Source organism: Trachinotus anak, unplaced genomic scaffold (genome assembly GCF_046630095.1).
Source record: "Trachinotus anak isolate AG129_WGS33_773 ecotype Australia unplaced genomic scaffold, CSIRO_AGI_Tana_v1 ptg000019l, whole genome shotgun sequence".
In the NCBI taxonomy this organism is placed as follows: domain Eukaryota; kingdom Metazoa; phylum Chordata; class Actinopteri; order Carangiformes; family Carangidae; genus Trachinotus; species Trachinotus anak.
The window spans coordinates 12,077,117-12,221,295 of record NW_027273870.1 but is presented as its reverse complement, the minus strand read 5'-3'; the positions used below and the strand labels follow the sequence as shown (position 1 = coordinate 12,221,295).

The window sequence follows — 144,179 nt, the reverse complement described above, 5'->3', positions numbered from 1 at the left end:
CTTTGGCGTTTCAGCAAAGGAGATGCGTTTTTGTCACATTCTGGGGAGAAATAACAGTTGAACTTGTGAATGAGCTCAGAAACAGGTTTTGTTTAGAAAGCAATCTTGTATGGTGTCTTGAGACTGTAGATGACAAAAGTCACACTAAATCAGCTTTTCCTTTCACTTTTCAACAGTATATTAGTTTTTGACAGCTGCCGGTTCGACAACGCAGTTGCAGAACACAGCGAAGTCAAATTCACTCAGATTGAGTGAGAAGCGCCTCAGTTGTGTGCTTTGAGCGCTCATTGACAAAATCTTCACTAAACCTATTATCCCATGCATATTACAGCACTCTTTTAGCGTTTCTGCAAAGGAGATGCATATTACAGCACTCTTTTAGCGTTTCTGCAAAGGAGATGCATATTACAGCACTCTTTGGCGTTTCTGCAAAGGAGATGCGTTTTTGTCACATTCTGGGGAGAAATAACAGTTGAACTTGTGAATGAGCTCAGAAACAGGTTTTGTTTAGAAAGCAATCTTGTATGGTGTCTTGAGACTGTAGATGACAAAAGTCACACTAAATCAGCTTTTCCTTTCACTTTTCAACAGTATATTAGTTTTTGACAGCTGCCGGTTCGACAACGCAGTTGCAGAACACAGCGAAGGCAAATTCACTCAGATTGAGTGAGAAGCGCCTCAGTTGTGTGCTTTGAGCGCACATTGACAAAATCTTCACTAAAACTATTATCCCATGCATATTACAGCACTCTTTTAGCGTTTCTGCAAAGGAGATGCATATTACAGCACTCTTTGGCGTTTCAGCAAAGGAGATGCGTTTTTGTCACATTCTGGGGAGAAATAACAGTTGAACTTGTGAATGAGCTCAGAAACAGGTTTTGTTTAGAAAGCAATCTTGTATGGTGTCTTGAGACTGTAGATGACAAAAGTCACACTAAATCAGCTTTTCCTTTCACTTTTCAACAGTATATTAGTTTTTGACAGCTGCCGGTTCGACAACGCAGTTGCAGAACACAGCGAAGTCAAATTCACTCAGATTGAGTGAGAAGCGCCTCAGTTATGTGTTTTGAGCGCACATTGACAAAATCTTCACTAAAACTATTATCCCATGCATATTACAGCACTCTTTTAGCGTTTCTGCAAAGGAGATGTATATAACAGCACTCGTTGGCGTTTCTGCAAAGGAGATGCATATTACAGCACTCTTTGGCGTTTCTGCAAAGGAGATGCATATTACAGCACTCTTTGGCGTTTCAGCAAAGGAGATGCGTTTTTGTCACATTCTGGGGAGAAATAACAGTTGAACTTGTGAATGAGCTCAGAAACAGGTTTTGTTTAGAAAGCAATCTTGTATGGTGTCTAGATACTGTAGATGACAAAAGTAACACTAAATCAGCTTTTCCTTTCACTTATCAACAGTATATTAGTTTTTGACAGCTGCCGGTTCGACAACGCAGTTGCAGAACACAGCGAAGTCAAATTCACTCAGATTGAGTGAGAAGCGCCTCAGTTATGTGCTTTGAGCGCTCATTGACAAAATCTTCACTAAAACTATTATCCCATGCATATTACAGCACTCTTTTAGCGTTTCTGCAAAGGAGATGCATATTACAACACTCTTTGGCGTTTCTGCAAAGGAGATGCATATTACAGCACTCTTTGGCGTTTCAGCAAAGGAGATGCATATTACAGCACTCTTTGGCGTTTCAGCAAAGGACATGCGTTTTTGTCACATTCTGGGGAGAAATAACAGTTGAACTTGTGAATGAGCTCAGAAACAGGTTTTGTTTAGAAAGCAATCTTGTATGGTGTCTTGAGACTGTAGATGACAAAAATCACACTAAATCAGCTTTTCCTTTCACTTTTCAACAGTATATTAGTTTTTGACAGCTGCCGGTTCGACAACGCAGTTGCAGAACACAGCGAAGTCAAATTCACTCAGATTGAGTGAGAAGCGCCTCAGTTATGTGCTTTGAGCGCACATTGACAAAATCTTCACTAAAACTATTATCCCATGCATATTACAGCACTCTTTTAGCGTTTCTGCAATGGAGTAGCTTATTACAGCACTCTTTTAACGCTTCTGCAAAGGAGATGCATATTACAGCACTCTTTGGCGTTTCAGCAAAGGAGATGCGTTTTTGTCACATTCTGGGGAGAAATAACAGTTGAACTTGTGAATGAGCTCAGAAACAGGTTTTGTTTAGAAAGCAATCTTGTATGGTGTCTTGAGACTGTAGATGACAAAAGTCACACTAAATCAGCTTTTCCTTTCACTTTTCAACAGTATATTAGTTTTTGACAGCTGCCGGTTCGACAACGCAGTTGCAGAACACAGCGAAGTCAAATTCACTCAGATTGAGTGAGAAGCGCCTCAGTTATGTGTTTTGAGCGCACATTGACAAAATCTTCACTAAAACTATTATCCCATGCATATTACAGCACTCTTTTAGCGTTTCTGCAAAGGAGATGTATATAACAGCACTCGTTGGCGTTTCTGCAAAGGAGATGCATATTACAGCACTCTTTGGCGTTTCTGCAAAGGAGATGCATATTACAGCACTCTTTGGCGTTTCAGCAAAGGAGATGCGTTTTTGTCACATTCTGGGGAGAAATAACAGTTGAACTTGTGAATGAGCTCAGAAACAGGTTTTGTTTAGAAAGCAATCTTGTATGGTGTCTAGATACTGTAGATGACAAAAGTAACACTAAATCAGCTTTTCCTTTCCCTTTTCAACAGTATATTAGTTTTTGACAGCTGCCGGTTCGACAACGCAGTTGCAGAACACAGCGAAGTCAAATTCACTCAGATTGAGTGAGAAGCGCCTCAGTTATGTGCTTTGAGCGCTCATTGACAAAATCTTCACTAAAACTATTATCCCATGCATATTACAGCACTCTTTTAGCGTTTCTGCAAAGGAGATGCATATTACAACACTCTTTGGCGTTTCTGCAAAGGAGATGCATATTACAGCACTCTTTGGCGTTTCAGCAAAGGAGATGCATATTACAGCACTCTTTGGCGTTTCAGCAAAGGACATGCGTTTTTATCACATTCTGGGGAGAAATAACAGTTGAACTTGTGAATGAGCTCAGAAACAGGTTTTGTTTAGAAAGCAATCTTGTATGGTGTCTTGAGACTGTAGATGACAAAAATCACACTAAATCAGCTTTTCCTTTCACTTTTCAACAGTATATTAGTTTTTGACAGCTGCCGGTTCGACAACGCAGTTGCAGAACACAGCGAAGTCAAATTCACTCAGATTGAGTGAGAAGCGCCTCAGTTATGTGCTTTGAGCGCACATTGACAAAATCTTCACTAAAACTATTATTCCATGCATATTACAGCACTCTTTTAGCGTTTCTAAAAAGGAGTAGCTTATTACAGCACTCTTTGGCGTTTCTGCAAAGGACATGCGTTTTTGTCACATTCTGGGGAGAAATAACAGTTGAACTTGTGAATGAGCTCAGAAACAGGTTTTGTTTAGAAAGCAATCTTGTATGGTGTCTAGATACTGTAGATGACAAAAGTAAGACTAAATCAGCTTTTCCTTTCACTTTTCAACAGTATATTAGTTTTTGACAGCTGCCGGTTCGACAACGCAGTTGCAGAACACAGCGAAGTCAAATTCACTCAGATTGAGTGAGAAGCGCCTCAGTTGTGTGCTTTGAGCGCTCATTGACAAAATCTTCACTAAAACTATTATCCCATGCATATTACAGCACTCTTTTAGCGTTTCTGCAAAGGAGATGCATATTACAGCACTCTTTTAGCGTTTCTGCAAAGGAGATGCATATTACAGCACTCTTTGGCGTTTCAGCAAAGGAGATGCGTTTTTGTCACATTCTGGGGAGAAATAACAGTTGAACTTGTGAATGAGCTCAGAAACAGGTTTTGTTTAGAAAGCAATCTTGTATGGTGTCTTGAGACTGTAGATGACAAAAGTCACACTAAATCAGCTTTTCCTTTCACTTTTCAACAGTATATTAGTTTTTGACAGCTGCCGGTTCGACAACGCAGTTGCAGAACACAGCGAAGTCAAATTCACTCAGATTGAGTGAGAAGCGCCTCAGTTATGTGTTTTGAGCGCACATTGACAAAATCTTCACTAAAACTATTATCCCATGCATATTACAGCACTCTTTTAGCGTTTCTGCAAAGGAGATGTATATAACAGCACTCGTTGGCGTTTCTGCAAAGGAGATGCATATTACAGCACTCTTTGGCGTTTCTGCAAAGGAGATGCATATTACAGCACTCTTTGGCGTTTCAGCAAAGGAGATGCGTTTTTGTCACATTCTGGGGAGAAATAACAGTTGAACTTGTGAATGAGCTCAGAAACAGGTTTTGTTTAGAAAGCAATCTTGTATGGTGTCTAGATACTGTAGATGACAAAAGTAACACTAAATCAGCTTTTCCTTTCACTTATCAACAGTATATTAGTTTTTGACAGCTGCCGGTTCGACAACGCAGTTGCAGAACACAGCGAAGTCAAATTCACTCAGATTGAGTGAGAAGCGCCTCAGTTATGTGCTTTGAGCGCTCATTGACAAAATCTTCACTAAAACTATTATCCCATGCATATTACAGCACTCTTTTAGCGTTTCTGCAAAGGAGATGCATATTACAACACTCTTTGGCGTTTCTGCAAAGGAGATGCATATTACAGCACTCTTTGGCGTTTCAGCAAAGGAGATGCATATTACAGCACTCTTTGGCGTTTCAGCAAAGGACATGCGTTTTTGTCACATTCTGGGGAGAAATAACAGTTGAACTTGTGAATGAGCTCAGAAACAGGTTTTGTTTAGAAAGCAATCTTGTATGGTGTCTTGAGACTGTAGATGACAAAAATCACACTAAATCAGCTTTTCCTTTCACTTTTCAACAGTATATTAGTTTTTGACAGCTGCCGGTTCGACAACGCAGTTGCAGAACACAGCGAAGTCAAATTCACTCAGATTGAGTGAGAAGCGCCTCAGTTATGTGCTTTGAGCGCACATTGACAAAATCTTCACTAAAACTATTATCCCATGCATATTACAGCACTCTTTTAGCGTTTCTGCAATGGAGTAGCTTATTACAGCACTCTTTTAGCGTTTCTGCAAAGGAGATGTATATAACAGCACTCGTTGGCGTTTCTGCAAAGGAGATGCATATTACAGCACTCTTTGGCGTTTCTGCAAAGGAGATGCATATTACAGCACTCTTTGGCGTTTCAGCAAAGGAGATGCGTTTTTGTCACATTCTGGGGAGAAATAACAGTTGAACTTGTGAATGAGCTCAGAAACAGGTTTTGTTTAGAAAGCAATCTTGTATGGTGTCTAGATACTGTAGATGACAAAAGTAACACTAAATCAGCTTTTCCTTTCCCTTTTCAACAGTATATTAGTTTTTGACAGCTGCCGGTTCGACAACGCAGTTGCAGAACACAGCGAAGTCAAATTCACTCAGATTGAGTGAGAAGCGCCTCAGTTATGTGCTTTGAGCGCTCATTGACAAAATCTTCACTAAAACTATTATCCCATGCATATTACAGCACTCTTTTAGCGTTTCTGCAAAGGAGATGCATATTACAACACTCTTTGGCGTTTCTGCAAAGGAGATGCATATTACAGCACTCTTTGGCGTTTCAGCAAAGGAGATGCATATTACAGCACTCTTTGGCGTTTCAGCAAAGGACATGCGTTTTTATCACATTCTGGGGAGAAATAACAGTTGAACTTGTGAATGAGCTCAGAAACAGGTTTTGTTTAGAAAGCAATCTTGTATGGTGTCTTGAGACTGTAGATGACAAAAATCACACTAAATCAGCTTTTCCTTTCACTTTTCAACAGTATATTAGTTTTTGACAGCTGCCGGTTCGACAACGCAGTTGCAGAACACAGCGAAGTCAAATTCACTCAGATTGAGTGAGAAGCGCCTCAGTTATGTGCTTTGAGCGCACATTGACAAAATCTTCACTAAAACTATTATTCCATGCATATTACAGCACTCTTTTAGCGTTTCTAAAAAGGAGTAGCTTATTACAGCACTCTTTGGCGTTTCTGCAAAGGACATGCGTTTTTGTCACATTCTGGGGAGAAATAACAGTTGAACTTGTGAATGAGCTCAGAAACAGGTTTTGTTTAGAAAGCAATCTTGTATGGTGTCTAGATACTGTAGATGACAAAAGTAAGACTAAATCAGCTTTTCCTTTCACTTTTCAACAGTATATTAGTTTTTGACAGCTGCCGGTTCGACAACGCAGTTGCAGAACACAGCGAAGGCAAATTCACTCAGATTGAGTGAGAAGCGCCTCAGTTGTGTGCTTTGAGCGCACATTGACAAAATCTTCACTAAAACTATTATCCCATTCATATTACAGCACTCTTTTAGCGTTTCTGCAAAGGAGATGCATATTACAGCACTCTTTAGCGTTTCAGCAAAGGAGATGCATATTACAGCACTCTTTGGCGTTTCAGCAAAGGAGATGCGTTTTTGTCACATTCTGGGGAGAAATAACAGTTGAACTTGTGAATGAGCTCAGAAACAGGTTTTGTTTAGAAAGCAATCTTGTATGGTGTCTTGAGACTGTAGATGACAAAAGTCACACTAAATCAGCTTTTCCTTTCACTTTTCAACAGTATATTAGTTTTTGACAGCTGCCGGTTCGACAACGCAGTTGCAGAACACAGCGAAGTCAAATTCACTCAGATTGAGTGAGAAGCGCCTCAGTTATGTGTTTTGAGCGCACATTGACAAAATCTTCACTAAAACTATTATCCCATGCATATTACAGCACTCTTTTAGCGTTTCTGCAAAGGAGATGTATATAACAGCACTCTTTGGCGTTTCTGCAAAGGAGATGCATATTACAGCACTCTTTGGCGTTTCAGCAAAGGAGATGCATATTACAGCACTCTTTGGCGTTTCAGCAAAGGACATGCGTTTTTATCACATTCTGGGGAGAAATAACAGTTGAACTTGTGAATGAGCTCAGAAACAGGTTTTGTTTAGAAAGCAATCTTGTATGGTGTCTTGAGACTGTAGATGACAAAAATCACACTAAATCAGCTTTTCCTTTCACTTTTCAACAGTATATTAGTTTTTGACAGCTGCCGGTTCGACAACGCAGTTGCAGAACACAGCGAAGTCAAATTCACTCAGATTGAGTGAGAAGCGCCTCAGTTATGTGCTTTGAGCGCACATTGACAAAATCTTCACTAAAACTATTATTCCATGCATATTACAGCACTCTTTTAGCGTTTCTAAAAAGGAGTAGCTTATTACAGCACTCTTTGGCGTTTCTGCAAAGGACATGCGTTTTTGTCACATTCTGGGGAGAAAAAACAGTTGAACTTGTGAATGAGCTCAGAAACAGGTTTTGTTTAGAAAGCAATCTTGTATGGTGTCTTGAGACTGTAGATGACAAAAGTCACACTAAATCAGCTTTTCCTTTCACTTTTCAACAGTATATTAGTTTTTGACAGCTGCCGGTTCGACAACGCAGTTGCAGAACACAGCGAAGTCAAATTCACTCAGATTGAGTGAGAAGCGCCTCAGTTATGTGCTTTGAGCGCACATTGACAAAATCTTCACTAAAACTATTATCCCATGCATATTACAGCACTCTTTTAGCGTTTCTGCAAAGGAGATGCATATTACAGCACTCTTTTAGCGTTTCTGCAAAGGAGATGCATATTACAGCACTCTTTGGCGTTTCAGCAAAGGAGATGCGTTTTTGTCACATTCTGGGGAGAAAAAACAGTTGAACTTGTGAATGAGCTCAGAAACAGGTTTTGTTTAGAAAGCAATCTTGTATGGTGTCTTGAGACTGTAGATGACAAAAGTCACACTAAATCAGCTTTTCCTTTCACTTTTCAACAGTATATTAGTTTTTGACAGCTGCCGGTTCGACAACGCAGTTGCAGAACACAGCGAAGTCAAATTCACTCAGATTGAGTGAGAAGCGCCACAGTTATGTGCTTTGAGCGCACATTGACAAAATCTTCACTAAAACTATTATCCCATGCATATTACAGCACTCTTTTAGCGTTTCTGCAAAGGAGATGCATATAACAGCAGTCTTTGGCGTTTCTGCAAAGGAGATGCATATTACAGCACTCTTTGGCGTTTCTGCAAAGGAGATGCATATTACAGCACTCTTTGGCGTTTCAGCAAAGGAGATGCGTTTTTGTCACATTCTGGGGAGAAATAACAGTTGAACTTGTGAATGAGCTCAGAAACAGGTTTTGTTTAGAAAGCAATCTTGTATGGTGTCTAGATACTGTAGATGACAAAAGTCACACTAAATCAGCTTTTCCTTTCACTTTTCAACAGTATATTAGTTTTTGACAGCTGCCGGTTCGACAACGCAGTTGCAGAACACAGCGAAGTCAAATTCACTCAGATTGAGTGAGAAGCGCCTCAGTTATGTGCTTTGAGCGCACATTGACAAAATCTTCACTAAAACTATTATCCCATGCATATTACAGCACTCTTTTAGCGTTTCTGCAAAGGAGATGCATATTACAGCACTCTTTTAGCGTTTCTGCAAAGGAGATGCATATTACAGCACTCTTTGGCGTTTCTGCAAAGGACATGCGTTTTTGTCACATTCTGGGGAGAAATAACAGTTGAACTTGTGAATGAGCTCAGAAACAGGTTTTGTTTAGAAAGCAATCTTGTATGGTGTCTTGAGACTGTAGATGACAAAAGTCACACTAAATCAGCTTTTCTTTTCACTTTTCAACAGTATATTAGTTTTTGACAGCTGCCGGTTCGAAAACGCAGTTGCAGAACACAGCGAAGTCAAATTCACTCAGATTGAGTGAGAAGCGCTTCAGTTATGTGCTTTGAGCGCACATTGACAAAATCTTCACTAAAACTATTATCCCATGCATATTACAGCACTCTTTTAGCGTTTCTGGAAAGGAGATGCATATTACAGCACTCTTTGGCGTTTCTGCAAAGGAGATGCATATTACAGCACTCTTTGGCGTTTCAGCAAAGGAGATGCGTTTTTGTCACATTCTGGGGAGAAAAAACAGTTGAACTTGTGAATGAGCTCAGAAACAGGTTTTGTTTAGAAAGCAATCTTGTATGGTGTCTTGAGACTGTAGATGACAAAAGTCACACTAAATCAGCTTTTCCTTTCACTTTTCAACAGTATATTAGTTTTTGACAGCTGCCGGTTCGACAACGCAGTTGCAGAACACAGCGAAGTCAAATTCACTCAGATTGAGTGAGAAGCGCCACAGTTATGTGCTTTGAGCGCACATTGACAAAATCTTCACTAAAACTATTATCCCATGCATATTACAGCACTCTTTTAGCGTTTCTGCAAAGGAGATGCATATAACAGCACTCTTTGGCGTTTCTGCAAAGGAGATGCATATTACAGCACTCTTTGGCGTTTCTGCAAAGGAGATGCATATTACAGCACTCTTTGGCGTTTCAGCAAAGGAGATGCGTTTTTGTCACATTCTGGGGAGAAATAACAGTTGAACTTGTGAATGAGCTCAGAAACAGGTTTTGTTTAGAAAGCAATCTTGTATGGTGTCTAGATACTGTAGATGACAAAAGTAACACTAAATCAGCTTTTCCTTTCACTTTTCAACAGTATATTAGTTTTTGACAGCTGCCGGTTCGACAACGCAGTTGCAGAACACAGCGAAGTCAAATTCACTCAGATTGAGTGAGAAGCGCCTCAGTTGTGTGCTTTGAGCGCTCATTGACAAAATCTTCACTAAAACTATTATCCCATGCATATTACAGCACTCTTTTAGCGTTTCTGCAAATGAGATGCATATTACAGCACTCTTTTAGCGTTTCTGCAAAGGAGATGCATATTACAGCACTCTTTGGCGTTTCTGCAAAGGAGATGCGTTTTTGTCACATTCTGGGGAGAAATAACAGTTGAACTTGTGAATGAGCTCAGAAACAGGTTTTGTTTAGAAAGCAATCTTGTATGGTGTCTTGAGACTGTAGATGACAAAAGTCACACTAAATCAGCTTTTCCTTTCACTTTTCAACAGTATATTAGTTTTTGACAGCTGCCGGTTCGACAACGCAGTTGCAGAACACAGCGAAGTCAAATTCACTCAGATTGAGTGAGAAGCGCCTCAGTTATGTGTTTTGAGCGCACATTGACAAAATCGTCACTAAAACTATTATCCCATGCATATTACAGCACTCTTTTAGCGTTTCTGCAAAGGAGATGTATATAACAGCACTCGTTGGCGTTTCTGCAAAGGAGATGCATATTACAGCACTCTTTTAGCGTTTCTGCAAAGGAGATGCATATTACAGCACTCTTTGGCGTTTCAGCAAAGGAGATGCGTTTTTGTCACATTCTGGGGAGAAATAACAGTTGAACTTGTGAATGAGCTCAGAAACAGGTTTTGTTTAGAAAGCAATCTTGTATGGTGTCTAGATACTGTAGATGACAAAAGTAACACTAAATCAGCTTTTCCTTTCACTTTTCAACAGTATATTAGTTTTTGACAGCTGCCGGTTCGACAACGCAGTTGCAGAACACAGCGAAGTCAAATTCACTCAGATTGAGTGAGAAGCGCCTCAGTTATGTGCTTTGAGCGCACATTGACAAAATCTTCACTAAAACTATTATCCCATGCATATTACAGCACTCGTTTAGCGTTTCTGCAAAGGAGATGCATATTACAACACTCTTTGGCGTTTCTGCAAAGGAGATGCATATTACAGCACTCTTTGGCGTTTCAGCAAAGGAGATGCATATTACAGCACTCTTTGGCGTTTCAGCAAAGGAGATGCGTTTTTGTCACATTCTGGGGAGAAATAACAGTTGAACTTGTGAATGAGCTCAGAAACAGGTTTTGTTTAGAAAGCAATCTTGTATGGTGTCTTGAGACTGTAGATGACAAAAATCACACTAAATCAGCTTTTCCTTTCACTTTTCAACAGTATATTAGTTTTTGACAGCTGCCGGTTCGACAACGCAGTTGCAGAACACAGCGAAGTCAAATTCACTCAGATTGAGTGAGAAGCGCCTCAGTTATGTGCTTTGAGCGCACATTGACAAAATCTTCACTAAAACTATTATCCCATGCATATTACAGCACTCTTTTAGCGTTTCTGCAAAGGAGTAGCTTATTACAGCACTCTTTTAGCGTTTCTGCAAAGGAGATGCATATTACAGCACTCTTTGGCGTTTCTGCATAGGAGATGCATATTACAGCACTCTTTGGCGTTTCAGCAAAGGAGATGCGTTTTTGTCACATTCTGGGGAGAAATAACAGTTGAACTTGTGAATGAGCTCAGAAACAGGTTTTGTTTAGAAAGCAATCTTGTATGGTGTCTTGAGACTGTAGATGACAAAAGTCACACTAAATCAGCTTTTCCTTTCACTTTTCAACAGTATATTAGTTTTTGACAGCTGCCGGTTCGACAACGCAGTTGCAGAACACAGCGAAGTCAAATTCACTCAGATTGAGTGAGAAGCGCCTCAGTTATGTGCTTTGAGCGCTCATTGACAAAATCTTCACTAAACCTATTATCCCATGCATATTACAGCACTCTTTTAGCGTTTCTGCAAAGGAGATGCATATTACAGCACTCTTTGGCGTTTCTGCAAAGGAGATGCGTTTTTGTCACATTCTGGGGAGAAATAACAGTTGAACTTGTGAATGAGCTCAGAAACAGGTTTTGTTTAGAAAGCAATCTTGTATGGTGTCTTGAGACTGTAGATGACAAAAGTCACACTAAATCAGCTTTTCCTTTCACTTTTCAACAGTATATTAGTTTTTGACAGCTGCCGGTTCGACAACGCAGTTGCAGAACACAGCGAAGGCAAATTCACTCAGATTGAGTGAGAAGCGCCTCAGTTGTGTGCTTTGAGCGCACATTGACAAAATCTTCACTAAAACTATTATCCCATGCATATTACAGCACTCTTTTAGCGTTTCTGCAAAGGAGATGCATATTACAGCACTCTTTGGCGTTTCAGCAAAGGAGATGCATATTACAGCACTCTTTGGCGTTTCTGCAAAGGAGATGCATATTACAGCACTCTTTGGCGTTTCAGCAAAGGAGATGCGTTTTTGTCACATTCTGGGGAGAAATAACAGTTGAACTTGTGAATGAGCTCAGAAACAGGTTTTGTTTAGAAAGCAATCTTGTATGGTGTCTTGAGACTGTAGATGACAAAAGTCACACTAAATCAGCTTTTCCTTTCACTTTTCAACAGTATATTAGTTTTTGACAGCTGCCGGTTCGACAACGCAGTTGCAGAACACAGCGAAGGCAAATTCACTCAGATTGAGTGAGAAGCGCCTCAGTTATGTGCTTTGAGCGCACATTGACAAAATCTTCACTAAAACTATTATCCCATGCATATTACAGCACTCTTTTAGCGTTTCTGCAAAGGAGTAGCTTATTACAGCACTCTTTTAGCGTTTCTGCAAAGGAGATGCATATTACAGCACTCTTTGGCGTTTCTGCAAAGGAGATGCGTTTTTGTCACATTCTGGGGAGAAATAACAGTTGAACTTGTGAATGAGCTCAGAAACAGGTTTTGTTTAGAAAGCAATCTTGTATGGTGTCTTGAGACTGTAGATGACAAAAGTCACACTAAATCAGCTTTTCCTTTCACTTTTCAACAGTATATTAGTTTTTGACAGCTGCCGGTTCGACAACGCAGTTGCAGAACACAGCGAAGGCAAATTCACTCAGATTGAGTGAGAAGCGCCTCAGTTGTGTGCTTTGAGCGCACATTGACAAAATCTTCACTAAAACTATTATCCCATTCATATTACAGCACTCTTTTAGCGTTTCTGCAAAGGAGATGCATATTACAGCACTCTTTGGCGTTTCTGCATTGGAGATGCATATTACAGCACTCTTTGGCGTTTCAGCAAAGGAGATGCGTTTTTGTCACATTCTGGGGAGAAATAACAGTTGAACTTGTGAATGAGCTCAGAAACAGGTTTTGTTTAGAAAGCAATCTTGTATGGTGTCTTGAGACTGTAGATGACAAAAGTCACACTAAATCAGCTTTTCCTTTCACTTTTCAACAGTATATTAGTTTTTGACAGCTGCCGGTTCGACAACGCAGTTGCAGAACACAGCGAAGTCAAATTCACTCAGATTGAGTGAGAAGCGCCTCAGTTATGTGCTTTGAGCGCACATTGACAAAATCTTCACTAAAACTATTATCCCATGCATATTACAGCACTCTTTTAGCGTTTCTGCAAAGGAGTAGCTTATTACAGCACTCTTTTAGCGTTTCCGCAAAGGAGATGCATATTACAGCACTCTTTGGTGTTTCTGCAAAGGAGATGCGTTTTTGTCACATTCTGGGGAGAAAAAACAGTTGAACTTGTGAATGAGCTCAGAAACAGGTTTTGTTTAGAAAGCAATCTTGTATGGTGTCTTGAGACTGTAGATGACAAAAGTCACACTAAATCAGCTTTTCCTTTCACTTTTCAACAGTATATTAGTTTTTGACAGCTGCCGGTTCGACAACGCAGTTGCAGAACACAGCGAAGTCAAATTCACTCAGACTGAGTGAGAAGCGCCTCAGTTATGTGCTTTGAGCGCACATTGACAAAATCTTCACTAAAACTATTATCCCATGCATATTACAGCACTCTTTTAGCGTTTCTGCAAAGGAGATGCATATTACAGCACTCTTTGGCGTTTCAGCAAAGGAGATGCATATTACAGCACTCTTTGGCGTTTCAGCAAAGGAGATGCGTTTTTGTCACATTCTGGGGAGAAATAACAGTTGAACTTGTGAATGAGCTCAGAAACAGGTTTTGTTTAGAAAGCAATCTTGTATGGTGTCTTGAGACTGTAGATGACAAAAGTCACACGAAATCAGCTTTTCCTTTCACTTTTCAACAGTATATTAGTTTTTGACAGCTGCCGGTTCGACAACGCAGTTGCAGAATACAGCGAAGGCAAATTCACTCAGATTGAGTGAGAAGCGCCTCAGTTATGTGCTTTGAGCGCACATTGACAAAATCTTCACTAAAACTATTATCCCATGCATATTACAGCACTCTTTTAGCGTTTCTGCAAAGGAGATGCATATTACAGCACTCTTTGGCGTTTCAGCAAAGGAGATGCGTTTTTGTCACATTCTGGGGAGAAAAAACAGTTGAACTTGTGAATGAGCTCAGAAACAGGTTTTGTTTAGAAAGCAATCTTGTATGGTGTCTTGAGACTGTAGATGACAAAAGTCACACTAAATCAGCTTTTCCTTTCACTTTTCAACAGTATATTAGTTTTTGACAGCTGTCGGTTCGACAACGCAGTTGCAGAACACAGCGAAGTCAAATTCACTCAGATTGAGTGAGAAGCGCCACAATTATGTGCTTTGAGCGCACATTGACAAAATCTTCACTAAAACTATTATCCCATGCATATTACAGCACTCTTTTAGCGTTTCTGCAAAGGAGATGCATATAACAGCAGTCTTTGGCGTTTCTGCAAAGGAGATGCATATTACAGCACTCTTTGGCGTTTCTGCAAAGGAGATGCATATTACAGCACTCTTTGGCGTTTCTGCAAAGGAGATGCATATTACAGCACTCTTTGGCGTTTCAGCAAAGGAGATGCGTTTTTGTCACATTCTGGGGAGAAATAACAGTTGAACTTGTGAATGAGCTCAGAAACAGGTTTTGTTTAGAAAGCAATCTTGTATGGTGTCTTGATACTGTAGATGACAAAAGTCACACTAAATCAGCTTTTCCTTTCACTTTTCAACAGTATATTAGTTTTTGACAGCTGCCGGTTCGACAACGCAGTTGCAGAACACAGCGAAGGCAAATTCACTCAGATTGAGTGAGGAGCGCCTCAGTTATGTGCTTTGAGCGCTCATTGACAAAATCTTCACTAAAACTATTATCCCATGCATATTACAGCACTCTTTTAGCGTTTCTGCAAAGGAGATGCATATTACAACACTCTTTGGCGTTTCTGCAAAGGAGATGCATATTACAGCACTCTTTGGCGTTTCTGCATAGGAGATGCATATTACAGCACTCTTTGGCGTTTCAGCAAAGGAGATGCGTTTTTGTCACATTCTGGGGAGAAATAACAGTTGAACTTGTGAATGAGCTCAGAAACAGGTTTTGTTTAGAAAGCAATCTTGTATGGTGTCTAGATACTGTAGATGACAAAAGTAACACTAAATCAGCTTTTCCTTTCACTTTTCAACAGTATATTAGTTTTTGACAGCTGCCGGTTCGACAACGCAGTTGCAGAACACAGCGAAGTCAAATTCACTCAGATTGAGTGAGAAGCGCCTCAGTTATGTGCTTTGAGCGCACATTGACAAAATCTTCACTAAAACTATTATCCCATGCATATTACAGCACTCTTTTAGCGTTTCTGCAAAGGAGTAGCTTATTACAGCACTCTTTTAGCGTTTCTGCAAAGGAGATGCATATTACAGCACTCTTTGGTGTTTCTGCAAAGGAGATGCGTTTTTGTCACATTCTGGGGAGAAAAAACAGTTGAACTTGTGAATGAGCTCAGAAACAGGTTTTGTTTAGAAAGCAATCTTGTATGGTGTCTTGAGACTGTAGATGACAAAAGTCACACTAAATCAGCTTTTCCTTTCACTTTTCAACAGTATATTAGTTTTTGACAGCTGCCGGTTCGACAACGCAGTTGCAGAACACAGCGAAGTCAAATTCACTCAGACTGAGTGAGAAGCGCCTCAGTTATGTGCTTTGAGCGCACATTGACAAAATCTTCACTAAAACTATTATCCCATGCATATTACAGCACTCTTTTAGCGTTTCTGCAAAGGAGATGCATATTACAGCACTCTTTGGCGTTTCAGCAAAGGAGATGCATATTACAGCACTCTTTGGCGTTTCAGCAAAGGAGATGCGTTTTTGTCACATTCTGGGGAGAAATAACAGTTGAACTTGTGAATGAGCTCAGAAACAGGTTTTGTTTAGAAAGCAATCTTGTATGGTGTCTTGAGACTGTAGATGACAAAAGTCACACGAAATCAGCTTTTCCTTTCACTTTTCAACAGTATATTAGTTTTTGACAGCTGCCGGTTCGACAACGCAGTTGCAGAATACAGCGAAGGCAAATTCACTCAGATTGAGTGAGAAGCGCCTCAGTTATGTGCTTTGAGCGCACATTGACAAAATCTTCACTAAAACTATTATCCCATGCATATTACAGCACTCTTTTAGCGTTTCTGCAAAGGAGTAGCTTATTACAGCACTCTTTTAGCGTTTCTGCAAAGGAGATGCATATTACAGCACTCTTTGGCGTTTCTGCAAAGGAGATGCGTTTTTGTCACATTCTGGGGAGAAATAACAGTTGAACTTGTGAATGAGCTCAGAAACAGGTTTTGTTTAGAAAGCAATCTTGTATGGTGTCTTGAGACTGTAGATGACAAAAGTCACATTAAATCAGCTTTTCCTTTCACTTTTCAACAGTATATTAGTTTTTGACAGCTGCCGGTTCGACAACGCAGTTGCAGAACACAGCGAAGGCAAATTCACTCAGATTGAGTGAGAAGCGCCTCAGTTGTGTGCTTTGAGCGCACATTGACAAAATCTTCACTAAAACTATTATCCCATTCATATTACAGCACTCTTTTAGCGTTTCTGCAAAGGAGATGCATATTACAGCACTCTTTGGCGTTTCAGCAAAGGAGATGCATATTACAGCACTCTTTGGCGTTTCAGCAAAGGAGATGCGTTTTTGTCACATTCTGGGGAGAAATAACAGTTGAACTTGTGAATGAGCTCAGAAACAGGTTTTGTTTAGAAAGCAATCTTGTATGGTGTCTTGAGACTGTAGATGACAAAAGTCACACTAAATCAGCTTTTCCTTTCACTTTTCAACAGTATATTAGTTTTTGACAGCTGCCGGTTCGACAACGCAGTTGCAGAACACAGCGAAGTCAAATTCACTCAGATTGAGTGAGAAGCGCCTCAGTTATGTGTTTTGAGCGCACATTGACAAAATCTTCACTAAAACTATTATCCCATGCATATTACAGCACTCTTTTAGCGTTTCTGCAAAGGAGATGTATATAACAGCACTCGTTGGCGTTTCTGCAAAGGAGATGCATATTACAGCACTCTTTGGCGTTTCTGCAAAGGAGATGCATATTACAGCACTCTTTGGCGTTTCAGCAAAGGAGATGCGTTTTTGTCACATTCTGGGGAGAAATAACAGTTGAACTTGTGAATGAGCTCAGAAACAGGTTTTGTTTAGAAAGCAATCTTGTATGGTGTCTAGATACTGTAGATGACAAAAGTAACAATAAATCAGCTTTTCCTTTCACTTTTCAACAGTATATTAGTTTTTGACAGCTGCCGGTTCGACAACGCAGTTGCAGAACACAGCGAAGTCAAATTCACTCAGATTGAGTGAGAAGCGCCTCAGTTATGTGCTTTGAGCGCTCATTGACAAAATCTTCACTAAAACTATTATCCCATGCATATTACAGCACTCTTTTAGCGTTTCTGCAAAGGAGATGCATATTACAACACTCTTTGGCGTTTCTGCAAAGGAGATGCATATTACAGCACTCTTTGGCGTTTCAGCAAAGGAGATGCATATTACAGCACTCTTTGGCGTTTCAGCAAAGGACATGCGTTTTTGTCACATTCTGGGGAGAAATAACAGTTGAACTTGTGAATGAGCTCAGAAACAGGTTTTGTTTAGAAAGCAATCTTGTATGGTGTCTTGAGACTGTAGATGACAAAAATCACACTAAATCAGCTTTTCCTTTCACTTTTCAACAGTATATTAGTTTTTGACAGCTGCCGGTTCGACAACGCAGTTGCAGAACACAGCGAAGTCAAATTCACTCAGATTGAGTGAGAAGCGCCTCAGTTATGTGCTTTGAGCGCACATTGACAAAATCTTCACTAAAACTATTATCCCATGCATATTACAGCACTCTTTTAGCGTTTCTGCAAAGGAGTAGCTTATTACAGCACTCTTTTAGCGTTTCTGCAAAGGAGATGCATATTACAGCACTCTTTGGCGTTTCTGCATAGGAGATGCATATTACAGCACTCTTTGGCGTTTCAGCAAAGGAGATGCGTTTTTGTCACATTCTGGGGAGAAATAACAGTTGAACTTGTGAATGAGCTCAGAAACAGGTTTTGTTTAGAAAGCAATTTTGTATGGTGTCTAGATACTGTAGATGACAAAAGTAACACTAAATCAGCTTTTCCTTTCACTTTTCAACAGTATATTAGTTTTTGACAGCTGCCGGTTCGACAACGCAGTTGCAGAACACAGCGAAGTCAAATTCACTCAGATTGAGTGAGAAGCGCCTCAGTTGTGTGCTTTGAGCGCTCATTGACAAAATCTTCACTAAAACTATTATCCCATGCATATTACAGCACTCTTTTAGCGTTTCTGGAAAGGAGATGCATATTACAGCACTCTTTGGCGTTTCTGCAAAGGAGATGCATATTACAGCACTCTTTGGCGTTTCAGCAAAGGAGATGCGTTTTTGTCACATTCTGGGGAGAAATAACAGTTGAACTTGTGAATGAGCTCAGAAACAGGTTTTGTTTAGAAAGCAATCTTGTATGGTGTCTTGATACTGTAGATGACAAAAGTCACACTAAATCAGCTTTTCCTTTCACTTTTCAACAGTATATTAGTTTTTGACAGCTGCCGGTTCGACAACGCAGTTGCAGAACACAGCGAAGGCAAATTCACTCAGATTGAGTGAGGAGCGCCTCAGTTATGTGCTTTGAGCGCTCATTGACAAAATCTTCACTAAAACTATTATCCCATGCATATTACAGCACTCTTTTAGCGTTTCTGCAAAGGAGATGCATATTACAACACTCTTTGGCGTTTCTGCAAAGGAGATGCATATTACAGCACTCTTTGGCGTTTCTGCATAGGAGATGCATATTACAGCACTCTTTGGCGTTTCAGCAAAGGAGATGCGTTTTTGTCACATTCTGGGGAGAAATAACAGTTGAACTTGTGAATGAGCTCAGAAACAGGTTTTGTTTAGAAAGCAATTTTGTATGGTGTCTAGATACTGTAGATGACAAAAGTAACACTAAATCAGCTTTTCCTTTCACTTTTCAACAGTATATTAGTTTTTGACAGCTGCCGGTTCGACAACGCAGTTGCAGAACACAGCGAAGTCAAATTCACTCAGATTGAGTGAGAAGCGCCTCAGTTGTGTGCTTTGAGCGCTCATTGACAAAATCTTCACTAAAACTATTATCCCATGCATATTACAGCACTCTTTTAGCGTTTCTGGAAAGGAGATGCATATTACAGCACTCTTTGGCGTTTCAGCAAAGGAGATGCATTTTTGTCACATTCTGGGGAGAAAAAACAGTTGAATTTGTGAATGAGCTCAGAAACAGGTTTTGTTTAGAAAGCAATCTTGTATGGTGTCTTGAGACTGTAGATGACAAAAGTCACACTAAATCAGCTTTTCCTTTCACTTTTCAACAGTATATTAGTTTTTGACAGCTGCCGGTTCGACAACGCAGTTGCAGAACACAGTGAAGTCAAATTCACTCAGATTGAGTGAGAAGCGCCTCAGTTATGTGCTTTGAGCGCACATTGACAAAATCTTCACTAAAACTATTATCCCATGCATATTACAGCACTCTTTTAGCGTTTCTGCAAAGGAAATGTATATAACAGCACTCGTTGGCGTTTCTGCAAAGGAGATGCATATTACAGCACTCTTTGGCGTTTCAGCAAAGGAGATGCGTTTTTGTCACATTCTGGGGAGAAATAACAGTTGAACTTGTGAATGAGCTCAGAAACAGGTTTTGTTTAGAAAGCAATCTTGTATGGTGTCTTGAGACTGTAGATGACAAAAGTCACACTAAATCAGCTTTTCCTTTCAATTTTCAACAGTATATTAGTTTTTGACAGCTGCCGGTTCGACAACGCAGTTGCAGAACACAGCGAAGTCAAATTCACTCAGATTGAGTGAGAAGCGCCTCAGTTATGTGCTTTGAGCGCACATTGACAAAATCTTCACTAAAACTATTATCCCATGCATATTACAGCACTCTTTTAGCGTTTCTGCAAAGGAGATGCATATTACAACACTCTTTGGCGTTTCTGCAAAGGAGATGCATATTACATCACTCTTTGGCGTTTCTGCAAAGGACATGCGTTTTTGTCACATTCTGGGGAGAAATAACAGTTGAACTTGTGAATGAGCTCAGAAACAGGTTTTGTTTAGAAAGCAATCTTGTATGGTGTCTTGAGACTGTAGATGACAAAAGTCACACTAAATCAGCTTTTCTTTTCACTTTTCAACAGTATATTAGTTTTTGACAGCTGCCGGTTCGACAACGCAGTTGCAGAACACAGCGAAGTCAAATTCACTCAGATTGAGTGAGAAGCGCTTCAGTTATGTGCTTTGAGCGCACATTGACAAAATCTTCACTAAAACTATTATCCCATGCATATTACAGCACTCTTTTAGCGTTTCTGGAAAGGAGATGCATATTACAGCACTCTTTGGCGTTTCTGCAAAGGAGATGCATATTACAGCACTCTTTGGCGTTTCAGCAAAGGAGATGCGTTTTTGTCACATTCTGGGGAGAAAAAACAGTTGAACTTGTGAATGAGCTCAGAAACAGGTTTTGTTTAGAAAGCAATCTTGTATGGTGTCTTGAGACTGTAGATGACAAAAGTCACACTAAATCAGCTTTTCCTTTCACTTTTCAACAGTATATTAGTTTTTGACAGCTGCCGGTTCGACAACGCAGTTGCAGAACACAGCGAAGTCAAATTCACTCAGATTGAGTGAGAAGCGCCACAGTTATGTGCTTTGAGCGCACATTGACAAAATCTTCACTAAAACTATTATCCCATGCATATTACAGCACTCTTTTAGCGTTTCTGCAAAGGACATGCATATAACAGCAGTCTTTGGCGTTTCTGCAAAGGAGATGCATATTACAGCACTCTTTGGCGTTTCTGCAAAGGAGATGCATATTACAGCACTCTTTGGCGTTTCTGCAAAGGAGATGCGTTTTTGTCACATTCTGGGGAGAAATAACAGTTGAACTTGTGAATGAGCTCAGAAACAGGTTTTGTTTAGAAAGCAATCTTGTATGGTGTCTTGAGACTGTAGATGACAAAAGTCACACTAAATCAGCTTTTCCTTTCACTTTTCAACAGTATATTAGTTTTTGACAGCTGCCGGTTCGACAACGCAGTTGCAGAACACAGCGAAGGCAAATTCACTCAGATTGAGTGAGAAGCGCCTCAGTTGTGTGCTTTGAGCGCACATTGACAAAATCTTCACTAAAACTATTATCCCATTCATATTACAGCACTCTTTTAGCGTTTCTGCAAAGGAGATGCATATTACAGCACTCTTTGGCGTTTCAGCAAAGGAGATGCATATTACAGCACTCTTTGGCGTTTCAGCAAAGGAGATGCGTTTTTGTCACATTCTGGGGAGAAATAACAGTTGAACTTGTGAATGAGCTCAGAAACAGGTTTTGTTTAGAAAGCAATCTTGTATGGTGTCTTGAGACTGTAGATGACAAAAGTCACACTAAATCAGCTTTTCCTTTCACTTTTCAACAGTATATTAGTTTTTGACAGCTGCCGGTTCGACAACGCAGTTGCAGAACACAGCGAAGTCAAATTCACTCAGATTGAGTGAGAAGCGCCTCAGTTATGTGTTTTGAGCGCACATTGACAAAATCTTCACTAAAACTATTATCCCATGCATATTACAGCACTCTTTTAGCGTTTCTGCAAAGGAGATGTATATAACAGCACTCGTTGGCGTTTCTGCAAAGGAGATGCATATTACAGCACTCTTTGGCGTTTCTGCAAAGGAGATGCATATTACAGCACTCTTTGGCGTTTCAGCAAAGGAGATGCGTTTTTGTCACATTCTGGGGAGAAATAACAGTTGAACTTGTGAATGAGCTCAGAAACAGGTTTTGTTTAGAAAGCAATCTTGTATGGTGTATAGATACTGTAGATGACAAAAGTAACACTAAATCAGCTTTTCCTTTCACTTTTCAACAGTATATTAGTTTTTGACAGCTGCCGGTTCGACAACGCAGTTGCAGAACACAGCGAAGTCAAATTCACTCAGATTGAGTGAGAAGCGCCTCAGTTATGTGCTTTGAGCGCACATTGACAAAATCTTCACTAAAACTATTATCCCATGCATATTACAGCACTCTTTTAGCGTTTCTGCAAAGGAGATGCATATTACAACACTCTTTGGCGTTTCTGCAAAGGAGATGCATATTACAGCACTCTTTGGCGTTTCAGCAAAGGAGATGCATATTACAGCACTCTTTGGCGTTTCAGCAAAGGACATGCGTTTTTGTCACATTCTGGGGAGAAATAACAGTTGAACTTGTGAATGAGCTCAGAAACAGGTTTTGTTTAGAAAGCAATCTTGTATGGTGTCTTGAGACTGTAGATGACAAAAATCACACTAAATCAGCTTTTCCTTTCACTTTTCAACAGTATATTAGTTTTTGACAGCTGCCGGTTCGACAACGCAGTTGCAGAACACAGCGAAGTCAAATTCACTCAGATTGAGTGAGAAGCGCCTCAGTTATGTGCTTTGAGCGCACATTGACAAAATCTTCACTAAAACTATTATCCCATGCATATTACAGCACTCTTTTAGCGTTTCTGCAAAGGAGTAGCTTATTACAGCACTCTTTTAGCGTTTCTGCAAAGGAGATGCATATTACAGCACTCTTTGGCGTTTCTGCATAGGAGATGCATATTACAGCACTCTTTGGCGTTTCAGCAAAGGAGATGCGTTTTTGTCACATTCTGGGGAGAAATAACAGTTGAACTTGTGAATGAGCTCAGAAACAGGTTTTGTTTAGAAAGCAATCTTGTATGGTGTCTTGAGACTGTAGATGACAAAAGTCACACTAAATCAGCTTTTCCTTTCACTTTTCAACAGTATATTAGTTTTTGACAGCTGCCGGTTCGACAACGCAGTTGCAGAACACAGCGAAGGCAAATTCACTCAGATTGAGTGAGAAGCGCCTCAGTTGTGTGCTTTGAGCGCACATTGACAAAATCTTCACTAAAACTATTATCCCATGCATATTACAGCACTCTTTTAGCGTTTCTGCAAAGGAGATGCATATTACAGCACTCTTTGGCGTTTCTGCAAAGGAGATGCGTTTTTGTCACATTCTGGGGAGAAAAAACAGTTGAACTTGTGAATGAGCTCAGAAACAGGTTTTGTTTAGAAAGCAATCTTGTTGCAGAACACAGCGAAGTCAAATTCACTCAGATTGAGTGAGAAGCGCCTCAGTTATGTGTTTTGAGCGCACATTGACAAAATCTTCACTAAAACTATTATCCCATGCATATTACAGCACTCTTTTAGCGTTTCTGCAAAGGAGATGCATATTACAACACTCTTTGGCGTTTCTGCAAAGGAGATGCATATTACAGCACTCTTTGGCGTTTCAGCAAAGGAGATGCATATTACAGCACTCTTTGGCGTTTCAGCAAAGGACATGCGTTTTTGTCACATTCTGGGGAGAAATAACAGTTGAACTTGTGAATGAGCTCAGAAACAGGTTTTGTTTAGAAAGCAATCTTGTATGGTGTCTTGAGACTGTAGATGACAAAAATCACACTAAATCAGCTTTTCCTTTCACTTTTCAACAGTATATTAGTTTTTGACAGCTGCCGGTTCGACAACGCAGTTGCAGAACACAGCGAAGTCAAATTCACTCAGATTGAGTGAGAAGCGCCTCAGTTATGTGCTTTGAGCGCACATTGACAAAATCTTCACTAAAACTATTATCCCATGCATATTACAGCACTCTTTTAGCGTTTCTGCAAAGGAGTAGCTTATTACAGCACTCTTTTAGCGTTTCTGCAAAGGAGATGCATATTACAGCACTCTTTGGCGTTTCTGCATAGGAGATGCATATTACAGCACTCTTTGGCGTTTCAGCAAAGGAGATGCGTTTTTGTCACATTCTGGGGAGAAATAACAGTTGAACTTGTGAATGAGCTCAGAAACAGGTTTTGTTTAGAAAGCAATCTTGTATGGTGTCTTGAGACTGTAGATGACAAAAGTCACACTAAATCAGCTTTTCCTTTCACTTTTCAACAGTATATTAGTTTTTGACAGCTGCCGGTTCGACAACGCAGTTGCAGAACACAGCGAAGGCAAATTCACTCAGATTGAGTGAGAAGCGCCTCAGTTGTGTGCTTTGAGCGCACATTGACAAAATCTTCACTAAAACTATTATCCCATGCATATTACAGCACTCTTTTAGCGTTTCTGCAAAGGAGATGCATATTACAGCACTCTTTGGCGTTTCTGCAAAGGAGATGCGTTTTTGTCACATTCTGGGGAGAAAAAACAGTTGAACTTGTGAATGAGCTCAGAAACAGGTTTTGTTTAGAAAGCAATCTTGTTGCAGAACACAGCGAAGTCAAATTCACTCAGATTGAGTGAGAAGCGCCTCAGTTATGTGTTTTGAGCGCACATTGACAAAATCTTCACTAAAACTATTATCCCATGCATATTACAGCACTCTTTTAGCGTTTCTGCAAAGGAGTAGCATATTACAGCACTCTTTGGCGTTTCTGCAATGGAGATGCATATTACAGCACTCTTTGGCGTTTCAGCAAAGGAGATGCGTTTTTGTCACATTCTGGGGAGAAATAACAGTTGAACTTGTGAATGAGCTCAGAAACAGGTTTTGTTTAGAAAGCAATCTTGTATGGTGTCTTGAGACTGTAGATGACAAAAGTCACACTAAATCAGCTTTTCCTTTCACTTTTCAACAGTATATTAGTTTTTGACAGCTGCCGGTTCGACAACGCAGTTGCAGAACACAGCGAAGTCAAATTCACTCAGATTGAGTGAGAAGCGCCTCAGTTGTGTGCTTTGAGCGCTCATTGACAAAATCTTCACTAAACCTATTATCCCATGCATATTACAGCACTCTTTTAGCGTTTCTGCAAAGGAGATGCATATTACAGCACTCTTTTAGCGTTTCTGCAAAGGAGATGCATATTACAGCACTCTTTGGCGTTTCTGCAAAGGAGATGCGTTTTTGTCACATTCTGGGGAGAAATAACAGTTGAACTTGTGAATGAGCTCAGAAACAGGTTTTGTTTAGAAAGCAATCTTGTATGGTGTCTTGAGACTGTAGATGACAAAAGTCACACTAAATCAGCTTTTCCTTTCACTTTTCAACAGTATATTAGTTTTTGACAGCTGCCGGTTCGACAACGCAGTTGCAGAACACAGCGAAGGCAAATTCACTCAGATTGAGTGAGAAGCGCCTCAGTTATGTGCTTTGAGCGCACATTGACAAAATCTTCACTAAAACTATTATCCCATGCATATTACAGCACTCTTTTAGCGTTTCTGCAAAGGAGATGCATATTACAGCACTCTTTGGCGTTTCAGCAAAGGAGATGCGTTTTTGTCACATTCTGGGGAGAAAAAACAGTTGAACTTGTGAATGAGCTCAGAAACAGGTTTTGTTTAGAAAGCAATCTTGTTGCAGAACACAGCGAAGTCAAATTCACTCAGATTGAGTGAGAAGCGCCTCAGTTATGTGTTTTGAGCGCACATTGACAAAATCTTCACTAAAACTATTATCCCATGCATATTACAGCACTCTTTTAGCGTTTCTGCAAAGGAGTAGCTTATTACAGCACTCTTTTAGCGTTTCTGCAAAGGAGTAGCATATTATAGCACTCTTTGGCGTTTCAGCAAAGGAGATGCATATTACAGCACTCTTTGGCGTTTCAGCAAAGGAGATGCGTTTTTGTCACATTCTGGGGAGAAATAACAGTTGAACTTGTGAATGAGCTCAGAAACAGGTTTTGTTTAGAAAGCAATCTTGTATGGTGTCTAGATACTGTAGATGACAAAAGTAACACTAAATCAGCTTTTCCTTTCACTTTTCAACAGTATATTAGTTTTTGACAGCTGCCGGTTCGACAACGCAGTTGCAGAACACAGCGAAGTCAAATTCACTCAGATTGAGTGAGAGGCGCCTCAGTTATGTGCTTTGAGCGCACATTGACAAAATCTTCACTAAAACTATTATCCCATGCATACTACAGCACTCTTTTAGCGTTTCTGCAAAGGAGATGCATATAACAGCAGTCTTTGGCGTTTCTGCAAAGAAGATGCATATTATAGCACTCTTTGGCGTTTCTGCAAAGGAGATGCATATTACAGCACTCTTTGGCGTTTCAGCAAAGGACATGCGTTTTTGTCACATTCTGGGGAGAAATAACAGTTGAACTTGTGAATGAGCTCAGAAACAGGTTTTGTTTAGAAAGCAATCTTGTATGGTGTCTTGAGACTGTAGATGACAAAAATCACACTAAATCAGCTTTTCCTTTCACTTTTCAACAGTATATTAGTTTTTGACAGCTGCCGGTTCGACAACGCAGTTGCAGAACACAGCGAAGTCAAATTCACTCAGATTGAGTGAGAAGCGCCTCAGTTATGTGCTTTGAGCGCACATTGACAAAATCTTCACTAAAACTATTATCCCATGCATATTACAGCACTCTTTTAGCGTTTCTGCAAAGGAGTAGCTTATTACAGCACTCTTTTAGCGTTTCTGCAAAGGAGATGCATATTACAGCACTCTTTGGCGTTTCTGCATAGGAGATGCATATTACAGCACTCTTTGGCGTTTCAGCAAAGGAGATGCGTTTTTGTCACATTCTGGGGAGAAATAACAGTTGAACTTGTGAATGAGCTCAGAAACAGGTTTTGTTTAGAAAGCAATCTTGTATGGTGTCTTGAGACTGTAGATGACAAAAGTCACACTAAATCAGCTTTTCCTTTCACTTTTCAACAGTATATTAGTTTTTGACAGCTGCCGGTTCGACAACGCAGTTGCAGAACACAGCGAAGGCAAATTCACTCAGATTGAGTGAGAAGCGCCTCAGTTGTGTGCTTTGAGCGCACATTGACAAAATCTTCACTAAAACTATTATCCCATGCATATTACAGCAGTCTTTTAGCGTTTCTGCAAAGGAGATGCATATTACAGCACTCTTTGGCGTTTCTGCAAAGGAGATGCGTTTTTGTCACATTCTGGGGAGAAAAAACAGTTGAACTTGTGAATGAGCTCAGAAACAGGTTTTGTTTAGAAAGCAATCTTGTTGCAGAACACAGCGAAGTCAAATTCACTCAGATTGAGTGAGAAGCGCCTCAGTTATGTGTTTTGAGCGCACATTGACAAAATCTTCACTAAAACTATTATCCCATGCATATTACAGCACTCTTTTAGCGTTTCTGCAAAGGAGTAGCTTATTACAGCACTCTTTTAGCGTTTCTGCAAAGGAGATGCATATAACAGCAGTCTTTGGCGTTTCTGCAAAGAAGATGCATATTATAGCACTCTTTGGCGTTTCTGCAAAGGAGATGCATATTACAGCACTCTTTGGCGTTTCAGCAAAGGAGATGCGTTTTTGTCACATTCTGGGGAGAAATAACAGTTGAACTTGTGAATGAGCTCAGAAACAGGTTTTGTTTAGAAAGCAATCTTGTATGGTGTCTTGAGACTGTAGATGACAAAAGTCACACTAAATCAGCTTTTCCTTTCACTTTTCAACAGTATATTAGTTTTTGACAGCTGCCGGTTCGACAACGCAGTTGCAGAACACAGCGAAGGCAAATTCACTCAGATTGAGTGAGAAGCGCCTCAGTTATGTGCTTTGAGCGCACATTGACAAAATCTTCACTAAAACTATTATCCCATGCATATTACAGCACTCTTTTAGCGTTTCTGCAAAGGAGTAGCATATTACAGCACTCTTTGGCGTTTCTGCAATGGAGATGCATATTACAGCACTCTTTGGCGTTTCAGCAAAGGAGATGCGTTTTTGTCACATTCTGGGGAGAAATAACAGTTGAACTTGTGAATGAGCTCAGAAACAGGTTTTGTTTAGAAAGCAATCTTGTATGGTGTCTTGAGACTGTAGATGACAAAAGTCACACTAAATCAGCTTTTCCTTTCACTTTTCAACAGTATATTAGTTTTTGACAGCTGCCGGTTCGACAACGCAGTTGCAGAACACAGCGAAGTCAAATTCACTCAGATTGAGTGAGAAGCGCCTCAGTTGTGTGCTTTGAGCGCTCATTGACAAAATCTTCACTAAACCTATTATCCCATGCATATTACAGCACTCTTTTAGCGTTTCTGCAAAGGAGATGCATATTACAGCACTCTTTTAGCGTTTCTGCAAAGGAGATGCATATTACAGCACTCTTTGGCGTTTCTGCAAAGGAGATGCGTTTTTGTCACATTCTGGGGAGAAATAACAGTTGAACTTGTGAATGAGCTCAGAAACAGGTTTTGTTTAGAAAGCAATCTTGTATGGTGTCTTGAGACTGTAGATGACAAAAGTCACACTAAATCAGCTTTTCCTTTCACTTTTCAACAGTATATTAGTTTTTGACAGCTGCCGGTTCGACAACGCAGTTGCAGAACACAGCGAAGGCAAATTCACTCAGATTGAGTGAGAAGCGCCTCAGTTATGTGCTTTGAGCGCACATTGACAAAATCTTCACTAAAACTATTATCCCATGCATATTACAGCACTCTTTTAGCGTTTCTGCAAAGGAGATGCATATTACAACACTCTTTGGCGTATCTGCAATGGAGATGCATATTACAGCACTCTTTGGCGTTTCAGCAAAGGAGATGCGTTTTTGTGACATTCTGGGGAGAAATAACAGTTGAACTTGTGAATGAGCTCAGAAACAGGTTTTGTTTAGAAAGCAATCTTGTATGGTGTCTTGAGACTGTAGATGACAAAAGTCACACTAAATCAGCTTTTCCTTTCAATTTTCAACAGTATATTAGTTTTTGACAGCTGCCGGTTCGACAACGCAGTTGCAGAACACAGCGAAGTCAAATTCACTCAGATTGAGTGAGAAGCGCCTCAGTTATGTGCTTTGAGCGCACATTGACAAAATCTTCACTAAAACTATTATCCCATGCATATTACAGCACTCTTTTAGCGTTTCTGCAAAGGAGTAGCTTATTACAGCACTCTTTTAGCGTTTCTGCAAAGGAGTAGCATATTACAGCACTCTTTGGCGTTTCTGCAATGGAGATGCATATTACAGCACTCTTTGGCGTTTCAGCAAAGGAGATGCGTTTTTGTCACATTCTGGGGAGAAATAACAGTTGAACTTGTGAATGAGCTCAGAAACAGGTTTTGTTTAGAAAGCAATCTTGTATGGTGTCTAGATACTGTAGATGACAAAAGTAACACTAAATCAGCTTTTCCTTTCACTTTTCAACAGTATATTAGTTTTTGACAGCTGCCGGTTCGACAACGCAGTTGCAGAACACAGCGAAGTCAAATTCACTCAGATTGAGTGAGAAGCGCCACAGTTATGTGCTTTGAGCTCACATTGACAAAATCTTCACTAAAACTATTATCCCATGCATATTACAGCACTCTTTTAGCGTTTCTGCAAAGGAGTAGCTTATTTCAGCACTCTTTTAGCGTTTCTGCAAAGGAGATGCATATTACAGCACTCTTTGGTGTTTCTGCAAAGGAGATGCGTTTTTGTCACATTCTGGGGAGAAATAACAGTTGAACTTGTGAATGAGCTCAGAAACAGGTTTTGTTTAGAAAGCAATCTTGTATGGTGTCTTGAGACTGTAGATGACAAAAGTAACACTAAATCAGCTTTTCCTTTCACTTTTCAACAGTATATTAGTTTTTGACAGCTGCCGGTTCGACAACGCAGTTGCAGAACACAGCGAAGTCAAATTCACTCAGATTGAGTGAGAAGCGCCTCAGTTATGTGCTTTGAGCGCACATTGACAAAATCTTCACTAAAACTATTATCCCATGCATATTACAGCACTCTTTTAGCGTTTCTGCAAAGGAGTAGCTTATTACAGCACTCTTTTAGCGTTTCTGCAAAGGAGATGCATATTACATCACTCTTTGGCGTTTCAGCAAAGGAGATGCGTTTTTGTCACATTCTGGGGAGAAAAAACAGTTGAACTTGTGAATGAGCTCAGAAACAGGTTTTGTTTAGAAAGCAATCTTGTATGGTGTCTTGAGACTGTAGATGACAAAAGTCACACTAAATCAGCTTTTCCTTTCACTTTTCAACAGTATATTAGTTTTTGACAGCTGCCGGTTCGACAACGCAGTTGCAGAACACAGCGAAGTCAAATTAACTCAGATTGAGTGAGAAGCGCCTCAGTTATGTGTTTTGAGCGCACATTGACAAAATCTTCACTAAAACTATTATCCCATGCATATTACAGCACTCTTTTAGCGTTTCTGCAAAGGAGTAGCTTATTACAGCACTCTTTTAGCGTTTCTGCAAAGGAGTAGCATATTACAGCACTCTTTGGCGTTTCAGCAAAGGAGATGCATATTACAGCACTCTTTGGCGTTTCAGCAAAGGAGATGCGTTTTTGTCACATTCTGGGGAGAAATAACAGTTGAACTTGTGAATGAGCTCAGAAACAGGTTTTGTTTAGAAAGCAATCTTGTATGGTGTCTAGATACTGTAGATGACAAAAGTAACACTAAATCAGCTTTTCCTTTCACTTTTCAACAGTATATTAGTTTTTGACAGCTGCCGGTTCGACAACGCAGTTGCAGAACACAGCGAAGTCAAATTCACTCAGATTGAGTGAGAAGCGCCTCAGTTATGTGCTTTGAGCGCACATTGACAAAATCTTCACTAAAACTATTATCCCATGCATATTACAGCACTCTTTTAGCGTTTCTGCAAAGGAGATGCATATAACAGCAGTCTTTGGCGTTTCTGCAAAGAAGATGCATATTATAGCACTCTTTGGCGTTTCTGCAAAGGAGATGCATATTACAGCACTCTTTGGCGTTTCAGCAAAGGAGATGCGTTTTTGTCACATTCTGGTGAGAAATAACAGTTGAACTTGTGAATGAGCTCAGAAACAGGTTTTGTTTAGAAAGCAATCTTGTATGGTGTCTTGAGACTGTAGATGACAAAAGTCACACTAAATCAGCTTTTCCTTTCACTTTTCAACAGTATATTAGTTTTTGACAGCTGCCGGTTCGACAACGCAGTTGCAGAACACAGCGAAGGCAAATTCACTCAGATTGAGTGAGAAGCGCCTCAGTTATGTGTTTTGAGCGCACATTGACAAAATCTTCACTAAAACTATTATCCCATGCATATTACAGCACTCTTTTAGCGTTTCTGCAAAGGAGTAGCTTATTACAGCACTCTTTTAGCGTTTCTGCAAAGGAGTAGCATATTACAGCACTCTTTGGCGTTTCTGCAATGGAGATGCATATTACAGCACTCTTTGGCGTTTCAGCAAAGGAGATGCGTTTTTGTCACATTCTGGGGAGAAATAACAGTTGAACTTGTGAATGAGCTCAGAAACAGGTTTTGTTTAGAAAGCAATCTTGTATGGTGTCTTGAGACTGTAGATGACAAAAGTCACACTAAATCAGCTTTTCCTTTCACTTTTCAACAGTATATTAGTTTTTGACAGCTGCCGGTTCGACAACGCAGTTGCAGAACACAGCGAAGGCAAATTCACTCAGATTGAGTGAGAAGCGCCTCAGTTATGTGCTTTGAGCGCACATTGACAAAATCTTCACTAAAACTATTATCCCATGCATATTACAGCACTCTTTTAGCGTTTCTGCAAAGGAGATGCATATTACAACACTCTTTGGCGTATCTGCAATGGAGATGCATATTACAGCACTCTTTGGCGTTTCAGCAAAGGAGATGCGTTTTTGTCACATTCTGGGGAGAAATAACAGTTGAACTTGTGAATGAGCTCAGAAACAGGTTTTGTTTAGAAAGCAATCTTGTATGGTGTCTTGAGACTGTAGATGACAAAAGTAACACTAAATCAGCTTTTCCTTTCAATTTTCAACAGTATATTAGTTTTTGACAGCTGCCGGTTCGACAACGCAGTTGCAGAACACAGCGAAGTCAAATTCACTCAGATTGAGTGAGAAGCGCCTCAGTTATGTGCTTTGAGCGCACATTGACAAAATCTTCACTAAAACTATTATCCCATGCATATTACAGCACTCTTTTAGCGTTTCTGCAAAGGAGATGCATATTACAGCACTCTTTGGCGTTTCAGCAAAGGAGATGCGTTTTTGTCACATTCTGTGGAGAAATAACAGTTGAACTTGTGAATGAGCTCAGAAACAGGTTTTGTTTAGAAAGCAATCTTGTATGGTGTCTTGAGACTGTAGATGACAAAAGTAACACTAAATCAGCTTTTCCTTTCACTTTTCAACAGTATATTAGTTTTTGACAGCTGCCGGTTCGACAACGCAGTTGCAGAACACAGCGAAGGCAAATTCACTCAGATTGAGTGAGAAGCGCCTCAGTTATGTGCTTTGAGCGCTCATTGACAAAATCTTCACTAAAACTATTATCCCATGCATATTACAGCACTCTTTTAGCGTTTCTGCAAAGGAGATGCATATTACAGCACTCTTTTAGCGTTTCTGCAAAGGAGATGCATATTACAGCACTCTTTGGCGTTTCTGCAAAGGACATGCGTTTTTGTCACATTCTGGGGAGAAATAACAGTTGAACTTGTGAATGAGCTCAGAAACAGGTTTTGTTTAGAAAGCAATCTTGTATGGTGTCTTGAGACTGTAGATGACAAAAGTCACACTAAATCAGCTTTTCCTTTCACTTTTCAACAGTATATTAGTTTTTGACAGCTGCCGGTTCGACAACGCAGTTGCAGAACACAGCGAAGTCAAATTCACTCAGATTGAGTGAGAAGCGCCTCAGTTATGTGCTTTGAGCGCACATTGACAAAATCTTCACTAAAACTATTATCCCATGCATATTACAGCACTCTTTTAGCGTTTCTGCAAAGGAGATGCATATTACAGCACTCTTTTAGCGTTTCTGCAAAGGAGATGCATATTACAGCACTCTTTGGCGTTTCTGCAAAGGACATGCGTTTTTGTCACATTCTGGGGAGAAATAACAGTTGAACTTGTGAATGAGCTCAGAAACAGGTTTTGTTTAGAAAGCAATCTTGTATGGTGTCTTGAGACTGTAGATGACAAAAGTCACACTAAATCAGCTTTTCCTTTCACTTTTCAACAGTATATTAGTTTTTGACAGCTGCCGGTTCGACAACGCAGTTGCAGAACACAGCGAAGTCAAATTCACTCAGATTGAGTGAGAAGCGCCTCAGTTATGTGCTTTGAGCGCACATTGACAAAATCTTCACTAAAACTATTATCCCATGCATATTACAGCACTCTTTTAGCGTTTCTGCAAAGGAGTAGCTTATTACAGCACTCTTTTAGCGTTTCTGCAAAGGAGTAGCATATTACAGCACTCTTTGGCGTTTCTTCAATGGAGATGCATATTACAGCACTCTTTGGCGTTTCAGCAAAGGAGATGCGTTTTTGTCACATTCTGGGGAGAAATAACAGTTGAACTTGTGAATGAGCTCAGAAACAGGTTTTGTTTAGAAAGCAATCTTGTATGGTGTCTAGATACTGTAGATGACAAAAGTAACACTAAATCAGCTTTTCCTTTCACTTTTCAACAGTATATTAGTTTTTGACAGCTGCCGGTTCGACAACGCAGTTGCAGAACACAGCGAAGTCAAATTCACTCAGATTGAGTGAGAAGCGCCACAGTTATGTGCTTTGAGCGCACATTGACAAAATCTTCACTAAAACTATTATCCCATGCATATTACAGCACTCTTTTAGCGTTTCTGCAAAGGAGTAGCTTATTTCAGCACTCTTTTAGCGTTTCTGCAAAGGAGATGCATATTACAGCACTCTTTGGTGTTTCTGCAAAGGAGATGCGTTTTTGTCACATTCTGGGGAGAAATAACAGTTGAACTTGTGAATGAGCTCAGAAACAGGTTTTGTTTAGAAAGCAATCTTGTATGGTGTCTTGAGACTGTAGATGACAAAAGTAACACTAAATCAGCTTTTCCTTTCACTTTTCAACAGTATATTAGTTTTTGACAGCTGCCGGTTCGACAACGCAGTTGCAGAACACAGCGAAGGCAAATTCACTCAGATTGAGTGAGAAGCGCCTCAGTTATGTGTTTTGAGCGCACATTGACAAAATCTTCACTAAAACTATTATCCCATGCATATTACAGCACTCTTTTAGCGTTTCTGCAAAGGAGTAGCTTATTACAGCACTCTTTTAGCGTTTCTGCAAAGGAGTAGCATATTACAGCACTCTTTGGCGTTTCTGCAATGGAGATGCATATTACAGCACTCTTTGGCGTTTCAGCAAAGGAGATGCGTTTTTGTCACATTCTGGGGAGAAATAACAGTTGAACTTGTGAATGAGCTCAGAAACAGGTTTTGTTTAGAAAGCAATCTTGTATGGTGTCTTGAGACTGTAGATGACAAAAGTCACACTAAATCAGCTTTTCCTTTCACTTTTCAACAGTATATTAGTTTTTGACAGCTGCCGGTTCGACAACGCAGTTGCAGAACACAGCGAAGGCAAATTCACTCAGATTGAGTGAGAAGCGCCTCAGTTATGTGCTTTGAGCGCACATTGACAAAATCTTCACTAAAACTATTATCCCATGCATATTACAGCACTCTTTTAGCGTTTCTGCAAAGGAGATGCATATTACAACACTCTTTGGCGTATCTGCAATGGAGATGCATATTACAGCACTCTTTGGCGTTTCAGCAAAGGAGATGCGTTTTTGTCACATTCTGGGGAGAAATAACAGTTGAACTTGTGAATGAGCTCAGAAACAGGTTTTGTTTAGAAAGCAATCTTGTATGGTGTCTTGAGACTGTAGATGACAAAAGTAACACTAAATCAGCTTTTCCTTTCAATTTTCAACAGTATATTAGTTTTTGACAGCTGCCGGTTCGACAACGCAGTTGCAGAACACAGCGAAGTCAAATTCACTCAGATTGAGTGAGAAGCGCCTCAGTTATGTGCTTTGAGCGCACATTGACAAAATCTTCACTAAAACTATTATCCCATGCATATTACAGCACTCTTTTAGCGTTTCTGCAAAGGAGATGCATATTACAGCACTCTTTGGCGTTTCAGCAAAGGAGATGCGTTTTTGTCACATTCTGGGGAGAAATAACAGTTGAACTTGTGAATGAGCTCAGAAACAGGTTTTGTTTAGAAAGCAATCTTGTATGGTGTCTTGAGACTGTAGATGACAAAAGTAACACTAAATCAGCTTTTCCTTTCACTTTTCAACAGTATATTAGTTTTTGACAGCTGCCGGTTCGACAACGCAGTTGCAGAACACAGCGAAGGCAAATTCACTCAGATTGAGTGAGAAGCGCCTCAGTTATGTGCTTTGAGCGCTCATTGACAAAATCTTCACTAAAACTATTATCCCATGCATATTACAGCACTCTTTTAGCGTTTCTGCAAAGGAGATGCATATTACAGCACTCTTTTAGCGTTTCTGCAAAGGAGATGCATATTACAGCACTCTTTGGCGTTTCTGCAAAGGACATGCGTTTTTGTCACATTCTGGGGAGAAATAACAGTTGAACTTGTGAATGAGCTCAGAAACAGGTTTTGTTTAGAAAGCAATCTTGTATGGTGTCTTGAGACTGTAGATGACAAAAGTCACACTAAATCAGCTTTTCCTTTCACTTTTCAACAGTATATTAGTTTTTGACAGCTGCCGGTTCGACAACGCAGTTGCAGAACACAGCGAAGTCAAATTCACTCAGATTGAGTGAGAAGCGCCTCAGTTATGTGCTTTGAGCGCACATTGACAAAATCTTCACTAAAACTATTATCCCATGCATATTACAGCACTCTTTTAGCGTTTCTGCAAAGGAGATGCATATTACAGCACTCTTTTAGCGTTTCTGCAAAGGAGATGCATATTACAGCACTCTTTGGCGTTTCTGCAAAGGACATGCGTTTTTGTCACATTCTGGGGAGAAATAACAGTTGAACTTGTGAATGAGCTCAGAAACAGGTTTTGTTTAGAAAGCAATCTTGTATGGTGTCTTGAGACTGTAGATGACAAAAGTCACACTAAATCAGCTTTTCCTTTCACTTTTCAACAGTATATTAGTTTTTGACAGCTGCCGGTTCGACAACGCAGTTGCAGAACACAGCGAAGTCAAATTCACTCAGATTGAGTGAGAAGCGCCTCAGTTATGTGCTTTGAGCGCACATTGACAAAATCTTCACTAAAACTATTATCCCATGCATATTACAGCACTCTTTTAGCGTTTCTGCAAAGGAGATGCATATTACAGCACTCTTTTAGCGTTTCTGCAAAGGAGATGCATATTACAGCACTCTTTGGCGTTTCTGCAAAGGACATGCGTTTTTGTCACATTCTGGGGAGAAATAACAGTTGAACTTGTGAATGAGCTCAGAAACAGGTTTTGTTTAGAAAGCAATCTTGTATGGTGTCTTGAGACTGTAGATGACAAAAGTCACACTAAATCAGCTTTTCCTTTCACTTTTCAACAGTATATTAGTTTTTGACAGCTGCCGGTTCGACAACGCAGTTGCAGAACACAGCGAAGTCAAATTCACTCAGATTGAGTGAGAAGCGCCACAGTTATGTGCTTTGAGCGCACATTGACAAAATCTTCACTAAAACTATTATCCCATGCATATTACAGCACTCTTTTAGCGTTTCTGCAAAGGAGTAGCTTATTTCAGCACTCTTTTAGCGTTTCTGCAAAGGAGATGCATATTACAGCACTCTTTGGTGTTTCTGCAAAGGAGATGCGTTTTTGTCACATTCTGGGGAGAAATAACAGTTGAACTTGTGAATGAGCTCAGAAACAGGTTTTGTTTAGAAAGCAATCTTGTATGGTGTCTTGAGACTGTAGATGACAAAAGTAACACTAAATCAGCTTTTCCTTTCACTTTTCAACAGTATATTAGTTTTTGACAGCTGCCGGTTCGACAACGCAGTTGCAGAACACAGCGAAGTCAAATTCACTCAGATTGAGTGAGAAGCGCCTCAGTTATGTGCTTTGAGCGCACATTGACAAAATCTTCACTAAAACTATTATCCCATGCATATTACAGCACTCTTTTAGCGTTTCTGCAAAGGAGTAGCTTATTACAGCACTCTTTTAGCGTTTCTGCAAAGGAGATGCATATTACATCACTCTTTGGCGTTTCAGCAAAGGAGATGCGTTTTTGTCACATTCTGGGGAGAAAAAACAGTTGAACTTGTGAATGAGCTCAGAAACAGGTTTTGTTTAGAAAGCAATCTTGTATGGTGTCTTGAGACTGTAGATGACAAAAGTCACACTAAATCAGCTTTTCCTTTCACTTTTCAACAGTATATTAGTTTTTGACAGCTGCCGTTTCGACAACGCAGTTGCAGAACACAGCGAAGTCAAATTCACTCAGATTGAGTGAGAAGCGCCTCAGTTATGTGCTTTGAGCGCACATTGACAAAATCTTCACTAAAACTATTATCCCATGCATATTACAGCACTCTTTTAGCGTTTCTGCAAAGGAGATGCATATAACAGCAGTCTTTGGCGTTTCTGCAAAGAAGATGCATATTACAGCACTCTTTGGCGTTTCTGCAATGGAGATGCATATTACAGCACTCTTTGGCGTTTCAGCAAAGGAGATGCGTTTTTGTCACATTCTGGGGAGAAATAACAGTTGAACTTGTGAATGAGCTCAGAAACAGGTTTTGTTTAGAAAGCAATCTTGTATGGTGTCTAGATACTGTAGATGACAAAAGTAACACTAAATCAGCTTTTCCTTTCACTTTTCAACAGTATATTAGTTTTTGACAGCTGCCGGTTCGACAACGCAGTTGCAGAACACAGCGAAGTCAAATTCACTCAGATTGAGTGAGAAGCGCCACAGTTATGTGCTTTGAGCGCACATTGACAAAATCTTCACTAAAACTATTATCCCATGCATATTACAGCACTCTTTTAGCGTTTCTGCAAAGGAGTAGCTTATTTCAGCACTCTTTTAGCGTTTCTGCAAAGGAGATGCATATTACAGCACTCTTTGGTGTTTCTGCAAAGGAGATGCGTTTTTGTCACATTCTGGGGAGAAATAACAGTTGAACTTGTGAATGAGCTCAGAAACAGGTTTTGTTTAGAAAGCAATCTTGTATGGTGTCTTGAGACTGTAGATGACAAAAGTAACACTAAATCAGCTTTTCCTTTCACTTTTCAACAGTATATTAGTTTTTGACAGCTGCCGGTTCGACAACGCAGTTGCAGAACACAGCGAAGTCAAATTCACTCAGATTGAGTGAGAAGCGCCTCAGTTATGTGCTTTGAGCGCACATTGACAAAATCTTCACTAAAACTATTATCCCATGCATATTACAGCACTCTTTTAGCGTTTCTGCAAAGGAGTAGCTTATTACAGCACTCTTTTAGCGTTTCTGCAAAGGAGATGCATATTACATCACTCTTTGGCGTTTCAGCAAAGGAGATGCGTTTTTGTCACATTCTGGGGAGAAAAAACAGTTGAACTTGTGAATGAGCTCAGAAACAGGTTTTGTTTAGAAAGCAATCTTGTATGGTGTCTTGAGACTGTAGATGACAAAAGTCACACTAAATCAGCTTTTCCTTTCACTTTTCAACAGTATATTAGTTTTTGACAGCTGCCGTTTCGACAACGCAGTTGCAGAACACAGCGAAGTCAAATTCACTCAGATTGAGTGAGAAGCGCCTCAGTTATGTGCTTTGAGCGCACATTGACAAAATCTTCACTAAAACTATTATCCCATGCATATTACAGCACTCTTTTAGCGTTTCTGCAAAGGAGATGCATATAACAGCAGTCTTTGGCGTTTCTGCAAAGAAGATGCATATTATAGCACTCTTTGGCGTTTCAACAAAGGAGATGCATATTACAGCACTCTTTGGCGTTTCAGCAAAGGAGATGCGTTTTTGTCACATTCTGGGGAGAAATAACAGTTGAACTTGTGAATGAGCTCAGAAACAGGTTTTGTTTAGAAAGCAATCTTGTATGGTGTCTAGATACTGTAGATGACAAAAGTAACACTAAATCAGCTTTTCCTTTCACTTTTCAACAGTATATTAGTTTTTGACAGCTGCCGGTTCGACAACGCAGTTGCAGAACACAGCGAAGTCAAATTAACTCAGATTGAGTGAGAAGCGCCTCAGTTATGTGTTTTGAGCGCACATTGACAAAATCTTCACTAAAACTATTATCCCATGCATATTACAGCACTCTTTTAGCGTTTCTGCAAAGGAGTAGCTTATTACAGCACTCTTTTAGCGTTTCTGCAAAGGAGTAGCATATTACAGCACTCTTTGGCGTTTCAGCAAAGGAGATGCATATTACAGCACTCTTTGGCGTTTCAGCAAAGGAGATGCGTTTTTGTCACATTCTGGGGAGAAATAACAGTTGAACTTGTGAATGAGCTCAGAAACAGGTTTTGTTTAGAAAGCAATCTTGTATGGTGTCTAGATACTGTAGATGACAAAAGTAACACTAAATCAGCTTTTCCTTTCACTTTTCAACAGTATATTAGTTTTTGACAGCTGCCGGTTCGACAACGCAGTTGCAGAACACAGCGAAGTCAAATTCACTCAGATTGAGTGAGAAGCGCCTCAGTTATGTGCTTTGAGCGCACATTGACAAAATCTTCACTAAAACTATTATCCCATGCATATTACAGCACTCTTTTAGCGTTTCTGCAAAGGAGATGCATATAACAGCAGTCTTTGGCGTTTCTGCAAAGAAGATGCATATTATAGCACTCTTTGGCGTTTCTGCAAAGGAGATGCATATTACAGCACTCTTTGGCGTTTCAGCAAAGGAGATGCGTTTTTGTCACATTCTGGTGAGAAATAACAGTTGAACTTGTGAATGAGCTCAGAAACAGGTTTTGTTTAGAAAGCAATCTTGTATGGTGTCTTGAGACTGTAGATGACAAAAGTCACACTAAATCAGCTTTTCCTTTCACTTTTCAACAGTATATTAGTTTTTGACAGCTGCCGGTTCGACAACGCAGTTGCAGAACACAGCGAAGGCAAATTCACTCAGATTGAGTGAGAAGCGCCTCAGTTATGTGTTTTGAGCGCACATTGACAAAATCTTCACTAAAACTATTATCCCATGCATATTACAGCACTCTTTTAGCGTTTCTGCAAAGGAGTAGCTTATTACAGCACTCTTTTAGCGTTTCTGCAAAGGAGTAGCATATTACAGCACTCTTTGGCGTTTCTGCAATGGAGATGCATATTACAGCACTCTTTGGCGTTTCAGCAAAGGAGATGCGTTTTTGTCACATTCTGGGGAGAAATAACAGTTGAACTTGTGAATGAGCTCAGAAACAGGTTTTGTTTAGAAAGCAATCTTGTATGGTGTCTTGAGACTGTAGATGACAAAAGTCACACTAAATCAGCTTTTCCTTTCACTTTTCAACAGTATATTAGTTTTTGACAGCTGCCGGTTCGACAACGCAGTTGCAGAACACAGCGAAGGCAAATTCACTCAGATTGAGTGAGAAGCGCCTCAGTTATGTGCTTTGAGCGCACATTGACAAAATCTTCACTAAAACTATTATCCCATGCATATTACAGCACTCTTTTAGCGTTTCTGCAAAGGAGATGCATATTACAACACTCTTTGGCGTATCTGCAATGGAGATGCATATTACAGCACTCTTTGGCGTTTCAGCAAAGGAGATGCGTTTTTGTGACATTCTGGGGAGAAATAACAGTTGAACTTGTGAATGAGCTCAGAAACAGGTTTTGTTTAGAAAGCAATCTTGTATGGTGTCTTGAGACTGTAGATGACAAAAGTAACACTAAATCAGCTTTTCCTTTCAATTTTCAACAGTATATTAGTTTTTGACAGCTGCCGGTTCGACAACGCAGTTGCAGAACACAGCGAAGTCAAATTCACTCAGATTGAGTGAGAAGCGCCTCAGTTATGTGCTTTGAGCGCACATTGACAAAATCTTCACTAAAACTATTATCCCATGCATATTACAGCACTCTTTTAGCGTTTCTGCAAAGGAGATGCATATTACAACACTCTTTGGCGTATCTGCAATGGAGATGCATATTACAGCACTCTTTGGCGTTTCAGCAAAGGAGATGCGTTTTTGTGACATTCTGGGGAGAAATAACAGTTGAACTTGTGAATGAGCTCAGAAACAGGTTTTGTTTAGAAAGCAATCTTGTATGGTGTCTTGAGACTGTAGATGACAAAAGTAACACTAAATCAGCTTTTCCTTTCAATTTTCAACAGTATATTAGTTTTTGACAGCTGCCGGTTCGACAACGCAGTTGCAGAACACAGCGAAGTCAAATTCACTCAGATTGAGTGAGAAGCGCCTCAGTTATGTGCTTTGAGCGCACATTGACAAAATCTTCACTAAAACTATTATCCCATGCATATTACAGCACTCTTTTAGCGTTTCTGCAAAGGAGATGCATATTACAGCACTCTTTGGCGTTTCAGCAAAGGAGATGCGTTTTTGTCACATTCTGGGGAGAAATAACAGTTGAACTTGTGAATGAGCTCAGAAACAGGTTTTGTTTAGAAAGCAATCTTGTATGGTGTCTTGAGACTGTAGATGACAAAAGTAACACTAAATCAGCTTTTCCTTTCACTTTTCAACAGTATATTAGTTTTTGACAGCTGCCGGTTCGACAACGCAGTTGCAGAACACAGCGAAGGCAAATTCACTCAGATTGAGTGAGAAGCGCCTCAGTTATGTGCTTTGAGCGCTCATTGACAAAATCTTCACTAAAACTATTATCCCATGCATATTACAGCACTCTTTTAGCGTTTCTGCAAAGGAGATGCATATTACAGCACTCTTTTAGCGTTTCTGCAAAGGAGATGCATATTACAGCACTCTTTGGCGTTTCTGCAAAGGACATGCGTTTTTGTCACATTCTGGGGAGAAATAACAGTTGAACTTGTGAATGAGCTCAGAAACAGGTTTTGTTTAGAAAGCAATCTTGTATGGTGTCTTGAGACTGTAGATGACAAAAGTCACACTAAATCAGCTTTTCCTTTCACTTTTCAACAGTATATTAGTTTTTGACAGCTGCCGGTTCGACAACGCAGTTGCAGAACACAGCGAAGTCAAATTCACTCAGATTGAGTGAGAAGCGCCTCAGTTATGTGCTTTGAGCGCACATTGACAAAATCTTCACTAAAACTATTATCCCATGCATATTACAGCACTCTTTTAGCGTTTCTGCAAAGGAGATGCATATTACAGCACTCTTTTAGCGTTTCTGCAAAGGAGATGCATATTACAGCACTCTTTGGCGTTTCTGCAAAGGACATGCGTTTTTGTCACATTCTGGGGAGAAATAACAGTTGAACTTGTGAATGAGCTCAGAAACAGGTTTTGTTTAGAAAGCAATCTTGTATGGTGTCTTGAGACTGTAGATGACAAAAGTCACACTAAATCAGCTTTTCCTTTCACTTTTCAACAGTATATTAGTTTTTGACAGCTGCCGGTTCGACAACGCAGTTGCAGAACACAGCGAAGTCAAATTCACTCAGATTGAGTGAGAAGCGCCTCAGTTATGTGCTTTGAGCGCACATTGACAAAATCTTCACTAAAACTATTATCCCATGCATATTACAGCACTCTTTTAGCGTTTCTGCAAAGGAGTAGCTTATTACAGCACTCTTTTAGCGTTTCTGCAAAGGAGTAGCATATTACAGCACTCTTTGGCGTTTCTTCAATGGAGATGCATATTACAGCACTCTTTGGCGTTTCAGCAAAGGAGATGCGTTTTTGTCACATTCTGGGGAGAAATAACAGTTGAACTTGTGAATGAGCTCAGAAACAGGTTTTGTTTAGAAAGCAATCTTGTATGGTGTCTAGATACTGTAGATGACAAAAGTAACACTAAATCAGCTTTTCCTTTCACTTTTCAACAGTATATTAGTTTTTGACAGCTGCCGGTTCGACAACGCAGTTGCAGAACACAGCGAAGTCAAATTCACTCAGATTGAGTGAGAAGCGCCTCAGTTGTGTGCTTTGAGCGCTCATTGACAAAATCTTCACTAAAACTATTATCCCATGCATATTACAGCACTCTTTTAGCGTTTCTGCAAAGGAGATGCATATTACAGCACTCTTTGGCTTTTCAGCAAAGGAGATGCGTTTTTGTCACATTCTGGGGAGAAATAACAGTTGAACTTGTGAATGAGCTCAGAAACAGGTTTTGTTTAGAAAGCAATCTTGTATGGTGTCTTGAGACTGTAGATGACAAAAGTCACACTAAATCAGCTTTTCCTTTCACTTTTCAACAGTATATTAGTTTTTGACAGCTGCCGGTTCGACAACGCAGTTGCAGAACACAGCGAAGGCAAATTCACTCAGATTGAGTGAGAAGCGCCTCAGTTATGTGCTTTGAGCGCACATTGACAAAATCTTCACTAAAACTATTATCCCATGCATATTACAGCACTCTTTTAGCGTTTCTGGAAAGGAGTAGCTTATTACAGCACTCTTTTAGCGTTTCTGCAAAGGAGTAGCATATTACAGCACTCTTTGGCGTTTCTGCAATGGAGATGCATATTACAGCACTCTTTGGCGTTTCAGCAAAGGAGATGCGTTTTTGTCACATTCTGGGGAGAAATAACAGTTGAACTTGTGAATGAGCTCAGAAACAGGTTTTGTTTAGAAAGCAATCTTGTATGGTGTCTTGAGACTGTAGATGACAAAAGTCACACTAAATCAGCTTTTCCTTTCACTTTTCAACAGTATATTAGTTTTTGACAGCTGCCGGTTCGACAACGCAGTTGCAGAACACAGCGAAGTCAAATTCACTCAGATTGAGTGAGAAGCGCCTCAGTTATGTGCTTTGAGCGCACATTGACAAAATCTTCACTAAAACTATTATCCCATGCATATTACAGCACTCTTTTAGCGTTTCTGCAAAGGAGATGCATATTACAGCACTCTTTTAGCGTTTCTGCAAAGGAGATGCATATTACAGCACTCTTTGGCGTTTCTGCAAAGGACATGCGTTTTTGTCACATTCTGGGGAGAAATAACAGTTGAACTTGTGAATGAGCTCAGAAACAGGTTTTGTTTAGAAAGCAATCTTGTATGGTGTCTTGAGACTGTAGATGACAAAAGTCACACTAAATCAGCTTTTCCTTTCACTTTTCAACAGTATATTAGTTTTTGACAGCTGCCGGTTCGACAACGCAGTTGCAGAACACAGCGAAGTCAAATTCACTCAGATTGAGTGAGAAGCGCCTCAGTTATGTGCTTTGAGCGCACATTGACAAAATCTTCACTAAAACTATTATCCCATGCATATTACAGCACTCTTTTAGCGTTTCTGCAAAGGAGTAGCTTATTACAGCACTCTTTTAGCGTTTCTGCAAAGGAGTAGCATATTACAGCACTCTTTGGCGTTTCTGCAATGGAGATGCATATTACAGCACTCTTTGGCGTTTCAGCAAAGGAGATGCGTTTTTGTCACATTCTGGGGAGAAATAACAGTTGAACTTGTGAATGAGCTCAGAAACAGGTTTTGTTTAGAAAGTAATCTTGTATGGTGTCTAGATACTGTAGATGACAAAAGTAACACTAAATCAGCTTTTCCTTTCACTTTTCAACAGTATATTAGTTTTTGACAGCTGCCGGTTCGACAACGCAGTTGCAGAACACAGCGAAGTCAAATTCACTCAGATTGAGTGAGAAGCGCCTCAGTTGTGTGCTTTGAGCGCTCATTGACAAAATCTTCACTAAAACTATTATCCCATGCATATTACAGCACTCTTTTAGCGTTTCTGCAAAGGAGATGCATATTACAGCACTCTTTGGCGTTTCTGCAATGGAGATGCATATTACAGCACTCTTTGGCGTTTCAGCAAAGGAGATGCGTTTTTGTCACATTCTGGGGAGAAATAACAGTTGAACTTGTGAATGAGCTCAGAAACAGGTTTTGTTTAGAAAGCAATCTTGTATGGTGTCTTGAGACTGTAGATGACAAAAGTCACACTAAATCAGCTTTTCCTTTCAATTTTCAACAGTATATTAGTTTTTGACAGCTGCCGGTTCGACAACGCAGTTGCAGAACACAGCGAAGTCAAATTCACTCAGATTGAGTGAGAAGCGCCTCAGTTATGTGCTTTGAGCGCACATTGACAAAATCTTCACTAAAACTATTATCCCATGCATATTACAGCACTCTTTTAGCGTTTCTGCAAAGGAGTAGCTTGTTACAGCACTCTTTTAGCGTTTCTGCAAAGGAGATGCATATTACAGCACTCTTTGGCGTTTCTGCAAAGGAGATGCGTTTTTGTCACATTCTGGGGAGAAATAACAGTTGAACTTGTGAATGAGCTCAGAAACAGGTTTTGTTTAGAAAGCAATCTTGTATGGTGTCTTGAGACTGTAGATGACAAAAGTAACACTAAATCAGCTTTTCCTTTCACTTTTCAACAGTATATTAGTTTTTGACAGCTGCCGGTTCGACAACGCAGTTGCAGAACACAGCGAAGTCAAATTCACTCAGATTGAGTGAGAAGCGCCTCAGTTATGTGCTTTGAGCGCACATTGACAAAATCTTCACTAAAACTATTATCCCATGCATATTACAGCACTCTTTTAGCGTTTCTGCAAAGGAGTAGCTTGTTACAGCACTCTTTTAGCGTTTCTGCAAAGGAGATGCATATTACAGCACTCTTTGGCGTTTCTGCAAAGGAGATGCGTTTTTGTCACATTCTGGGGAGAAATAACAGTTGAACTTGTGAATGAGCTCAGAAACAGGTTTTGTTTAGAAAGCAATCTTGTATGGTGTCTTGAGACTGTAGATGACAAAAGTAACACTAAATCAGCTTTTCCTTTCACTTTTCAACAGTATATTAGTTTTTGACAGCTGCCGGTTCGACAACGCAGTTGCAGAACACAGCGAAGGCAAATTCACTCAGATTGAGTGAGAAGCGCCTCAGTTATGTGCTTTGAGCGCTCATTGACAAAATCTTCACTAAAACTATTATCCCATGCATATTACAGCACTCTTTTAGCGTTTCTGCAAAGGAGATGCATATTACAGCACTCTTTTAGCGTTTCTGCAAAGGAGATGCATATTACAGCACTCTTTGGCGTTTCTGCAAAGGACATGCGTTTTTGTCACATTCTGGGGAGAAATAACAGTTGAACTTGTGAATGAGCTCAGAAACAGGTTTTGTTTAGAAAGCAATCTTGTATGGTGTCTTGAGACTGTAGATGACAAAAGTAACACTAAATCAGCTTTTCCTTTCACTTTTCAACAGTATATTAGTTTTTGACAGCTGCCGGTTCGACAACGCAGTTGCAGAACACAGCGAAGTCAAATTCACTCAGATTGAGTGAGAAGCGCCTCAGTTATGTGCTTTGAGCGCACATTGACAAAATCTTCACTAAAACTATTATCCCATGCATATTACAGCACTCTTTTAGCGTTTCTGCAAAGGAGATGCATATTACAGCACTCTTTTAGCGTTTCTGCAAAGGAGATGCATATTACAGCACTCTTTGGCGTTTCTGCAAAGGACATGCGTTTTTGTCACATTCTGGGGAGAAATAACAGTTGAACTTGTGAATGAGCTCAGAAACAGGTTTTGTTTAGAAAGCAATCTTGTATGGTGTCTTGAGACTGTAGATGACAAAAGTCACACTAAATCAGCTTTTCCTTTCACTTTTCAACAGTATATTAGTTTTTGACAGCTGCCGGTTCGACAACGCAGTTGCAGAACACAGCGAAGTCAAATTCACTCAGATTGAGTGAGAAGCGCCTCAGTTATGTGCTTTGAGCGCACATTGACAAAATCTTCACTAAAACTATTATCCCATGCATATTACAGCACTCTTTTAGCGTTTCTGCAAAGGAGTAGCTTATTACAGCACTCTTTTAGCGTTTCTGCAAAGGAGTAGCATATTACAGCACTCTTTGGCGTTTCTGCAATGGAGATGCATATTACAGCACTCTTTGGCGTTTCAGCAAAGGAGATGCGTTTTTGTCACATTCTGGGGAGAAATAACAGTTGAACTTGTGAATGAGCTCAGAAACAGGTTTTGTTTAGAAAGTAATCTTGTATGGTGTCTAGATACTGTAGATGACAAAAGTAACACTAAATCAGCTTTTCCTTTCACTTTTCAACAGTATATTAGTTTTTGACAGCTGCCGGTTCGACAACGCAGTTGCAGAACACAGCGAAGTCAAATTCACTCAGATTGAGTGAGAAGCGCCTCAGTTGTGTGCTTTGAGCGCTCATTGACAAAATCTTCACTAAAACTATTATCCCATGCATATTACAGCACTCTTTTAGCGTTTCTGCAAAGGAGATGCATATTACAGCACTCTTTGGCGTTTCAGCAAAGGAGATGCGTTTTTGTCACATTCTGGGGAGAAATAACAGTTGAACTTGTGAATGAGCTCAGAAACAGGTTTTGTTTAGAAAGCAATCTTGTATGGTGTCTTGAGACTGTAGATGACAAAAGTCACACTAAATCAGCTTTTCCTTTCACTTTTCAACAGTATATTAGTTTTTGACAGCTGCCGGTTCGACAACGCAGTTGCAGAACACAGCGAAGGCAAATTCACTCAGATTGAGTGAGAAGCGCCTCAGTTATGTGCTTTGAGCGCACATTGACAAAATCTTCACTAAAACTATTATCCCATGCATATTACAGCACTCTTTTAGCGTTTCTGGAAAGGAGTAGCTTATTACAGCACTCTTTTAGCGTTTCTGCAAAGGAGTAGCATATTACAGCACTCTTTGGCGTTTCTGCAATGGAGATGCATATTACAGCACTCTTTGGCGTTTCAGCAAAGGAGATGCGTTTTTGTCACATTCTGGGGAGAAATAACAGTTGAACTTGTGAATGAGCTCAGAAACAGGTTTTGTTTAGAAAGCAATCTTGTATGGTGTCTTGAGACTGTAGATGACAAAAGTCACACTAAATCAGCTTTTCCTTTCAATTTTCAACAGTATATTAGTTTTTGACAGCTGCCGGTTCGACAACGCAGTTGCAGAACACAGCGAAGTCAAATTCACTCAGATTGAGTGAGAAGCGCCTCAGTTATGTGCTTTGAGCGCACATTGACAAAATCTTCACTAAAACTATTATCCCATGCATATTACAGCACTCTTTTAGCGTTTCTGCAAAGGAGTAGCTTGTTACAGCACTCTTTTAGCGTTTCTGCAAAGGAGATGCATATTACAGCACTCTTTGGCGTTTCTGCAAAGGAGATGCGTTTTTGTCACATTCTGGGGAGAAATAACAGTTGAACTTGTGAATGAGCTCAGAAACAGGTTTTGTTTAGAAAGCAATCTTGTATGGTGTCTTGAGACTGTAGATGACAAAAGTAACACTAAATCAGCTTTTCCTTTCACTTTTCAACAGTATATTAGTTTTTGACAGCTGCCGGTTCGACAACGCAGTTGCAGAACACAGCGAAGTCAAATTCACTCAGATTGAGTGAGAAGCGCCTCAGTTATGTGCTTTGAGCGCACATTGACAAAATCTTCACTAAAACTATTATCCCATGCATATTACAGCACTCTTTTAGCGTTTCTGCAAAGGAGTAGCTTATTACAGCACTCTTTTAGCGTTTCTGCAAAGGAGATGCATATTACAGCACTCTTTGGTGTTTCTGCAAAGGAGATGCGTTTTTGTCACATTCTGGGGAGAAATAACAGTTGAACTTGTGAATGAGCTCAGAAACAGGTTTTGTTTAAAAAGCAATCTTGTATGGTGTCTTGAGACTGTAGATGACAAAAGTAACACTAAATCAGCTTTTCCTTTCACTTTTCAACAGTATATTAGTTTTTGACAGCTGCCGGTTCGACAACGCAGTTGCAGAACACAGCGAAGTCAAATTCACTCAGATTGAGTGAGAAGCGCCTCAGTTATGTGCTTTGAGCGCACATTGACAAAATCTTCACTAAAACTATTATCCCATGCATATTACAGCACTCTTTTAGCGTTTCTGCAAAGGAGATGCATATTACAACACTCTTTGGCGTTTCTGCAAAGGAGATGCATATTACATCACTCTTTGGCGTTTCAGCAAAGGAGATGCGTTTTTGTCACATTCTGGGGAGAAAAAACAGTTGAACTTGTGAATGAGCTCAGAAACAGGTTTTGTTTAGAAAGCAATCTTGTATGGTGTCTTGAGACTGTAGATGACAAAAGTCACACTAAATCAGCTTTTCCTTTCACTTTTCAACAGTATATTAGTTTTTGACAGCTGCCGGTTCGACAACGCAGTTGCAGAACACAGCGAAGTCAAATTCACTCAGATTGAGTGAGAAGCGCCTCAGTTATGTGCTTTGAGCGCACATTGACAAAATCTTCACTAAAACTATTATCCCATGCATATTACAGCACTCTTTTAGCGTTTCTGCAAAGGAGATGCATATTACAGCACTCTTTTAGCGTTTCTGCAAAGGAGATGCATATTACAGCACTCTTTGGCGTTTCTGCAAAGGACATGCGTTTTTGTCACATTCTGGGGAGAAATAACAGTTGAACTTGTGAATGAGCTCAGAAACAGGTTTTGTTTAGAAAGCAATCTTGTATGGTGTCTTGAGACTGTAGATGACAAAAGTCACACTAAATCAGCTTTTCCTTTCACTTTTCAACAGTATATTAGTTTTTGACAGCTGCCGGTTCGACAACGCAGTTGCAGAACACAGCGAAGTCAAATTCACTCAGATTGAGTGAGAAGCGCTTCAGTTATGTGCTTTGAGCGCACATTGACAAAATCTTCACTAAAACTATTATCCCATGCATATTACAGCACTCTTTTAGCGTTTCTGGAAAGGAGATGCATATTACAGCACTCTTTGGCGTTTCTGCAAAGGAGATGCATATTACAGCACTCTGGCGTTTCAGCAAAGGAGATGCGTTTTTGTCACATTCTGGGGAGAAATAACAGTTGAACTTGTGAATGAGCTCAGAAACAGGTTTTGTTTAGAAAGCAATCTTGTATGGTGTCTTGAGACTGTAGATGACAAAAGTCACACTAAATCAGCTTTTCCTTCATTTTTTTTCAGTTTTTCAGCACTTTCAACAGTATATTAGTTTTTGACAGCTACCGGTTCGACAACGCAGTTGCAGAACACAGCGAAGTCAATGTCACTCACATTGAGTGAGAAGCGCCTCATTCATGTGCATCGAACGCACATTGACAAAATCTTCACTAAAACTATTATCCCATGCATATTACAGCACTCTTAGGCGTTTCTGCAAAGGACATGCGTTTTTGTCACATTTTGGGGAGAAATAACAGTTGAATGAGCTCAGAAAGAGGTTTTGTTCCAAACCAATGATCAAAGCATCTTTTATGGTGTCTTGAGACAAAGTCAAACTAAACCACACATTGTTTCATCTAACTTCAGATTGTAAGCGACTTCCGCATTGTAACGGCTTTTGAAAACTGCTTGTTCGAAAAGGCAGTTGCAGGACACAGTGAACTCAAATCATTCATTCTACATGCAAACTGCTTTTAACGAACAGTTGAGTTTTCTGAGTATACACTGAGACACTGTTAGATGAAACATGTATCATGATTGGAAAAGTAGTTTTAGCTCTGTTCATGGAAAGGAAACCTGTTCCTAAAGTTTTCTGTGGAGACAAGACAGTTAAACGTAGGAATGCTTTAAAATGAGTTTTATTTTCGTTCCAGTTGCCATGGCGCCGCGGATGGCTGCCTCGGTGTGTTGGTGCGCACTTTTTTTTTCCACTTTTTTTTACCTTATTTTCTTTATAAATTCAGTTTTCTGCCTTGGTTTCCGGTGCTCTTTCACCAGGGAAGAGCTCATTAACATCAGAGAAACAACTTCAGAGGATTTTTTCCACCTTTCTCGACTCACCTGTGGGAATATTGGACACTTCGGTCAAAGGTGCACTGACCTTTGCTCTCGCAATGAAACGCCGGAGGAGAGGAAAACGTGCCGGTGCGCTTGCGCGTCTCCGCCAGCGCGGACTTCGCTCACCGCTCCCTGGTATCTTTCTCTCCAACGTGTGTTCACTGCCCAACAAACTGGATGAACTTCAGCTACTGGTGCAGAAGAACAGAGACTTTTCTTCATCTTCCGTGCTATGCTTCACGGAGACGTAGCTGTGTGGATCGACTCCGGACTCCGCGCTGGAGCTGGCCGGCTTCCAGCTCTTCAGAGCGGATCGCGACACAGAGCTGTCCGGCAAAACGAAAGAAGGAGGAATCTGTTTTTATGCTAACAGTGGCTGGTGCAAAGACGTGACAGTGATCCTGCAGCACTGTTCTCCTGACCTGGAAACTTTCATCATAAACTGCAGGCCCTTCTACTCCCCCCGTGAGTTCACCTCATTCATCCTGGTCGGTGTTTACATCCCACCACAGGCCACAGCAGATACTTTGTGTGGCGCGGACCAACCCGGACTCCTTAGTTATTGTCCTTGGTGACTTTAACAAAGGTAACCTCAGCCACGAACTGCCCAAATACAGACAGTTTGTTAATTGCCCGACCAGACAGGGGAACACTCTGGACCACTGTTACACCACAATCAGTGGTGCTTATCACGCCGTCCCCCGGCTGCACTGGGCAACTCTGACCATGTCATAGTCCACCTGATTCCCACATACAGGCAGAAACTAAAACTGTGTAAACCTGTTGTTTACAAGAACCTCCAATAACCTCCAATTGCACCAATCACCAGAGCAAATTCCTTGTATGTGGAAACATACTTGGCAATAAAACTGATTCTGATTCTGATTCTGATTTAGCCACAGTTATTCACAACATACATTTCTGAGATGGTATTTTCAAAATTCATAATAAATCATCCGTCCTTCATCTTATTCAGTTTCTTAATGTTTTCAACATTTCTGCAACCTGTCAGTAAGAAACATGTAGTGTAGGACTCAGTTTTTTAAAGAAACAGCATTGGAGAATAAGTCTTGAAATCAGAGCTGTTTCTTAAAATAACACTAGATACAAATGGCCATATGAGTGAGACATATTTTAAATGAACAAATGCTGTTTATTGAACAAACATTGACAGAATATGAAATTACACCACATTAGCCTTCATATTCTTATATTTATCAAAAATGATGAAGACTACATCTTCATAATCTTAAATTTATCATTGCTTGTGTTTGTGCTTGTGACAGTTTAACTTAATACAACAGTTAAAAAGTTGTTTTAAGTAGTTTAAGTTGTTTGTGAATTAACTCAAAAGAAACTTTTCTGATCTTGTGAGATTATATTTCAACAAATGCATATCTCTTTCTTCATTCACTATAGATTTTTAATGCTTGTGAACCATACATTTATTTGTGAAACCTCTTTGAATGAAGAGACAGTTTACCATCTTACTGAACTAATAAGAACCAAATCTCAGTAGCAATGACTCAAAATAAATATATCCTGTGTTTTCAACAAACAGAAGCCTCCCTGAATCTATGTAAGGTACATCATGCCCTTGTATTTCTGCTTTCAATTCCAACCCATTATTCTCTTATTCTTATTCTTATTCTTGGTCCAAGCATTTCAGGTGCCTGAACCCTCTTAGAACTGTATAAAGTTTGATGTGGGTACAAGACTTGCAGAAGTAATAATCCTCTGGGAATAGAAAAAAAGATATTATTAGGTTTCATTGATCTTAGCTAAAACCTTGTTTTCCTACAGATTTTTTTCAGTGGATCACAGTGGATCGCAGTCTGATATCACTGGACACCATCCTCAATGATGGCTGGGGAAACCCTCAGGTTTCTGGAATTTACAATCTGCCAAGGATGTTAAGACATTGATACAACAATCAGTGGCTCATAAGGGGATGTACTTGAGGAGGAAGTTCAACCTGCCATGTCAACCCAGTTCTACACAGTAGGTAGTCTATTCTTTGCTTTGAATTCAAATTCATTTAAATTTTATTTTATTTGTGCAGTGCCAAATCATACCATACATTATCTCAAGGCACTCTTCAGGATAAGGTTGTTATAGAGAAAAAACCCAACAGTTCCCACAAATACCAAGCACTTTGTATCGTGCCAAATCATACCATACTGAAGAGTGCCTTGAGATATCAAGGCACTCTTCAGGATAAGGTGGAGACCTTACTTCAGTCTAGCTCTATAGCAGCATAACTAAGGGATGGTTCAGGACATACCTGAGCCAGTCCGAGCCTTATCATAGAAGACAGTTTTAAGGCTGATCTTAAAGGTAGAGGGTGTCTGCCTCCTGAACCCACACTGGGAGCTGGTTCCACAGGAGACATGTTAAAGTTAATGAGAAATTAATAAGACAAACATATATAACCATATAGAAATTTTATATGTATGTTGTTTCATAAACTTGAACATATAAACTAAATATACAGTATATTGCTAACATACATGGTCGCAACATTTTATACCATATAAAAATTCATCATAGATATTTTTAATAGATGCTCACATGCAAATTTTACTCTGGGTATTATATGTGTTATAAACTTATATCTTCATAAATGTATATACATTTATGAAGATATAAGTTTAACATCCCCTGATCATATATATTAATCATTATAGATTAATTTACAAAAAATGTTTTATACTTTGAGTTTATGAACTAGAAAATGGATACTGACTACTAATGTTGAAAAAATACAGATAATACATTTTAGAAAGCAATGTGAACAACAAAGCAAGCGTATTTTTATGTTCAAAACCTTAACACCAGTTCTTACAAATACCTTGGTTTGGTCCTCAATAAATATATGAATATAATGAGGGAATTGAAGTCTTGGCAGATTCAGCTGGAAAAGCATTAAGGTCAGTAATGAGTAAGTTGAAACTTTTACCTGACCTTAGTTTTTCAATTTTTTCAGATCTCTATAATTCAGCCTCCACTTTACTATATGCTGCAGGAGTATGGGGTTTTCAGGATTCCCCTGACAGTAATACAATCCAGAAACGAGCCATAAGATGTTTCTTTGGGGTGCATAAATTCACTGCTAAGTGAGCCATTGAAAGTGATATGGGATGGGAGCCCTGTCTTGTAATGCAGAGAGGTTGTTGAATTGCCTGGTTCAGTTGCCAGAGGCACTCCTGAAAAGCTACGTTTGTGTGTTTTATGTGAGCTTGGGGTTGTTAAGGATGAATTTCATTTTGTATTCCATTGCCCTCTGTATTCCGATTAAGGAAATATTTGTTTGAGAAGATTCAATCAAAGAATCCTGATCTATTTTTGTTGTCTGATGCTGATATGCTAAGTTGGCTTTTTGATGTGGAGACTTTTGTTTTGGCAAGATTCATAGGAAAAGCTTAGCTGTTGAGACAGAGGATGCTGTATTCAACATAATCAATGGATTTGAACTTTGTAATAGCTTTGGAAGTGTATGTATTGACCTGTTATGCTGTCAAGTTTATGGGCTGGGTACCACAAAAGTGCAGAACACTTCAATAAAAAAAAATTATTTATTATTTATATAGTTAACATATATGGCAACATCACTCTTGATATAAGGACATATATGTCAACCACAAAGAACCACAGCGGGCTGCACAGCATTCTCCACTGTGGCTGATCATCATGAAATAGTGATAGCAATCTCTCTGTCTTGCTCTCTCTTGCTCCCTCCCTCCCTTACAGCACAACAACCAGCTTAACCCACCTGGAATCTTTGTGCCTCTCTTTGCCCAATGTAGGGTAATTATAATTTTTTGAAAATCACAAGTGGTATGTCAGTCAAAGTCAAAACTAGATCAAACCACACAAACCATATATAATCTCACTTCTAAGAAATTATATTTACCTATATTCAGCATACCATATCAACAAAATATTACACAGTGTGATTTAATATTTCACACCCAATGTATTTTGAATCACTTCAGTTCAAAAGTTCAGTTCAATTCATGCAAAGAAAACAAAGGCTATTGACCCATTCCTAAAACAATTCAGTGAGGGGAAACTTCATGTTGACCTTCAGCCTCAAGTTTGAATGAACTGAAGTGAAATGAAATAAATTTTGAGACAGATCTGAATCATTAACTTTTTTTTTCTGTAAAGTCTGGTGTAGACTACCATGTAACAGAGTATTCTGGGTGTGTACACCAAGTACTTAGCAAACATCTATGGTAATATTAAAAGACAGATAGATAATAGATAGATAGATAGATAAACTACTTTATTATTCCCCTGGGGAAATTCAAATTGTCCAGTAGCTCACTAATGCATTCAGTTAAGATTTAAGTCTGTGTCATGATCCACTGCCTTTGGCTGAGGCGTTGAACAGTCTGATGACAGTAGGAACAAAGATTTCCTGATCAGCTCAGTTCTGCAGCAATAACAAAAAATAGCATATACCACCCCTCAAACACACACACACACACACACACACACACACACACACACACACACACATATATATATATATATATATATCCCATATGGTCTGGGAACACCTTGGGATCCCCCAGGAGGAGCTGGAAAACATAGCTCAGGACTAGTTAGCTCAACCTGTTGCCACCATGACTCATCCCTGGATAAGCAAAAGAAAATGGATGGATGGAGATTTGACCTTGAATGATATGGCTGTTTTGGAAATTGAGGACATGGAGCAGTATTCAGAATGTTATTTTTGCTTATGTTGTCCCACTCTGTGTGTGGCCCTGGTCCTGCAGGCCTTCTCCTATGACTCACACAAACATTGGAAATCTGCATACTGGATTCCATTAGAGTTCAACACTTCTCTATGAAACCAGTCTATTACTAGCTCACTCAATTAAAGTACATCAACCTCATTGTTTTCCATACTACAACATCATTTAAACTAAATGCTGATCTTAGCTATGTTGTTGTTTGTTTTGTTGCTGATTTTGATTCTAACCTGTAATTTGTGGTCTATTTTTCTTCCCATCTATTGCACGTTTGCCCTTCCTAGGAGGTGGATCCCTCCTCTGTTGCTCTTCCTGAGGTTTCTTACATTTTTTTTCTATCCATGAAAGGGTTTTTTTTTTGGTTTGTTTTTCCTCAGTCATATCAAGGGATTATGTATTATGTATTGCTGTACTTTAAAGCCAGGTTTCACCACTTAGATTGCTTTTTAATTTTTTTTTTTACCTGCACTTGGTTATAGATTAACAAGTGGAACTGTCAGTGACTCTTCAATTCTACCTCTTAAAGTTTGACATCTTACAAGTGACTAGCAAGTGAAGGGCTGATGTGTCAGGTTGTAATTGGATCTTAGACATAGCAGGAAACTTTGCTTCTGACTTAGAAGGCATGCACAAGGAGATAGTCTTCCTGACTGAACTATCACTAAGCTTCATTTCAATCAGGAGCGACTAAGAGAAACAAAAGAACATGAACAAGCCCTTCAGATTAGAGGAAATTATTGTGCAAGTGTTATGGGATTTTGTGTTGTGTGTGTTGGTTTGTGTCGCTTTGCTGGTCAGCCCTCCCCTTTTCTCCAACAGGTCACTTGGCTCGGCTGATCCTGTTTCCAATCAGGAGCTGGAGTACAAACGCTGACCATTTTAGGGCTCAGGCTGCTGAGCTCAGCAAGTCACTTAAAGCCCAGCACACTTCAGAAAACAGATAGGTGAAGTTCGTATTAAGCAGGAACTGGAGAAGTTTGGCAGTAGGCTCACTGGTGGCCATAGTCTCAGCCGTGTGGTGGTTGCTGCATTAGCAAAGCTAGCATGGTGAGTATGGCGACAGATGTTAGATGAGTTTGTGATTAACCCCACTTTAGGTGAGTTTGACAGGTGTAGAAAAGTTGACTTAATATTATGGTGTCCCTGTTTCTGGCACTCTTCTCAAGTAGGAATGGAAAACAGTTCTTTTTAGAGCTTGGTAAATATAGGGGTTTTCTTCATGCCAGCAGGCTGGGCACAGGGTGTATGGCTGTTGTGACCTCAGGTGAGGAGCTGGCTGCTCTGATTGCTTCTCCAAGGAAGGACATGGTTCTAGGTTACATGTCCAGTTGAAGGTGCATTTAGCTTGCCTTCAGCTAGAAAGGGAAGAGAGGGAGTGTGAGTTCAAGCTCTGGAGGGAGAGTGGGCAGGGGTGGGCAATTCATTTTCCCAAGGGGCCTCATGAGGAACTGGGACTGTTGTGGAGGGCCAGACCAATAAACCGAACTCAATTCTGCTCAAAATGTATTTTACCTCTTTATAAACAGCAGTCAATTGTATTGGTTTTGATAAGCTGCTACTGGTAAGAGTAAATGTTACAATTAGGCTATGAAAATGTGGAGCAGGCACAGTAAAAAAAAACCCCAAAACACCCACATTATATCACTATTTAATATTAATATTTAATATCCATTTAACATAACACAACAAACAATTTTGAAAATATATTTTACAGCATTTAGATCAGCATTAGATTAACTTTATACAAAAATGTAAGTGCTATTACTATTTTGTTTGTAGTCTAGTTCAACATCTTCTGTTCTTCAGTTCATTTTGCTTGTTCACTGAGAGAAATCTAGTCTGTGCTGGGCTTCAGCAAGTGCACTGAAGTCAGGCTGAATGTCTGAGGTGGATATACGAAGGACAGCTGGCAGATGATGATCCACTGATCTGTATCTGGATTTGTTCAACTTCATCACTTCATCAAATTGTTTGCATATGTAGGTTGATCCAAAGAGAACCAACATGTTCTGAGCATGCCTTCTCATGTGTGGAAAGTTCTGCTGTTTGAGAGAAGAATAAAAGTCCAGTAGTGATACTGACTTTAAGTGCTCTGCCAGTAGCATATCAGACTACAGGTCAATGAGTTCAAGCTGAACATCACTGGGTGCATTATCCACACTGCAAGTGAAAGGAGAAGCAGCCATGTGCATTTCACTCACAACTGTTTTGAAGTCTTCAAATTGCTGTGAAAACTCACCATGCAGTGCCCCTAATGTTGATGAGTACCTGCAGAGGGTCATGAAAGTTTTCATGAGGCTGTACATTTCATGTGCAAATAGGCCCTTGCCTTGTAGTTTGGTATTTAGTTCATTCATTAGTCCAGTCACATCAACAGCAAATGCAAGATCTGCTATCCATTCTGCATCTGAGAGCTCTGGGATGTCCTTGCCTTTCTTCTCACAAAACTCTTGAATCCCTGCTCTCAGGTCCCATACTCTTTTAAACACTTTGCCCAGGCTGAGCCATCTGAGAGCTGTGTGGTAGCCTACAGTGCATCTGGAAAGTATTCACAACACTCCACTTTTTCCACATTTTGTTATGTTGCAGCCTTATTCCAAAATGGATTAAATTCATTTTCTACCTCAAAATTCTACACACAATACCCCATAATGACAAAGTGAAAAAAGTTTGCTTGAACTTTTTGCAAATATATTGAAAATAAAAAACAAAAAACATCACATGTACATAAGTATTCACAGCCTTTGCTCAATACTTTGTTGAAGCACTTTGGCAGCAATTACAGCCTCAAGTCTTTTTGAGTATGATTCTACAAGCTTGGCACACCTATTTTTGGCCAGTTTCTCCCATTCTTCTTTGCAGAACCTCTCAAGCTCCATCAGGTCGGATAGGGAGCATCTCTCCAAGAGATGTTCAATTGGGTTCAAGTCTGGGCTCTGGCTGCGCCACTCAAGGACATTCACAGAGTTGTCCCGAAGCCACTCCTATCTTGGCTGTGTGCTTAGGGTCATTGTCCTGTTGGAAGAAGAACCTTCACCCCAGTCCAAGGTCCAGAGTGCTCTGGAGCAGGTTATCATCAGGGATGTCTCTGTACATTGCTGCATTAATCTTTCCCTTGATCCTGACTAGTCTCCCAGTTCCTGCTGCTGAAAAACATCCCCACAGCATGATGCTGTCACCACCATGCTTTGCTGTAGGGATGGTATTGGCCAGGTGATGGGCAGTGCCCGGTTCCCTCCAGACATGGCGCTTGGCATTCAGGCCAAAGAGTTCAATCTTTGTTTCATCAGACCAGAGAATTTTGTTTCTCATGGTCTGAGAGTCCTTCAGGTGCCTTTTGGCAAACTCCAGGTGGGCTGTCATGTGCCTTTTACTGAGGAGTGGCTTCTGTCTGGCCACTCTACCATACAGGCCTGATTGGTGGAGTGCTGCAGAAATGGTTGTCCTTCGGGAAGGTTCTCCTCTCTCCACAGAGATGTGCTGGAGCACTGTCAGAGTGACCATCGGGTTCTTGGTCACCTCCCTGACAAAGGCCCTTCTGCCCTGATCACACAGATTGACCAAGCAGCCAGCTCTAAGAAGAGTCCTGGTGTTTCCAAACTTCTTCCATTTACAGATGATGGAGGCCACTGTGCTCATTGGGACCTTCAATGCTGCAGAAATTTTTCTGCACCCTTCCCCAGATATGTGCCTCGATACAATCCTGTCTCCGAGGTAAACAGACAATTCCTTGGACTTCATGGCTTGGTTTGGGCTCTGACATGCACTGTCAACTATGGGACCTTACATAGACAGGTGTGTGCCTTTCCAAATCATATCCAATCAACTGAATTTTACCACAGGTGGACTCCAATCAAGTTGTAGAAACATCTGAAGGATTATCAGTGGAAACAGGATGCACCTGAGCTCAATTTTGAGTGTCATGGCAAAGGCTGTGAATACTTATGTACATGTGATGTTTTTTGCCTTTTATTTTTAATATATTTGCAAAAAATTCAAGCAAACTTTTTTCACTTTGTCATTATGGGGTATTGTGTGTAGAATTTTGAGGTAAAAAATGAATGTAATCCATTTTTGAATAAGGCTGTAACATAAAAAAATGTGGAAAAAGTGGAACGCTGTGAATACTTTCCAGATGCACTGTATGTCGCCATGTTCAGTCTCATGCTCTTCCAAAAGTGCAACAAACTGTCTGTGATTCAAAGCTCTTGCCCTGATGAAATTAACTATTTTAGTTAGAACATCAATAACATTGACTTACACAACACCTCCTGATGTATAATACTATGCAAAAACACCAATTTCTGGGGCGGCCTGGTAGTTGAGTGGTGGGTCGTGAACCATGTGAGCACAAGATGCTCTTAGCAGGCAGTCACCGGTTCGACTCCCGACCAGTCTGACTCTTCCTGCATGTCATTCCCCTCTCTCTACCCCCTTTCCTGTCAGTCTCCACTGATCTATAATAAAGGCACAAAAAGCCCCCCAAAAAAATAAAAAAACAAAACAAAAAAAAAACCCACCAATTTCTGCTTTGGGTTAATTTCAGTCACTATATATTGCATCCACTTCAAAAGTTTCTTCTTGTCAGGTTTTAGACAACCATCGGTTGTAGCACCTGCCAGTTTGCCCCATTTTAGTCTCAGCTTGTCCAAGCATGCATTTACCTCAATGAACAAGTCACTCCCCAACATTGTCCCTTTCATTGACCACATTGCTGCCAGCTCCTCCATAATCTCAAAGTCTTTTGTTATCCTGCATCCAAAGACGAGTAACTGGGCTGTGTCGCGGACATCACAACTCTGGTCCAATGCCAAGGAGAAAAACTCCAAATTGTCAGCTCCAGATTTCCCACAGTGTTCTTGATCCTGCTCGTTACAGTGAGAGGGGCACATTATCAAATGCCTCTTTTTTTCGCAGGGCATATTATAGCTACAGAGTCCACCAAACACTTTTTATAAAAGGGCCGTACAATGCCCAGAGGTGGGTTAAAGACACTAGAGACCGAGGCAGAGACACCCATTCAGTTGCGCCAGTTAAGGCTGCAGTCAGGTTCAATCACCTCTTCTGCTAGTGTGCATTTGCTGTCTGCAGCCACTGCAGTGTTTGCCTTGAGGAAGAGTGTTAACTTGATGCCTGTTTTTTGTGAGTTGAATACTATTGTGGGGCCATTCTTTTGCAATGTAAGCTTTCTGGTAAAGCTCAGGAAGCATGTTCCTTCCTCACAGTCAAAGACAGTCTTGACTATGGTTAAGGTTAAAAATGCTAATTTGAAGGCATATGAACTGGTGCTGGAGGTGTATGAACAGCCAGTCAGACTTTCATTGATTTTGCTAGGGAGAAGGAAATCCTTTTTGATAGATGGTGTTAAGACTGTAAAGAAAACTTAGCCACTGTACGTGAATTGATGCTGCTGGAGGAATTTAATAACTTTTTTCATTTTCTTCAATCTCCACAGGAAGTGAAGTCATTCCTGGGCTTTCTTGGTAAGTGTCATGGTGTTGGTGTACCAGTTGAGGTCGTCTGTAATGTGCACCTCTGGGAACTTTGTGCCGGTGACTCTTGGTGGCAGTGCCATTGATGAGACCCATCACTGTCGTGTCATTGGCAAACTTGATGATGTGATTGGAACTGGAACTGGAAGAGCAGTCATGGGTCAGCAAGGTAAACAAGAAGTGGGATGAGCATACAGCCCTGAGGTGAGCAGTGTCGTGGTGCCCAAGGTTTTACCTCCTATCCTGCAGGCAGGGGTGGTGCCAGAAATTTTCTATTGCTGGTGCTATGGGGTAATTTGATTTTTCAGTGAGGCTGCTATGAAATTTAGGGTTTCCCATTAATGTGCAGCATTTTACAAGACCCATCTCAGTCCCAGATATATGATTTATGTGGGTACTAAACAGGGACAATACTGGGTGAAATATGGGTTGAAGGTGGGTTTGTCCACATGTTCTATAATGGGCCTATTCCAACTGAACACAGCAGATTGAGGCTTCACACAGTAGATTAGATGTATCTACCTCTGCTAATGACTAAAATAACAGGATTCGAACAAATAAAATGATACATGCCTCCGTCATTTACAGATGAACTACTATATTAACATTACACAACATTTTTAGTTCTTAATAAAAGAACATCATCATAAAAGAACATTTGCTAAACTTTCTCAAAACAGCACTTAATAAAAGAACAACATAACAAAAGAATAGTCTCTCAGTACTGCTTAAGTTGGCCTTGGCTGCATTCTGGATGCCCTTTGTCCTCCTGTCTCTTGCTCCGGTGAACCACTTTGACAGCGCCCTCTCAGCTTCTTGCTGGTTCACTTTTGCTGTCAGTGCATTCTTCTTAAGAACCTCTGTAAAACAAATTCAGCTTTAAGAATATACAATATAAGCTAACATCACAAATAGCATAACACCACTTAGAATGAAACTAAGACCAACTTCAGGGGCATGCGGGCAAAAGTATGAAGGATATAATGTAAGTAAAGAATTATTATTATTTAAATATATGAATTAATAAAACATTATATTGTAGTTCTCACTCACAAACATATTTGGGGCTGTGTGAAACATAACAATCTGAACCTGTTAGTGGCAAAAACAAGCACTTTTGTCGACTTATTTTGACACGGACAAAAGCCTTGTTTGATGAGCCTACTTTAGTTACAGCATTCTTGCTGGTTGTCATTATAACTTTTAAATCTGTCTGCTCCATGAAGAGAGAGACACCACTGTAAACACTGACTAAGGCCTGTAAGCTCCTCCTATTTATATCCTGTTCATGTGTCAACTAATATGTATTTTGAGTATTTTGAGTTGTACTGCATGTCTGATGTGAACTGGAAAATACATTGAGCATATTGAGATAAGGTTCGCTGTTACATCTTAATCCTACCAGTGGATGGCAACATGGACTGTAAGTCTCCCAGAGACTGAACATGTATATTACTACTGCTACTACTAGCATCTCTCACTGCTGTTTTGTTCTCGAAATTCAAAGATAGCTTGATAGTGCCAACCAATATCTGTAACATCTGTCATGATCATGTCATTATGTTGTCTCGCTGCTTGCTGTGTTCTGTCCCCTGCACGTGTGTTGCTCCCTCTGCTCAAGCTGTCCATGCAAATATGTAGAATGTGGAGGGTCCCTGGAGGTGCCCATAGCCGCTGCTCTCCACTCAAGCCGTTCTATGATGGCTCATGGAAGGGCAGGGAGGTGCTCTCCCTGCTCCAGGCTTTCCATGCAAGTGTGTAGAATGTGGAGGGTCCCTGGAGGTGCCCATAGCTGCTGTTCTCCGCTAAAGCCGTTCCATGATGGCTCATGGAAGGACAGGGAGGTGCTCTCCCTGCTCCAGGCTTTCCATGCAAGCATGTGGAAAGTGGAGCTCCTCCAGGACAGAGCCATGCCACCAAATGTAATTGTGCAAATGTAGTTGTTCAGACATAGTTGTGTAAGTGTAATTGTACAAAAGTAATCATGTAGGTAATATAATTGTTACATCGTACATGCAATAAAAGTTTTGACAGAAACAGAGGAGAAATACCACAGCCCTTGACACAAATAACACAATGTGTAAAATGATCAGACTTCAGCACCACCTCATACGTAACCATTGCTGATGTTCTCTAATGCAGTTATCAGATTGAAAAAGGCTTTAGTCTTAATTTTTCAAGACCAACAGGATTTGAAGGAAAGATGCTTTTGAACAGCTTTTCAATTGTAGTGTGGATGGCTTTTATATGATTTCAAGTTTTTTTGATATTATCTGAATAAAAAGCTTTAATTTCAGAATGTGTGAAACCTGTTTTTTAAACAAAATCTGTTAATCTGATGTGGTACTGTATCTCTAATTTACTATATGTTCATTATTTCATATATTAAATTAATTAATATCCATCAAATATTATGGTAATGTTGTAATTGTAATTCCTTAACTTTTCCAGACTAATTCCCTTCATGGTATAAAGACTACCCACATATGCAACCTGAAGTCTCCCTGGTAAATGATATTTTCATCTAGAGAGACATTAAATCAATATTGTCTCTTTTTTTTTCTCTAGTTTACTTACCATACACAACACTGAAAAGACGCAAGTCTTTAACTTTCTTTTTCCATGATGGCCAAACATGTTGTATTCCATTGCCAGCTCATTGGATAAGATGTATTTCATCATTCGTATTGTTGCATCATCCACACTTGTACCCCTACATCTGCCACCTTGGCAATGTAGGGATGAGAGCCACAAAGAGCTTATGTGGACATCAAAGACAAAGATTCCACAGTTCAGATGGAAAGTTGACTAAACAATTCAGATTTTAGCCTTTATGTAATTTAGTATTGTGCAATACACATTTGTACTTTGTAGCCTAGTGCAAGTCACTTCAGAAAAAAGTAAATAAATAAATGTAAACTTACAACAGCAGGCATTAGACTGCAGCCCTCCAGTTACTCATGGAGAGCCTCAACATCAGCAATTTTTTTTAGGGGAAGACCTTTAGGAACCTCTAACGCTGATGCATCTTGCTTCTTCAGCAGGGCATTTAACATCTTACCATGAACCCATTGGGTCTCCTTAATTTCTTCTACAAGTTCAAGAAGTTTAGAAAACATGGCTTCACAACTGGGGCTAGCAACTCTCCGGACAGTGGGGCTGGTGACCTGCTGGACAGCAGAACTAGTAAATCGTTGAGCAGTGGAGGCGGCAACCTGCTGGACAGTGGAACTGGCAAACTGTTGAGCAGTGGGGCTGGCGACCTGCTGAATGGTAGAGCTGCCAAACTGTTCAGCAGAGGGGCTGGAAAACTGTTGGACTGTACGGCTGGCAAACTGTTCAGCAGAGGAGCTGGTGACCTGCTGGACAGAGGAACTGGTGTCTTGCCGGGCAGTGGGGCTGATCTTTTTCTTTGCTGCTGGCAAAAGGAGTTTTTCTGAGTGGAAGTTCCTCCTCTAAATCAGAATGCTCACTTGATTATGGTTGATGGCTGGCTTGACTCTGGATGCATGGGGCTGTTTCAGTTCAACACCTTCAGGCATTTCTTTAGACATGTGAGGAAATTAATGCCTTTCATAGACCAGCCTGACAATTCCTTAGGTATTCTCACCATTTTTTTCAACTGTCCCGAATAATTCTCAAATGGAAAACATGAAACTGAATCCAGAGGGCCATATTTTTCAGCATCATTTGCTAAATGTATAAGATTGTGTGTATTGTTAACCAGATATTTTGTCCCTTATATCTTAGCAAAGTTGGTAACAAAAAATATTAACAATTTCCTGGTATAACCACAGTACTCTTTACACAGAGGAGACAAAAGTATTCTCATGACACATGACAGATGACAATACCAGGAAGTTTTTTTACTGCTGACTAGGCAACCTTTGAAAAAGTACAAATGGCCCTGTATATAATAAAAACTGCCTGGATTCTGTAGCCTTCCACTGGCTGTACACTGTAAGAAAAGATACACCATATCTACTCAATAAAAATGAGGCAAAAGATTACAAGTAATATTATTAATTAAATTTCACAATGTTTGGTATTGAGTAAAAATTAATTATATTAAACCATTAATAGTTATCCATTTAATATGAGTAGATCTGAATAGAAAATGGTTACAGAATTAGTTATAATCTAAACAAAAATATTGAGTTAATTTGAAAAAGATAAATTTCCATAATGTGTAAATAGTACTAATAAAAAATAATTTAATTCTACAGATCAATGATATATAATTGAGTAATAATCATCTACATTTATCAGTGCATTAATTTGAATTTATTAAATGCAATTAATTAAATCTAAACATTCTTCTTTCTTAGGAATAACTAGTCTATGGCCCAGAAAGTACAGAACTCAACAAATACTCAAATAACACTTTTATTAACAATTCACTTGTGTGATGTCCATAAACATGTGTTTCCATGCCTTCTCACCTTACTTAGTCACTAAATTGGATCAATAATGATAATCCTCCAGAAGTGCATGTACCAAAACTATTTGTACGGAGTGAAAAACATTTAGTACTTTCAACTAACCACAATAGAAATGTCACTTACACTGAGTCCAAATCAGCGCTAATTTACAAACATAGCAGCACTTTCAAATGTGCAATTCCCTCGCTCTGTAGAAGCTGAACATTATGTAGCACAACATGCATGTACACTGCAACTACAGTCTTGTTTTCAAGCCAGAAGTTTGCTCATACATTTCAAACCTGATCTTTGAAAAGGACAAAATGCTGACTTTAACTATTAAAAAAAGGAAGAAATGCCATATTACAGAATGTTGATATGTCCATAAACATGTGTTTTCCATTCTTTCTCACTTCACTGAGCCACTAAATTAGATCGATAGATCTTAAAGAAAAATCCTCCATAAGTGCCATATGTGCCAAAACATAAATCATAAAAGTACAATTTGTACAGTAAAAAACATCTGTACTTTGAACTAACAAAAGTTAAAATGTCACTGACATTCGTGGGACCATCCAAATCAGTGCTAATTTACAAACATTGCACTTTCAAATGTACAATTCTCAAGCACTTTAGAAGCTGGACATTTTGTAGCACAAAAGTCTCCAGTGCAACTACAGTCTCATTTCAAGCCAGAAGTTTGCTCTTGAGGGACTGGACTTTGTTTGACAGCTTTGAATCATCCAGTTCCAAGAAAAGTTTCTGAAATACCTCAAAGGTGTACTTCAGCTGTCTGGGATAATCGAGATTCAGTGCGTAGGTCAAGCCAAGGAGGACAGAGCAAGCCCTTGCAATATCTCCAAGTCCTGTGATGACTTCTACACCCTCTATGACAACTGCAATGTTCTTTGGGCTGTTGCTTGTAGAAGCTCCAGGCTTTGGGGTCACAATAATTGCCACTGTGAGCTGTTCAAGTTCCTCCAAGTTGTCAGTGTCCTGCAACATGAAATTTTAAGTGTCTTAGTATAAAACGTACATATCACATTACTAGACAATACATTCATTATTATTTTCATAGCTTATAAATCTGTTTTATTACATTTTATTTCCTCAGAGGGCTTGGTCTCAAATTGTTCTGTTTTCTTTTCTACATGTGACATGTTTATAGTCCACAATTGTTCTTCCATTGTAATGAGGGCTTAATGCTGTTCTACTATTGTATCCCTCTCTATGTACAGTATCATGTGGAACAATAGTGTTCATCCCTCTAGTTGAGTTCAGAGATTTGGATAATCTATGATGAAGAGCACTGAAGCAAAAAACAAAGGTCTCAGATCTGTGTCAATTTACTTGACAACAGCACCTATTTGAGGAATTAAGGAAATATGGTCCTTGAAATAAGTTAATGCAAATTAATGTCACCTACGTTGAATTCTTTGATGAGATGTCCCCATTGCTCTCCAAGGTATTCTATAAGACACTGAAGGACAACCTCTCTGGTCCTCTCAACCGGAGACTGCACTGAATCCTGGGGAGGAATGCGACAACTGATAAGTCATTCACCAAAAAAAAAAATTCACTGGATGTTTCTGTAATTTAGAAATGTAAACAAATGTTTTTGTACGACCTGGATCCTATTTTTGTGGTTTTGGCCATCATGTCTATCAATTCTGATCGTACTTTACATGCCTTCTTTACTTCATTTATAAAGCTTCGTCAGACCCCCCCCCCCCAACGTTAAGTGCTACCCGCCAACCGCTGTGGACCGGACATTTCCACACTAAAATTAACAGCTTTATGCAGAAAGAGAAATAAAACTGCGACTCGAAAACGTATCATTGTTAACAGACCGACTTCACACGTGTCTTGGTCCATTACCTTCACATTTGCAAGTTGCAACACAACAGCGAAACAACAGAGATAACTCACGTTGCCTGCCCGGGAAGACTAACGGAAGTGCGTCAAGTGCCGTCCGAAATATAAGATGCTCTTCCAGCAATAACCCCCAGTATTCCTCTTTATGGAAATGTGTCTAACCTTAACATTAAACCCAGTGTACTTATTTACGCAATTCCATAAAAACTTACCGAGAACAGCGTATATCAACACGCAAGGACACGGATGTTAACCCGTATCCTTCAAAATAAAAGTAAAAGTTAGACTTCGATACATTCATACCACTACATGCGTTCTTCTTACTAACCCAGTGATAACAAAATAAGTTTTCTTACCTTAGTCAGCCAGTTAAATTCTGCAAGATGAGCAATGTCGAAGAAGACATTCACTGTCTTGTACTCTCTTCAAATGTCTTGTGGAGTTGATAGCCTGCTGCGTTCAAAACAAAACAAAACAAAAAACCCGAAAGAAATAGACAGGAAGTGCTTTTCAATTAAAATTAGCCTTATTACATTAATTTGAATTCACTCAATATTCTCTCTATTTGGGCTTAGATAAACACAATGTTTAAGTTTCATTTAACTAAAATGGGTGGACTTTTTTCCAAACATTTTTATTTGAAATTTAATTAAATATTGGCCTCTAAATCAAAAATACAATTATATTGAATACATTTTACCTAATGCATTAATTCAAATCTACATGACCACAGAATCATTTCTTACATTCTATTGAAGACCCTTGGCTCTCTGGAGAAGCTCCATGGTAAACTTTGTCTACACAGATTCAGATTCCTCGTCACCAAAACTGTATGGTAACTTGTGCCCACCAAAGGAATGCACGCGAGATAACTGACGCTGTCTGTCTTTATTGCAGAATGGCACTTCAGCACAACAGGGACCTGGCTTACAACGATCCCTCTCCTACAACGATCCCTCTCTCATCTGGAAAAGGCTGGGAGCACTGTGAGAATCATGTCCAGTGCTTTCAACACCATCAAACCCACAATCCTGAGGGACAAGTTGGAGTGCACGGGAGTGGACCACCACCTCACCACATGGATCCTTGCCTACCTCACCAACCGGCCACAGTATGTGAGGATCCAGGACTATGTGTCTGACAGGGTCGTCTGTAGTACAGGGGCCCTGAAGGGAACGGTTCTGGCTCTGTTCCTCTTCACCCTCTACACTGCAGACTTCTACAACTCCACCAACTGCCACCTGCAAAAGTTCTCTGATTACTCTGCAATTGTCAGCCTCATTGCTGATGGGGACGAGAGGGTATGCAGAGAACTGACCCAGGGCTTTGTGAACTGGTGCCAGCAGAACCACCTCCAGATCAACGCGGGGAAAACCAAGGAACTGGAACTGGTGGTGGATTGCCGCATGCTCAAACACTCTCAAACCACACCAGCGAACATCCAGGGAATGGACATTGAGAATGTGGACTCTTATAAGTACCTGGGTGTTCACCTGAACAACGAACTGGACTGGACTGACAACACACATGCGCTACCTGCTACGGAGACTCAGGTCTTTTGGGGTGCAGGGATCCCAAACACCTTTTACGACTCTGTGGTGGCATCAGCCATCTTTTACGGTGTGGTCTGCTGGGGCAGCAGCATCTCCACTGCTGACAGGAGGAGACTGAACAGGCTGATCAGGAAGGCCAATTCTGTTCTGGCATGCCCCCTGGACCCAGTGGAGGTAGTGGGCGACAGGAGAATAGTGGCGAAGCTATCATCCCTGTTGGAGAACATCTCCCACCCCATGCAGGGCACTCTGACAGCACAGAGCAGCTCCTTCAGTGACAGGTGTGTAAAGGAGAAATGCCGCAAGTCTTTCCTTCCAGCTGCTGTCAGACTTTACAACAAACACTGCACTCAGTAACCACACACACCAGAAACTGACATTTAACTCACTCACCACCCTAACAACCTCATGCATCTGTGCAATATCTACGCTGCTACTGTTGTAAATATGTAATTTTTTGTATCTATATATTTTTTGTATATTATTATATTGTTATTATTTATCTTTCCTAAATATTTGTTATTGCAGTTTCTTGCAGCTTTCCTGTTCTCTGCACTGCCACTTTGCTGCTATAACCCTGTGAATTTCCCCACTGTGGGACTAATAAAGGCGATCTTATCTTATCTTATAACAAGCACAATCTAAAGTGGCTCACCATAAACATACAGAACACTGAGAGCTGGCAGCACTCTCCTTATTCTCTAACTCATAAGATATCCTCTCCAGATCATAGTGCCCCCCTAGTGGGTGCATTGCCTCACTACCTGACTACTGTCTCATTACAACACTTCCCCCCTTTAAGTTCCTTGACATTAAGTTATACCAGTGTAGACTTAGCCTATAAACTCAACAGTCAACAACAACCATATTACCATTACAACAGAAGACACCACTGGAGACGATGTCTTGGGAGATACTGGTGTGGGGGGCATAAATGGGGTTTGTATGTCCATGTAAGGAGGTTCCCCCTTGTCCTGTGGCACCAACACCTCTCCCTGTGTCCCTCTCTGGCTTTGTTGCTGGTACATACTGCCCCACAGTAGATGATCTCCACTCTGCAGAGCTGGCCTTTTCTATCCCGTGTTGTGACGCAGGCACACATTATCCTGATGTCTGCGAAATATACATCCATCCTTTGGCTTCATGATGTATGAGACTGGATTGCTCTGTCTCAGGATAACCCCAGGCAGCCAAAGCTGGGTGCTGTTACTGCTGAAGTTTCTCACGTGTACGCTGTCATCAGGTTTAAACTGTCTCACCCTCGAATTATAATCATGTCTCTCTTTCTGCTTTTCCTACTTTCTCTCTTCTCATCCTTTCAGAGCTGGGTGCAGCAGGTCCAACCTTGACTCGGGCCTGCACCCCATCAGCATCTCAGCTGGAGTGCGTGCAGTTGTTGTCTGTGGCGTGAGGGGATATTTGAGCAGGAATCATGAAAGCTTAGTACTCAGAGAATCTCGTGTCATCCCCTTCAGGCCTGCCTTCACCGTTTGCATGGCACACTCTGCCAAGCCATTTGAGGCAGGGTGGAAGGGGGGCTCAATCCATTTGGAATGTGTCCACCATAATCAACAACATTTGTCCCATAAAGGGGCCAGCAAAGTCCATGTACACTCTCAACCAAGAAGGTGGGCGCAAGGGTGCTGATGGTGGCATGTTCTGGCTAGTTTGGCACTGTGTGCATAACTTCACTTTGTCCTCGAGATCCTGATCCATACCTGGCCACCAAACATAAGATCTTGCCAGACTTTCAATCCTGGTACCTCCTGGATGTGTCTCTGGATGTATTTCTCCCACAATCTGTTTACGCCCAGGGGGAGGGACAACAACCCTCGACCCCCAAGAATGCATCCATCCTGCAAACTCAGTTCTGTTTTATGTTTAGCATACAGCTGCAGCCCCTCTCCTCCCACTGAACTTGGCCAACCATGTAAAAGGAGTACAGTATAATGTACTGATAAGCTGACAGCGTAAGAGCCCAACGCTGTATCCTAGCTGAGTCCAGTGGTGGGATTCATTTGGTCTCACTGAACAGACTCACCAGTGGCTTATAGTCTATAACAATTGTGAATGGCCTGCCGTAGAGGTACTGGTGAAAACATTTCACTGCAAACACAACTGCCAGACCTTCCTTGTCCAGCTGTGAGTACCCCTTCTCTGCAGTCAGGGTCCTTGAAGCAAAACCAGTGGGTTTCTCCCTGTCTTCTATCACATGCTTCTTCTACTGCCTCAACCCCATAAGGAGAGGCATCACATGACAGAGTGATCTCTTTGTCAGGATCAAAGTGAATCAGCAGCTTTGCTGAGTGAAGGAGCTCTTTAACATCCTTAAAAGCTGTTTCTTACTCCTCACTCCACTTCCACTCAGTATCGTGGCGTAGTAGCTTGTACAATGGGGCCAAAATGTTTGAGAAATCAGGAAGAAATTTGCCATAATAATTGACCATTCCCAAAAATGATCTCAGTTCATGGAGGCTTGTGGGGCTTGGGGCCTCCTCAATGGCCCTCACTTTGTCTTCCACTGGGCTGAGTCCCTCAGCTGTGATTTTGTGCCCCAGTCACACTTTGAGCCATGAACACACATTTGCCCCGTTTTAGCCTCAGTCCTGCCTCTGAGAACCTCTTGAGCACCTGTTCCAGGTTAGCGAGATGCTCTACCCCTGTGCCCTACAGCGCCACATGTGGGACTCCTTGCAACAAAGTGTCCATTGTTCTTTGGAAAATGGCAGGGCTCGATGCCTCTCCAAAAACCAGCCAGTTGTATTTAAAAATGCCCTTATGAGTGTTGATGGTAACATACTCCATCGAATCCTCATCATGGAGCAGTTGTTGGTAGGCATGGCTCATATCAAGCTTTGTGAAATGCTTCACCCCTGAATGGGTCGCAAACAAGTTGTCTACTCTTGGCAATGGGTACTCTGCTGTCTTGGAAACTTGGTTCACTGTCAGTTTATAATCTCCACAAATCCTTGCTGTCCTGTCCTCTTTTAACACAGGAACAATGGGAGCTGCCCATCTTGAAAACTGGAACCAGTTGCTGCAAGCGTTCCAGCTCCTCTTCAACTTTGCCTTTCAAATCATAAGGCACAGGTCTGGGTTTGAAAAACCTTGGGGTAACCTCAGGGTCAACATGCAGTTTCACTGTACCCCCCTTAAGTGTACCCAGCTCGTCCCTGAAAACATCACTTTACCTCTGTGGTATGGTTTCAGTTGTGGCAGTGGCAGCAGTTTAATCTGATTTTGCGGAGCCAATCACAGCCCAAAAGACTGGGACCCCTGCCCTTAGGTATCACGAGGCCAGGTCTCACCTTCTGACTTTCTGCTGCAATGTCCACATAGAGCACCCCCCAAATGAGGAATGGGCTGCATTGTGTAAGTTGTCAGCTTGAGCTTTGATGGGCGGATGGGAGGCTGGTTGGACCCCCATGTCCGCTTGTAGGTCTCCTCACTAATGACCAATGCTGTAGCTCCTGAGTCAATCTCAAACTTAATGTCCTTCCCTGCAACTGTGATTGTGGCATAACAGGGCTCTGGAGGTTCATCATCAGTCTCATCATTCTCTGCCTCCACCCCGAACATGTTGTAAGCACACACCACCTCCTCAACCATTTCTTTGAGGTGATGTGTGTCAGCCTGACTAGCTTTTTCCATGTGCAGGCTTGCTTTTCCCCTTTGAGCTTCTGTCCCTTTTTTATTATGAGTGGCAGACAGTGTCTTTGAACTTACATTAATTCCCATAGTGTGATCCTCCACACTGAAAACATTCCACTCGTTTTTTTACTTTAACAGTATCTTTACCAGATTCTCCCCCGACCTGGTGCACCTGTCCTGCCTGTGAGCTTCCATTTTTTATTTCTGAATGTCCTTAGCATTATTTGCAGCCGCTTCCATACCCTGAGAAATTTCCAGGGCTTTCTTGAAAGTCAAAGGTGGGGTTTCCCCCAGGAGGCGCTGTTGTATGGTATCATTATTAATGTCGCATACCAGTCTGTCACGGAGCATATCATCCAAAACTGCCCCGAAATCACAATGCTCTGAAAGCTGACGAAGCTCAGCAACAAAGTTGGCAACGGACTGACCTGGTTTCCTGAATTGACTATGAAATTTGAACCGTTGTACTATCACTGAAGGTTTGGGGTTGTGGCAGTTACCTACAAGTCAGACCAGTTCATCATATGGGATATCTCCCCGTTTCCATGGCATAGCTAAATTCCTTATTAGTTCATAAGTCTTTGCTCCACACACACTCAAGAGAAAAGAGCGCTTTGTATTCTCTTCAGTAATCTGATTAGTGAGGAAAAAGTGTCCCAAACTCTCCTCATACTCCATCCAGTCTTCGTTCCCCTCCACAAATTCACCAATGGTCCTGAACATAGCCATTTGAACCAAGGTCTCCCATCCTCGTGGAGCTCCTCAGATACGTCAGCGTCGTTTCTGTCCCGCGGTTCCTCGATCTGGCACCACCACACCTCCAAGGCTGCCTAGCTTTCTAGCAGAATGTGGCATAGCTTTGCTAACCACAAAACAAAAACGGGACTGACACAAAATAATCAATTCTCCTCGTCACCAAAACTGTGTTGTAACTTGTGCCCACAAAAGGAATGCACACAAGATAACTGGCACTGTCTGTCTTTTATTGCAGAACATCAGTTCAGCACAACAGGCATCTGGTTTATAACAAGCACAATCTAAAGGTGGCTCACCATACACCTACAGAACACTGAGAGCCGGCAGTATTCTTCTTATTCTATAACTCATCCTCTCGAGATCACAGCGCCCCCTAGCAGGTGCATGGCCTCACTACCTGACTACTGTCCCATTACAACAGAAGTAATCCATTTTGCTAAAATGCAAGACAGGACAACACAGAAATAGATAATGTTTCTCACAGATTTTTCATGAAACTGTGGTTGTGAGGGATAGTTACACAAACAGAATGGCATAGTTTGAGGTCTGTAATATTCCACACTTAATTGTAAGGGATGATGTAAAGACTGATCTATAAATGAGCTGTGCACAGTAAGAATATTTTAAACTATACTTTGGTAACTTTTGTATTGGAAAATCACAGTGAATGCAAATGCGTGTTCAGAAAGCTTAAACAAACAAAACTACTCAACTTAATTGAATCGAATTGTGTGGCCATCAACCTAAACACTAGCAGCAGACAGTCTGTTGATGTTGTTCTTTCCTTCCTCATGTTAAAGACACACGTTCACACAATGAATGAAGCTGAGCAGAGGAAGAAAGTGTCTGTCCGCCATCATGTACTTCACCTGGCCTGGCTTTTGGCCATGTAAAGCTATTACATTATTTGGGCTTGCAAGTGCAATCATCTCAGAGCTGAAAATGACAAATGAGCATGAACTGGCAACACATACATTAGTGCAAACATGGCAAAATATTAAATTCAAATGACTTACGTGACAAAGAAGAACACTGTCCAACTGTGTGTGATGTGTTAAAGAAAAGGAAGACAGAAAAAATTGGACAACTTAACCAGAGGCACTTTTTTCCACAGGTAAATATGGTTTAAGTTCACCCACCAACTACAAAATGAAATTTCAGGCAAAATTCACAATTTTAAAGCATTTAAGATGGGTGCATGGGTCAATAGCAATTTACCAATATCATGTTAAGATTCTAGTAAAAGCACTGTCCAACACAGACACACAAACAAAAACAATACTTAGTTCAACATCACCAGCCCTGAGCCCGCTATTTGTGTAAGTGACAGCCGCAGCATGTTTTTAACATCCAGTGTGCTGCTGTGGAGCCTTGTTCTAGATGCTGTCTGGCCACATAATGCAGCGCAATGGATACAAGTATCTTTCTCTTGCTTTCTTATGGGTTTTCACGGCCTGGTTCGGCCCTGTCCTCGGCCCACTACCAGTCCATCGGGGTCGGGGATCCCTGTTCTAATTCATGCGCGCAAAACTAAAAGAAATAAAATGCCTGGGCAACAAAGAAGAAGAGCTGCCAGGTGCAGCTGCTTAACTACTTAATATAGCTTTCATTTTGGGAGAAATCTAAAGGTTCACAAATGTTTTGAGTATAAAATTTACATTATGTTTTATTTCATAAGGAGCTGAATGAAACCAGTGTATATCAACTAAGTTAGCTTGATTAGTAACTTAGCACTACTAACATTAGCCCGCTAATCCGCTCACTAGTAAATTACCTGAGCTCAAATAAGCAATTTGGCAGCTTATAATACCGCGATAGTAGTATGGTGGTGATGGTTTAATACAATAACTTTACATGACAGTCAAACTGGCAGGTATGTTCCTCACCCGTGCAGAAGTCCGCTGCTGCTGCTGCCCATCTGCTCCTGAATTACTGCTGTTGGTGCAGTGCTGAATCTAAAATAAAAAACAGCGGAGTGCAATGTTTAGACACTGCAGGCTGGCCACAGCATTGTCTTGTTATTAAATAACATTATACAGCATTTGTCAAACAAAATATCCCTGCACATAAACCATGGACCAATAAATATGCCAGCAGAATTATTATATCCTGTTACATTAATTTATTATATTAATAATTAATTTATATATATATATATATATATATATATATATTTAAAATAAGTAAATGTTAATTTAATTATTAATAGATTTGTTTTAAAAAACAAATGAAATGTAATAATAATAATAATAATAATAAATAATAATAATAATAAAATGGATGAATAATTACCAATTGACTGGTCTGATCTTCTGAAAGTATAAGTATAAATGGGCCACCTGTATTACTGAAACTGTATGGTTACTAGATAATGGTAGCCCATGCTCACTTTGTCTTTTATGGGGCCCATAGAGTCAGTCCACATGGGTTCATGTTACTTAAACCCCACTGGGCCCACAGAGTATTACCCATTTACAGCCAATGCCCACTTAGCCCACATACATCCCTCATGTATGTCCAGTCAGCAAAAAGACTTCAGCTCTTCCAATGACATCACTGTTAAGAACAAGTACCCCCTCCCTTTGTCAAGTCTGAGAAATGTGAATTTCACGTCACCTCTGTCTCCTTCCTGGGCTTCATCATAGCTTAGGACAGGGTCAGTGCTGTGACCGATTGGCTGATTCCTGTCACAACTTCAGCCAGGCTTTAGTTTTTCATTTGTCTGTTTCCTGTTTTGCCACACTAACTCTCTTATTATTTCAGACTCTGCCACTCCCTCCTGCTCTGCATTACCTGCTGATTTCATTCACCTGGCCTGGCCTGCCCCGCCCCCTCACTCACCTGCTCCTCATCAGCTAATCAGCCCTTAGTATATATACCGGTCCATTTCCCTCAGTTCCTTGCCAGATTGTCTAGTGTGTTTACCTAGCTCTCCAGCATCCCGTTATCCTGATCCTGTTCCTGTCTGTTCGTGTTTTGACCTACCTTTTGGACTTTGGACCTTCCCTTTTGCCTGCTCCTACTGGATTTGTTTGCTACGTGGATTGACTACCTGGTTTGACTTTGGCTTGTTATTAAACACCGTTCCTTCACCTGAACTGTTTCTGTGTTGTGCTATTGGGTTCTTGCCTGCCACTTTGTGGGACCTGACAGTACAATCTGGCCAAGAATGGACCCAGCACACAATCCTTCTCCGCTGAGCCGCCTCGAGAACATTGAGGGCGTCCTCCAGCAGCACGAGGCCATGATGTCCGCTGCCGCAATGGAAGCCAGGCAGGCGGCGGAGGCTAATACACGGGCGCTAACGGCATTAGCTGAACAGATGCAGCAGCTAACTGCGCGACTCATGAGTCCTGCGGCTCACACACCGGCAGCAGCTCCACCACTCCCCGATGTTTCTCCTGAGCCCCGGGTGGGGACCCCTGAGCGCTATGATGGCGACCCAGAAACCTGCAGCCCCTTCCTTGTGAACTGTTCCTTGCTGTTCTCCCTCCAGCCTCGCACTTTCGCCTCTGAACAAGCTAAAGTAGCGTTCACCATCAACCACCTCACAGGTAGAGCTCGTCTGTGGGGAACCGCTGAGTGGGAGAGTCAGTCTCCAGCCTGCTCCTCTTTCCAGTTGTTTGCTGAGGAGCTGCGCAAGGTTTTTGGCTTGGGGGCCGCCAGATCAGAGACTGCACGGGGACTCATGGGCATGCAGCAGGGAGACCGCACGGTGGCGGATTATTCTATTGATTTCCGCACCAAGGCCCGCCAAAGCAGGTGGAACTCCGAGGCTCTGGTAGACGCTTTTCTCCACGGACTGGCGGACTACGTTAAAGATGGACTGGTCTCCCACACAGTTCCGCTGACGTTGGATGGGGTCATCGAGTTGGCCATCCAGATTGACCTGCGCTTCCAGGCACGTCGTCGGGAGAGACGCCAGTCGATTTTCCAGACCACAGGGGGGGTCAGTCACTCCACTGAGGGGCCAACGGTGGAGTCTGAGCCAATGCAGCTGGGCCGTGCTTCCCTCACGCCAGAGGAACGCAAACGACGCAGGCAGGGAAACCTCTGTATGTACTGTGGCAAGGGTGGACATTACAAATTGACCTGCCCAGTAAAAGACCAGGCTCGCCCGTAATCGAGGAGGTACTGGTGAGCCCTACGACGACGCAGTCTCCTCCACGGCCACGACTTTCAGCCCGCCTGCTCTTTTCCAATGGTCCTCGCACCCTGGCCGTGTTAATAGACTCTGGGGCAGACGCCTGCATCATCGATGAGGGACTGGTACAGCAGTTGGGGCTTGAGTGGGTTCCATTGTCTGGCCCGGTTTCTGCGCGAGCTCTTGATGGCCACGTCCTGGGGACGGTCACGCACCAGACCGCCCAGATACCATGCTGCTGTCAGGGAACCATTATGAGTTGGCCCAGTTTCACATCCTGAACTCCCCCAGTCAGCCTCTCATTCTGGGATATCCATGGCTTCGTCAACACAACCCCAACATTGACTGGGAACGGGGGGTCATCCGTGAGTGGGGAACCACTTGTCATCGCACCTGCCTGAAACAAGCCTCGTCTCCACCCCAGTCGTCCCCTTCCAGTCCACCACCTGACATCTCCGGGGTGCCACCAGAGTACCACAGCCTCCGCCTGGTGTTCAGTAAATCTAAAGCGTTGTCTTTACCTCCTCATCGGCCATATGACTGCTCTATCGACCTCCAGCCTGGCACATCTCCACCCAAAGGCCGCCTGTACTCGCTGTCGGCTCCCGAGAGAAAGGCGATGGAGGTCTACATCAACGACTCCCTGGCAGCAGGCATCATCCGCCCATCTTCCTCTCCTGCAGGAGCCGGTTTCTTCTTTGTGGAGAAGAAGGACAAGACTTTAAGGCCCTGCATTGATTACCGAGGACTTAATGATATCTCCATCAAGAACCGCTACCCGCTGCCACTCATCTCGTCTGCCTTTGAGTTGCTCCAGGGGGCCACCATCTTCACCAAACTCGACCTTCGCAACGCCTATCACCTGGTCCGCATCAGGGAGGGGGACGAGTGGAAGACAGCATTCAACACCCCTTCGGGGCATTATGAATACCTTGTAATGCCCTTCGGCCTCACCAACGCCCCTGCCATCTTCCAAGCTCTGGTCAATGATGTCCTTCGGGACATGCTCAACCGGTTTGTGTTCGTCTACCTAGATGACATCTTGATTTTTTTCCAAGTCTCGAGAAGAGCACATCATCCATGTTCAGTCTGTGCTCCAACGTCTCCTCGAGAACTCCCTGTTTGTCAAGGCGGAGAAGTGCGAGTTCCACGCATCTACAGTCTCATTCCTGGGGTACGTCGTGGCCAAGGGCAGTCTCCAGATGGACCCGGCGAAGGTCTCAGCAGTCACCTCCTGGCCTGTTCCTGACTCCCGTAAACTGCTCCAACGCTTCCTGCGTTTTGCCAACTTCTACCGCCGCTTCATCCGAAACTACAGCTCCGTGGCCGCTCCCCTCACTGCTCTCACCAGCTCCAAGGTGCCGTTCCGCTGGAACCCAGCAGCCGAGGCCGCCTTCAGGACCCTCAAACTCAGGTTCACCACAGCGCCCATTCTCCAGCTGCCGGATCCCGACCGCCAGTTCATGGTGGAGGTGGACGCTTCTGACGTGGGGGTGGGGGCGGTGCTCTCACAACGGTCTGCCTCCGACCAGAAGGTACATCCCTGTGCCTTCTTTTCTCGGCGCCTGTCCACAGCTGAGAGGAACTACGACATCGGCAACAGAGAATTGCTGGCGGTGAAGTTGGCCTTGGAGGAATGGAGACATTGGTTGGAGGGCGCGAAGGTACCATTTATAGTCTGGACTGATCACAAAAATTTAGAATACATACGCACAGCCAAAAGACTGAACTCTCACCAAGCCTGCTGGTCCCTGTTTTTCACCCGGTTCTGCTTCACTCTCTCCTATCGGCCGGGGTCCCGCAACACCAAGCCGGACGCCCTGTCTCGCCAGTTCCAGAAGGGAGGAGATTCAGGGGGGGAGCCAGCCAACATTCTTCCACCTCCTTGTGTGGTGGCCACTCTTACCTGGGACATGGAAGAAAGGGTAAGAGCGGCTACAGGGGGTCAGGCTGGTCCTAGTGCCTGCCCCCCCAACCGCCTCTACGTTCCAGAGGCCTTGAGGTCGGAAGTCCTGCAGTGGGCCCACTCCAGCAAGCTCACCTGCCATCCCGGATCCCAGCGCACACGAGACTTCCTCTCCCAGCGGTTCTGGTGGCCCACATTGGCTAAGGATGCAAGTGACTTTGTTAAGGCCTGTCTCATCTGCAATCAGCACAAGGCCTCACATCAGGCGCCTGCAGGGCTCCTTCGGCCCCTCCCGGTTCCACATCGTCCCTGGTCCCACATCTCGCTGGATTTTGTCACTGGTCTTCCTCCTTCCCAGGGCCACACGGTCATCCTTATGGTAGTGGACCGGTTCAGCAAGATGGCACATTTTGTGCCCCTGCCTAAGTTGCCGTCAGCCAAAGAGACTGCCCAGTTGGTGCTGCTACAGGTGTTCCGCCTGCATGGCCTCCCAGTCGACGTAGTGTCCGACCGGGGTCCCCAGTTTACCTCGGTCTTCTGGAAGGAGTTCTGCAGCTTGGTGGGGGCCACAGCTAGTCTCTCCTCTGGATTCCATCCACAGACCAATGGACAGAGTGAAAGGATGAACCAAGAGATGGAAACGGCTCTGCGCTGCCTGGTTTCACGGAATCCATCGTCCTGGTCCCAGCAACTCCTGTGGGTGGAGTACGCCCACAATTCGCTAACCAGCTCTGCTACCGGCCTTTCCCCATTCCAGTGTGCATATGGGTACCAGCCCCCTCTCTTTCCAGCCCTGGAAAGGGAAGTCTCCTGCCCCTCGGTTCAAGCCTTCATCCGTCGCTGTCGCAGGACCTGGGTCCAGGCACGGTCCTCTCTTCAGGGAGGCGTCACTCTGCGGCAGCTAATAGACGGCGGTCCACAGCCCCTGACTACAAGGTCGGTCAGAGGGTTTGGCTCTCCACCCGGGACCTGCCTCTGCGGGTGGAGTCAAAGAAGCTGGCTCCCCGATTTGTTGGACCGTTCCCGATCCAGCGGATAATTAATCCTGCTGCAGTAAGACTCCAACTCCCACGCTCCATGCGGATCCACCCGACCTTCCACGTCTCTAGGATCAAGCCAGTCCATGAGAGTCTGTTGGCTCCGACAGTCCCTCCCCCTCCCCCTCCCCGTCTCATCGATGGAGATCCAGCATTTTCTGTCCGACGCCTGGTTCGGTCCCGCCGCCGTGGGAGAGGTCTCCAGTACCTGGTGGACTGGGAGGGCTATGGTCCAGAGGAGAGGTCGTGGGTTCCGGCGCGGCACATTCTTGACCCGGACCTCATCGCTGATTTCCACCAACAACATCCCGATCAACCGTCCAGGACCACACCACCTCCTGGAAACACCTGTCAGGGACTCGCTACTTCACCTCGGCACAACATCTCGGATGAAGTGGAGTCTTAGTGGGACTATGAGGAGTTTTAGCCCTCCTCCAGACCCCCTCCACCCACCTACTCTGTTTGGATTTTTTTTTTTTTTTTTTTTTTTTTGTGTTTGTTTTCTTTTTCTGGGACGTCAGGAGCCGTCCCTTGAGGGGGGGGTTCTGTCACAACTTCAGCCAGGCTTTAGTTTTTCATTTGTCTGTTTCCTGTTTTGCCACACTAACTCTCTTATTATTTCAGACTCTGCCACTCCCTCCTGCTCTGCATTACCTGCTGATTTCATTCACCTGGCCTGGCCTGCCCCGCCCCCTCACTCACCTGCTCCTCATCAGCTAATCAGCCCTTAGTATATATACCGGTCCATTTCCCTCAGTTCCTTGCCAGATTGTCTAGTGTGTTTACCTAGCTCTCCAGCATCCCGTTATCCTGATCCTGTTCCTGTCTGTTCGTGTTTTGACCTACCTTTTGGACTTTGGACCTTCCCTTTTGCCTGCTCCTACTGGATTTGTTTGCTACGTGGATTGACTACCTGGTTTGACTTTGGCTTGTTATTAAACGCCGTTCCTTCACCTGAACTGTTTCTGTGTTGTGCTATTGGGTTCTTGCCTGCCACTTTGTGGGACCTGACAGATTCCTACCAATGACAGAAAGTTGTAACATTTTTTGGGGTTTTCCAGTTTTTACCACAAGTTCATTAGAAACTACTTTGGCAGCTCAATTACATGCTCTAGCCTCCACCATTGTTAAGTTGCAGTAGTCCCCTCAAGCTGATCAACACTATGTGAAGCTCAAGCACAGCTTCCTTATGGCTCCCTCCCTCACCTTGCTGGATCCTCACCTTCAGTTTTTCATGGAGGAGGATGCTTTGGATGTGGGGGTGTGGGCAGTTCTGTTGTAACGGTCCACCAAAGACAATAAACTCCACTCCTGCACTTTCTGTCCCACAAACTATCTGTGGCTGAGAGGAACAGTGATGTGGGGAGCCATGAGTTAGTGGCAGTCAAGGTGGCACTGGAAGAGTGGAGGCACTGGTTGGAGGGGGCTGAGCAACTGTTCTTGGTATGGACATACTACAAGAACCTGGAATACATTCACACAGACAAGGAACTGAACTCACGTCAAGCCAGGTGGGCTCTGTTCTTAATTCCATTTAACTTTTCTATTGCCCTGGCTCTAGAAATGTTAAGCCTGATGCCATGTCCTGTCATTTTTTCCTGTGACTCTTACAATGACAGTCCATCCCACATTCACACATTGTGCCAGAATCCCTTCGTTTGTCAGGTTATCCACTGGGCGCACATATCCCACATCTCCTGTTATTCTGGGATTGAAAGGATCCTCTTTGTGATAAAGCCGGATTTCTGGTGGCCAACCATGGAAAAGGAGGTGGGTGAATATGTGGCTGCTTGTCCTGTGCATTCCCGGAACAAGAGTTCCCATTGTGCGCCAAATGTTTTCCAGCCATTGCCTGTTCCTCATCGGCCCTGGTCTGACATCTCCCTAGACTTTGTGACTGGACTTCCGCCCTCTGAAGGTAACACCACCATTGTCACAGTGGTAGATAGATTCTCCAAGATGGTGCATTTCATTCCCCTGCCCAAATTACCCTCTGCCAAGGAAATGGCAGAGGTGATGATTTGACATGTTTTCTCAGTTCATCTCACAATTCTGGAAGGCCTTCTTTTCCAACCTGGGCGCCTCTGTCAGCCTCTCGTCTGGTTACCATCCTCAGTCCAATGGGCAAATGCAGAGGTTGAATCAGGAGTTGGACCTGGAGGTGGAGGTGGGGGAGCCCTCAGCATTGGCATTCATTCGTCATTGCCGAGGCACCTGGAGGCCATGAGGTCCATGCTCATCTATTGAGGAAGGCCGAGCACAACAAGAAGCAGGTTGACCATCATCGTACTTATGTGCCTGTCTACCGCCTGGGTAAGAGAGTCTGGTTATTGGCCCAGGACCTTCCTCTGTGGGTGGAGTCTTGAAAGTGTGCACCCCAGTTTGTGAGAATGCTCCCTATCTCCAAGGTGATTAACCCTTTGGCAGTTCGCCCCAAACTGCCCAGGCCCTAGAGGGTTCATCCCATGGTTCAGGTGTCCCATGTCAAGCCCATGAAGGAAAGCACATTGGTTCCCTTCTCCAGATCTCCCTCATCCCCTGGGTTATAGATGGGGCCCCCTACCTTTACTGTGAAGCATCTTCTGGCAGTGTGTCGGCAGGGTCGTAGATGTAAGTACCTAGTTGACTGGGAGGGTTATGGACCAGAGGAGAGGTCTTGGGCCCCTTGTCCCATGCACCATCATCCCAGTCCCCAAAAAACCAAGGCTCACAGGACTTAATGACAACAGACCTATCGCCCTGACCTCTGTGGTAATTAAGTCATTTGAGCGCCCACCTCAAACACATCACTGACCCACTCCTAGACCCCCTGCAGTTCACCTACAGAGCCAACAGGTCCATAGATGACGCTGTCAACATGGCTCCAGCACCTGGATGGCTCAGGGACCTATGCCGGGATCCTGTTTGTGGACTTAAGCTCTGCCTTCAACACCATCATTCCAGCTCTGCTGCAGGACAAGCTCTCCCAGCTGAGCGTGCCTGACCCCACCTGCAGGTGGATCAATGACTTCCTGTCTGACAGGAGGCAGCACATGAAGCTAGGAAAGCATGTGTCTGACTCTCGGACCATCAGCACTGGATCCCCCCAAGGCTGTGTTCTTTCTCCTCTGTTCTTCTCCCTGTACACAAACACCTGCACCTCCAGCCATCAGTCTGTTGAGCTGAAGTTTGCAGATGACACCACCCTCATTGGACTCATCTCAGATGGGGATGAGTCTGCCTACGGGTGGGAGATTGACCGTCTGGTGAGCTGGTGCAGGCCAAAAAACCTAGAGCTTAACGCTTTAAAGAGAGTGGAGATAACAGTGGAGTTCAGGAGGAGCCCAGCCCTAACAACCCCCATCACCCTGTGTGACTCCCCCGTGGCCACCATGTAGCATTTCCGCTTCTTGGGTACAACCATCACTCGCTGAACATCAACTCCCACATCAAGAAGGTTCAGCAGAGAATGTACTTCTTAACCCTTTAAAACCAAATGTGTCGTCGCCTTGACACATTTGCGCAGGCGCACTTTGGATTACCATAACACTGTAACGGTTTGAGCGATCGGAAAAATTCCAACGGTTTCTGAAAGCTAAGACCTTGCGCTTTATAGGCATATAGATGTCATTATGGTAATTTCACTCCTGCTCCTGCCATGAAACCGGGAAAGTGCCCCGAATACAGAGACAGCAGAGTGGAGAAATACAGCACATTACTGATGGAAAATGTCAGCAAAACGGCCTTCCCGTGCAACAAAACCTCCGTGGACGGTCACAGATGGGTTTAAGGACGAAGGAGCAACCGAAGGAGCAACCGAAGGCGAAGAAAGGTAACGTTAGACGAGTTGAATTTCCAAGTTGAATTTCTGAATGAATGAAGCTCTCTCTAACTTTTCTCTATCTAGTTTTTACTTTCCTTACGTTGTTGTATGTGTAAATTGACGCTTGTATTGCGTGGTGACTTTTTTAGAATTGTGCAACGTTACGTTACCGAGTCTTGTTTGTGTAACAAGTTATTCTGTGTGTGTTATTACATGCACGTGTCCACCACATTTTTATGTTTCGATAAGCTATTAGACAATTGAATCTCCCTTCGGGGATGAATAAAGTTCTATCTATCTATCTATCTATCTATCTATCTATCTATCTATCAATCAGAGGTCATATTCAGGGCCGTAGAGGGAGAAGCTGTGGGGATGCTGGAGGCTCCGGTGATGGTGTTAGGGACCGTAGCCACTCACCGCGTCATCAAAGGTGGAAGACTGAGGCAGAGCCTGATGATGGAGTCACTCAACCACCAAGGTTCAACCCCAAACGCACCCCAGGTGTCCAACCCCCTCTCAATATGGGCCACACACAGTCTGACAGAGCCAGCATGGGGCGACGGCGCTGCAAGCGAGTAAAAGGAGCACTCCCTGGAAGTGTCAGGAATGTAATGTGCGCCTGTGTCTGCAGCCAGAGAGGAACTGCTACTGGCAGCACCACCAAGGTGTTTGAGTCTGCAGCCAGAGAGGAGCAATTGCCCTGTGTGGGGAAACAACCCCTGTATATAGTTTTATTTTTTTCATGGTCTGTTATGCACTACAGGTTTATTGTAAGTTCACAAATTATATTGTAAATAGTTCTATACTTTTCAGATTTCAGAAAACCTGTTTCAGTGTTTTTTCTTTATTAAAACTCTAAAATCAAATTCCCTCTTTGTGTTGTCCCTTCATTTAAACTCTTATTGCAGTATTAGACCATGCAGTAAATTGAAAATAACTGCCAGATATTGAAAGTTCCAAGTATTCTGGAGACATGGACAAAAGCACTTACTCACAGGACATTTTCTGACCTTTTTATGGTCAAAATAAGCAAAGGACTCCGGGCGGCCATTTTGAGGCTCAGGTGTCAAAGGGTTAAGGCAGCTGAAGAAGATCAACCTGCCAAGAACAATGATTGTGAACTTCGACACCTCCATCATCAAGTCCATCTTCACCTCCTCCATCACCATCTGGTATGCTGCTGCCACTGCGAAGGATGCACAAACTGCAGCGTATCATCCACTCTGCTGAGAGGGTGACTGGCTGCAAGTTACTATCCCTAGAAGACCTGTATGCCTCCAGGACCCTGAGGCGTGCAGAAAAGATTGTAGCTGACCCCCCCCCACCCTGGACACAAACTCTTTGATCCACTCCCCTCTGGCAGAAGGCTACGGTCCTTCAGGACCAAAACCTCTCACCACAAAAACAGCTTCTTTCCTACTGCCCTCAGCCTTTTCAACAAGGTTAGAGAGCCTCACTGCCATTGACCCCCCTGATACTCCCTGCCCCCCTATAGAACTACTGCACATTCCTGTTACTTTGCACAGTGTAAATATTCATACAGTATATATTTATATATTTTTCACATTTTCTATATTTTGCACTACACTCCCCACATCTTTATTATCATTATTAATATTCCACATTTTTGTTGTAAATATGTTATTTTAATTTTTAACTATTAATTTTACCTTTAATTTCACTCTAAGATTATTCCTCTACTTATATTCAAGTGTCTTATTCTCACTCTTGTTTATACTCTTTTCCTTCTTCTTATGTTACTGTTTTGCACCAAACACCAGCACAAATTTCTTGTATGTGAAAATATACTTGGCAATAAAACTGATTCTGATTCTGAGAACATCTTGGACCACTCTCTCATCACTGACTTTCACCATCTGCATACTGACCAGCCTATTGGGAACCATTAGGAATTTCCACTACAACTGTGGCGTTGTTGGCAGGATCCCTGATAAGAGACCTAGACCTCTGAGCTGAAGGTGGAAACTGTGCGCAGCTGAGTTGGAGACTCTATCCTCAACCTACCCAACAAAAGGGGTAGAGCCGTAAGGACCTGATGCCAGAGGACCGGGGCTCACTCACCCGTGGGATCACAGAGAACCAAATGCCTTGATAACGCTGTCTTTGTGGTGAGTAGAAATTCATTAAAAAGAGAAAAAAAGGGAAAAGATTCTCATCCAGATGGTGCAACAGATGTATCAACAGGGCAGGTGGCACTGCAGTGTCGGCAGGGGAGGTGCCACTGCAATCTAGAGCTAGGTGTGGCAACTCAGCTTCAAATGCTAAGAACTAAATTAAAAGAGAAAGAACAACTAAGTAGAACAGAACTGATAAAAGAAGAATAAGATATAACTGTTTGTGGCAGACTGGGAAGCATACAGGTCGTGGTTACGAGAAGCACAGATAAGGGACAGAAAACAGAAGGTAGGGACAGAGCAATTAACCTCTCCATCTCAGTGTCTCAAACTACACTCAGATCTGGACTTGGCTCTGCCAAGAAGACAACAGAGTCCTGACACTGGTGCTGATCTTCAGACCATGGAATTACGGCAAGCTGAACGAGCCTATGTCTTCTCTCCCACAAGTCCAGGCGGGAGGTGCAGAATATGCTACATAGCTTGAGATCTCTTGCCAATAGTTCAGACCCACCACCACTGAACTGCGATGGCTACTGATGAATCAAATGGGGATGAGCTGGGCAAAAGTGGTTGAGAACTTCGTGTTAGGCCATCAAAGACTGATTGATGCAGACTGGTCACACATAGACAAAGCTGCATACAGAGCAACTATAGCAGACCTCTGCAAGAGGATAAAAGAAGCTTTCAAACGTATCACATCTAATGAGGAAGATCATGTGATACTGTTGACCCTGTGGTGAAATGGTTTTATAAAATGATGTAGATGTAATTTGGCCTAATTATTTCTACAGTTATGTAAACATGGATCTGAAAGCTTTACAAATGCAGCACGTGTACCTACCTATAAAGCTCAATCACATAGGCAGGTTACCCCCATTTTAAGTGTATGCATTGCTTTAAAGAGGATTTTGCAGGGTTAGCATTTTTTGTTTCTGCTTTTCATTTTAATTAAGAGTGGATATAAAGGCTAACAAAGCCTTGTTCTATTTGCATAGTTTAACTTATCCAGAATAATGTAATGTGCCCTATTCAGTAACATCCTAGATTACAACTGAGTCTAATTTGCCTATTGTCTTTGTTTTATTCAATTAATCTAGAAATCATTTCTTTTCAGCCAATAGCTTGCACCAACTTTACAATAAAGGAAATAACATAGAGGATCCCATGTCTTGTAGTTCAACCTGGAATTAAGATGAGCTGCAGTGATCTTTGGCAGGCTCAAATAACATACCATAACTGGAAAAATATTCATATTTGTAGAATTCTTACCTTTTATGAAGAATTTATTTTGTTTTGTGGTCACAGATGACTAAATCATAGTAAAATGAGAACAAACACACTTAAGTGCCACAAAATAGAAATTGATAATTATGGAGAAGAAAACACAATTTTAACCAACATTTAAGACACGGCTAGAGTAGTTTATTTAAGGTCAGAGGCCTCACAGACATGATCAATGATACATGAACGCAAAATGCTTTTATTCACTCATTCTGACCACTGGAAATGATTTAAACATTTCCAACTTTTGGATTGTTAGAAAATGCGTACAAAGGCAGCCTTGTAGAGTCACAAATGATCCAGTCTGAATATTGCCAATGGATGATAACACAATGTACAAAATATTTTTCCTGCTAATCAGAACCAGAACTGGAACAAAAGAGCAACAAATGGTGTAAATCAACATATGTTACATCACATATCAGTATTTTTCTGTGTGTGTTACAGATCTTCTTGATGAGGTCCCAGGCATAAATGGTCAGATATAGGGGCACATTGAGTTTACGACAATAAGCAATATTTCGTAATCCATTACTCAACATTAAATGGGTATATTTTGCTGTTGCCATATTAGGCTTTGGCAACAGCAATATACACCCATAATACATGATACTGTTGATATCAGTTAAAATACTGTTACACCACAATCAGCGGTGCTTATCACGTCGTCCCCCGGGCTGCACTGGGCAACTCTGACCATGTCATGGTCCACCCGATTCCCACATACAGGCAGAAACTAAAACTGTGTGAACCTGTTGTTTACAAAAACCTCCAAGAACCTCCAATTGCACCAATCACCAAAACAAATTCTTTGTATGTGGAAACATACTTGGCAATAAAACTGATTGTGATTCTGAATAAGATATCAAACAAGAACTAAACACTTGGTATTCGGGATCAGAGCAGCTGTCCAAGTCATCTGTCATCTATGACATTGGTTTTATATTATCTTTTTTTTTTTTGAAGCTTGTATAGATAGTCAAAGGAGCATTTACCAGCTGTGACCCTGAGATTCTGTGTTTGTGTGTCATCATGACAATATGTGGCCATGAAGACACTTACTAAGCAGGAACTCTGACAGTAACAGTCTTGAGTACTTTGGCGGGTGTTTATGTATGTCTCTGAACCGATTTTGTAACAATATAATAGCATCACAATGGTGGAAGACACAGTTACAAAATTTTACATGTGTACAAAGTGAAGGCAAGTTCGAAGATGGGTGCGAATCCACCCATAAGTACTGAATTTACTGAATAATGTAAATTACATAGATGTAATCTATGCATTTTACTAATACTAATCATGAGTTACATACTGAGCCGTGAGTTACATGAGTACTTATGGCTCAGACTCATGATTTAGAACATCAACATGGTGTGTCACGGCAGGTGTGATCCCATCAAGGGGTGGTCTCTAGGTCTGAGCTGTTTTTCTTTTTCTTGCCTTACAGTTTGACACTTTCCCTCAATAAATTGCTTGACTTCAGGGTATTTTGAGGCCAAAGCACTCGCTGTCTCATTACTTCTACAGTTCAGTCTGCATGAGTCCTGAAAAACAAGATTCTGGAAGATTCAGGAGTAGAAGGCAAGTAATCAGTGAATCAGTAATAGGGCTGGTTGGTCACTAAAAGCTTTTCTTTAACTCACAGGTAAGTCTTTTTTCCAACTTACCCCAAGCAAACAGGCCAGAAGAATGAGATCATTGATTCAAGCTGCTAAGCTGAGATTCAAACTAGAGGGACAGTCTTCAAGACCTGGGGCTCTAGCAGCCACTTCTTTATAGTAAGAGGAGCAAACTGGGGTGATCTGAGCCCTCATCCTCCTTGTAGGACACAAGTACAACAACCCATCACCATCTCCTGGCATAGTTTTCTCATAATTAGTAAATTTTCTCTTTCACAGTTCTTCAGAAAGGAAGTGGCGTTCTACTAACCTGAAAGAATCTCTAAAGGCTTGGAAAGACAGCCTATTGGGATATTTAAAAAAGTCTCCGTAAAGCCAGAACCTCCTATTATTCATGAAATAGAAGAAAACAAGAATAATCCCCAGGTTTCTATTCAGTGCAGTAGCCAGGCTGACAGACAGCCACAGCTCTGTTGAACCATCTATTCCTTTAGCCCTCAGTTGTAATGAGTTTGAGCTTCTTTACAAAAAAAATTGTCTCTTTTAGAGAACACATTCACCATCTCCTCCCCACAGCTGACTCAGATGCACTGTCCAGTCCAGCAGCCACAGAGTCCACTGTAACTGGTTTATGTTTAGACTGCTTCTCTCCTGCAGATCTCTGAGCTCACTTCAACAGTTTCTTCATTTAAACCATCAACTTATCTTCTAGACCCTGTTCCAACAAGGCTGTTCAAAGATGTTTTTCCCCTAATCAACACCTCTATATCAAGTCCGATTAACTTATCTTCATCAACAGGTTATGTACCGCAGGCTTTTAAAGTTGCAGTAATTAAACCTCTACTTAAAAAGTCTACTCTTGATCCAGATGTGCTAGGACCAATACTTTTCACTCTATATATTCTTCCTCTAGGAAATATTAGGAAACACCAAATAAATTTCCATTGTTATGCAGATGACACCCAGCTGTACTTATCCATAAAGGGCAGAGCCTTCAGCTATCAGGCTCCTCCTCCTGTGGAACCAGCTCCGAGTGTGGGTTCGGGAGGCAGACACCCTCTCTACCTTTGAAATCAGACTTAAAACTGTCCTCTTTATAGCTTATAGTTTGGGCTGGCTCGGGTATGTCCTGACCCATCCCTTAGTTTTGCTGAGCTATAGTGCTGGGGGATTCCCATGATGCATTGGGCTCTCTCTCTTGTCTACTTTATGCCATCAAATTTGTATTTTTTTTTCTCCTGTAGTTTGTGCCTCTCTCTTTCCCTCTCTCTGTCCACATTCTGCAGGTATCTCTGTTTCTGGAACGGCAACAAATACTCATCAGAATCAGAATCAGTTTTATTGCCAAGTATGTTTCCACATACAAGGAATTTGTTCTGGTGATTGGTGCAATTGGAGGTTCTTGGAGGTTCTTGTAAACAGGTTTACACAGTTTTAGTTTCTGCCTGTATGTGGGAATCGGGTGGACCATGACATGGTCAGAGTGGCCCAGTGCAGCCCGGGGGACGATGTGATAAGCACCACTGATTGTGGTGTAACAGTGGTCCAGAGTGTTCCCCTGTCTGGTCGGGCAATTAACAAACTGTCTGTATTTGGGCAGTTCGTGGCTGAGGTTACCTTTGTTAAAGTCACCAAGGACAATAACTAAGGAGTCCGGGTTGGACCGCTCCACACAAAGTATCTGCTGTGGCCTGTGGTGGGATGTAAACACCGACCAGGATGAATGAGGTGAACTCACGGGGGGAGTAGAAGGGCCTGCAGTTTATGATGAAAGTTTCCAGGTCAGGAGAACAGTGCTGCAGGATCACTGTCACATCTTTGCACCAGCCACTGTTAGCATAAAAACAGATTCCTCCTTCTTTCATTTTGCCGGACAGCTCTGTGTCACGATCCGCTCTGAAGAGCTGGAAGCTGGCCAGCTCCAGCGCGGAGTCCGGAGTCGATCCACACAGCTACGTCTCCGTGAAGCACAGAACGGAAGATGAAGAAAAGTCTCTGTTCTTCTGCACCAGTAGCTGAAGTTCATCCAGTTTGTTGGGCAGTGAACACACGTTGGAGAGAAAGATACCTGGGAGCGAAAATGCAAGGCAAAGAATAATTAAAAATTGTATGCCAACATAAATAAGTGCATTATGTGCTTTAGATACCTGGTGCTGTATTAGCAGTACATTCCATTAATTTTTTTATGTCTCTGATTTAATTTAACAGAAGTTGCTCCAAATAAGAGACTTGGGCTGTTGGATTAATTGAACAGTTTTAGCAAAACTTTAATTTGAAAGTTATATGAACCAACCCATATTTTTGTACATTTCTCAGAGTAATGTATCAGAGAAAGTGTGAAACAAAAATGCCAAACAGTCACTGGCATCTTTTCAAATGTGAGACTTTAAACGGAATCCATTTGGCTTTGGGGCTGTTTGTTGGACAAAAAACAAATTAAAGGGGTCACATTGAACTGTATATATGTACAATGTGCAATTTTTCAGACCTTTAAAGTTCCGCCAGCGTTTGATGAGAAGAAATCTTACGATAGCTGGAAAAATGAGGTCGAAATCTGGAGACTGGTTACTGACTTGGATAAGAAGAAGCAGGCCTTGGCGGTCGCCTTGTCACTAATGGGAAGATCGAGGGACAGCGCACTGGAAATAGCCGCTGGGGATTTGAACAAAGATGATAGAGTCCAGTTTTATCAGAAGTGTAGTCATTCTGTGTTTTTGAAAGAGGAAAAAGGACCGCCAATACAAGGCATACACAGAGTTTGACCGGATAACGAGAGACAATGGCGTTTCGATGGGGGACTACATTGTCGAGTTTGAACGGAGGTACAACAGAATTCGCCAGTTCAAAATGGAGCTTCCGGATGCGGTGTTCGCATTCAAGCTGCTAGACACTGCGGGACTTAGTTTTAAAGACAAACAGTTGGCGCTTACCGCTTGTCCGAGCCTCATGTTTGACAACATGAAGGCCGCCTTGAAGAAGATATTATACTATGCCACAGAGGGGCACTGAATCTGATGCACTGCAGGTGAGCGGAGATGCAGCTGATGCTGCCTACTACACGAAGTTTACCAGCAGGAGAGAAAGTAGGTCAAATCTGCAACATCAAACAGCTGTTCAAGGTACCAATCTGCTAGACAGATACAGTAGGAGAACGAGATGTGCAGGCTGCCAAAGCATATATCACTGGGCTGCCCCCACAAAAATGAACATGCTAAACTAACAGAAGATGATAGACAAACAGAGGTTGAAGAATGCAACATTACTTTATTGTCTAAACACACATTGTCTGACACAGAGATTTTCATGGTGGAGTCTTTGGGATCTGCTGTGATTGACACAGCCTGTACCAGAACAGCATGTGGTGAAAAATGGCTTGATCATTATGTCAGTCAACTAACACAGGATGAGTTACTGAAAATGAAGGACATAAAAAGTGCAAGACCATTCAGTTTGGTAATGGGAGAATTGTCCATTCTACAAAGAAAGTGAAAATCCCAGCTGTGATAGCACAGACTAGATGTCAAATTGAAACAGAAGTTGTGCCAGCTGATATCCCTTTGCTTTTAAGCAAAACCTCACTGAAAAGAGCAGGTGCAGTTCTGGACATTTGAGAATGACAAAGCCATTATGTTCTCTTTTAAAAAAAATTAAAAAAAAAAAAAAGTTATTTTTTTTGGGCTTTTTATGCCTTTATTAGAGATCAGTGGAGACTGACAGGAAACACATGACAGGAAACACATGACAGGGGAATGACATGCAGGAAAGAGTCGGACAGATCGGGAGTCGAACCGGTGACCACCTGCTAAGAGCGTCTTGCGCTCAAATGGTATGCACCCTAACCACTCAACTACCAGGCCGTCCAAAGCCATTATGTTCAAGCAACCTGTGAAACTTGAACTGACATCGTCAGGACATTGTGTCAACGTGAGGGATGAGAGTACCCCAGATGGAAGTGACATCCAAAATGAAGATGACGTCCTCAATTTGACAGAAAGCATGAAAAAACAGGAAAAACAAAAAATCCTACTGAAACTGCACAAGCAGTTTGGACATGCCTCAGTTGACAGACTGCAAAAACTACTGACCTGCTCAGGTAATACTGATGAGGAGTGCACCACAATTCTGAAGAATATTGTAAAGAACTGTGAGACATGCATCAGATACAGTAAACCAAAGCAAAAGCCAGCAGTTTACCCATGGCCTCAACCTACAATGAAACTGTAGCTATGGACTTACATGAGCTAGAGCCAGGAGTGTGGTATCTGCATGCCATTGACCACTTTACACAATTCGGTGCAGGGAGCATTATTACCACCAAGAAACCCAAGGATATAGTGAAGCACTTTATTCACTGCTGGATAAGTGTTCATGGTCCTCCACGCAGACTGTTCACTGACAACGGGGGTGAATTCAACAATGAGGAAATGAGGGACATGGCTGAAAACTTTAACATTGAAGTGAAAACGACTGCAGCTTATAGTCCATGGAGCAACGGTCTCTTAGAAAGGCATAATCAAACCCTCACTGAAATCCTGTTGAAAGTAAAGAGAGACAACGGATGTGACTGGAAGACAGCCCTAGACTGGGCCCTGATGGCAAAAAACTCTATGCACAATGTACATGGCTAGAGTCCCTACCAGCTAGCGTTTGGGCAGAACCCAAATCTGCCGTCAATTCTCACTGATAAGCCGCCAGCTCTAGAAGGGACTAGCGTGGCTACTTGGATAGCCCAGCACATCTCAGCATTACATGCTACAAGGAGAGCATTCACAGAAGCAGAATGGTCTGAGAGGATCCGAAGAGCCCTTCATAAACAACTGCGACCAACTGATGACCAATATGAAACGGGGGATAAGGTTTACTACAAACGGATGGATTCTGCAGAGTGGAAAGGTCCAGGTGTGGTCATTGGCCAAGCTGGTGTGGTGATATTTGTTCGCCACGGAGGCACTTATGATCATGTACATCAATCCAGACTTCGAAAGGTTGATGGCTCACAAGGTATGCTGAGAGAAAGAGATAATCAGTTGATGGGGACTGAAAATGCCACATTACCAGAAATCAGACTCTATGAAAATAACACTGAAAATGAAAGTGAGGAAGAGGCACCCTCAAATGATGAAGTGAAGTGAATCTTCAACTGGGTTCATCTGAGCATGCTGTGTTATGTGCAGACTGCCATAAAGAGGACGTACTGATTGTGAATGATGATGTCTTCATGCCTGCCAAACACGCTGAACTCAGCAACTGGAAACAGAACAATGTGTTTGAAGAGGTGAAAGATGAAGGACAGAAATGCATCTCTACAAGGTGGGTGTGCACATTCAAGAAGACACCAGATGGTGTTGTACCTAAAGCCAGATTAGTTGCAAGAGGCTTTGAGGAAATTAACAATGAGGAGCTCCCAAAAGACTCACCTACATGTGCATCGGAGTCTCTAAAAATGATCATGGCTGTTATATGTCAAAAGAAATGGCAGCTGAACTCCATGGACATTAAAGCAGCCTTTTTGCAAGGTAAAGAGTTAACCTGAAATGTCTACATTCGGCCTCCCCGAGAAGCTCAGAGCAAAGGAACTGTGTGGAAGTGTGTTTATGGCCTGGCAGACGCTTCTCTGTACTGGTACCACAGGGTAAAGGACGTTACGCAGCAGTCGGGAGGTACTGTGTCAAAAGTTGACCCAGCAGTGTTCTACTGGTTGGATGACTCCTGCAATGTGATGGGAGTCCTTGCTTGTCATGGAGGTTCAGAAACATTCTCCATGACAGTCATCCCTCACTTGAAAGCTGCTTTTCAAATTGGACGTGAAGAACACAACAGCTTCAACTACATTGGAATGGAGATTCTCTCTGTGGAGGATGAAATACAGGTGCAACAATGGATGTACATAAAAAAAATCTCCAACCTATTCCTGTGGACCCCACCAGAGCCACACAGCGAGAGGCCCCCTAACAGACACTGAATATGTTATGCTTAAGTCAAAGATTGGCCAAATATTGTGCGTGGCGAGGCAGAGCAGACGCGACATAATGTGTGACATATCCATCATGGCACCCAGTACAAAGCATGCCACTGTTCAGACTCTGCACTGTGCAAATAAACTGATCAGAAAACTGAAGTCAGAGGAGTTGACTTTGAGGTTTCAGTACTTGGGAAAAGACAGCTCACTAAAGCTGGTGGTGTTCAGTGATTCATCCATGGGAAATCTAATCATGCTTATGGGAGAGGTTAGAAGATTCTTGCCTATATGCTGGCAGTCAAAGAGGATCAGGAGAGTTGTTCAAAGCACTTTAGCAGGAGAGACTTTGCCACTTGGAGATTGCATCAACAGTGCAGTCTTCTTAGCTACACTCTACTCAGAGCTCACCACAGGTGACTGTACACGCAACAATTTGCCTATTGTGTGTGTGTGTAACAGACAACCACTCTCTTTGATGCTGTCAAATCCACCAAATCAGTCACAGAGAAAAGACTCTGACTCGAAATGAGCCGTATCAAGGAGCTTATCAACTCTGGGACTATTCAGCAGATCATGTGGTCAGCAACTAAGGATTAGCTTGCTGATTGCTTGACCAAGAAGGTACATATGCACTCGTGCTGCTGAGAGCTCTCAGCGAAGGTGTCTGGCAGCTTAAAAGCTAAATGGACTAATCAACAAAGACTTTTTCTTTACTGTTCTACTCTAGTTATTAAAGCTGAAACTTTAAACCTGACTATCTGTTAAGGCCACTAAAAAAAGAAAAAAATATTTTCTTTGCACTGTTTTTCCTTAAAGAAAAAAGGGGAGTTTGTTATGTGCTATATTTCCCACTGCGCATGGGCGAATTACTGGTATGTTCTGATTGAGGAAGTGCAGAGACAGACGTTGTTGTTGTCGTGCTGAAGTTTGAGTAAAGTCTTGAAAACGTACAGTTGTCATCGTAGTTACTGAACTATCATATGTGTGGATCCGAGTTTGACAGAGGGAGGGAGCATATAATGTTAACGAAATAGTAATAACTTGGAAAACCTGACAGGTCACAAGAAGACTCATAATGAGCAGGACCATGTGAAGTGTTAGACAGAAGTAACGGATTATGTAAATCAATTCTCTCAGCCAGTCATATTACTTGCCTCATAGATGCCAAATTAAATGTCATATAGCTGGAAGGATTTCTTAAGATGCAACATGTAATATCAAAAAGGTAGAATATTATACAAATCAAGTTATAAGACTTATTAGTTTTAAGTGGGATGTAGCATGCATATCTTCACAATAACAACAGTAGTCTGGTTTTCAAAAGAAAAAATCTCAATGAGAGAGGAGTGTCATTGTCACTCAACATTTTATCTCCCCAGCTCTGTGCACAGTGTAGCGCCCTAAAGCAAACTTACACTCAAATATTACATCATTACATCAAAGTTACATGGACGTGCATACACTAACAAAATTTAATCTTAAAAATTCACCTCTTTCCCTCTTTGATGACTGGCAATGACTGGCTTGTGGACATCTGGCATTGTGGTCTCATTCTCAGTGGTCTTGTTCTTTTCTGTCTGACTGGATGTGACCTCTCTCTCTCTCTGAAAGCCAGAAGAAAACAAAAAATATCAATTATGAAGTATTATCATACCACAGTTAATTAAAGCTCTCCCACATCAAACCTAAGGAGGCAGGGCGGGTCTGGTCATTTTTTTTTAAACGGACTGATATGAGCTAAAATAAATGATTCAAATCTGAACCGTGTTCTATGTTCCAGACTATAAGTTTTGACACACTGGAGAAATGTGCTCTGACAGCAATTGTTGTTTGCAGAGCAGTGTACAATCAGTTAGCAGCTTCTCATGTTTAGCTGGTGCTGACCGCCACTTTCGCTGGTTAAAATGACAAACATCTCCAATGGCAAGTCATATCAGCTGTCACTAATGAATGTTAATTCCATTAGTAACTTGATGACAGGCCAAAATTCAATGCATCTATTGACTATTTAAAGTGCTTTCTGCTGCTGGTGTCTATACTAAGCCAAAGACTGTGAGGGGAAAACCTCCACTCTTTAACACCACTGATCAGTGTTTCTGTGGCTGTAAGAGCTCCATGAGAGTGAGACATCTCTCTTTAGCCATCTGCAATGGTAGCAGTCACATACCCCAAATTAATCTTTCATTTATATTATATCAGTAATTTAGGTTTATCAACATATTTGTGACCCGGGACCTCCAGTATCTTATGAGTGTATCTTAATCAAGTAGCTGATAAAAAAAAAAAAAAGGATGCATCAGATACATATTTAAGCATCATTTAGGTCAGGGGTCATCAACTACATTTGTCAAAGGGCCAGAATTTTTCTCTGCAGACACTGTGGGGGCCAGACTTTAAAATAAAATTTACATTTTGGCCTAATTAATGTATTATTGTTTTGATATTTTAATTTTCTGACAAAATTGTTGGTATTTTTTGGCCTTTATCAGTCAGGCTCCTATCACCTATACTGCAGTCAGCCACCAGGGGTGATAGAGATATTTTGCCTTGATATTTGTCAGGCCGTCATATCCTTCACTGGCTTCAACGCTAATATGCAGTCTAATGATGCGTGCAGGAAAAAGGCCTTTATAATTGATTTCATGCAGGTAAAATAGCACTCTCAAAGTGCATGAAACGACAAGTTGATGCGGAAAACCGCCTCTTTAATGATGATTGGACTGACAAGTATGTATTCATCATGCCAACTTTTAGAAATGCGATACCTGTATGCCTCATTTGCAATGAAACTGTTGCTGTTGCAAAAGAATACAATCTGCGGTGTCACCACAACACGCAGCATACAAGTTTCAAGGAGTCATATCCTGAGCAGTCAGAGGCCCGTCAAAGAAAAATTGCCACTTTGAAATCTGGATATTTCCATGCCAGAGGAATTATTAATCGAGCTTTAACTGAACAAGAGAGGGTAACGAGTGCATCTCTGCAAGCTACCTGGGTGCTCGCCAAGCGTAACAGGCCATTTACCGACGCTGAGGTTCTTAAGGAGTGCATGGTCACTGTTCTGGAGGAACTTGCCACCGACTAGTCTATGGACAGAATTATTGCGTCTGTTAAACAGATATCTCTGTCTGCTCCAACTGTCACACGTCGTGTCCACGTCTTGGCAGAGGATGTTCAGCGACTTGTAATTGATGGGATCAAGGAAGCCAAACACATATCTCCGGCTATTGATGAGCCCACTGACAATACTGACATTTCCCAGTTGTGCGTTTTTGTCCGATATTTTGATGGCAAAGATTTCAGAGAGGAGCTGTTGGCATTGATTCCGCTGGAAGACGGGATGTGTTTCAGCTTCACTTATTCTAGGCTGCTACTGTTCAGTGCACAACCAGAGTCATTTCCATCTCAATTGTTTTTGGGTTGCTTTAAGAGTTGGGATTTTTTGTTTTTTTAAAATATACCCTAAGTACCACAGGATATTTTCTTTTTCTCCTCACAATTCCAGAATTCAATCGCGGGCCTGGTTGGAAGCTGGTTGACGATCACTGATTTAGGTAAATAAGAATCTGACTGAACTCTGTAACAGCAGATAGCCAATGTTAAAGGACCACATCAGGATCAGAGCTCAAAAACTTGAGATATCTCTACAGTAACTGGACATCCTTTCATACATAAGCATGGTACATTTAAAACCATATTAAAACACTTACCTTGTGAGTCTCACACACTACCACAGTGTCGTTGTCTATGTGCACATTCTCTGTGAGTTGGTGGGAGGGGTTGAAAAAGGTTGTGGTAGGGAGAGGGGGGAGAATGATCATTTGTGTATGAAGAGAATGCAAGTCATTTTATTCTGGCATGTTCCAATTATGCCCTAGAGAAACACATGAGACAGTGCAGATGTTTTAATTACTTTAGACAAATTTTCTTTTATGGAGACGTGATGAAAGATAAATAATTAGTACCCTCAGAATCGATGCTGATGTCATCCAGGGTCTTGCCCTTGAATTCTGCCAGGTGTCCTTGGTCCAGTGCCATGAGAGCTTTGCTTATTTTAGCAAGTTGAAGGGTGCCCTCAGGAAGTCTGTAGAATTGCAGATGCACTCTTATGTCATGGCCTAGATGTCCTCTCTCAAGAACCTGCTTTGAAGAGCCACTGTCAAGTTCTGTTGGTGAGACACATCTATCTCTGATGTCATCGACCATCTCCAGGTCTAAGTGTCTGAGCATGGTCTTTTTCCGGTCATCTGGTTCACTAACTTCGCTTGTGTCTGTACCATCAGAAGAATCATCACAAGTCTCAAGGATATATTCCTCTCTGCAGGCTGACCCCCCCACCCCTTCAACCTCTGCAGCAATGCTGACAGCACTCATACATCTATTTTCAAAAGACAACCTCTGGATATGACGCTGAGCACGTGCACTCAACTTCTTTGGTTGACCATGGCGAGGCCTGTTCTGAGTGGAACCTGTCCTGTTAAACCGCTGTATGGTCTTGGCCATCGTGCTGCAGCTCAGTTTCAGGGTGTTGGCAATCTTCTTATAGCTTAGGCCATCTTTATGTAGAGCAACAATTCTTTTTTCAGATCCTCAGAGAGTTCTTTGCCATGAGGTGCCATGTTGAACTTCCAGTGACCAGTATGAGAGAGTGTGAGAGCGATAACACCAAATTTAACACACCTGCTCCCCATTCACACCTGAGACCTTGTAACACTAACGAGTCACATGACACCAGGGAGGGAAAATGGCCAATTGGGCACAATTTGGACATTTTCACTTTGGGGTGTACTCACTTTTGTTGCCAGCGGTTTAGACATTAATGGCTGTGTGTTGAGTTATTTTGAGGGGACAGCAAATTTACACTGTTATACAAGCTGTACACTGCCTACTTTACATTGTATCAAAGTGTCATATCTTCAGTGTTGTCCCATGAAAAGATATAATAAAATATTTACAAAAATGTGAGGGGTGTACTCACTTTTGTGAGATACTGTATATGGGCACCGCTGTAACCATTACAGTTCAGAACAAGTAAGGGTGAAGTTTGGCAGAAGGAAATTGACCTGTGACCATCAGCTGGAATGACTGGTAGGAAGCAAACTGAGCTCCACTTCAATGGCACTTGTTTTACATGGTGTTTTTTAGGTTCATGGGCAGGAAAGACAAAACAAATGCAATTTAATGTGTACTGTATCATTCAGTTACCGTGGACCCCACAAAAACACGAGACCTGACAGGTGTGTGTGGGGGTGGGAGTGGCACAGCTAAAGACGGGTCTTCTAAAAGCACTCTGACTAGACCCCAATAAATCACAAAAACCAGAATGTGCTTGGCAGCATACCTATGACTTCAGAGTTACATTGATCTAAACATACCCAAAACATACCTTTAGTCACAAACTCTTCAAATATTAATCAAACAGGAAATGCTTAAAAACTAACCTATGAACCAATCAAGCTCCAGGAAAGAAGTCTCCACAAAAAGTATTATCTGGTTCTGGAAGAATGAAGGTCTCTGAGGTTCTTGCTCTGTGGGCATGCTGTCATACCATGGAGTCCTATGTCCGCCCGCCTAGAGTGTCATCTATCCAGGCAACCCACTTTGTCCAATTCATACATATGACTATATTCCTTTCACGAACAGAGACTAATATAACTAACACACACACACACACACACCATGGGATGCGATGAAGGCATTAGGGGAAAATTGATAGTTGAATCTACACATGCAAAAAGGTAAGGCCAGGTGTAGGCAACCCGAACAGGGGCAAGCAGCAGCACTGGAGCAGGAGAAACTCTGGAGAAGAAAGAAACATGGGTAAGCAGTAGTAATCAGAGGAAATGAAAAAGCAAACTAGTTGAGGGTTAAAACACTTGACTAAAAAGGCCTGAAGTGTTACCACATGGCAAGCGGAACAATATCGCAGAGATTAAATGATCAACCGGGGCTTTTCAACTGGCTTGATTGAGTGATGGGCTGCAGGTGTGTCAGGCTGCCAGTCCTGTGCCACGCCCCTGTTGGAGAGAACACACACAAACACAGGGGGGAAGAAACATAGCAAAAAGACACACAGGGAAACACTGGGGAAAAAAAGCAAATAAGCCCAGCCAGGCTGCAACAGGTATGGGCATACTGAAACTAAGGACCTATTTTTATGTTGCCCAGTTAAGATATATTGTGTGTTGGTCCGATCCAGTTTACACAGCGAAAACGAAAGAGATGGAAAAAGAATTTGGAGAATAACCAGTACAGAATATATTTATTTATTGGAGATAAAGATGCATACAAGAAAATAAAAAACAAATCTATCCAATAACACAGTTTTCCCTGGATCTTTGGATCAAAATAATGAAAAATAAGATAAAGATAGAAACAAATCTGCTTAAATGGGTAGTGTATGACCAGAACTTTAAACCAGCTGAACATGATAGTGGATTCAAGCAATGGGCAACCAAAGGAATAACAGCATGGTGCACTTTAGAGAAAGGAGGGGAAGTAGAGAGTTTCCAAACCATGAAAGACAAATATGATTTGAACAAGCGAGAATTTTATAGGTACCTGCAACTAAGGGACTACTATAAAAATGAAATCAAAAAAGACCCCTCCATAGAATCAGAATCAGAATCAGTTTTATTGCCAAGTATGTTTTCACATACAAGGAATTTTTTCTGGTGATTGGTGCAATTGATCAGAAATGAATGATGTGATCCAAATTATAATTAATTAATATAAAGGAATCAAAACTAGAATTACATCTGCAATATATCGGAATTTGACGACTGATAAATGTAATAGTAAATATATACAAGTAAACTGGAGTGACAGATATCTTGTCAAAATTCTGTAAATAGCTTGTAAAAAAGCCATTACAAGGAAATTGGGTAAAATGGAACCTCCCAACCAGGAAAAATGGATAGCGATAGTAATGGATATATAGTATCAATTTTTCTATATAATGGAGAAAATGATGCATCATCTGAGCTTGTAAGAAGCGTAACATAAAGAAAAATGGAAGACATGGACTACATTTAGGACCCATAACAGTGACAGACTATGTTATGGACAGCTGAATAAACACATGAAACTGAGAGAACCAATGGACTACTAAAAATACAGCTCCAAATAATCTCCGTACTATTATCTTTTCAACAAATCTGTTCATGCTATATTGTTGTTACAAATCAGTTGTAATTGTGATGTGGAAAAACAATTCTGTACCAACATCTCAATCACAATAAAAACTAAAGTTAGGGAAAAAAACAAACAAACAAACAAACAAACAGAAAAACTGTACTGTCATTTCAGATATATTTACTTATAAAATTATCACTCAGAGACAAAGTTAGAAGAGATAGACTATCTTTCTTTTTTTACAGTTAATTTTTAGGCTTTTGACTTTATTATAGTCATAATGAGAGAGAGGGAGAGAGACAGGAAGACTGGGAAGAGAAACGGAGGATGACATGCAGCAAAGAGCCACAGGCCAGACACAAACCTGGGCCACTGCGGCAAGGACTATGCCCCAAAGGCACAAGCTCTTCCAGGTCCACTGGGGCACCTCAACACAGACTATCTTTCTTAATTTGTCTCTCACACAGAGCCCAGCCTCCATCTGGGATCCTAGTAAAGTAGTATAATAGTGTATCCTTTATTTACTTACAAGCTCTTGCTGTTTCTACTTTTTGGATCGCATTCTCATCTGTGTTTTTTCTCTGCATCCCAGTCACCTGCTTCTGTGCTGCTGCCTCCTCGCTGCTTCACCCGCTCCTGCCACACCACTCAACTGTCACCACAACGCTGCTCAACCATTACCTGCCAAAGCCACTCACCTACTAGTTCCATGCTGCTTCGCCTTTGTTTGTCACACCACTCCCCTGCCAAGCTGCACCTGCTGACCTGCTGGACTCCCATTCCCCCACAATCCCCGAAGACTCATCCAGAACTCTTACTGCCAGTGGATAATAAAACATCCTATTATATCACTAAGCCACTGTCTGATTCTCTCAGGGGTCCAAACAAGCTCTAGCTGAAAACACAACACAGGGAAGCTCATTCAAACACCAGAGGAAATAAATAAAACCTTCCAAGATTTCTATACAAACTATACTCATGAACACCTAAAGCAACCCAAATAAATACTGACAGATTCCTAAATATTGATCTACCCAAACAAACAGATGACCATGTAAATGAATTAGAAAAAAAACATTTACAATAAAAGTAAAATTCCACAATGCACTAAAACTCATGCCCCACAAGAACCTGATGGCTTACCTGCTGAATTCTACAAACATTTCTGGTTAAGCCCCCGTTTTCATTAAAGAAACAGCTGAAATTAAACAAAGATCAAAAATTACCACAAACATGAATATCAATATCTACTCTGAATATCTCTTATCAACATGGACACAAAAATCATTAGCAATAGTATGACACATTAAATCAGTCACTCCATCAATCATCAATTCAAACCTAACTGGCTTCATTAAAAGGACGACACTCAACTAACAATTTACTCCGATTATTTAACTCAGTGCTACACATCTCAAACGAACTCACCAACATCCATAGTCTCACTAGATGCAGACAAAGCATTTGACAAAGTAAATTGGGGTTTTCTATTATCAACACTAAAAAAAAATGGTGTAAGATGGACCACAATTACGGTTGGACGGTACAGCAAATGAATGACTCACAGGCAGGTTTTGCAGGTGTAACCGATGAGGCCTTTTATTTATCCTTTTTCTGGAGCAAGCATCCCAGCATCAGACCAGCAACACACAAGTTGTTAAAATGGCGCCCTTTTATACTGTGCACTGGCCAATTACCACGGGAGACTCCACTCACAGGGGTCCAGTGCTTGTTCACCGATTAACACCTTTTTTTCCCCTTTTCTCACAGCCCCACATACATACATATTCTCATACACACAGACATATTCACTTCCTCACTAACAAACAAAACCCAAACCCACATTACATCTACTACAATAAAATACATGTTTCTGAATCACCCCACACCAATTTACACCTGGTTTAGCCTGGAACTATAAACATGGGGTCTGTTGTCAGGGGAAGCCTTTTGCCCGAACACCCTGCAGACAAAAGACCGGTAAGTAGTTAACCCATTTATGCTTCCTCGTTGCACCTTCACAGACTTATTGCACATACACATTACATCAACCATTACATTATCTTGGCTCAGTCTAAGCTCATGGTCTTGTTCTATAACACATAGCTGCACATTTACTCACATGTCCTTCTTTTCCAGGTGGAGCTGCGTGGCCTACACAGCACCCGCCATCCAATAACAATTAAAAGAGGACAAACCCATGGACCCAAATATTCCAGCCCATTGTGCAAAGTCTAGCTATGCCATGTGCAAAAATGCAATGTTGTCAAATGTATTGTGCCAATCTTCAATAAAGTGCATGTGTTCCGATTAAGTGTCTGTGCAATTATTGAGGTGCATATGTTCCCATACCCCTAACAGTCAAAGTGCATGGTGCCATATTTACATTGTCCGGTGATGAAGCGCTCTTCGTCACATTTCCTCCTCCCTCTCCCCAAAGAGAATAGTACCTCAATCCTCCACCATTCGGGACAGACAGTCCGCCACCACATTTGACTTCCCTGACCTGTAGTGCACTGTGAAGTCATATGGCTGCAGGGCCAGATACCATCCCGCGATGCGCATGTTGGCATCCCTCATGCGGTGCAGCCACTGTAGAGCCCGATGGTCAGTTTCCAGGTAGAAATGGCGTCCCAACAGATAGTATCGGAGGGTGTCGATGGCCCACTTCATTGCCAAACACTCCTTTTCCACTGTTGAATACCTTGTCTCTCTGTCCAGCAGCTTCCGACTTAGAAACACCACAGGTCTCCTCTCCCCTTCCACCTCCTGCAGCAACACTGCTCCCAGGCCCACTCCTGAAGCATCTGTCTGCAGGATGAAAGGCTTCTCAAAGTCAGGACTGTGGAGGACTGGGTGAGTGCAGATGGCTTCCTTGAGGTCCCTGAAGGCTCTGTCACACTCATCAGTCCATGGCACCTTGCTTGGAGCAGAGGCTTTGGTTAGATTGTTCAACACAACAGCTCTATCCGCAAAACGAGGCACAAACTTACGATACCAGCCCACCAGACCCAAGAATCCCCTCAGCTTCTTCTTGGTGGTGGGAACAGGAAAGGATCGGATGGCCTCCACTTTCCCCAGCTGTGGCTTAATCTGTCCAAATCCAATGACATACCCCAAGTACTCCACCTCTCTTTGGGCAACAGCACATTTATGAGGGTTAATGGTGAGGCCAGCCGCCTTGATTTTCTGCAGCACCTGTTGCAGGTGAGCCATATGCTCCTCCCATGATTGGCTGAAAATGACCACATCATCCAAATATGCAGCTGCACAGTCAGACAACTCCCTCAGCACATGGTCCATTAGTCTTTGAAATGTGGCTGGTGCCCCCTGGAGACCAAATGGCATGACCCTAAACTGATACATACCAAACGGCGTTCTGAAAGCTGTCATCTCCTTGGCCTCTGGTGCTAATGCTACCTGCCAGTAGCCCTTGCTGAGGTCCAGTGTGGTGATGTACCGAGCTCTGCCAACTCTCTCCACCAGATCGTCAATCCGCGGCATTGGGTATGGGTCAAAGTTGGACACTGCATTCAGGTATCTGAAATCAATACAAAATCTGAGAGTACCATCTTTCTTTGGAACCAAAACAATGGGACTGCACCACTCACTGCAGGAGACCTCTATTATTCCCAGCTCCAGCATCAGCTTAATTTCCTTTTGCAGCAGAGGAATCAACCGCTCAGGAATCCTGTAGCTCTTCTGACGCACTGGAGCATCTCCTTTCAGCCGAATCTTGTGTTGCACAAGTGAGGTGAAACCTGGTGTCTCTCTGAAGAGCTCTGGGTCAAGCAGAGGTTTCACCACTGCCTGCTGGTTGAGAGACAGATGTGATAAGTCTATCTCTGGGGCCTCTGCTGTCCTGGTGGTGGCTGGGAAGAACTTGTCAACAGTGTCCTCTTCCTGCACCGCACGAACCAAAAGCTGCTGGTTCACCGGCTCCGAACGCACCTGGAACTCCTTCAGCAGATTCACATGAAAAATCTGGTATTTTTTAAGCTTGTCTGGCATGAAGAGTTCATATGTGACCTTACCCACACGTTTGCTGACTTCATATGGTCCGTTCCACTTAGTCAGCAACTTGCTTTCACTGGTTGGCAGCAGCAACAGTACTTTTTGGCCTGGATGAAAGACTCTCTCTCTGGCCTTTCGATCATACCACACCTTCTGGTTCCGTTGAGCTGACTCCATGTGATCATGTGCAAGCGCTGTCATCTCCTCCAGTCTCTCCCTCATTTTTACCACATATTCCACCACATTTTCTCCTTCTGCCTGTGAACTCTCCCAGTAATCTCTCAGCAGGTCCAACGGTCCTCTCACCTGGCGGCCGTACAACAGTTCAAATGGGGAGAACCCAGTTGATGCTTGTGGGACCTCTCTGTATGCGAACAGCAGGTATGGCAGCCAACGGTCCCAATCAGAACCTGTATGAGACACAAACTTGCGCAGCATGTTTTTCAATGTCTGGTTGTAGCGCTCCACCAACCCGTCCGTCTGGGGGTGGTAAGGGGTGGTCTTAATGCCCTTCACTCCTAACACTTGATAGACTTGCTGCAACAGTTTGGACAAAAAATTTGTCCCACAATCTGTTAAGACCTCCTTAGGTATGCCTACCCTTGAAAAAAGTTGCAAGAGACAATCCGCTACCTGTCTAGCTTTGAAAGACCTGAGAGGAAAGGCTTCAGGGTAGCGTGTGGCATAATCACATATAACTAGTATGTAACGATAGCCTGATGAACTTTTCTCAAGTGGGCCTACAATGTCCATGCCTATCCTTTCAAAAGGCGTGTCAATGATGGGCAAAGACTGTAACTGGGCATGAGTCACTCCTTTAGCAGAGGTTAGCTGGCAGGTTTCACAGGAAGCACAGAACCGAGAGACTTGAGTGTACATCCCTGGCCAAACAAAACGGCTTCCAATCCTGTTCAGAGTTTTCTGGAATGCCATGTGACCTGCCCATGGGATTGAATGACCCATCTCCATAACTCTCTGTCTGAACTGTTGTGGCAGTGCTAAGGCCTCAGTTTTCCCCTTTTTCTGATAGAGAAGGCTCTCTTTCACTATGTAGGTGGCATCCTCTAAGCAGCTTGGGTTATTTGTCTGAACACCCTCCACCTCTGTCACCTTATCAAACCACTGCTTCAGTGTAGCATCTTGTTTTTGAAGTGTGCTCAGATCTGGGGGAAACTCAAACTCAAGCAACTCAGGTGGTTTGGGAGAGCTTTGTGCTCCTTGTCTAAGAGAACCCTTTAGCTTCTCCTGCCTTCTCTGTGCTTTTGACTTGTGAGGTTTAACTGGCCCTGCCTCCCAGTCTACCCCAAAGAAAGGCAACTCTTTGAAGACTCCTTCTGCACTTTGTGCCCTGGTGGTTACATTACATGGTTTTACGGGTAATGTGGCTGCATCACTCAGTGGCTCACTAAAATCGGCTACTGAACTCTGACCCTCATCACTGCTCCTGTCAGGTTTGCATATTGGCTGGGTCATAAGGTCGTAGAGTGTGGGTATATCATTGCCTAGAATTACCGCATATGGTAATGTTGGAGCTAATGCCACAGGCAACAGAAATGTCTGCCCTCCCACAGTCAGATACACCTCAGCTGTAGGATAAACATGCTCATCCCCATGAATACAGCTTAGCTGTGATTTGTCCTCCCCCCATTGTTCTCTGGGGACCAGACTGGACAAAACTACTGTCTGATAACATGCAGAGTCAAGTAATGCTATCTCACGCTGTCCATTGACCAGAACTGGGGCTGTACGGCCTGCCTCCCTAACCGCACCTACTGTGGTTGGCCTTGGAGCAGAACACAGGAGAGATGGTTTGCTGTGGCCTAAGGCTGGGCAAAATGGTTTTGTGTGACCTAAAGCGTTACAATGGTAACACCTGACATGTTGTTTAGAGGCTCGAGGGGGAGGCTTTTTAGCATGGCTTGTGGCCTGGGGAGTAAACTGTCTATCACTTAAAAACCTTCTACCTCGTAGGTGACCAGACCCCTGTTCACCCCCAGTGGACTTACTTGACTGGGCTTGGTGGTTCTCCCAGCCGAAGGAGGCAGTTCGACTTCCTTTTCTGGCTGATGTGAAGACTTCTGCTAGGTGCGCTGCTTCCTCGGCTGTCTTGGGGTCGTGCTCTCGAATCCAGATCTCCAGCTCTGGATGGACCATCCTCAGGAACTGTTCTAAAATAATAGTCTCTGACAGTTCTTTCACTGTTGATTTTTCTGGCTTAACCCATTTACAGAATAGGTCCTTCAGACGCACATACAGCTCTCGCGGAGTTTCACCATGCTCAATCTTGAGGGACCGGAATCTTCTGCGGTAGGTATCAGCTGTAATTTCATATTTCACCAGAATTGCTGCTTTGACTTTTTCATACTGTTCTGAGTCTTTCATGTCCATCAAAACATAAGCACTGCGTGCTTTGCCAGTGAGTAAAGGTACCAGACGCACAGCCCATCCATCTTTAGGCCAGTGACAAACCTGGGCCATTCTCTCGAACGTTGTTAGGAAATGTTCAATGTCATCATCTGGAGATAATGGCAGTAGTTTGGGTTCCCTGTGGGCAAGGGGTTTCCTCTGTTGTCTAAAATTCCAACTGGTCTGACTCCTCATCTCATCTAAGTCATCAGAATCGACATTGTCCTCCCCACCACCATCATCATCATCACCCCTTTGTGGGTGATGGCTTTCGTCCATAGTGTCAGGCTCTGTTCTTTGTTCTTCTCTCATCATGTTTACCTGCAGCTGCATTTGAGAGACTTGATGCTGCATGCGTCTCCATCGCTGCTCTTGACGAGAGGACTCTTTGTCTCTTTGCTGGTCTCTCTCTGTTTGTGCTCGCATAAGTGATTTCACCAGACCTGCTAGTTCATCCAGCTTATCTTCTTGTTTAGCATCTGTCATGGTGTCTGGAGCACATGCTCCGCTTGGCCCCTCATCTGGTTGTTCTTGGTCATTTTTCTTCCCATGCCTTGTCATCATTGCTGTAACGTGGGCCCCAGCTTCTGACACCACTTGTAAGATGGACCACAATTACGGTTGGACGGTACAGCAAATGAATGACTCACAGGCAGGTTTTGCAGGTGTAACCGATGAGGCCTTTTATTTATCCTTTTTCTGGAGCAAGCATCCCAGCATCAGACCAGCAACACACAAGTTGTTAAAATGGCGCCCTTTTATACTGTGCACTGGCCAATTACCACGGGAGACTCCACTCACAGGGGTCCAGTGCTTGTTCACCGATTAACACCTTTTTTTCCCCTTTTCTCACAGCCCCACATACATACATATTCTCATACCCCCACACACAGACATATTCACTTCCTCACTAACAAACAAAACCCAAACCCACATTACATCTACTACAATAAAATACATGTTTCTGAATCACCCCACACCAATTTACACCTGGTTTAGCCTGGAACTATAAACATGGGGTCTGTTGTCAGGGGAAGCCTTTTGCCCGAACACCCTGCAGACAAAAGACCGGTAAGTAGTTAACCCATTTATGCTTCCTCGTTGCACCTTCACAGACTTATTGCACATACACATTACATCAACCATTACATTATCTTGGCTCAGTCTAAGCTCATGGTCTTGTTCTGTAACACATAGCTGCACATTTACTCACATGTCCTTCTTTTCCAGGTGGAGCTGCGTGGCCTACACAGCACCCGCCATCCAATAACAATTAAAAGAGGACAAACCCATGGACCCAAATATTCCAGCCCATTGTGCAAAGTCTAGCTATGCCATGTGCAAAAATGCAATGTTGTCAAATGTATTGTGCCAATCTTCAATAAAGTGCATGTGTTCCGATTAAGTGTCTGTGCAATTATTGAGGTGCATATGTTCCCATACCCCTAACAGTCAAAGTGCATGGTGCCATATTTACATTGTCCGGTGATGAAGCGCTCTTCGTCACAAATGGGTTTGGTGAATCATTTATTCACTCTGTTAGTGTTCTTTACACATCACCAATGGCCATGATCACCACCAATGGACTAATATCTCAAATCAGCCCTGATTGCCGGGATGTGGCATTCCAAACACCACCACTCTCCTTACGCACTAGTTACATCACATATTTGGGGGTTCAAATTTCCCCAATGCTGTTGTAACAGGTTGCAAAACGGCTGCATTTTCAGTTTTGTTGAAACAGACACCCGCCCTATTTTTTTGTTAATAACGGTGAACCGTTCTAACATGATGTACTGTTAAAGATTGAGGTAATACACATTTCAGTCAGTAGATGGTGCTATGGTGCTGTTGTGGATCTGCTAGAGGGATTATAGCTGCAGGCTCTGCACATGCACAGCACAGAAATAAACAAACTCTGGCCTGTGCAAGACGCTAACTTTGGTCCTCTGTCTATCAATCCACAGGTAAAACAAAACTCACTTTCATATTCCTAAACTAGTTCTAAAACTAATGCAAATACAGTAGTTGTTGTTTTGTAGTGTTGTCAGTTGGTTTTGAGGTGTGTAAGATGTAGTTTTTCTAGTAGAATGTATTGGTGTGTGTCATGTGTCATGTCGGTAGTAGTTCACAGGAACGTCAGCATGTACAGTAGTTTTATAAGCATATGTACTTGATATTGAGAGTCCGTAATTGGTTTAAATGTGTTGTAAATATTGTTAAGATGTAGCCAGCCAGTAGCAAGTGAATATTTTGAGGGGAAATCCCATATTTCAGCTAGTCTCGTTTTCCTGGTTCACCGCCATATTGTCATTAAGCTGTCTTGTTCACTGCCACCCTAGCGTGCAGGTGTGGAAGCCTGTAGTGTGAGATGAGGATACAGTATGTGTGTATTTTGGTAGTGTGTGAGTGTAACTATGTTTATGTGCCAATATGTGAGCGAGAATGATAACTGGTATAACAAAGTCAGTTTATAATATAATTATTATTTTGGTACTGTAAAATTATTTTGAATTCATGTGTGTATTTTCCTTTGTCAGAATGTTTTATGTAATTTATTGTCATTTCAGTTGCACACTTGTTTATCTAATTTATTGAATGTGTTAGTATTTAGTTTTAATTTGGTGATTGTGTAATGAGAAAAATTAATGAATGAAATGTTGCTCCCTCTCTCTCTCTCTCTCTCTCTCTCTCTCTCTCTCTCTCTCTTTATATATATATATATCTATATATATATAGATATAGATATATAAAAATAAGGTCCTCACATCGGTCGATGGTCGTGCCCCAATAAAAATCTGAGGGCAACGCGTACTGGGAGCCACACTGCAGCAGCATTTACTGCTTCGACCCCTAATTGTAACAAAAATAACAGAAGCAGCATGTCAGCACAATCTGTGCCTGATTGTACTGTGACAAAAATAATTTTAACTCAAATTTTTTTAAACAGACTTTTTTTTTTTTTAATAGAATTGACAGCGGGTGTAATGAAATATACATGATACAATTTGGAATAATTTCTGTTTGGATCCTGTGATGGAAATTCTTTGTGAGCTGGAGCAAAAGACCACCACCAGGAGTTCAGATGTCTTAGGCAGAGGTATTTATTGCAAACTTGGTGCCAAAGAGAAAATGATGAGCAGTACAATGACAGCAAGTGAACCATAGTAGTGCCACACGAATTTCAATCAATCAATCAACCAATCAGACTTTATTTGTATAGCACTTTTCATACAAAAACAAGTAACACAAAGTGCTTTACATAATAAAAAAATCACAATACTCCGACATTCAGGAAAAAGCTGCAAATTTCATTACAAGTACTTTACGTTAATTAATATTGCAACAAATAAAATTCAATAGCAGAAAAAGATACAATGAAATACAATTTCAAAAAAAAAAAAAAAAAAAAAAAACCCCAAAAAAAACAGAATACACAAAAACACCCAACCTCTAGAAGGAACTGACAACCCTGTTTCCATTTCATAGAGAAAATACTGGCACAGGTATATAGACACACATACAGTAACTAACAATAAGCCTGCTTTTCGTGGACACAATTTTCACACATTTTGTTTGAACCATAAGTGATCACTGAAAATGTATTTACTCTAAAAAAAACTTTTCTCACCCACGTGGCTCAGATTAAACCACACAGTTTCAAAAACACAGGCGTGTTTTATATCATTAATCATGGCTGTATCCCATTACATGTGCTAATTTCAGGGCTTTAATAAACATTATTAATTACACTGTGCTTTTCCTGCTATGACAAGTTAAAATGTTTGCTGCCATTAACATCTATTACATTAGCTGCTGTTGGTGTAGGTATTGTTTATGTATTGAAGGAGTTTGGTCTTTTTAGGTACTGTTAGCAATGGAGGTCTTGTTGGTGGTCCAGTGGGTGATGCAAACGGCCAGCACCATAATGAGCAGCCCAAAGCCCACAACCACACAGAACCAATGGTGAAACAGAAACCAAGAAGAACCTGGAGATAAAACTGAAGAAATACAGAGAGAGAAAAAGTGAAGCTGTGGCTGAAATATCTTTTACTTGATTTTTTAAAGAGCTAATTATAAAAGCTGTATTTAATGAAACATCATTACTGTCTATGGTCATATAATCATAGTTTTCAAGAAAACAGCTGCTCTGCATCTTGTCTGATTGTATACTACTGCATGTTATGATAAATCTCTCATTGTGGTAGGCATGCGTTAGAAGAGATTAGAGGTGGTAATATCACAGTTGAGGGATGCTACAAAAAGGTTGTAGAAATGATGAGTGAAAGGCAAAAAGTGGTTGTGTAATCAAAGTGTGGTGACAAAACCTGAGAAATTAGTGTCATCCATATGGCATGTGTCAAACAGGTTAAGGATAAGTTAATACTACTACTACTACTACTACTACTACTACTAATAATAATAATAATAATAACCTGTTTTTACCTTTTAGGCCTTGTGTGCAGTTGTTTTATTGATTGCATGTTTTATACTTTTTGTGCAGAGATGTTATTTATTGCATGTTTATATCTTGTTTTATTGCTGGGAGAGTTTTTGTCTTGGACTTTTATTTTCCAACCCTGACCTGTTGTGACTTCCTGCTTCTGAGTGAGTAATTCTTGATTGCCTGCAACTGTGAGGATTGTGACTTTTGAAAAACAAGGGACTAATGAATAGGAGGGAATCATCTCTTGCGGTTGGAAGGAGTGATTGACGGACAGACAGCCACAGTTCTGCCTGGCAGACAACAGCACAAGTGAGGAGTAGCAGCGGACCAAGTAGAGGGGCCTGGAAATTGACGGTTGACAACATTGGAGAAAGATTCAGAAAACACACGTCCTCAAGATGGTGGCACCCTGTATGGCTGTGGTTGCTCCAGCTCTTGACAACGTGCGATTCACATTAAATGTTGTAGAACCCAATAATGTAATAAATCCCAGATAATGTAATAACCCCAATAATGTAATAAAAAATTTCACTTGAGTGGATTGAAAATGTAATAAAACCTGATAATGTAATAACTTCCCAATAATGTAATAAAGTGCATTTCCCAATAATGTAATACACTCTTAACCAATAATGTAATAAAGTATTACATTAACGGGGGGTTATTACATTATCAGGTTAGCCTTCATTTCAAGGGACCTGATAATGTAATAATACTCCAATAATGTAATAATTTAACAGGAGATCACCCATTACTTGGTTTCAAGTGGTGTGTTCAAGGTTATATTTCTGTGTAAGCAACACAAGCTCCAGAGAGCCACCAACAGGTCAAAGTTGGACATGCACGATTGGTTAACTTTGACCCATTCATCCGTTTTTCACAAACGATGTATCACCGGAGCCCTCGGGCCAAGCCGAGGTAAACGCATCCTTAATATCTTTTTCTGCCATATTGGATTTCCGCCATCTTTGATTTGATCAAAAACCTTTAACCCTATAATGCCAAATGCATCAAATTTGATACAAGCATTTCTGAGACCTATTGCATCACCTTTTGGTAAAAACTTCACTCAAAACCCTCTTGTATCCGATGTCTTCCAACCCCTGGTGGATACCTTTATCACTACAACAATTCAAACACAGTACATGGGACCACCCAAGTTGGCCACCTTCAGATAGTTCCCAACTCACTGGATCAGGGTAAAGAAAATTGCGATTTTTTAGGATTTTCCAGTGACATTTTCTTTGAAATTTTTAGTAATATTCTAACATGAACACTTAATCTGTTGAAGCAAGTTATAATTACATAATTTTTTGCATTTTAGTATGTAGTAAAATCGTGTATAAAATTTGTATTCAAATTTGATACTACAGGTAAAAAGTGAAATTTGGTAGTAAATCCCTCAATTGTCATTATCTTTCTTTTCTTGGTGCAATATGCATTATATTGATGATTGTGTATCATAAAAATGTTTTTTATCAATCAATTACACAAATTACAGATTGAAATGTTATATTTACAACAAATAATTGCACTTGAAAATTGATAAACCTATATTTCTTACTTTAGATGGCTAAACGGTACAGTGTTGAAGATGTCCTACGCTTCCTTGATGGCAATTCAAGCGACATAGAGGAGCTGATGTCTGCAGATGATGAAGTGTTGGATAAAGATTGGACCCCTTATGCAGACTATGATGAAGAGAACTCTAGTACTGGTAGTAGCAATGAGGACGATAAAACTCTTGATGATGGGCTTAAAGAGGAAGAGGAAGGTCTTGCAATGTCACTGGCAACAAAACAGTGTGGTAGAAGCAAAGTGAAAAGAAAAGAGAAGAAGAGAAAGGCACATACAGCTGCTGACTTTGATAACAGTGATGACCAGATTAGCACAGAAGAAGGAGGTCCAACAGTAACACGGGCCAAAAGAACAAATAAATCTGCAAAGAAAAAAGTGAAAACGAAGGAGTACAGGTGGAGAAAGGCAGAATTTGACCCTCCAGATGTTCCATTTATTGAGAGTGCTGATGAAGGCATCGAAGAAAGGTGTGAGTTTACACCTTACACAAGGACAGGAATTGTTTCCATGATTACCACATGGCATAATAAAAGAAAAAGTCACTGAAAACAATCACAGTTTTAAAAAATGAAGAGGCTGATGTTCTTGTTATCACCTTAACTGCCTTTTTCATGATTACCACTTGTCACAATAAAAGAAAGTTACTGGAAAAGGTAGCAGTTTGAAAAAATAAGAGGCCAATGTTATTTACAGCCTTGACTGCTGTTTTCATGCTTACCACAGTTCATAATAAAAGAGAAAAGAAGAAAGAGGCCTAAAGAGGCTGATGTTTTTGCTGTATCGCCAGAACTGCATGTAACTACGATATAAATGGAAAAACCTATATGCAAATAATTTTTTGTAATTTTTTTCTCAAATTTTGTGAAAGGGCCAAATAAAGGTTCCAGATTCAAGAAATCATTTTCTGTCCATTGTTTCTGGGGTCAGGCATTACAGGGTTAAAAGGCCTCTCTTGTCAAAAATTTTGTCTAATCTTCTTGAAACGTCGCCCAGGTGATATTCAGACCATGACACACGAATGCATTCAGCATCTTCTTCAAATTCAAAGGTGCTTAGCCGTGACAGCCAATCAAAATTTATTTTATATTCTATATTTACTTCAATTAGTCTATCTTCTAAAACATGGAGGGCAAATGAAGCTTTGGTTAGTGAAGTTATTTCATATAATAATAATTATCAATATTCAATAATAATAATACATTGCCATTTGCCAGTGATATTCAGAGTTTCAGAGTTCAGAGCACTGTTGGTAACACTTTATTTTACAGGCTTTTCTGGATATAGGTTACTTTTGTTGTGTGTTGAAATTAAATAAACAAATACAAAATTGTTGCATTTGGAGTCCACTGCCAACCTATGTTCTAAGTAAAAAGTAAAGTGTTACTGCACTGTTAGAGCAGTACTATATAGCGTAATATTTGATTTGATAATAGTTGATTATGTGAAAATGTAGTGAAAGCCACTTGGCACAAGTATATAGTTACATATACTGTAGTTTGAAATACAAAATAATCCATTCAAAAAACATATAACAGCTGCAAGCAATGAAGAAGGGGCAGTGGATGGCAGTAAGACTGGTTGAGACCAGGTTTTTGTCTAAGCAGGTTTAATGAGAATGTGTATGAATGTGTATGAATGAATGTTTTTGTTTTTTTGTTTTATGATTTGTTTTTACATTGTCCATTGTTAGCACTTTGAGATCATTTATTTAATGAAAAGTGCTTTACAAATCTAATAAATTATTATTATTATGATTATTAATGTCAGTAAGAGTTTAAGTTTAACACCAGGATACTCAAAGATCAGACATGAATCTTAGTGCAAAGAATAATCATACTTTCATCAGGTAAATGTGTCTACTTTCTTACCCTTTTACAATTTGGATCTAAAAGCTGCCATAGACAATATAGTTATATTACTATTGTTAAAGACAATAATAGTAATATAGCTGCAAGCAGCAATGAAGGGGTCAAGCAACAATAGGCCAGAGTAGCCATGGCAACAAGATAGAACTACGTCAGCACTTTAAACAAGTTTCACATGTGAAAATGGATAATGTGATTTTAACAACTTTCAAAATGGCAGCAAAATTCTGCAGTTTTCGTTTAGAAACTGTATGTGGAGGTCTGACAGTATAAGCAGACATTTAAAGTATAATAAGTCTAAAAAGTAAATACGTTTAAAATCCACACATGTGAAGAGAAAGCAGTTTACACACAGCGCCCCACCAGGTCAAAGGTCACATTTTTTTGTGGTATCCCCAGGATGATGTCATGAATCTATGCAAAACCATGTTTTGCAGCCATGCTGTCGTATTTGGTTGGCCGTCACAGCCAATCTGTTTTTAAATTTGAGAAGAATCTGTTTGACACATTTGTTCAGGTTGGTCTAAAGATCATACACTAAGTTTCATTAAGATTGGACAGACTATGTGTCCCCCTAGAGGTCAAAGGTCACCAGATGTTTTGGGTGTCCCCAGGATGATGTCATGAGTCTACCAAGTTTGGTTGAGATATGTTAAAGGGTTGCTGAGAAATGGGCTTACTTCCTGTTTGGCGACCTCAATGTCAAATTTGATTGGCTGTCACGGCTAAGCGCCTTTGAATTTGAAGAAGATGCTGAATGCATTCGTGTGTCATGGTCTGAATATCATCTGGGTGACGTTTCAAGAAGATTAGACAAAATTTGTGACAAGAGTCACAATAGTCCAGTCCAATATGGTGGAAAAAGACATTAAGGATGTGTTTACCTCGGCTTGGCCCGAGGGCTCCAGTGATACATCGTTTGTGAAAATGGATGAACAAGTCAAAGTTAACCATTCATGCATGTCCAACTTTGACCTGTTGGTGGTGCTCTGGAGCTTGTGTTGAACACACCACTTGAAACCAAGTAATGGGTGATCTCCTATTAAATTATTACATTATTGGAGTATTATTACATTATCAGGTCCCTTGAAATGAAGGCTAACCTGATAATGTAATAACCTCCCGTTAATGTAATACTTTATTACATTATTGGTTAAGAGTGTATTACATTATTGGGAAATGCACTTTATTACCTTTTTGGGAAGTTATTACATTATCAGGTTTTATTACATTTTCAATCCACTCAAGTGAAATATTTTATTACATTATTGGGGTTATTACATTATCGGGGATTTATTACATTATTGGGTTCTACAAATGTACTATCTAATCTGACGAAGTAGAATGCGAGATAAATCTATCATCACTGTACTCTGCTTGAAGTTTGAACATCAAACTGTCACAGAGTCAAAACCCTTTTTGGATTTTATGCTGGCAAGACCCAGAGGCCTAGAGAGGAGCAGCCTATCCTACCATCACTGTCTGCCGCAGGGAGTGACAGAAGCGGTGTGAGAGACCATGTGCACATCATAATTAGAGTGGGTGTCATTGCTAGGCTAAAGGATAATCCCTACAGACCTGTGTTTGCATCTTTTCTGCTGTCTCACGTTAACTGTCAAACAAAATGGACTACCTGAGACTGGATTTAACTACCCAATGCAAAGTGAGAGACTGCTCTGATCTCCTTTGAGAGGCGGCTAAACCCCAGTATTTCCGATGACGCCATTTGTGTGGATTGGTTAACAACCAATGCAGACAGGAGCCACACGTCTGTCTGCAGGAGCCACACTCTCAGCAGTAAATCTTAGGGTGGTAGTGTGTGCCTTTATATTAACAACTGGTGCACTAACGCTAAAATCATCTAAAGTCACATAGAGCTCATAGAGCTCCTGACGCCAAAATGCCCACCATTTTATTTGTCAAGGGAATTCTCAGCCATGAGCATCACGGCTGTATAAATTGCCCCTTGTGTGAACACAAATGATGCACAATCCACACTTTATCAATCAGTTAGTGAGATGCAAAATACATACCCGGACTGTGTTTTTAGTATTGCTGGAGACAGTCTTGCCACATTTTTACCAACATGGAACCTTTGCAACCAGAGGAGAAAACACACTTGACACAAACATAAACATGCATTCAGAGCTGCCCCCGACCCCCACCTGGGAAATTTGAATCATGTCTCTGTTATTCCAACTCCAGCATTCAGGCCCCTGCTTACTAAAAACAAATAATTGGTGAAGCAGTTTTGTTTTGTATGTACAGACTGGAATATGTTCAGAGAGGCTGCCAACTTTGTGTTGATGTGTCGACACATCAATTTCGGGAAATACACTGAGTCCGGAACCCAGACAGTACGAGTTGTACATACACTTCCAAGACCAGAATCCTGAACACTGGAGCTGTGTTGAGTCCTTTGCTCTTTACTCTGATGGCCCATAAATGTTGTGCCAAGTACAACTCGAATCACATCATCAAATTTGTAGATGACACAACAGTGGTTGGCCTCATGAGCAATGATGACGACTCAGCCAACAAGGAGAAAGTGAACCAACTTGTTGTCTGGTGTACTCTTAACAACCTGTCACTGAATACCAATAGATACTGTAGCCCCTCTGAGGAAGAAGGTAGTGAGTCAGAGAAGGCTAGCTCCATGGTACAACTCAGAAACGAGCTTTAAAGCAAAATTCAAGGAAGCTAGAAAGAAGGTGGTGTTCTACTAACCTGGAAGAATCTCTAAAGGCTTGGAAAGACAGCCTATTGGCGTATAAAAAAGTCTCCGTAAAGCCAGAACATCCTATTATTCATCATTGATAGAAGAAAACAAGAATAACCCCAGGTTTCCGTTAAATACTGTAGCCAGGCTGACAGACAGCTGAAGCTCTGTTGATCCATCTATACCTTTAGCCCTCAGTTGTAATGACTTTATGAGCTTCTTTACAAATAAAATTGTCTCTGTTAGAGAAAAAATTCACCATCTCCTCCCCACAGCTAGCTCAGATGTACTGTCCAGTTCAGCAGCCTCAGAGTCCACTGGAACTGGTTTATATTTTGACTGTTTTTCATTTCATGTTTATATTTTGACTATCTTAAGGACATAAAAACCTGGATGACCAGGAATTTATTACTCTTAAATTCAGACAAAACTTACTAAGTTATTGTAATTGGCCCAAAACACTTCAGAGATGCACTATGTGATAATATACTGACTCTGGATGACATTACCTTGGCCTCCAGTGCTACAGTCAGAAACCTTGGTGTCATTTTTGACCAGGACTTGTCCTTTACTTCACATATAAAGCAAGTCTCTAGGACAGCCTTCTTCCACCTGCGCAATATTGCAAAAATCAGACCCATAATGTGTCTAAAGGATGCTCAAAAGCTTGTTCATGCATTTGTTACCTCAAGACTGGACTACTGTAATTCTTTATTGTCAGGATGTCTCAGAAATTCAGTAAAAAGCCTCCAATTGATCCAAAATGTGGCAGCACAAGTACTGACAGGAACTAGGAAACTAGATCACATCTCTCCTGTGTTAGCTTCTCTGCATTGGCTCCCTGTAAAATCCGGGATAGAATTTAAAATCCTCCTTCTCACCTACAAAGCCATTAATGGTCAGGCACCATTGTACCTTGAAGAGCTTATAGTTCCCTATTTTTCCAATAGCACACTTCGCTCTCTAAATGCAGGTCTACTTGTGGTTCCCAGAGTTTGTAAGAGTAGAATGGGGGGCAGAGCCTTCAGCTATCAGGGTCCTCTCCTGTGGAACCAGCTCCCAGTGTTGGTTCGGGAAGCAGACACCCTCTCTACCTTTAATATCAGGCTTAAAACTGTCCTGTTTAGTAAAGCTTATAGTTAGGGCTGGCTCAGGTATGTCCTGAACCATCCCTTAGTTATGCTGCTATAGAGCTAGATTGCTGGGGGAATCCCATGATTCACTGGACGCTCTCTCTCTCTCTCTCTCGACTACTTTATGCCATTCACTTTGTATTTTTTTTCTCTCCCCAGTAGTTTGTGTTTCTCCTCTCTCTCCTTCTCTCTGTCCTCATTCTGCAGGTATCTCTGCCTCTGGAGCAGCAGGATCCAGATCTGCCACTACTCATCATTGCTATTAACCACTGTTATCTGTCATTATTATTGATAACACCATTACCTATACAGCTGTTCCTGGTCTCTCTCTCTCTCTTTTCTCCTCTCTCCTCCCCCCACTCCTCCTTTTTTTCTGTCTGAGGCCTCCTCCCCTGTTGAGGGATGGTTTCTCTACTTGGTTTGAAAGAGGAGTGAAGAGGAGTGAAAGAAGCCATCTATGTGAAAGTAGAGAAACCATCCCTCAACAGGGGAGGAGGCCTCAGACACCACCTATCTCCAATTTACAATGCTGCCCTTTCATCCCTTCCCAGGAGATTCAACAATTTAACCTCTAAGAAAAACAACTGTTCACAAGTGGCATGTGACTCCAATGACTGTCATTATAACACAATAGGGCTCTACGAAGTCGAAACCAACTCTCCACCAAGACAGTCACTCTAACAGCTGTTGTTGGCACATGGAGCACAAAGGGAACCAGTGACATCATCAGCCTTGTGAAAACCCCTCCCAGAGGTTAGAAAATCCCTGGGTCTCCACACCAGATCGTTGGACCAGTCCCAGCCTGGTCAGGTGCGAGAAAGAACTGATGAAGCCTCTTGGATGAGAGGTGTAACGTCTTCCTAGACAAATAACCAAGTCCAGTTGCTTTCGATTTAAAACTCCTTTGAGATACTGTGACCTGGACAAATGAGAATATTCACAGGCTTCCTGTTAAAAGGGAGTTTTCCTCCCCCCTGTCGCCAAGCACTTGCTCTTTGTGGGAACTGTTGGGTTTTTCTCTGTGACAAAGTAAGGTCTTGACCTTACCCTGTAAAGTGCCTTGAGATAATGTAGATTATGATTTGGCGCTATACAAATAAAATTGAATTGAATAAATTGAACCAACAAGACTAATGACTGAACTGATGGATGACCACGCTACAAACACCACCTCCCTTGTCAAGAAGGCACAGCAGCCTGCAGTTCCTGCAATGGATGTTGAGAGCAAACTTCTCCACTCCTGTCCTCACCACATCCTACAGATGCATTATAGAGAGCATTCTGGCCAGCAGCATGTCAGTGTAGTATGGCAGCTCTGATCAAAAATCCCTCCAGAGAGTGGGGAGCATGGCAGAGAAAACCATCAGGACCTCTCACACCTTACAGGATCTGTACCTGACATGCTGTTCGAGCAGGGCCACCAAAATAACCGGAGACTCCACCCACCCTACACAGTTTACCCTTTTGCCCTCTGGCAAACTCTACCACAGCATGCTGTGCAGGTCTGCCAGGCTCTGCAGGAGTTTGATCGCACAGGCCGTCAGTATGCCATGAGGTGCTATTGCTGGAATGCGGAGTATGGGAACACACAACCAGAGGTTACGTGCTCTTCTATGTCTCACATGTCTTCCCTTAACCATTGTAGGAACCCGACTGGAAGGAGATTCTGAAGCAAGAGATAATGGAGGATGTGAAATTATAGACGGCAGGATTCACCCAGGAACTGATGGTCCCACAGCCCCCACCACAACTGAGAAGGGAATGATGATGGCCAGCCCCATATGGTCCCTTTTTCATGTTTGGGCATCGTCTGCGACTCCTGGTAGATGAAGGGTTAGGTGTGGGCCCCCAGCAACCTCATCACAAGCTAAGTGGGTGAGTGCTAGACCACCAACAGAAACTTTTACTAGCATACAGTATAGTGAGACAGAAAATTGGTGGCGCAGCCTCTCAGCACAAACAACACTATGACAAGAGGGCCAGACCCCCACCATTATCACCTGGAGAGAGGGTGTTGGTATGGGATAGGGACAAGCAGGGCAGAGGGAAGTTGTGTGCATGCTAAAATGCTGAACCTTGTGTGAGTTAGGAGCAAGTGGTGTCCAGGACATGGCCAGAGAAGGGTGGCCTTGAATAGATTGAGTACTGGAATGCACTCATAAGTGTGTACAACTCCCTCAGCTGATGTTCTGAGACCAGCCAGTGAACCGGCTGCAGGGACTTGGGTTGAACATATAGAATGGAAATCTGGCAATGCCACAGCTTTTGACCAGGGCCAACCCTAGCTAACCACCGTCTAGGTAAAGGGACTATTAGCCTGACCTTGTGTTGCATGGACTGCCAATGTCAAAAAGTAGGTGATGTCACACAAGTGAAAGATTATTATTATTATTATTATTATTATTATTAGTCTGTTTTAACCTTTTAGATCTTGTGTGCAATTTTATTGATTGTATATTTTATACTGCTGTGTGCAGTGGTTTTATTTATTGCATATTGCATGTTGTGTAATTGCTGAGTGTTTATATATTAAACTTTTATTTTTATTTTCCAATCTTGACCTGTTGTGACTTCCTGCTTCTGGGCAACAAATTACTGATTGCCTGCACCTGTGAGGACTGTGACTTTTTGGGGGGAAGGGGTTGATTACAACAAATAAATTTTAGTGTACTTACAAGCTTAGTGGTAAAGGTTTATAGATTATTTAAGCAATAAAATTTGGATGCGCCAATTTGCTGGAGACACATGGAATACATTGATACTGCCTATACCCATAATCAAGTACAAGAGGGCAACAAAACACCATTCTACAGGCCATTTTAATAGAAATTGTATTTAAAAAAATGAGACAGGCTTTAGCAGTTTTTGAAAAAAGATCTGACTTGTGGTTAGTCTCTAAGTTAATCAGACAAAAAGACATACTGAATCTGACTCTAGGGACTGTGCTGGTTCTGACTCTGCTGTTATGCTATTCCCTTCCATCTCTGCTGTCTGTGTCATTGGGCTCACATTCACCCCACGTTACCACTCATACTGGGGCCGGCCAGCCATAATTTTGAGGCACTTTTCTGCACCTGCATGGAGTGATCGCTTTTTCTTTTTTCTCAACTTTTCAGCTCTACCCTTTTTTTTGCATGATACATGGGCTATGGGTGAAGTCGGCATTTCATCTGTTCGATCACATTCTGGAGTGTCTGAGTGACAACAGTGAGGGCAGTGCACTCCAGTCGCTCACCTGCTAGCGTGAACACTATTTAGCAGTAGTATCAACTGCAGCAGCCTGGGTTCAAGTCCATCTTCATGGCCCTTTGCTGCATGTCATCCCCCTCTCTCCCTGACTTTCCTGACTCTCTTTCACTGTAAAATGGATGGGCCCACCCACTTCCCAGGACACCCAACATTATGGTCCTGTCAATAGGAAAAAGGCACATACAAATCAATTTTTGACTGTAGTTTTTTTTGCCTCTGTTTTGATACTCATTGGCATACTTTACCAGTGGACCACCAAGGGAACTGGCCAATCCACCCTTGCGCGTCCATCTACAACCTCCAGCAGTGACCAGTCCTCAGTCCTCATACCACACATTTAAGCTAAGAGAGTTTTGGGTTTTTTTTTTTTTTTTTTTGGTCTTTTAGCTTGTTTTATTGATATTTTAGCCTTGTTTTATTGGGAATTTAATGTAGTTTTATTACTCATTTAGTATTGTAGTTTGTTTTATCTAGGGCTAGCATCTTTAAATTAAAATCCCTTCCTTCTCACTCTGTGATTTTAAGAACTTTTTTAGAACTTTTAAAGGACTGTGTTTTTAAAGATTTTAAAGAACTTGGGCTTTATTGTCAACATCTTACCTAATGCTCATATCACATCACACATGAGGGGTTACTGAATGCTTTGATGAGTATGAAATCACACGCTTACCTTGTAGCATGGTTCCTTTCCCAACTGTTAATTTTGTGTTCACATTGGCAATACAGTAATACAGTCCTAGATCTCTCTCCTCAACACCAGTGATCCTCAGTATCAGAGATCGATTAATAAACTCCACTGAAAAACGAGGGCTTAGCTGACACCCTAAAAAAAATATAGTAAGTTGAAAGCAGATCAAATAATATGCAGTATTCTGTCATCACAACTTGAAAGCTGTCCCTCTGTCCAAGCTCAACCTCTGCTAATCGAGTAATTCGCTACTTGCTATCAAATCCTAAGCCTTTTCTGCTCTGTGACCCAATTTTTAGTTTTTATTACCCCCAGTTTCATTATAAATTTTCCACTTAAATAGTGTGATGTGGTGTGTACATGACTTCTGAGTTTAGAGCTGAGGTTTTAATTTTTCCATATTTGTCAAAACCAAGATCTGAAATCGTATACTACCTTGGACTGGTTGTCCCTCTCTGAGGCTGGCACAGAGGACCACTGTTGGGGTGAGATCTATGTTTTGCTTAAGCCATGTTGTATCGTAAAGGTAGGAGATGTTACAGCTCAGAGTAACTGTTGAACCAAACTCGACATGTTGGACCTCAGCAGCAGGTGCAAATCCAACAATGGTGATAAACCCTAGAGTGAATCAAATGGACATCAACTTTACCAGAGTATGTTGAGTTTAATCTTTAAAACACTTTTGATCCAGATTTTAAAAACTGACATTAAAACAAATTTTACTTGAAACTTGAAATTCCAGTCTACAGTCATGACAACCCATTGTGCATGGATTAAAGCCAGGTCTTTGTGATGGCCACTTCAATACCTTGACTTTGTTGTTGTGACCAAGATTCCTGGCTAATGTCTTGAGATGTTGCTTCTATATGTCCAAGTAATTTTTCTTCCTGATGATGTCATTTAATTTGAGAAGTGCACCTGTCCCCCCTACAGCAAAGGCTGCCACCCCCATGCTTCATGGCTGAATAAAAATAGAGTGGTACACAGCATTAAGTGGTCACAAAACTTTACAGGTGTGTAGTTGAGATCAAAATCAAGGCTGAGTTTGAAGATTGGTGTGGTCTGACCTACAAGTACTGAGCACTCATGTAATAATATAGTAAAGACTACCAAGTACTCATGGGTTGGAACGTCAACACGTTTACACGAGTCGTGGCTGGAGTGATCCCATTGTAAGATGGTCTTAAGTTTCTCTCTCCTAAGTATCCCAAGTTAGCCAATTCAGTTCACTCTTCTCAAACCTCACTTGTATTTGAACACCTTGTGATGGAATTTTTGTATGCTTTTGTGGTAACAATGAGATAATCTTATACTTGTTGTAATTAGTCTGTAGCCTTAGTTGTGTACTGTTAGGATGACCTGGTGAACCCTACTTTTATGGCCCCACTGGAATAAACTTCCTGGATATAGGCAAGATGGCAGGATGATATCTTGATCCCCACAGGGGATTACACTCAGTTGTAAATTCCTGAGATAGGTCAAGACCTGCTTTTATTGTACCCCAATTGTTTACTTCCACCATCTGTACAGGAATATCTGTGAAGCTTCAAACACAGGGCCAGAGGTATATCAGAAAGTATAAAAATGAGGTGAAGCCTTCAGTCAGCGGAGCACAACTCTGAACTACTTACTGTGTGGTTCTGTGTGTTGCTTCCTCTCTATAGAGAATAAACATTTTGGTGCATGCTACCCTTCCAGTCTTGTTTTTTGACTCTCTACAGGCAGACAAGAAATTTCCTTAACAGCCTATTTGTACTTTACTTTTTGATTTATACATATATGGAATTTTACTAATTATATGTTTTTCCCTGTTTTTCATTATAGTGTAAAGTCTTTTTGTATGCTGTGAAACAGTTACTATTATTATTGTCATCCCTGTTCAACATTTTAAATTATTAATAAAAATAATTCGTGCTGCTACAACCACAGTCAATACAAACAAATCAAACTATGATCATGTCATTGTAATCACTATTACTCTCTGATGTCTGTCCACCTGCCTGACTTAACCTTTATCTAAGTGAACATGAAATTTGAAATGAATTAAGCTTACTTTTAGCTTGTCTATCCAAATAAATATTATAATACACGGTACATTTATTACTCACCAACAAGAATTGGCGTAATCAAATCAGACTTCATTTTCTTGCATCTATATTTCTTCCTGTTCCTGACAGTGGTGATGTTGTGGGTTACCAGACCACATCCACTTCCTTCTACATTTACAAAGCCACTGTTTGCACTGAAGGCCTGCTTCAATAATTTGACCCAATCTATTTAGCTGTAGTTTTGCTTTTAGGCAAGTTGTGCATCTTACTTTTAAGCCTCCAAACTGGTTTTAAGCTTTAAGCCTGAGAGTAGATGAAAATGTTATCCTGAAACCAACTGCTAACTTAAAGCCTATCATTTCAGTCTGGCTTATGGTTGTTATTTTAACCTGATTTTATAATGTCATTGTTAATTTACTTCATTGTTTCAATGAAATAAAATTTGATGAATTTGATGACTGGATGCATTCATATGCCTGTGAATGCATCCAGTGTAGGCTGACTTCAAGGGAAGTATGTGATAAAATGTGCACCTCACAAGACGACCACAGTCTGTCAGGCTGGGTAACTGTGTGTCAGGGACAGTGGTGAGCAGTACTGAGGACTGTTCTAGCTCTGTTCCTGTTCATCCTGAATACTTTATGCATGGGATAGCTCATTAATGTATTCTTTGATAAAAATATATATATATATATTCTGATGATTTTGATCACAGCTTCAGTTATAATTCCATATACTAAATATATTAGAAGATAGCCAGAATATTTTAAACTACTATAGACTACTACTACAGCTGCTGCTGCTGCTACTACTACTACTACTACTAGTACCGTGTAATAAATTTCAAGTCTGTTAAACTTATAAACGAAAGTTCAAAAACTGGCTTAAAAATGTGAGTAAACTCAACTTTCAGATAAGTTTGGTTGCAACTCAAAGAGGTAAGTTGTACAAGTTGGCAATAGATGGAATTAGTGAGAGGGATAACAAAAAAGAAAATTAAGGGAGTGAAATAGAGAGAAGGAATGAGCGAGAGTGCAATATTAGAAAAGTGGGGGGAAGGGATATATATGGCATGTACAATCAGTCATATACAGTCAACAGCTTAATGACAAAAAAATCCCACAAGAAGCTGCACTTCCATATAATTACCAATACACAATTTATAAGAACATGTGCCATTACTTTGTTGAACATTTGAGTTATATGTGAACTTTTAACCAATACATTTACTTGCAGTACAAGTTAAGTTCACACATTTCTGCCTCTATTTGACACTGTTCAACATTTATGAAAGCTATCAACTCCTCCTAAGGCTTGGTGTTTAAAGAATGAGTCAACATTGTTTACCTCAAATTTCTTTGTCCATATATTTCCCCCTGTAGGAAAGCAATGTTCATGTCTTTTAAGTAGTTTCCTTCCGGTTCAAAGACAAGAGTGAGTGAACACAGTACTTTTCACTATTCTACTGCATAGTATTTAGTCAATTTCTCTACATACTTGCTTGTGAAGACACTGTAGAGCACTGCTAAGGGCCTGCCTCCTGCCTGAAGAAGCAGCTGCATTGTACAGATCCAGAAGTCTTGGTACCATAGCATCAAGTCCAACCAAAAATGTTGGAGCAGATCTGTTGTGACAATTCTGCTGAACTCTGCATTTATCTGAAACAGACATATAACAAAAAACACATATTACAAGTACTGACTAATGACTGTGGTAATAAGAGCAGAAGAGGAAGAATAATGCTTAAAAGGCTCTATAAATGATCTTTAAATTAATAAAGATGCAAAAAAATTTGCAGTGCAAAGATATGGTTGAGCAATGGCATGCTCAACAGAGGGTGGTGGTGCCCTCTCCTCTCGTTGTCTGTTGTACAAAAAAGTTTCTGTTCTGAGTTTTGTTTACCATCACAGCCACCAGTTTTATCATCTCAGTGTAAAACCTTAGGCAGTTGCTTTTATCATCTGACTACATTAAGGATTTATTTCAACCAAACCAGAGTTGGTGAATGCTGGACCTTGGAAAGACTAACAAAGACTATATTAGTTTAACATAATTTGAATGAAGTGCATTTTAAAGGATGCTTTTTAATTACTATGTGTGTTAGTCATTGGGTCTGGGATACTGCTGAATGTGAGACATCTAGTGGTAGAAAAATGTTATAAATGGAACACTATTAAACAAAAGTATAATTTCACTGTTAACTAACAGGCTGTGCATATCTCGGTGTGCACTGATTACCTGTCTCTTGTTGAACAATGCAGGCCATCTTTCCATAACAACAGAGAAGAGTGGCTCATCACCGACAATTTCCATCCATCACCGAGAGAACGTTGATGTCATCAGTTTATCCAGGAGCTGTAAGTCTGTACGTGTCTGCACCTCTTCACCTCTAACTTCACTGAGTCCTTCTGGGGGATCTGGCAAATAGTGGATCTCTCCCTTTTTCGACTTTTTGACTGGCGTTCTGTTTGTCTGTCCCCTCTTTCTCTTTTTGACAACAACTTCAGGACACCCAGCTGCCATCGACCTCTGACGGTAATTACCCTTCTTGAATTTCAAGCTAAATACCCAGCAAGACCATCCTTTAGCAGAACCCGGCTGTCTGAGACAAGGGTGCTTTGCTACAAGAGCAGAGGCTACACTTTCATAATGTTCTTTACTAAGGTAGGCAGTGATTTTGGATATTGTGTCAACTAGTTTTTCCAGCATTTCACTCTTGACGCTCTTGGGGGACATCCATCACTGTTCCATCCCTTGCATAGGCGTCATTTGCTGCATTCAGCTAAAGTTCAGCATCATGACAGAAAGAAGGAAAAACAAAAGGATCAGGCCATTCCACAGATGAAGCACCACTTTGGGAACTCAAACTTGCAGTGTCTAATGTGGAGTCAGAAACTGGATCTGAAAATGGGCGTTGTGTTTTGATGTAATATTTGTGGAGGAGTGTCGTGCGGAGAGCAGTATGGGCGGAGAAAAGTTTACTTTTCCTTGCCCTGCAAGGTTTTGGAGCTAGCAGCCACAGTGTTAGAGAGCCCATGCAGACTGTTTGGAATAAATGCTCAGCTACGGCCTCAGTCACAGTCCCGAACCCAGCATCTGGTGCCTCCTTTCTCTCCGCACAACACTCCTCCACAAATATTACATCAAAACACAATGCAGAGTCCAGGGGAGGTGTAGAGGGACAGGCAGCGGATGGGCAGAGCATGTGGGTTACATCTTTTGGAAGTGCATTCCGAAGTCTGGATCTTCAAACTGTAGAATGAAGTTTCCTCTCAAGCTGAGACTGCTGCGTAGTGCTTCACATAGCTCCTTGACTGACTCAGGAACACAATCTAGGGAGACTCACCTTATGTCAAAATAACACAGAGAAGCATCTTTGAGGCAGCTGTAACAGACTGACCTAACAAAAAAAAAGATGAAAGAAGGCAAACTGTAAAAGCAGCATAAACTAGACACACAATTAATACACCAAAGAAGATAAAATATTATTTTAAAGAGCAAGGTTGGGTTTAGTTACCTTACTGTATCATGAATGTCCTTGGAGTGATGAGAAGCTTTCTGTCAGCGCGGTATGCAGTCAGGGGAATGCAGTCATTCAGCTGGTCAGGATCAATGACCACAGTTACGACAGGGTTGCTTTTGGCGAGCTGGTAGCACCTCCAAGAAGCCCACTGTGAACAGTTCAATAAAGAAAAATATGTGTCCCTCCACTAAACAGATCTCGAGCACTCTCCCAAAATCTGGCAGTCCACTTGCGTGCCCTACAGAGAGCACCATCCTTTTAGAATATTTTGTCTCATTCAAATAGGCTGTGGAATCCAGGCTTTTGAACTTTTCTTACAGCACTGCTGATAGTAACATCTAAGATGTTCACAGAAACAACAGTTACAGTCCCAGTTTGAATGCTTGGTTTAAAAACACTTGCCATCTCCGAATAATATGCCGACATTAGTTGATGTCTTGTGGCCAACGTTTGCAAAATATTTTTGAAGTTGCCTGCATCCTGAACCACCTTTTTAAAGAAAGAATGTTTGGCCTCAAATCTTATGGTCCAAAATTCAACTAGAGGACCAAATGTTTTGATTAGCACAGGATAATGATCAATATAATGATGTTTAGGGCGCAATTTAGTTGGAGGAAAAACCTCTAAAAGTAACTGACGGTGGTCAGAGATTTTGGCTTGCAGGTAGCTCAGAGTTTCTGTTGTGAATGCAGGGCTGCATAACAACTCAAAAATGTCTTTCCACTCAAGGATTATTTACCAAGTTTTTTCACCCTCTGGAATGTGGTGGCCAACCAACAGTGGAAGAAATCTCAGAAGTGCCCAGTTCTCATGTCCATTGCCACCTATAGTTCCAGTTTTATGAAAGTTTGGTTGAATGGTCTAGGGCAGGGGTGCCCAATACATCGATCGCTGGTCGATCGCAAGAGGAGTGCAGGTAGCAGGTAGCACAAAAATGTAGATCGCACGGCATTAGAAGAAGTAGATTCTACTTCTTTTAATGCCGTGCGATCTACATTTTTTCCTCAACTTCATTGGGAGTTCTGTGCGATCTACCTGCACTCCTCTTGCGATCGACCAGTAGATCGCGATCAACGTATTGGGCACCCCTGGTCTAGGGTCTATTAGTTTTGTCAGAGAATTTAAAAGCGAATGTTGTTATTCCACAATAAAGGTCATTCAGTGTAAAATACCCCTTAGCAATCACAGAAGACATGCATAAGCAGAGTTCCACAGGTACAATTCCTTCTAACACATCATGTAAAAAGTCAGGTGGAAATCCTTGAAAGTGGGCAAGTCAGTTTAAAGGACAGTCTGTCTTCATATCATCAACACAAAGCACACCAGTTTGCTTGAGCACATTAACAGTTTTATGAAACAATTCTGGTGTGCTTAAAGTAAAAACCCCACTTCTGAAACTATACTGCTGAATATCTACACGACTTGCCAAACAAAATCTGCAAAACTTCTCAACATTAAAAGACTCTTGAAATCCAGCAAGTGAGTGTGCGCCTAAGTTGTCTGCAGATACATACACAACTGTCCCTTTAACATTACAGCCAAGACTCTGAACAAAGACACCTTCTTTCTCAAGGAACTCAAGATCCTTTGCTGTATCCATATTCTTTTATGTGAACAGTTTTGCACAACACAGCCAGATAAATAGATGATAATGTACATCAAAGTCTTATGTGTAGATTGACTATTATCTGGTAGATACCACAAACTTTGTGCTTCTTTTTTGAAGTACCTAACAGATTGCAAAGTTCAAAATCGTCAATATACAGTCCAAGAGCTGCACCAACTCCTTCAGAGAGAAGTTTGTTTTCTTTTAAGTATTCTCCATCTTGAAATGAACTGTAATGACCTTCACGTGGACTGGATCTCTTCAGTAGCTTAAGTATCTCACTTCTCTCAAACAGTTTACTTTGCAAATCTAAAATGGGAAGTATGCTTTTTTTCCTGTGCACTTAAATACTCCACTGGTTCAATAACAGTAAAGTTCTTTCTATAAAATGACTGCCTTTTGTATTCTGTACCAAAAGGCCCCTCCCTAGGAGTAATTTCAGTGGATTCAAAGCTTGTATTTCATCAGTGACAGAAGCTACAGCAGAGGCATCAGCTACGCAATTATTGTCTTTCAAAACTTTATCAATAACGGTCTTTATATTTTGGTGAGCAAATTCTCTAATGTCAAATAACTCAATTATTTCCTGTACTGCTTAATTTGATACATGTAGAAGTGTTTGCATACAGAGAAACAGAGTTCCCAACTGATTTTGAATTGCCTTTCCATTCTCAAGATCAAATTCAGCCTCAGGAACACAATCAGATACAGGAATATCTTAAAAAAGCAATATTTGAAGGAACATTTAACAACCTCTTTGATTTGCAAACAAGTTTTTAGATGACAAGTATTTTTTAATGTCACTGGGCTCAGAAAATGTACACAGATCACATAAAATTTTAGATACAATTCTACGTCCTTCTTTTGTACGATCTTTCAAATTATTTTTAAGTTCTGCTCGGGTTTGAAAGGTTTTCAAACAGTCTTGTTGAATACAGATTAGGCCTGAACACCTTCGATAATGCCCATGATGCTCTATGTAATGTTGCAGTATTCTTCCTTGACCATTTGCGGAGAATGTACAAAACTTGCTTTTCCACTTCATGCAAAGGACATGCTTGGAGAAATCTGTAAAGAGAAAAAAATAATAATTATGCATCCTCTTCAATATTACTAAAATGTTCTTAAAGCCATCTGTATTGTCCAATGGAGGCACATTTTAGTCTTTGATTGGTTGGGTTCTGTGAAAAGACAAACTATCATACAAGTAGGACAGGAGTAAAAATAGATATTTTTAGTGTCCTATAAGACATTAGGGCTAAGTTGTTAAGAACCTATACAAATGTCAATAATGAAATGTGAGTGTAATATTTTAAAATTTTAATGGAAATGTACAGAAAATAAATTCACTGTTTTAACAACCATGGTAAATTTCAGTTTAACAAGCCATACATTTTCAAACTGAGATAGCAGCATTATGTAATCCAGGAGAACTTAATTTTTTTGAGTTTTCACTTTGGGCTTTAGAAAAGTTGACTTAACCTTTTCAGACATTTACTAGAACATTTAATTCAAAAACATTCAGGTTAAAAATAGAATGTTTCTTGCAGGCCAATTGTTAGTTGTGTCATCCAAATACTGTGCAAGAGGCTGAGGCGTTGGCGTGCAAATTTAAAATTAAGTGAGACTCCTTACCTTGTCTATTAGCTAGCAAATAAAAATGTGTGCCAAGTTTAAATCTCTCTAAAGCTTACAGACTTTAAAGCTTAAAAACATACCAATACAAGATTAAACACCAAGCCACAACTTTGCGCAGTCACTTAATGTTCGCGCTTGCATGCCTCATTACCGCTAGCATTGGCTCCAACCCTGTAACATAGCTAACCAGCTAACATTTAGCTAACGTTAGCTTGCAAAGGAGCATATAATGTTATTTTCTGCTCAAGTGTCCTTACACGCATATATATTAGTATTAAACACCCAACCGCTAATATTTCCGGACGCTGGGGGTCTATGAAGGATTAACAATTCAGTAATTTTAGGCTTATAAGCTAGGCAATGAATAAAAGTTTAGCCAGGATAAAACTGCCTCAACGTGGCAGACCAGAGTCATGGTGCTCTATTTTCCCTTTCAGCGCACAGAGAAAGCTGCAATGCTGTTCAGCTTTAACAGCACAAATTCAAAAACATTACTAAAATTATTAAAAGCTCACCATGTGGTTATCCTTGGATAACTCAACACCAAACTCCGTGACTTCCAGCTGCCCTTTGCACTCAGTACGGTAAAATTACTCTGCCTCAAGTCCGTTGATCCTTGGTGCAGTCACAGGTGCACCCTCCACCACTGTTTTTCTTTATGGTGTGAATATTTTAGCTGTCATTTCAATACTGTTTTTGTCATCTAAATATATCTGGTATGTACTGCGCTTCAAAATTATTACTGTTTTCAGTAATTCATTGTCCAGTCTTTTTTTAAAAACGGGGCAAAGATTTTAAAGTCCCCCCCTCTCCTTTTTCTTTTTCATGCAGGCTTTAACTTAACGAAATGAATTAAATTAATATTGAAAACCTGAACTAAGGTCAAGACAATTTACAACTATAAGTTAAACATCTGAAAACATATAAACTTAAGTTCAGTATCCAAAACTCATGATAGCAAGGGGAGTTAAAGAGACAAAATAAGTCCATATGACCTAATGGGGCTGTCATTTTTTACAGTGCACCGCTAATAACAATGATATGATAAAAAACAATGAATGATTAAAAAAACAATGATCTATCAACCTAAGTTTGCAGGCAAGCCAAGAATGATGCATTGAATTCATTTCAATTTTATTTGTATAGTGCCAAATCATAATATACATTATCTCAAGGCACTTTACAGGGTAAGGCCGAGACCTTACTTTGTTATAGAGAAAAATCCAACAGTTCCCACAAAGACCAAAGCACTTGGCAACAACAGGGGGAAGGAAAAACTCTCTTTTAACAGGAAGAAACCTCCAACAGAACTGGGCTCAGGGTGGGTGGCCGTCTGCCTTGACCGGTTGGGTTTAAGAGGAGAAAGAGGGAGTGGGGGGAGGAGAGAGGAGAAAAGACAGAGAGAGTGAGAGACAAGCTGTATAGATAATGATGTTATCAATAATAATGACAGATAACAGTGGTTAATAGTAATGGTGATGATGAGTAATGGTATATCTGGATCCTGCTGCTCCAGAAACAGAGATACCTGCAGAATGTGGACAGAAAGAGGGAGGGAGAAGAGAAGCACAAACTACAGGAGTGGAAAAAAAACAAAGTTAATGGCATAAAGTAGTCCTGAGAGAGAGAGCCCAGTGCATCATGGGAATCCCCCAGCAGTCTAGCTCTATAGCAGCATAACTAAGGGATGGTTTAGGACAGGGGTTGGCAACCTCCGGAGCCGCATGTGGCTCTTTCATCCCTCTGCTGTGGCTCCCTGTGGCTTTGGAAAATAAATAATGGGTATTTAATTTAAATTTATTTTAGTATGTTAGTTTTTTTTAAATGTAATTCTAAATTTGAAAATTATGGTGATCTTGTAACATTAAAATAAAACATGTTTAATTTTTTTGTTGCTCAAAATATACTTTACAACCACCGATGTGTGACACATGAACTAGCTTTTCAGCATCCTTTAGACCAGCGGTACTCGGCCCGCCGGCCACCTATTTGTGGCCCCGAACTGTTATTTCTTCAGTATGTGTTTTGGTTGGGTCAACACGTATACCTATCGGGACTTTTCTCCATGCCAACGATACACAGACAGCCTGTTAATGGGTCGCGCTGCGAGCGCATTTTTAAGTTTCACTTTTGCTTTTGAAGCTGTTCACATTGTTACTTTGCCAGAGAGCAGGGGAGGGAGCCTAGATTGCGCACGGAAAAAAAAAGGTTGCACGAAAATGGCGTGTTCCAAATTGTCTGCCAAAAGAAAGGTGGACAGTGAAAATCACTTACAACAGTGTGTTCACCTGGCCATCACACCATTTGAGCCAAAGTTCCAAAGACTGGCAAAAGACACAAGATGCCATTTCTCTCATTAAGCTGTGTTGCACTGACGCACTTAGAATGTAAAATAGTTTTTCATTATCTTTGATTCCTGAGATCTTGATATGTTTGTTTGTTACCTGTTACGACTCTATGGAGGTGCTGATTTATTTTTGTGAAACTTAATGGTAAACTGGCCTAACCGACCTCAATAAATGGACCTTTGAGTCACTGAAAATCATATTTGTGGCCCTTGAAGATTTGTATTTGAGTACCCCTGCTTTAGACACAGAATGGGTCTGATTTTTGCATGTTGCGCAGATGGAAGAAGGCTGTCGTAGAGATTTGTTTAATGTTCTATTTTACAGAAGCAGCAGCTAATAGTTGGATGTCAGAGTGGATTTAGAAAAGGTAGGGGTACATTTCATTCAGTAGTATGTCTAGAAGATGAGGTAAGGAAAATTAATAAGGAAACAGTGGCAGCAGTGTTCTTTGATGTAGAAAAAGCCTATGATATGCTGTGTAAGGAAGGACTTCTGATAGTAATGCATTTCATGAGAATCAAGGGAAAGATGTTTAATTGGTTAATGGATATTTTAAATAAGAGAAGTATTCAAGTAAAACAGTTATGATAAATGATGTCTTTGGATCTGTGTGACCAGATGGGAAGGTAATCATTTGTGACTGATGGGGTCTTATAAAAAGGAAGAAATGTGGAACATGTAGTTCCATTTAGAGCTGTATGGAAATAGACTGGAAACACTAGAGACATTTTAGATTTTAGGAACTACTTTGACACTAGGTTAACATGGAAAGGCCACATTAAACATGTTACTAATAGATGCAAAAAAGTTATAAATGTGGTGAGGTATCTTGTTGGGTTGAACTGGGGAGCAGATATGATATCCCTGAAACACATTTACATACCTTTATTTAGATCAGGGGTGTCCAAACTATGGCCCGTGGGCCAACTGCGGCCCACCGACTATTTTCAATTGGCCCGTATCAAAGTCTAAAAACATAATGGTCAATGTCCTGCACATATTTTTTGCGCTTAACTGTATTGTAATTCTTAGTTTTGACACAAGGTGGAGCTACTGCCTTGAACAAGATAGTATCAAGTTAAAAAAATCGCTCAGGGTCACCAGAAATGGCCGAACCAAAGAGGCGCAAGATCGCAAGTGAGTGCAGAAAATTTCAGACTGGGTGGAAAAATGAATATTTTTTCATAGAAAACAAGAGAAAATGTATGTGTTTGATCTGCAATGAAACGGTTGCCGTGATGAAAGAGTACAATGTACGAAGACATTATGAAACAAAACATCAGACCTTCACGTCCTACACTGGTGCTGAGCGGGAGGAGAAGCTGAAGCAAATGACAGCTAGCCTGCTAACCCAGCAACAGTGTTTTTTCCGTGCTAACAAGGCTGAACAAAATACCACAATAGCTAGTTATGAAGTAGCTCATCTTATTGCCCTACACAGGAAACCTTTTTCAGATGGTGACTTCATCAAACAGTGCCTCACTAAAGTCGTGGGAATAATGTGCCCGGAAAAAAAACAGGATTTCAACGATGTAAGCATGTCCAGAAATACAGTTGTGCGGCGAATTGAAGACCTGTCGGCCAACTTAAAACAGCAAGTGTCAGATAAAGCTCGTACTTTCGATTTTTACTCGATTGCATGTGATGAGAGCGCAGATGCCACGGACACTGCACAGCTGTTAATTTTTTTGCGGGGAGCTGATGATAATTTTTGCATTACGGAGGAACTGCTTGATCTTCAAAGTCTAAAGGGGACAACAACTGGCAAGGATATTTTTGAAGCTGTGTCAGATGCAATTGACCAGATTGGACTTAAATGGGACAGGCTGTGCGGACTTACAACAGATGGGGCACCGGCAATGACAGGTGCGCACAAAGGAATGGCATCTCTGGTATGCGCTAAGGTGCGAGAGAGCGGAGGTGAGGCTGTCAAAATGCACTGCATCATCCACCTAGAAGCTCTCTGTGCCAAGACAGTTCAGCTTGGCGATGTGATGAGCACAGTTGTGAAAACTGTTAATATAATTCGGGCACAAGGGCTCTGCCACAGAGAATTTCAGGCGTTCCTCTCTGATGTTGATAACGAATACGGCGACCTGCTCTACCACTCTAAGGTGCACTGGCTCAGTTGTGGCTCCGTGCTGCAGCGGTTTTATTCCCTGAGATCAAATATCGACATGTTTTTGAAAGAAAAGGGCAGACCTTTGCATGAGCTCAGTGATCCTTTATGGTTAGCAGACCTGGCTTTTTTGGTTGATCTCACTGATCATCTCAACACCCTCAACAAGAGACTGCAAGGCAAAGACCAGCTTGTGCCACAGCTGTATGCCCATGTGAAAGCATTCTGTGCAAAGCTCCGTCTCTTGGAGTCACAACTGCGCCACTTCAACGCAGCACACTTCCCCATGCTGAGCGAAATCAAATGCGCATTTCCAAATGCCAAGATCTCTGCTAAAATGGGAGAATATGTGTGTGTGTGATCACATCTCTCATCACAGAATTTCGTCGGCACTTTGAAGATTTTTCTGTCATTGAGAAGGAAATCACACTGTTTGCAGCTCCGTTTTCAATGGATGCAGAAGAAGTGGAAGTGAATCTGCAGTTAGAACTGATCGAAATGCAGTGTGATGATTCCCTGAAGAATCAACACTGTGTTCTTTCCCTGCCTGACTTCTACCGTAGCTTGGAACAGGGCAGGTTTCCTCTGATGAGACGCCATGCAAAACAAATGATGAGTCTGTTCGGCTCAACGTACATCTGTGAGCAGATGTTCTCTCTGTTAACGCTGAACAAAAACAGACTGAGAACCAGAATGACCGACAGCCATCTCCGTGACGTCCTTCGCATCTCAACCACCAAACTTGCTCCTGACCTGCCAGCTATCCTTGAGACCAAAGCGCAGCATCACTGCTCTCACTGAGAGCAACATTCTTCCCATCACAGGCAAGTTAAAATATACACACAATTATATACACATTTTAATGTGTTAATAAAAGCCCAATTATTTAATAAACATTTTTTAACAAACATTAGTTGATGTGTAACAAGCCCAATTATTTATTTGTGTAACAAGCTTGAAATATCCACATCCCCTATTTCTCTTCTTGTCTCTCCCTTCGTACAGGACAATGAAGAGGGATCAGCATCCTAAGAACAAATCTGAGGCTGTCACTGAGAGAATGACCTGCCAACCTTTTTGTAAATATGTGAACTGTGAAAATTTACTGATGAAGAGCTGTGATGGAGGGTTTTTTTTTTCTTCAAACATGTTCAATAATCATACGTAATTTACCTGCAATTGATTAATTTTGTTAATATTTGTTCATTAGAAGTGAGGCAGGTGTCCAATACTCAGCTGGATTTGATTTTTAAAATGATGACAATTAATTCAAGAGCAATAGACCAAGGCACATTTTGTTATGGATTCCAGGTCATATCAGTATAAGAGGAAGCAAGTGGACAAACTAGCTAAATAATAAAATAAGAAAATATAGATATCAGTATTAAATTATGCAAGTATGGCAGCCACAATGGCATCAGGAGACGAAGGGGAGACATTTACACCCAATTCAAAAATAAGTAGGACTGTGAGATACAGGGGAGGAAACAGGAGACAAGAGGTCATAATATCAAGATGAAGAATGGGACACAGCAAACTACGTAGCACACTTCATTCAACATCCAACATCAAACCGGTCTTTTTGAGCACTGTCAGGCACCAGAAATGGTAGAACGTGTCATCACCAACTGCAATAGACACAATTAAGAAAAGGAACATTTGATGGTGGAGATGAAAAGACCAGGGGTGAGAGGAAAGAAGCTGAAGAATATCCTGGAGTGGGCTGCACGTAAGCGAGGAGGAAGATGTTTTCTCAACTTCTTGCAGGAGGCAGGTCTGATGGGAAAGATATAGTACACTGGACAATGTAGGAGATGAAAGATTCCAAAAGATGGCAGTAATGCAACATTTTGGAAGCCAGTTGCCGTTAAACAGCAGAGAAGAAAGAGAAGAAGAAGAAAAAGAAGAAGAAGAAGAACAACAACAACAACAACAGGGTGTGTTGTACATCGTGGCCGGTGGAAGTTTGGAAGCTTGTAACCTAAGTTTTGCTGTTGGACCGAAATTATCACAGACAGCTAATGCCCACTGGAGGCGAATGGGAAGGGGTTGGGAGCAAGGAAGAAATCGTGCAAAAAGGGGGGGATTCTTCTCAGGATAGTGACATGTAATGGACAGGCTAAAGTGAGGAGGACTGAGCCAAACACTGAGGAGAGGTATGAGGTCTAGAGAGAAACGAAGGTGTAGTTGGTGTGAAGGGGATCATGATGGAAAAGAATGCAAAGAAGCCATTAAGTCTTGCAACTGTGGAGGTGATCACCCAGCTTCCTGCAAAGATGTCCGAGCTAGATAAAAGCTGATAATGTAGAGAAAATAAGGAAGGGAAATTAAATATCTTATGCAGAAGCATTGAGAAGGGGGGGAGGCACAAGCAGGGTGGGGCAGGCCAGAGCTGAGTTCACTAGCAGAGAGCAAGCAAAGGTAATTGCAATGTCTGTTGGTGATGACGGCACGGCGGTGGTTAATAGGAAAATTTTTTTAGCTTTTATGGTCGAGGCAATGTGGAAGGCGAAAACAGTTGCAAGCTGAAAATCAGACGTGGCACAAGAAATTACCTTTGCAGCAGAAAAACTCTTAGGAATTTAAGAGAATAGATCCAAAAGAAATATGGGAGGTCACCTACTCACAAGATAATGATGGGCAAACAGCAAATGGGGGTCAGGAATTATTACTAGGAACAGATGAAGAAGAAATGGCCAGGAGAGATAGGGACTATAATGATGATTAGCCTCATATTCACAATGTTTTACATCTTCCAATGGAATGCTAGGAGCCTAACTGCAAAGGGTCAAGAACTCAAGAAAAGGCTAGATGAACTAAAAAAAAAACTGGAGATTATGTGCATTCAAGAGACTTGGCTAAAACCAAACTTAGATTTTATAGTACATGGATGTAGCTGTGAAAGAAAGGACAGAGAGAATAGATCAGGAGGGGGGTGTGCTTCTTTTATTAGGAAGGAGAATTCAGTACAGAAGTCGAAACAGAAATGGAATGTGTAGTTATAGAGGTGCATACTAGTATGGGAAAAATCACTGTTTTTAACTTGTATAATCCAAATAGTAATTTGGAAGAAAGGCACTCGCAGGAAATAATAATATTAGTACTCCAGTGGTTTGGGTAGGAGACTTACTCACCTACAGTGAGTTATGGGGAGGAAGGAAAAGAGATGGCCAACATGGTTCAGGACTAGCCAAAACATCTCATCAGCTATAGACATCACAGTGGTATCAGCAGAATTAGCATCAGTAAGCGGGTGGGAAACAATGACTCATCCGCTTAGGGAAGTGATCATGTGCAGGTTGTTAGTAAATTTGGAAGATGTTTAATAGAGGAACCAGTTAATCTCTCATTAGGACTCAATTTTAAAAGAGCAAATTGGATAAAATGTGTGGAAAATCTGAATGAAAAAATAGGGCTGTTAGAAAGTAAGGAGGGGCTAGATGAATGGAATAAATCATTAACTGAGGTAATATGGTCAGTGGCTGCAGAGGTGTGACCTAAGAAGAAGGTTCCCCAGAGAGGCTCCATGGTTCCTCAATGGAACGAAGAGAGCAGTAATGCTGTTTGCACTAGGAATAGAGCATTCAAAAAATTAAAAAGGCATCCTTTGGAGAGTTATGCAACAGAATATAAGAGGCTTGGAGCCAGAGCCAGAGCTAGGCGGATTATAAAAGAAGCCAAGAAAAATAGCTAGAGACATTTCTGCGGTAAGCTGGGGCCTGAGACTTGCATAAAGAAAAGTTGGAATGTAGTCCGTAGAATGACTGAGGGGGGGTTCAAGCAAACCACTATCCCTGTTCTCTGTCGCCATGGAGAGGAGGCTGAAGGGAAAGCAAGATGCAAAAAATGCAAAAAGTAAACATGTTGGTAGAGCAATTCCAAAGAGTTCACAGTTCAAACAATGTAAGTGAGGAAAATAGGAGAAGATAGGAAACTAGAAGTAATCAACTGGAGAAATTGCAAACAAATAATGATAATTCTGACGATGTTATTTATACTTTGGATGAGTTAAAAAGAGACATCAATCAAGGCAAGGACACCAGTCTGGGGAGAGATGGGCTAGGATACCAACTATTTAAACATGCGGGAGATTTGATATTAGAGGAAATAGTAGCTCTGATTAATATGTGTGGGAGACTGGCTGTTTGCCCAAAGAGTGGAAACATGCAGTGATAATCCCCTTTTTGAAACCCGGAAAGGAACCAAGTAACCCTAGCTCTTATAGATCCATTGCTCTGAAATCAGTGGTGTGTCAAGTTATGGAACGTATGATAACAGCTAAATAAGTGTACATATTGGGGGAAAAAAAGGCTATTTCGTACCATATCCATCACCATCTGGTACGCTGCTGCCACGGAGAAGGACAATAACAGACTGCAGCGTATCATCCACTCTGCTGAGAAGGTGATTGGCTGCAATCTACCATCCCTCCAGGACCTGTACGCCTCAAGGACCCTGAGGCATGCAGGGAAGATTGTAGCTGACTCCTCCCACCCTGGACACAAACTCTTTGAGTCACTCCCCTCCGGCAGGAGGCTGCGGCCCTTCAGGACCAAAACCTCTCGCCACAAAAACAGCTTCTTCCCATCTGCTATCAGCCTTATCAAAAAGGCTAGAGAGCCCCACTGTCACTGATCCCCCTGATCCCCAATTGCACCAATCACCAGCACAAATTCCTTGTATGTGGAAACATACTTGGCAATAAAACCGATTCTGATTCTGATTCTGATTCTGATATCAGAGCAGGTTTAGGCAGGGTGCTTCAACAATGGACTCTGTTTTAAACTTAGACCTGGATATAAAAAAGGCAATAGCAAATAAAGAAGCACTAGTGGCAGTATTTATAGACATTGAAAAAGCTTATGACATGCTATGGAGGGAAGGATTATTAATTAGGTTGTACAATGCAGGAGTAAGACGAAGAATGTTTAATTAGATAAAAAATGTTTTATGCAATAGGTCAATGTTGGTATGCTCCCAACAGGTTAGAGTTGGAAGCGAACTCTCTGAGGAGCTAGAAGTGGAGAATGGTACCCCCCAGGGAAGTGTGATTTGCCCTGTCCTTTTCAACATATCAATGTAAATGGCATATTTAGTGAAGTGCTAAATGATTTTGGTCTGTCATTATTTGCAGATGATGGGGCAATATGTAAACGGGGAAGAAACCTTACTTATGTTTTTAGCCAAATTCAGAAAAGTCTAAATGAAGTGGCTGAGTGGGGAGGATTCAGAATCTCAATAGATAAAACAAAATACATGGTATTTGGATATAAAAAGAAACTGCCAAAGGAAAGTCTGATGATTTAAAATCACACCCTGGAAAGGGTTAAGACATTTAAGTTACTTGTTACTTGGAATGTGGCTAGATTAAAGAATGACATGGAGAACTCTTATAGAGAAGACTGTGCTAAAATGTGGGAAAATAATAAATTGTCTAAGGTGCTTGTCAGGGTCCGATTTGGGGGCTGACAGAAACACTTGGCGATGACTTATAGAGCAATGATACAATCCTGTATTGATGATTATGACTAAAATATTTGATGAAAATAAAAGGATATGACAATCAAGTTCCAGCAAAAGCTCTTTTAAATCAGCACTGGGAGTTCATGGGAAGGGCAAAAAGGACCGTACCAAATTTTGGAAATAATTTGAAATCTAATTCCCCAGTTAAGAATCCAAAAAGACAAGACGATATCAGATCAAACATCAGTATTCACGGTGGAGATGCTGGCAGTATTATAGGCACTTTGGTGGGTGGAGGACAATAAACCAAAGTATTCAGTTATATACAGTGATTCAGCAGCAATCTTGACTGCAATAAAAGGAGGAAAGAAATATTAGAAATATTTCAAACTTTGTATAGAATCAATAAAGAGGGGTGTGAGGTGGGTTTTATTTGGGTACCAGTGCACATGGGTGTAGAGGGGAATGAGGCACCCAGCAAGAGGACATTGGAATGCATATACAACTTCGATTGCCAGAATATTCCTCAGCAGTTAAGTTAGTCAAAAAATTGTGGCAGAATTAATGGGAGAAATAAAACAAGGGAAAGTTCTATTTCAATATTCAAGAAAGAGTAAGGGAAAATTATAATAATTTTGGCTGTAAAAGGAGGGACTCGGTTGTCATAACCATGATGAAGCTTGGGCACTGTGGGCTTAGAAGTGGGCTGGCTCTGACTGGGAAGCACCCAGATGGAAAGTGTAAATGTGGAGAAATAGAGACTGTGAAACATGTCATCATCCAAGTACTCATTACAATGGAGGAAGCTTTTCAGAGATGTGGAAGCATCTGGAGAGACTGTTTTCAATATATGCACGTTGTTCAACCTGGAGGAATGGACTAAAATGAAAAAACTATTGGAATATCTACATTCAATTGAACTTTATAAAAAAATATAATTGAGTCTCAACTGGAGTACTTGAAGCAAACAGCAGAGGGCAGCAATATGTCACTGAAGCGTCTA

The 144,179-nt window shown here is 41.4% G+C and overlaps 1 long non-coding RNA gene and 1 pseudogene across 1 annotated transcript; both read right to left on the bottom strand.

Annotated features, from left to right (window-relative positions):
• Nucleotides 1-57,365: 57,365 nt before the first annotated feature.
• Nucleotides 57,366-61,133, bottom strand: LOC139636030 (general transcription factor II-I repeat domain-containing protein 2A-like; annotated as a pseudogene).
• Nucleotides 61,134-65,422: 4,289 nt separating this feature from the next.
• Nucleotides 65,423-101,823, bottom strand: LOC139636746 (uncharacterized). Its single transcript, XR_011694454.1, has 7 exons — nucleotides 98,909-101,823; nucleotides 96,689-96,800; nucleotides 75,193-75,261; nucleotides 74,323-74,346; nucleotides 67,703-67,796; nucleotides 66,898-66,999; nucleotides 65,423-66,467 (listed from the first exon to the last, which is right to left on the bottom strand). It is a non-coding gene; the product is annotated as an uncharacterized lncRNA (long non-coding RNA).
• Nucleotides 101,824-144,179: the final 42,356 nt, after the last annotated feature.